Source organism: Dermacentor andersoni, chromosome 5 (assembly GCF_023375885.2).
Source record: "Dermacentor andersoni chromosome 5, qqDerAnde1_hic_scaffold, whole genome shotgun sequence".
NCBI classification, from domain to species: Eukaryota; Metazoa; Arthropoda; class Arachnida; order Ixodida; family Ixodidae; genus Dermacentor; species Dermacentor andersoni.
In genome coordinates, this window is record NC_092818.1 from 29,030,992 (window position 1) to 29,175,170 (window position 144,179).

A 144,179-nucleotide genomic window follows, 5' to 3' on the forward strand; every position below is an offset into this window, starting at 1 on the left:
TTCTTATCTAATTGGCTGACGAGTGGCGAGGAGCGCGCAGAACAGGAGAGGGTTTCGGGAAGGGGGGGGGGGGGCCGAGCAAGGACTGCTATAGTAGACAACCGGGGGAAAACAGCGGTGCCGGTGTGTTCGATTGGTCCGATTCCGCTTGCATAACTTGTGGTGGCTCGTCGACGATTGCGGAGGCGTGCAACGGGGAGTTGAAAATGCCGCCAAGAGGGTGGTCCGTTAAGTATATTTGGCCCAGTGGTGTCGCACATATGCGTTAAGAGGGCTTGGTAACCTTATACTTTTACGCTGAACTTTTATTATGCGCAAAGAAATCAATTCTTTCCGGCAGCTCCGAGTAGACAGCGCCGGAGCGACCAGTGGACAGCCATCTTCTATTCTTTTTGGAACGGGGCAGTCTTCGGCTATAGCAAAAAAGTTCAGCTTCCTTGGGCATATTTATGCATCTCTAACGCGGACAAGTCACATTGACTTCGTCAGTTTCTGTGGTTTTGTGAGGACGTGTAAAAGTAGAGGTGAGTCAGGCTTGTTCAAAAAGCATTTGCACCAATCGCGGAAGGCTGGCAGTAACAAACGTGTAGAATAAAAGAAATGTTTTCTTTTTATTTTGTGCGGCCTAACCACGCAGAATCAGTGTTTGCACGTCGCGTTGAGATGGGGAATTTTTGCGGTTTTCGTGATGTCTCGTGACCAACAGGCGAAGTGGGCGCGGCCCCCAAAATGACCAATCACGGAGCGCTAACGAAGATAAATAGAAATGTAACAAATTAGAATACCTTTACGTTATAGCATCCATGGTAGTCCTTGACATCCGACCAGCAGCACTTGCGTTAACCCCGCCATCTGACCCGAAAACCAGGCTTTGCGTTGCTGGATGGCTTGCTTTGCGTTTTGAATTGGCATTTCGCGTTTTGCCATTCAATACCCTGAGTGAGAATATGCATAGGCTACTTAGTTATTTCAATGCCCTACACCTTACCAGGAATTAGGATATGACTGTCTGGCGGTCCCGAGGAATAACTGTCGTGGTTTTTGTGGGTGGTAGATGCGTTTGTCTCTTCCAACAGCTGCGTTGTCTCTGTGATGCCAAAAAAAGAAGGGCTATAGACTTGCGCGATCTTGCAATCCAGTTTCCAGCTAAGTTGTTTGGTTTGATATATTGTAAGAAAAACTTAAGTTACGTGTATTTATATTACATACCTTAAAAACGTTGCCCCTTTATATGACTGGTTCGTTTGAAACAGCGTGTGAAATTTGCGCCGCTTGTGAAACTCAATAATACGCGCTCTGGAGCGCTTGGATACCTAACTTATTGCACAGCATGTAATTGACTCAAACACTTTGCATTTTCCCCACAAACAACCCATACCATGCACCTAATTGTTTTCGCGAAATATAAACTTTCTGTAACGTAGAGCTCCCTCGGGACACCGGGACGAATATCGTACAATGGCCATATAACGCTTTCCAGCACTTCAGGAAGGCATGTGCTACAAAGTCTGCATTTTATAGAGGTGCATTTAGGTTGGCACGCGAATTCGCCGTAACGTCTTCATCATGTTTGCTAAATTTGATTTTGGCGGCATTGGTAGTTATGTCAGGACAACGGGATAAATTCTGCACCACCGTTTAACAGTCTTATATAACGCTTCGGAGCAGTTATATATGTAATTCATTGCAAATGTTGCGATTAAGCCACGCGCTGTCAACTTGGCTTGCACATTACTCGTATAGCAGCCTTCAATTGCACCAAATATAAACAAGGTGCCTTGTTTAGTCAACAGGGGACGCCAGATAAACCAAATACGAAGCACCTATGTCGCATGAAAGTGGGAAACAAGAAACAAGGGTTCGGTGACCATTTACAAAATTTCTAATTAGGTTAGTAACGTGAAAGTTTCGCCGCACATTTAACCCTACATTCCACCTATCTTCATTGACTTTGCAGTTGGTGCTTTGTAGAGCTATTTTAGGACTGTGAGAAACATTGCGGATAACGGCAGTATGACACAGGGGAACGGTTGAATAAGTAACTTTTTGTAAAGTGATGTAAATAACAAACCTAACATTTGTTGTTCGTAAACGACTTGGGTCGCATAGTTCGCCGAGGAAACAGGGAAAAATGAACTGCATGACTCGTATAACACATGAAAATTGGGATAAAAGGAGTATTCAGTAATTATTTTGAAAGTACATACCTAAAGTACAAGCTTAATCTTTTTGGTTTCGGTCGCCAATAGTGTTTTCTATTTTTTGTAACTATGGATCTGCTGCCGTTTTTTGTACCTTTTAGGGAGGTGGGGAAACATTGTAAGCGTTCCTTAAGACACCTCTAAGCGGACATAAAGAGAGGTTTAGCAATTTTGATTTACCCTCTATTTGATGCGCACATTGAAAAATTTCCTTCCCTATGGCCCAAATATTTCCCACATTTGCTCATATTATGAAAACCGTTAGTGTGATGTTTTTCCAGAAAACCATGAAAACAGGCATTTAAGTTTTTCAGGGCTTACGGTCGCAATAACAGCTTTCGTGTAAATAAAGAAAGAGAGAAAAGAAACGGTTTCCTAATGTCATCCTTCAGTAAAGGAACGATAATAACGTATTCCATGGCCGCACAATATTAACCCATGCCTTAATCACTGAAATCTGGTTAGTCTTCACAGAATGTTGCGAAATTATCAGTTTTTAAGACATGACCTGAGCTCAGTGCAGCAATCATTATAGTGAATCAGAATAGCAAAGAATATGCTTTATTTATTGATTAAAAGAATGTAACGTTCCGGAGGAGCACATTAGCTTCGAGCGACGTTACAATACAGGGGTTTTGAATACTTTCGACCACCAATGAACTTTACACGCATACCGAAACATCAGTAAGTAATGCTTTTGAGTCCCACTCGCATAATAAAGCGGCCGGAAACTGATCCACTCCTTCGTATTTAGCAGTGAAATACTTTAGCCGATGTGCCGGACAAGCCGTACTTTAACGTCCAAGGGAACGTTCACTATGAAATGGGTAGTTCCCCGCACAGAGACGATACTTTAGATCTGGAGCAAGTTTCGGGACACCAGGCGTTCCGGAAAGGAGGCGGCATGCAAATATTAAGAAAAGCCTGTGTTCCCTTGCCGCAAAAAAAAGAAAGAAAGGAAAACATCGCAACTACGTTGAACAATCTTCCTAGTCAAAGGAGTTTGTCTAACATGAACCGCACGAAAACTGGTTCACCACTCATAGTTCAAAAAAAGTGAATATTAAAGCTTCGTTTCGCCTACATACCTGTATACAGGTGCTTTCAAGTGGTATTGATCTACCATGTGCGAAGTACAAGTGTGTGTGTGATCACCGGGTATTTCGTTGGGCTAGTCGATGCATATGGAGAGAGAGGTTAGGCCAGCATAAGGTTGCACGAAGACCACAGGAAAGCCGTGTTCTCGTCCTCCGTCTTTTCTGTCCTGCTCGGGCAAACTTATACTGGCCGAACCTGGTCATGTGACTTCTCGAGTATGCAAATAATGCTTTATTCTTGGTTATATAATCAGGCTGTTAGATTCAGCATACGCGAGTCCGATTAGACAAGCAGGCGCCCTTATATTCGACTTGCAGCGTTCCCAGTGTGCAGAGGCACCGAGCTAAATTTGAAGACAATGTTTTTCTTGGTGAGTTACCATCACTTTTCAGTATAGCGTACGCAGCTTCTGACGTTTGTTTCTATAGCCTTTTTCGTACGCACATCCCGGAAAAAATGCAGTGTAAGTCTAAGTGCCACTGGGGCCACTGTGCATTTGCGACTGGAGTTACTAAGCGTGTGTCTGGCTCTCCAATGAACCTCTGGGCCACTGGATATGGACAACTGTGGCCACCAAGTATGCGATGACTGTGATGCTGATGATAATCGTGACGATAACAGTGATGACGATGACCATGATGAGTATGATGACGATGATAAATGACGACAAAAAGTTAGAACCCAATTCATTCTCCAGTTGACTTCGATCAAAGGTTTTCACTCCAGCGCGGCTCTCGCCAGAAATTATGCAGTTTGTACACAACATTCTCACGCCCAACTCGATCTGGAAGACATTGTCTATCATTGGCTCCGACGGCATGGCGACAGCTTCCTACTTGTATTCCAGATTTCTTTTTTTTTTCGATTCGCGCTTAATCTTGCTACGACGTTGTAGCAAGTGCACAATAATTGGTAGCATTTATAAGTTATTTCCCGTCTCCACCAATAATAACTCTGGCTCTGCTCTTAGTAGTGGTCATATCAGTGCACATCTGCGCTTTGTCTTGAACGAAGTTTAGGCGACGATTGTACCAATATTAGCAAAATACTGCCCCTAAGAATGACCGACGCAGGAATCTGCAGTTTAGGAGTCTGAGATCTTGCCTGCAGAATATTGTTAGGTGACAAATATTGGTGGATCGCGAAAACCCCCATTCTCTGGTTCTCTGGTTCCGAAAATATCCGGGGAGAAGAACGCGGTACTCGGTGAGATATTCCTTACAAATCCACACCTTTTGACGTCGTACTTCTTGTTGGAAATACTTTCCTCCATAGCTGGAGCACTTCGGGTGCACTCTCTGACAAAAATTGAAAAAGAAAGAAAGAAGAAAATAACAGCATAAGAAATTATTCACTCCCAAACTGCCGCGACCGCTGCTCTTAGCTTGAATATTGCCATCTACCTCAGTCCTCACACCACAGTCAGTACGCAACCGTATCAACTTACAGCAAAGCAGAACAACTTAAGTAGGGGTCAATAGGTTCAAAAACCACTGCGATTTTTTTTCATAAGCTTAAGGAAGTCGCAAATATTTCCTCTAGCCATATAGCAAAGAAATGTCTTCTTAAACCGCTGACTTCAATAAAATGTTTATTGCGAGAAGCTGCTATTAAAGGATAGCTGTACTTAGTACTATATATGAGTGTAGGCTATGTGAACTAAATATGAGTGCGACGCTGAAGTGAAAAAAGAAGCAAACAGAACGAAAAAGCACGCACACGATAAAACTTCACAGTGAACTTAAGTTGGTGAGCCATCTCCAAGTCGGATTGATGTTGTCGCAATCATAACATCTTTTAAACCCCGCTTTCTCAAGGAGAGTTACCCTGCCATACTTCAAGCTGGCTCAAGTCAAAGAATAGGCTCCAAAACTTCCTGACAGTACGCCCAATGTCTAACGCCTTCACTTACGCAGAAAGAAACAGAAGAACACTAAGTGCCCGTTCCCTCTGTGAAGAAGGATGACCAGCGAAGCTGTGTATGTGGGCCCCTTAATGGCGATCTGCACCTTGCACTATCTTCGGGATTTTGTGTCTACAGGCGGACACGGTCATGGGGGAACTATCCCTTAAAGCTTCGGTGTAAAAACGTAGTCGGGATCATAGTGGAAAAAATGAGCACGCTAATTCCGGGTAACGCCGCGTCAAAAACGAGTCGGAAAGGCCTTCCTCGTAGTTGACCCTTTATATCAGCAGGAGCATCCAGCGGCCACCCTGCTGCACCTTACTACTAATTTTTAGCATTAACTGATATACCAGTGAATAAAAGACGATACACATAATGAAGCATAACGCGCCTGAGGCATAACGTGAAGGGCCCCGGATTAATTTTAAACACCCGAGTTGTTTGACGCACGCCTTAATGTCAGTGCACGAGCGTTACTGCATTCCGCCTCCCTCTAACTGCGTTCCGCCGTGGTCGGGAATCGAACCCGCGAAGTCGTGGTGAGCAGCTAAACGCCGGCCAGGCTGCCGCGGCGGGTGATCAGAAATACTTTGACTAGTATGCGGCCATAGGGACACTGTGTTCTTGACGCCCACTGCGCGCCGGTACTGTGCAAGGCTCTTATATGGCTCCTCGCGATTAAACGACTCAGTGTTGCGCGAGACTGCACATCTGCCGAAGGATATATGGATAATAGCTAAGTAGAGATCGGGATAGGAGTTCGTGTCATTATTGGAACAGTTAGTCTTATACGCTAGGAAGGTTGCTACACAATGTACGCTATACATCATACTGTCTAGATCGCCAGGTTTATATGGTCAGGCGAAAGGCCTACTATACTCAGGCATCATGGGACTGAGGTAAAACGTACACAATAATATGGCTAAAAACTATTAGGCTCGCGTTTTCATTACCGTAGACGTGGTCACACTGTAAATGTTTCCACATGAACAACTTGATGCTACCCCATCTAAAGGATGACTCGCATTAGTGTGACATTTTATAGCTGCATATATTACACTTTCCCTATTCGTTAGAATGTTATCACAATACCATTTCTTTCACAGTCAAATATAGATATATTCTATGCAGAATCTATACATTGGCATGCGCCGTAATGTGCACAATATTTTCGTAGGTATATTTCAATACAACTGGCAACAGAAATTCAGGTACCATTGGAGTGTAGAGTTAATGGGTGCATGTGGCAAGCACTGAAAAAAACATTATGCGTACTGCCGGATCAGCGCGATTGCTTAACACACGAGAGACGTATTTTATGCAAGCGCTGCTTACCACAGCTGCAATCAGGCACAAAGCAACCTCGTTCGTCTTTGGTGGAGTTCTCCACACATCGCATGCCTGGCGGACATGGCGCGGCGCATTCTACGTGAAAGAAAGAAAAGATGCCGTACTAATAAATTGTTCAGTCAGCACGACAGCGCCCTCCGATTGTCGTTACCTGGTCACTGCTCACGAAGCAATCGTTCAAAGTTTCCGTTCATGCGCTTTCATGTAAGTCTCGAGTCCAATTAACCTAGTCCTGGTCTGGCTTCAGCTTCAATTGCAAAAATCCGCGCACGAGATAAAGAGCTTGCCACCTTTATTGAGAAATGCGAAACATTTAGCAGCGAACACTAAGCTCCACGCACCGATTTCCGGACACTTCTCCAGTGCGTTTACGCTCGCTTGTTTATGCACTGAGCTCCCCGAATCCACACAATCTACTACACAGGGTGTTTGACGTAGCTTGAACCAAGGATTAAAAAAAAAAAGTGGTTAACCGCAACTGAATGAAACCAACGACATATGGTTTGTCGTCATGCGGCGCTCCTTAGGGTACTTCTTATATTGCGCCTAATTAGTTGATTAACTCAACTCAATTATGGAAAAAATTTAATATTCCCTTTAGGGCCAAGTGCGTACCGCTATGTTGTAGAGGGCATTCAAGAATGACCGATGCAATTCTTTGTGGCAACGTATGTACATGCTGCATGGCGTTTTTTCCGACGTTTGAAGAAAGCCCGCGAAATATTAGATAAACGTATGTGACTGCACTCGTGCACTATCGTATTTCAGCGTGCTCAACCGTGCGTCGAGCCTATCGCTTATCAGGCAAGACGGTGCTTCCTTTCCGTGCGCCACCGTAAAAGGTACTGACGCACTGTGAAGCGGATGCTTAGAGCCGTGCCCGCTCACTTCGCCACCGTCCACGCGCATGGTTCTTTCGCATGAAGCGCGGTTGACAGCGCTGAAATACGATTGCGCATGAGCGCAGTCACGTGGTTTTATCTTATTATTCGCGGGCTTCCTTTAAATGCCGGAAAACATCGCCACGCAGCACCTACGTTAAAATTAAATTATGGCGTTTTACGTACCAAAACCACTTTCTGATTATGAGGCACGCCGTAGTGAGGGACTCCGGAAATTTTGACCACCTGGGGTTCTTTAACGTGCACCTAAATCTAAGTACACGGGTGTTTTCGCATTTCGCCCCCATCGAAATGCGGCCGCCGTGACCGGAATTCGATCCCGCGACCTTGTGCTCAGCAGCCCAACACGAGCACCTACGTTGTCACAAAAGATTGTACCGGTCGTTTTCGAATGCCCTCTACAACGTAACAAAACGCACTTGACCCTAAATAATACGAAAATTTCACAACTGATCTTAGTTAATTAAACCAATTAAGCACACTACAAAAAAGATACCCTATGGAGCGCCACGTGGCGGCAAACCACATTCCGTTCGTTTCGTTCAGTTGCGTTTAACCACTTTTATTAAACCCTTGGTTCAAGTTACGTGAAGCACCGTAGTTCAAATGCAGATGAGCGCCGTTAATACGCGATGAAAAATGCGATACGCCGTAGTGCCGCCTGTCGATGCACTGCCTCTCTAACTAAAGTGACCACACGTCCTGATTTAGATGGGAAAGCATCCCGCCAATACCGCCGTGCTTTGCGTGTCTTTTACGCGCAACTTTACTGGCAGATGGAAGCTGCCGAAAATGTCAGCGGTTGTAGTAGCTTGACGCTTACCGTCAGTTAGGCACTAACCACTGTATGCCTCAGATGCACAGTAGGAACGCTAGTGTTTATGCGCGCAATGCTGATGCATATTGCGGTACCATTGCGGTACGATGCCTGCAACGGCACTGGCGGCGCTCCTCATCACGCTAACGTTCTAAGACGCATGGTGGCAGCCATGGCTATGTTCCTGCTGAGCCGCCGCATTTCTTCGCGTGAAGCGTCGTGCCCACCTGTTGTCCCCTCGTATGGTTAGTACACTGTCCAAGAATCCTCAGCGCAATTCGCCTTGTTATCACTTCCGGTCTTTTGCTTTTGGGGGGAACTTGCGAAACTTTTAGTGAGATATTCCAGCAGGAAATGTTGCCCTGTAAGCGGGAGCCATTGAACTCGAGATATATTCTTCGTTTTTCTAAGATTGCTCTTGCCGAACTCTTGAAACTTCATTCATACCAGATACTATGTGACAGGGAGATCCTCTCCAATCAGCACTTGGTGATCGAAGATCAGTAGGCCTGAAAAAGTTGCTTAAGGCATCATTTTTTTTTTTTGCTGAAAGCTAGTAAGCATTAAAATAACTCTTGTCTGGGCTCATACGATGGACGCATTCTGTCTCTCGACTTTATCTTCAGGCAGTAGAAGCACATTATCATTTCGTTCAAACTTGTAACCCTTTCTTACTCCTCTGTAAGAACCTCTGAGAAGATGTCATCAACAATTTCATCTAACTGTTAACAAATTCTATTAAGGTTTACTTTCATCTCTTGCAACAGAGTTGTTCAAAGTTTCAAGGTATGAAATTAATCACTCGTGGTTAACTTGCCCAGGCTATTTCGATAGTTGCAAACAGGTTCTTGAGGGCACTAATGCTGCCTTTAAATGCATTCAACGCGTTCGAAATTTTATCATGGCACGGCATCACTCATAAGGCTTGCTCTCCTATATACATGTGCAAAAATATTATTCTCAATGTGCCTAAAGAACCAGCTAAAATAACCCCCGATGGCAGCCAGCATCGTACTAAAGGCGATTTAAGGAACGATGGTGTCAAAACTTACTCGATGTCTCGATAGCGTTGGACGTGGAAGTCATCGAGGGTTCTATAGACAGAAGCACATAAAAGATCAACTTGCCCTCGCAGTAGAACAACCTTCACTCCTAGCAATAGAGAATGATGTTTTGTACGTGGCTTACCGCAAGCGCAACCCATTAAGAAGCAGCCGCGAAGATCCCGAGGTGAGTGCGGCTCGCAGTTCATACCAACAGGGCATCGAGGGGTGCAGTCCAATTCTGCGCGATTCGATTAAAGAAATCATAGGAATACTTCTGGCTGGGTTAGCCGGGGAAACATAGCCATTAGAAGAGGGGCGAAAATTAACGTACACACAGAGATGAAGGATCCAGGACCAGCGGTCATTTTGCATCCTTCGTTAGTCCATGTGTTAATGTGCGCCCCTAGTATTGGGTTGAAGGACACTCAGAGCAAGCACGCAAATATGCAAGAAATGGCATGTTCTCGTATATATATATATATATATATATATATATATATATATATATATATATATATATATATATATATATATATATATATATATATATATATAGTGTGGCCATTCATAAGCTGCTATTATTTGCCATTTGTACATGATCATCATCATGTGGGGTTCATATGGGGATCTTCATCATCGCTTGTGAGGCTGGCTCTCAAGTGTGATCCTAGCTGTGGGCGTGGTCGGTTCGCCGCATCTTCGACTCGGAATAAACGTCGTGATAACTGCTGCGTTGCAAGATATATATATTTGCCTAATAAAAGGTGCGATATCTTAAAGGAAGAAACTAAAGCACCCAAATTATTCAGTTTCCAGCTCCAGCCGTTGTTATAGATCTGGCTATAACAATGGCTCTGGCTCTGGCTTATAGCTTGACCGTAACACTGCGTACAATTGAATTGTGTAAGTAATGAACTAACAGAAATAATAACACAAAAAGGTGTTACCTATCGATTTGAATGTCCTCTTTCTCAACGTAATCTTCTGGTAGAGCAATGCACTTTTCCCACAGGTCAGGGAATCTTGCTAGGCGATCCTGAAACCTCTTCTTTGGATTGCTGCACACTCAGGCCCGGACAGCGTCGTGCAGCCCCCGCACTTCATCGCAATGCTGACCACGTGGGGGCCTTCTCCACGGCTCCGAATAGTTCATAATCGGAAGAAGCCAACACGGCAGATGCGCGTGAAAGGCTCGAGTGATGGGGGGGTGTGCGCTTTCGTGCTACAGGAACGCGCCTTCAGCGTTTACACGTGGCCCGCTTTCCACCCATCCACCAACTTGCAGACGAATATTCAGGATGCTGCTTTCTCGCCACACACTACCGTATGTTCCCGCTGAATCTCCATCGCGCTCTCGCCCTCCTTCCGCAAGAACAACGGAGTGCAGCGGTGCTCTTGTCGCCGTACATGTTGTCGGCTCAGCCACTGGCGCGCTAAGGGAATCGGCGCGCTGGCGATAACAAAATGAATGCTGCCGTCTGGGGCTCAAAAAAAGAAAAAAATGAAAAGAAAAAGCCCTCCTCCCGTGATTGCTCGGGATATGCGCACCGACAGGGAGGGAGGCCTATGCGGAGAGGCAGATTCACAAGTGCAATTGATTGTGATACCCACTCCGTGTCTTGAAGTTTCAAAGCAAGGTCAGAGACAACAGAGGAATAGAGGAACACACGACAGCGCCGTGCGCGTGCGGTTCGCTATTGTCTTTGATTTCAAGAATAAGCAAGGTCGCTTATGAAACGGCTTTAGGATTTTAAATCGAAGCTTTCTTGCCGAGTTCCAGGCACTTTTTCGCATATATAGGGTCCTGAATAGTTTGCTGCGCCTGCTCGAAAAACAGGTTTTGTGCTCACCGCTGCACCGTTCTTGCTCAAATTTTGCAGAGCGATCGCGTTTTGGAGTCTATGCCGTTTAGTATAACACTTGGTGCAGTTAATTGCTTGGTTTTTAAGAAGAAAGGGCAGATTTTGCTGCGCTTGTGGAGATGTCAGCTGGTGCTGCGACGGCGCAAGTAAAAACTTGTGTCGCCGTATGCCATCAGCTGCAGAAAGCAGCGTTTCAGGGGGGGCTGCCGCTTGTTCCAGGAGCGGGTAACCAGAGAGTTTCTCACTATAACACCTAGAGGGAAATCTGGCGCCACCGTCTATGGGAGTTCCCTAAGTAGCGTGTACCGTCGTGGGAATGGTGGTATATATGTCTGCGAGGCTTGTGCTGGCTAGTGTTGTAAGAGGCTTCGTCCAAAACATGGATATTACTACACAAATAACGCGTTCCTAAAGTAAAGTCTTCATAAAATGTTTCCATTCACGTATATTACATCTGCCAGTGAAGTTTACTCACCTACAATGCCTAACCAAGCGGAGAAAAGCAAGAACAGACGACAAACTCTTCCAAAGCGAGCACGAATCTTGTCGTCCCTCCTCCAAACTTAGCGACCCGCTGATACTTTTTACGTTTCATATAATTGTGCGTGCAATAACAAGTTCCCATAGTTAAAGAAAACATGTTTTTGTGTGATAATAAATCTAAAGCAACCTTTTGCGTGCTGTTTTATCAGAAAATTAATCGTTGTGATAGACGGAACGGTGCTTGCCTGGCTCTCCGAGAACGATGCCAATCCGAAGTCACGATATACTGGCATTCCCATGCATACCACAGCGCAGCAGCGCCACATTTCCCTCTGGGTATTATGGTGAGAAACTCTATGCGGGTAACACGGGGCAGCCCTCCCTAAAATGCTGCTTTCTGCAGCTAACGGCAGGCCGCGACACAAGTGCATGCTTGCGTAGTCGCGGCAGCAGCTCGCATCCCCACAAGCGCGGGAAAATTTGCACTTTTTTCTTACAAACCAGGCAATTAACTGCGCCAAGTGTTATACTAAATGGGATAGACTCCAAAATGCGATCGTTCTGCAAAACATGAGCAAGAACAGTGCAGCGATGAGCGCAAAACCATTTTTCGGGCAGGCGCAGCGAAATAATCAGGACCTTGTATCTGGCCTCTAACGCCAAACGACACGGACGCATGGTTCGACAAGGGGCATAGAACGCCCTTTCTCGCGGGAATGCTAGCGCAATCAGACGCTTGGCGCGTTTCGATTCACACTTATATAGTAGAAGCAGATGGCTCAGAAACGCTACGAATGCAAAACGACACTGTGCAGGATCACCACTGAAAGTTTATACAAATAGTATATGTTCGATGTACCATATGTAAATAGGTGTATATAATAGGCAGCCTGTGAATATTTAACTGCGAGTAAAGTTATTTCTTATTATAACATGCGGCTCTTTAGTACTTGATACTTACACCTAGGAAACTACACTTCATGCATACACACACACAGTTCACGATCTAATCACACCAAGAATGCTTTGCTTTACATGAATGTCAACCGGAGTGGAGTGTGCCTGTATTTTATATGAAAAATTATGCCCAAAGATCCACGCACCATGACACCAGTCGACTGTGGCTTTCGCCCTGTGATACCGTTAGCAGAGAGCACATATAAATTGTGCCACGACATGCGCTTGCATTGGCAGCGATGTGATTTGGATGTTTTTTGTGACAAGTTCCATACGTTGTGAGCCTTAATGGTAGTACCAACACCGGTATCAAGTCATTTTACCGATCCACAATGGGGGTATCATGGGCACCACAATGGCATGGAGGGACAAAAACAAATCCTAGCTCTATTTAAAAAACTATGCCTTAAATAGTTCTGGCTCACCACATTTGCAGCCTTCCTTGAAGCAGCCCTTCGCGTCGAGCGGGGAGTTCGGCTTGCATCGCTTTCCCACTCGACACGGCGATATGCAGTCAGGGACTGCGAACAGTGGCGTGACAGAAGATGTGTGTGAACAGGGGTATGGATCCGAGCTTGTTGGTATGACATCATTTTGCTTAAGGCAGGTCAAGCACACAAAGAGACGGACAGCGAAAAGAAGACAAACAAAGCGCTCTACCTTCTTGTCGCTGTAAGTGTCTTTGTGCGCTTGACCTGCCTTAAGGAAAATGATGTTTGTGAAATAAGTGAGGACCCGTCTAAGCGACTGAATCATCCTAAAGAACAGAAAATACCACAAGGGTGCGAATAATACTTTTTAAAACCGAATCGAATATATTTTGAATCCTTTATGAACAGTACGAAGAGCTTGTGAGTATTTTTATTTCGATAGCAATCATATGGACACTCCAAGCGCATTTTTGCCGTCGCCGTCACCGTGATTTTCGGTATAGAATCAAGGGAGATAACACCTTTGCTGCACGCCGTGTGCTGCGTGTGCGAATCAAAGCGTTGCGAGGGTGAGCCGACGATCGCGGGTCAATCTCCTGCGCGCAAGAGAAGAAAGCGGGGAGGAAGCGCGCCGTCTTCCATCGCGCTCATGACACCGGGGGAAGGGGAGGGAAAGGGCGTGGCACTTGGACAGCAACTTCGTATGGTGTGGCGGCCCGTGGTCACGCGGGCTTTATCTTGAAAGTGATCTGCATTGGGGGCACGGTACGGCACGGTCTAGGTCGGTCTACGGCTCGTAGCTTTGCGTGTGCTGTGTTCTCGCCGTTCAGTTTTGCGTTGAAGCGATAGACAGCACGAAGGTCACTTGGCCGCGCTTCCTCACGCCGGCATTTTGACAGCGAGTGTCCGCGGTCACCGAGTTTGATGTGTTCATGTTTGCCTGTGCGCGCTGACACAATGTTTGTTAACTTAATTTTGCCTCAACTTATGCAGTAGCAACTAGCCCACCAGTGAACACTGAGAAATTAAACCGAACATGTTTTACATTTTCGATATTCTGCAGCGCAAGCAACTTGAACTCGCAAAATAAGTTGGAGACCTTTAGTGAAAGAGGATGTGGTGCGTGGCACAAAGGAAAAAAATGAGTTTTTTATCATGGCTGCACATCACTTGCCAAACAATTGTTATTACTGAGGATCTATATTTTCATTAAAAATATTGCACAAACAGTGCAAGTATGCTGGCTGCCATAAACATACACATGCTGTTAGGAATGGCCGTACGGGGTGGCAACGTGCCTGCTATTTCAGCCCGCTGCACGGGTTCCAATCCAACCAGACGGGGCGCACTTCAGTGAACTGCGGATAACCGGCAGCCACGTGGCGCGGGGTCAGCTCAGGAATGTGGTACTCGGCAGCGCCACGCTTGACGGAACAGAGTTCTACGAAGCTCTCTGACGTCGGCTCCGGACCTTTACACCTGTGTGTGTGTGTGCGGCACTGAAACCTGTGCAACACGTGTTTGTGAGCCCTCCTCCAAAAGGGCGGGTCATCTACGGTGACGTCGAACGGTGACGTCGAACGATGACTGGACGAACGTTTCCGTCCACTGGGAATCAAGGGGGGGGGGGGGGGGAGAAGTGCTTATAAGCAGCGTTTGCCGGCTGCTAGGGTGTGCTCGTTGTTGTGCTCGTGGTCGTGCTCGAGATGTACTAGTGAGCTGTGTGCTCGTAAGCCGTTTGCTGTGTGCATCGTCTTGCGGGACTCCACTTGGGAGTCACGCTAAACTGTCGATGTATGACTGTCGACTGTCGAAGATGTAAATAATGTAAATAAATCCTGTTAACCGAGTTCCTCTCTACGACCTTCAACTCCTTCAAATGGTGGCAGCGGCGAGATCGTCCGACGACTCCTACATCTGTTTGACCGCGGTGGGATCGTCCGACAACTCTAATAATGCTTAGTTTAACAAGAAAAAGAGGACGCGATAGCTGAAGATATCGGCGGATCTCAGCTTGCTAAATATACGGGGTGTTTCTTTTTAGACCACATAGAATTTTTAAATATTACTTATGGAAGATAGCGCAATTGAAGTCCTTAATTTGTATTGCTCAAAGTGGCAGACATTCAGCGCAGGATAAATGGAATTGCCCGTTATCGTATAAACAAAAAAATCACGAATTTTTAGGATGATTTATTTTACGGCACACGCTGCAATTTACGAATTCTAGCCGGTGAGATCACAAGGAACACCAATTTGGAACGACTTCTAAGGATCGCACGGCTTTCGAGATGTGCACCGTGATACCTGCGGCAAAGGCGCCTTTAATTCCAGTGCCATTTTTAATATATCACCGTTTTATGCATTGAAGCACGAAAGTAACTAAAACGCTCATGTATATGTCGTCGCACACTTAAGAAAGGAATATCTTGAAACTGTTGTCGCCCTGAAAATTTCTTCCAATTGAATGCGCCTTGCGCAGTCACCGGCTACAATTTATATATTGCAATGTGTACCGTAAGGTCTCGCAGTATAAAAATTAGGCAGTGAATCTCTTTAATTAGCTGGTAATGCATTTCGATTTCTCGAGAGAGTATAGTTCGCTTGTATCAGTAATCAAGCTCAATTACTAGAAATACGGCTTCTGCCATGCAAAGGCGAGTTATGAAAGTTCTGCATGATCTAAACAGTGGTATATGCACTTTTAACAGCAGATGAATATATGTGATAATGAAATATTGCATTTTTTGTGTTTCGAGCACTGTCATATTGCTAGCCTTTCAGGCAGCAGAGAAGTTTAGGTAGGCTAGACGTTTACGCCTTTGACAAATAAATCTAAGAAAACAAACTGTCTGAAAAAATCTTCCATGCTATGGCGGAATAATATGCCTATACCACAGAAAGTAACCATTGATGGAAAGTAGACTTGTGCCATAAAAGTCAGTACTGAGATGATTCCTTGCATAAAACACAAAAAATGACCACTAGTAAGTAGGACTGCTGTTGGTAGCAGTTGGTTATAACATTCCTTTTTTGGAACAAACGCGCTATTCTGCACGCGAAATACCTTGAAACGGGACGGAACAAACACGTCAGATAAATGTACAGATACCGTACTGTATCCCACAAGTGCAGTCACTACAGCGTGATAGGCTGATGACTGACTGAATATGCGTCGAGGATGCAAAAGGAACACGTACGTGTGCTGTACTTGTACGCTTACCTTTCTTTCTATTGATAAGGTTGTTAACACCCACATGAATAAGTAAGCGTAAGCGAATCACGTCAAATATACGGTTGCTATATATAGCTCGTCCTCTGTGTGGTGTGCTCCATCTTATTTCACGGTTGCAAAGGACAGCCCGTTTTTATTTAAAAGAGGCGGTAAACACGCCGGTTCTCCGTTAGCACGTTACTGTCAGTGAGCGAATACGTGCTGCACTGGTATCACTATTTGCGCCCTTTTCCGTACGTCGTACTCACGATGTCTTTTTCGAAAATAATCACGTTATTCGCGTCCATTAATGTCGAATGGGCTCGGCGGTAGTGTAATCAAAAGTTCGCACGCAAGACGACCTGCTCTTATTTCTCCTGGTATTATTACGACCAAGTGTGTTGCGTTTTGCGTTTTAAACGAGCTTTTATTTTTAGCCACGCAGGCCAGTGAGTGGGCTAGAATCGCCCAATTGCACTAAATACGACAATGGTGGACGTTGGCAGAGTAAGAGCAACAGTTACGAGAGCTCGGCAATGCCCTAAAATTTTACCGACCACACGCGCACGTGGGGCCCTACCGCACACGCATCCGGGAAGCGGACAACCCTGGCCGTCGACCGCAGCGTAAGAGTGACACTTCTCGCCTGGCGGGCAGAAGTTGCTGCAGTTCCTCCTCGATGACTCAGGGCTGATGGAAGCTGTGAACGGGAGAAAAGACGGCGCATCAGTTTCCCAAGAAATCTAAGGACACGACATGAAGCTCCGAGCAGATGGATGTAAACATAGGAAAACGGACACATTAAGGGATTATTAAGGTGTCAAACGTGTCAAACACGGGGTGTGCCTTCGACATGACGATGACAATAAGCCCTCTTGTCGAAACGTTGGCTCCAGGCACATTCCTTGTTTGACCACTTTTGAAGAAATTTAGCCGATAGATTACGTTACCATAACAGGGCAACGTGCAATATGTGTATTACAACTGGACTGAACTGCTTCCATGCAGTGACACTTCACAAGTTTGTGCATTTTATAAAGTATGACAGAAATTTACCTCAAGGGCTAGCTTAAAGGGGCGATGGCACCATGACGCCAAATGAGAGAAATACAAATATGCACTGTATGTTAAACCTTACGCGAACGTTGGCAAGTTGGTAAAATTTGAGTGCATTCGGTGTAGTGGAAATTTTGTATTTGATTTTTTTATTCCGCAGTTGAAGCATAAAGCAGTCGAAGACACTTAGTTGCGAGGTAATGAATTGGTACCCCCGGAAATGGCTCCCACGAGTAACAGAAGCTGATCTGAAGGGCCGTTGTTGCGTGCACTGCAAACACCGGAAGTGATTGCTGCCGATTGAAAACATCGTCGCTTCCATGTGTCGTTTTGTTTTTCCATGTGCATCTCGGCGGTTTGCTGCTGCATTTTACCGCGCGAGTGAAGAAACTGTGCGTACAACTGATAGGCAGCGCACCCGTGGCGTCGTACGAATGCCACAGGGTGCGCTGCACGACGTCCGATGCGTTTCCAACCAGGCGAAGCCTCAGTTACTGGTGTCACACAGCCATGCCACAATCGTAGTCGTTGTCGGTGGGAGGAGTTAGCGATATTAAGTTGAAACTTCGACTTAAAATGTGCGCCGAAAGCCCAGTATCTTGTGTGGATAACCCAACTGAACGCTTTACTCTTGTGTGAATACCCCAACTGAACATTTTACTCTGGCTTACAAAGGATCAACTGGGAACGTTCGGACAACTATGTCATGACTCCTTTAAATTAAATGGCTGTCGATAATGTGTAAGATGTTCGATTACTTGTTTTCCAAAGAGAAAAACAGGAAGACTATTTCAAGTCAATCTCGCAAAGATCAGTCTGATGGAATTGTTGTTGACGGTCTCTTTACTCGTGGTGAGGCTTCACATCAGATATGATAGGTACATCGCAACGCCGACAATAGGCGACACTTTAGCCCGAAGTCTACTAAACGCTAAAATCAGCACTGAACAAAGAATAATTGAAAGATGAGTCGTATGCAGCGGTTATAGAAGGTCTACAAGAATGTGACTCACGCAGAATCAGGCACTTCCTTTAGAATGCAGATGATAAATTCTCTTGTACTTCTTTTGCTATTCTATACACTCTCGCATATGATTGTCAACAGTACACAGGTTACATGGAGGCTGCGAGTAAATTAATATTTCATAGTGTTTCCATAGCGACCTTTCAGTTTAAATTTTTCACAACTAAAGCCCACTTCTTTATACCTAACGCCAAGGACATCGATCATTCTAATATAGCAGTAAATAAATTATCTTCAGTAAACCTGAATATAGTAAATAGTTCATTATGTATAAGCATCCGGGTAAATATAGACGCTATCATTTCATCATCATCATCATAATCATAATCATCCTGGCTGCGCCCACTGCAGGGCAAAGGCGTCTCCCATACTTCTCCAACTACCCCGGCCATATACTAATTTTGGCCATGTTGTCCCTGCAAACTTATTAATCTCATCCGTCCACCTAACTTTCTGCCACCCCCCGCTACGCTTCCATTCTCTTGGAATCCAGTCCGTAACCCTTAGTGACCACCGGTTATCTTCCCTCCTCATTACATGCCCTCCCCATGCCCGTTTCTTTTTCTTGATTTCAACTAAGGTATCATTAACTCGCGTTTGTTCTCTCACCCAATGTGTTCTCTTCTTATCCCCCCTTAACGTTATACCCATCATTCGTCTTTCCATAGCTCGTTGCGTCGTCCTCAATTTAAGTAGAACCCTTTTCGTAAGCCTCCAGGTTTCTGCCCCGTAGGTGAGTACTGGTAAGACACAGCTGTTATACACTTTTCTCTTGAGGATTAATGGCAACGTGCTGTTCATGATCTGACAATGTCTGCCAAACGCACCCCAGCCTATTTTTATTCTTCTGATTATTTCAGTCTCATGATCTGGATCCGCGGTCACTACTTGCCCTAAGTAGATGTGTTCCCTGACCCCTTCCAGTGTCTCGGTATCTATCGTAAACTGCTGTTCTCTTCCGAGACTGTTAAACATTACCTTAGTTCTCTGCAGAATAATTTTTAGACCCACCCTTCTGCTTTGCCTTTCCAGGCCAGTGAGCATACATTGCGCTTGGTTACTCGAGTTACTAAGCAAGGCAATATCATCAGCGAATCGCAAGTTACTAACGTATTCACCATTGACTCTCATCCTCAATTCTTCCCAATCCAGGTCTCTGAATACCTCCTGTACACACGCTGTGAATATAATTCGAGAAATCGTATCTTCCTGCCTGACGCCTTGCTTTATTGGGATTTTGTTGCTTTCTTTATGGAGGACTACGGTGTCTGTGGAGCCGCTTTATATATACCATCAGTGTTTTTACATTCAACTCGTCTACACCCTGATTCCGTAATGCCTGCATGACTGCTGAGGTTTGGACTGAATCAAATGCTTTCTCGCAATCAATGTAAGCTATATATATATATATATATATATATATATATATATATATATATATATATATAAGTTGGTTATATTCCACACATTCCTCTATCCCCTCATAGCGTGAATATGGAATAGTGTGAATATTCTTGAGTAGCCTTTACGAAATCCTGACTGGTCCTTTGGTTGACAGAAGTCTAAGGTGTTCCTGATTCTATTTGCGATTACCTTAGTAACTACTTTGTAGACAACGCACAGTACGCTGATCAGTCTATAAATTTTGAAGTCTTTGGCATTCCCTTTCTTATGGATAAAGATTATGTTGGCATTCTCACAAGATCCCGGTACGCTTGAGGTCATGAGGCATTGCGTATACAGGGTGGCCAGTTTATTAGAGCAATCTGCCTACCATCCTTCAACGAATAGGTTGTTACCTGATCCTCCCTAGCTGCCTTTCCCCTTTACAGAGCTCCCAAGGCTTTCCTTACTTCTTTCGGCGTTACTTGTGGGATGCAAAATTCCTCCAGACTATTTCCTGTTCCGTTATCTTCGTGGGTGTCATTGGTATTGTATACATCTCTATAGAACTCTTCAGCCACTTGAACTATCTTATCCATATTACTGATGATATTGTCAGCTCTGTCTCTTAACGCATACATGATTCTTGCCTATTCCTAGTTTCTTATTAACTGCTTGTTTTGGGCTTCCTCCGTTACTGAGAGCATGCTCAATTCTTTCCATATTACACTTTCTTATGTCCGTTATCTTATCTGCCAGTTCAATTCTAGTAGCAGGGTTAGAGGCTTTCATACATTGGCGTTTCTTAATCAGATCTTTCGTCTCCTGCGATAGCTTGCCGGCATCGTGTCTAATGACGTTACCACCGACTTCCATTGCACACTCCTTAATAATGCCCATAAGATTGTCGTTCATTGCTTCAACACTAAAGTCCTCTTACTGAGTTAAAGCGGAATACCTGTTCTGTAGCTTGATCCGGAATTCCTCTATTTTCCCTCTTACCGCTAACTCATTGATTGGCTTCTTATGTACCAGCTTGTTCCGTTCCCTCCTCAAGTCTAAGCTAATTCGAGATCTTACCATCCTATGGTCAGTGCAGCGCACCTTGCCGAGCACGTCCGCATCTTGTATGATGCCACGGTCAGCGCAGCCAAAGGCTAAACACACCACACCCCTGAAGCGTTTCGGTGGTCGCGGGATGCACCTTCTGTTGAGGCGTTCCTTCACCAACCGACATGCCACCGATCTCTGAGGGCTCATGGGCTTCGCGTCGCGCAACACTGACAGATAAGCAGTTAATGTGTAGTGAATGATAAGTAGATGATAAGTTGATAAATATTCGGCATGGACGGATAAGGCGCTTACAGTGATTGAATTAATTCTGATAAGGTTGGTGCCGAGCGAAAACAGCTGATAAGGGTTGGATTGAGTCCGAAAGGGTTGATAAGGAGCGATAATAGTTGATACGCGTCGGATAATGTCTGATTAGGTTGATAAGGACAGATAAATGTTGATAATGTTCGGATCAATTGCGATAAGGATGATAACGGCCTTAAAGGGTAGATAACGGTTGGATCGAGTACAATAAGGTTGATTGCAGTCGATAAGAGTTGATAAGGGTGAGATCTAGACCCATAGGGTTGATAAAGATCGATAATGGTTGATGATCGTTTATACTGGTCACATCAAGTTTTATAAGACTGATAATGTCACCAGGCTGCGTGGAAATGAACAGGTGGCACAATGCTTACGCATAGTTAGAGAACGCTAGTGGACTTCCCGCGCCTTAAAAAAAAAAACGAGTGTTGTGTTTCCAAGGGCAAGTTTACTATTGCTAAGTTGCCATACATCTTTGAAATACTTAATTTTTTTTTTGGGGGGGGGGGGGGGTAATCTGAGAATAACACTTACAGCATCTGCAGTTGGCTTTGAAGCATCCCAATCCGTCCACCAGCGAGTCCACGTCGCATTCTTGGTGAGGAGGACACCGCTTCGGACAGTGTTCAGGGACTGTGGAAAGAAGGTAGGCAAGAGTATAACGTAATGAGCCGTGTTTTGTCCATTGCAAGTTTAGGACATCAACCGGTGATCTTCATTGCCTTTTTCGTGAGTCAACCGAGCAGACGCCAGTACCCAAAAATTTTCGGATTTAATGACAATGTAATACCTAGGCGCCCACCACAGCGCTTCGCTATGTTTTTATGCCTGTTTTTATACACGTGTCACACGTGTATACATCTAATGCTTATAAAAGCTAAGGCAATACTTCTCAGTGAAGTAGGTAGATTGTCTTCAGAGCAGCTGAAATACTATTTTTTGATATCTGCTTGCGGCTAGGAGTATTATTCAGCACGATCGGTTTTTAACAAGTTCAACGAAGTTGGGCATCCATAAGCATCCAGACTTCACTTACATAATGTGCTTTGTTCTAATATACTACATCATATTGCTGAAACAAGTACAACGAAATAATTACGAGAGAAACAGTAAAATCTACCGGCTTGCTGTTGGGGTGACTAGCGCAAGAGTGGACACGGGACACAAAATGGCGACAAGTACAAGTGCGAAGCGAAGACTTCTAGGACGTCTGCGGGCAGCTGCTCGTTGCGACTGCAGTATCCCAAGACGAGGGCACGGCAAATAGTGATTACGTTCAAGGTTACGAGGACAGACGGATGAAGGTTAACGCAATCAACAAAGCCCGACGAACTAGAAATGAACTGAAGCAGGGTGTGAGACCGGGCCAGCTGGCATTCCATGCTGAAGTGACCAGCGCAAGATTGCACACGGGACATAATATGGCGACAAGGACAAGTGCAAACCGCATTGGAGTTCACAAGTATTTGACAAGTATTGAGGTTCTATTCGATGAAAATATGTATTAGAATGAACGTGTAGAGAGGGCCCGTTATAAATTGTCCAGGAGAGCTGGAGTTGTATCGAAGCTGCTGTTTATTCTATTGAGCTCCTAGACTATAAGTCCATCTTCTTCCCTGCTTTATCCTTCTGCCACCTGATATCGGCCACGACTATCATTGGGAGCTTGAAAAAATTCACAGATTGCAGGAGAAAGCAGCGTGTATGACTTCTACACTAAGCCTATGTTTGTTTACCTCAGTTTTGCTACTTATTTATGACATATCAATGCATTCTTATGACCCACTAAAATATAGGCGTTAAATATAATGACCTATTAATTCGATAACTTGCAAATTTAACTAAGCGAACAAATACACATAATGCACGCACCAAAAAAACTGAAGAGTTGCCTTCCTAAAGACCACTTAAGGTCAAGAAATGATGAAGTGCCTGTTACCAAGTACACTGAACAATTTGTAATTTGTATAAAGAAAATTTATCGCATGGTTGCATAGTTTCATGCGTTTCTTTTTTTATGATTGTTCCTTTTTTGTCTTTTTGAATGAAGCTTTACCTTAATTTTTCTGTTGTAAAAACTGGGTGCGCACAAAGTATTTTCTACATAGACTTTATTTGTCAGTAGGCTGCAACCGTACGCTGTCACTTGCTCTATCCTGCTGCCTGTGGGTTTAAACGGGGTGTAGGCCTCTGTCAAGGCTTCTGCGGCTTTCCGCCTACACCCCTTAGCATCATTGTACTTTCTAGCGCCGTATGTTGAGATAAAGTGACTTTGACAAGTGAACACTCCGCGTGTCGTATGCTGTGGGTCCTACAAAAATTGCTGGCTCTCCCGTAATTGCCCGCTGATGTAAGCACGAAATAGCAACCGGCAATAGACATTGGTCGGAGATGATACTAGCCACAATCTTAAAAAGGGTGTAGTGCACGTTCGCAACGGCACAGCCCACCGTACTGTGCGCTGGTTCATGTGGACGCTCTCCAGAAGACCGGCTGAAGGGCGCACAACCGGCAGCGAAAGACGCCAGCGAGAGCACGCACTCCCTAGCTAGAAAAAGAATCAATTGAATTCTGTGGTATTTACGTGCCAAAACCACGATTTGATTTTGAGGCACGCCGTAGTGGGGGACTCGGAATTAATTTTGACCACCAGGCCACCTTTAACGTTCCCCAATGCACGCGACACAGGCGTTTTTGCATTTCGCTTCCACCGAAATACAGCCGGCGTAGCCGGGATTTGATCCCGCGATATCGTGCTTAGCAGCGCAACACCATAAACGCTAAGCCACCGCGGTAGGTAGAAGAGCCTGAAGGAGGCGTCGCGTAGCGTGGCGCCACCTGTCGAGATGATGCAAGACCCGCGCCGCTGAACTCGCGGGCCGCTGGCTTTAGCGCTCAGCGCCAAAAGATGACAGCTAAGTGTATAGTGCCCCCTCTATCTGCCTTTGGAACGTAGCCTATTGGAAATGATAAACTTCCGCGTACTAGAAGCTACAGTTTGAGTGATATTGTGAACAAACATTCTGATAACTCAGAAGCAATATTTTTTGTAACTTGCTTGGGTAGTAGCTATCCTATATAATGCGGTCCTGCGCAATGAGTTGTGGGACAGAGACTGCATTTTTTAATGTTTCCACTGGTTGCCTGGATGACCTCGTTTGAGTGCCCGGATAACGGCTGTGGCTTTTGGCTCAACGTCAGCTGAAGGTCGCCGACAACGGTAGCTGAAAGCGTTTCATGCTTAAAAGAGTGCAAGGGTGAACCGAGATTGATTGTGACTCGATGCATGCCGTAGTCACGCGCGCCCAGTGTTGGAGGTCGCCTGCTCAAGCGCGCGCTGGTGGAGGAAAGCCGGACGTCTCCTCCCCAGGCCCGCTCATGGGTGCACACGACTGTCTGCGCAGCTGAGCTCATATATGCGCAGCCCGGGGTTCCCGATCCAAGTGTTCTGCTGCGGGTTCAATGGCTGGGCGGGCCGAAATTGCTGGTGGCTTCACGTGCGCTGTCCTTGCGCCAGTCTTCTGACACGAAGCGTTCGCTACCCGCTGCCGGCGTACTTCATCATGTCAGCGTTGTGGCATCGAGGCTCGCGGTCTACGAGTGAGACCTGTTCATGTTCGATAATTAGGCGTGCGTGACACCATGCTTGGGAATATAATTAGTTAGGAAATGTTTACCGCAATTTGTACGGCTGATAAAACGGTGAAACCTACTTCGTGTAGTTTTTTAGCACATTTGTTTCGATATCAATGCTTCACCTTTTGGGTGAAACTGCTGTCTTTTATAATCAAAACATAAAGTAGAGAAATAATGAGGTAGTTGTGGAACAATAGAAATATGTTGTACTCCCATATGACGCGCACATAAATACAGACGCCTTAGCCGCTGCCAAGTGCACTCCGTATTTCATCAAAAGTTTTTCTAGGATAGCACTCAGGGCTTCTGGCGCCTCTATTACGCGAGACACTTCGGTACTCTAAGCGAAGTACTGGCTGTAAATGTGCGCTGCCTATAAGCCATGGATCCAGGAATCGACTACCTTGCACAGCTTTCAGATCATAATCGAATATCTAGCTCGTCATCTTGCAGTTTTCATACGCGTTTCCCTTCCTACTCGACTTTCAGACTCACTCCAAGAGTGTCAGCTGTCGTTGTATTTTTGTTTGACAGTTTTCTAAGAATTACCGGCTCGGCGATGCCGTCCCCTCTACGGCGAATATTCACGCCCACTTTCACCTGAAACTTCTAACGGGAGACTGCCAACATTTCGTCGGGCGCTCCTTGTCTTCCCTTTATTTAACCAATGCAACAGGGCGTGTACACGCGGGAACAAAACTCAGAAAGCCACGGCACCAGCCAAAAATTAAATTATCTTCTAGCACATCTCTGGCAATGTGGGATCACTTCAGTAGCTTGTGTTGTTCGAACACGCGTACGCAGGCTGTAGCACACGATTCCATTTAGCATGCCCAAGCTTAAAAAAAAATGATTTTTTTCGCAGCGCCATTGGTCTCTAAATTTTTGGTCACGACTCCATATCCTTGTTAATATTGCCGCGCCAGTACTCCCATGAAGGAGAGGTCAACGAGTGTAGGCCTGAGCATTTTTGTCAAGGCGCAGTGAAGAAGAAAAAGTCGCAGTTGCGCTCGCTATTAAAAAGGCGATCTGCCGCTGTGCCTCCTGAATAGCGCTCTAAGACCCCCGTTTCTGACGTTGCGACACTGGTGGAGGTGCTGCAGCCTGCAACCCTATGCGGGCAACCCCAGTTCGGAGCCGTACACCCAGCCCCGAAGCTCTCCCTCTCATAACGACTCCAGTACACTATTTCAGTCGGCGCGTGCTCGTCCTCAGCCCGGATTTCCCTCCCGTTGCGACTCTCACCGACATGGCTACATCATCGGCACTGCTCCCTCCTACTCCCTCCTTCACAGACGGTACCTGGCCTTTCCAGGTGACACTTGAACACCCTCGCGTGCCCAACATCTTCCACGGCGATGCTTTGGATGATTTTGAGGACTGGCTTGACCAGTATGATCGTGTCGCTCTGGTCAACCTCTGGAACGACCAACAAAAACTCGCCCATGCTTATTTCGCGCTTGAAAACAGCGCTCGTACGTGGTACGGGAACAGGTAAATGTGTTTCCATATGAGGGGAAATTTTCGGTCTCAGCTCCTCTATACATCCTCGAGCTCGGACCGACGTGATTACGCGCAACAACTTATTGAGGCTAGAGTACAGAAACCCAACGAAACCGTCGCCATGTATGCGGAAGATACGGCCCGTTTGTTTAGCCGGGCTGACCTGGATATGACCGAGGCAAAGAAAGTACGTCATCTTATGCGGGGGATGAAGGAACAGCGGTTTACCCGGTCTTGTCCAAAACCCGCCAACAACAGTAGACTAATTCATCAAGGAAGCGACTGTCATGGTGCGGGCACTCGAGCAACGTTGCCGCCACTTCGACCGCCACCCAAACAACACACCAATCGGCTTCGCAACTCAGATTATTGACCGCCCTTCTTTACGGGACAGGATTCGTGACATCCTGCATGAAAGGCTGCGAGCCCTCGGCACTCCTCCTACGGAGTCGCCGGTTGTTTCTGTTGCCGAAGTCGTGCGCCAGGAGTTGCGTCAAGCCTTCTCGTCACCAGCCACATGTCCAGAAACACATCCGCCGACCTACGCCTACATGGTCCGACCTCTTCCCCCTTCATCTCCGGTAGCACCATTACAGCCACGGCCCGCTCCCGTGCCGCGGTGGCAACGGGAGTCTGTGAGACGACCTCGCAGTTCGCGGTACGGACTTGTGGCGAGCGGCCAACCGTCGACCATTCTGCTTCCACTGCGGCGAACCAGGCGACATCGCCCGCAACTGCCCCTATCCTGACGCCAGAGTCGGCTCCTTTTCGCCTGCTGCTTCCGTGCATTACGACGACCGTCGCGCTCCGCGCAGTGATCAGCTCACGACCAGCCAGGCAGCTTCACCACGTCGTCGTTGGCAGTCCCCGTCCCGTGTACGTTACACTTCCCCAAACCGTCAGAGTTTCACCACTGACGTCGGCAGGGGTGTTCGCTCCCCTAGTCCGCATCGGGGAAACTAACTGCAGTGACCCCCAGGGGGTACGTTGCCCGGTGCCGAGAGGCCAAAAATACCCCCCATGCTCCCCACAAATACGACCTGACGACGACGACTACTCACGCCGATGACGACGATATGACGATGACGAATACTCACGCCGACGACGTTGCCCGTGCCGATCTCTGCATTCTGGTGGGTGGACATCACGTCACCGCACTTGATAACACTGGCGCAGACTTCTCGATTATGCGGCAGGAGCTGGCTGACCGAATTAGGAAAGCGAAGACGCCGTGGATATGGCTCCACACCAGAAGTTCCGGGGATCAGTTAGTGACACCGACGGGCACAGGCACCGTCCGAATCCACATCGGTAATTCCAGCTTCGTTGCCACTTTCGTCATATTCCCCGACTGCTGCAAATACCTCATCTTGGGAATGGATTTTCTGCAAGATCACGGCGCAGTCATTAACATTCCGGAACGTATGCTGACATTTTCTGCCAGACCATACGGTGACACGATAAATGACGGGCAACATGAGTGTTTGCGAATCGCCGCCGACGTGACCATTCAGCCGCGATCCTGCCGCCTTGTATCTGTATCATGCACGAAGCCCTACCACGGGGATGTGATCGCGGAGCAAATCGTTGCACTATTGCTCACGCAAGGCGTTTCCATTGCTGGAGGCATACTCGACATGACGCATGGGCATGCAGAAGTCCTTCTCACGAACTTCAGCAATGGACGCCGTCCCATCCAGAAGGGTACCGCAATTGCCTACAGCGACGACGTCACCCAAATTACGATTGTTTCGCTCTACAAGCAACAACCGTCCAGCCCTCGACTCCTTTGTCTGACGACGCCAGCTTCACCCTGTAGCCTTCCGAGCGGCAGCGCCTATTGGAGCTGATACACCAGTTCGAAGATAGCTTTTCGACTGTGTCAAAGGTCACACATACACCACTTACCAAGCACCGTGTCATCATGGATGATACTACGCGGCCGATTCGGCAAGATCCTTGCCGTGTAGCTCTAAAGGAACGCGAAGATTCAAACGTAACTGGAGAAGATGCTCCAGGATGATGTAATACAGCCTTTCAAAAGCCCCTGCGTGTCACCCATGATCTTGGTAAAAAAAAAAAAAGGAAAGCGGCAGTTTGCGATTCTGCATCGATTACTGCAAATTAAACCAGGTAACGAAGAAAGACGTCTATCCGATGCCGCGCATCGACGATTCTCTGGACAGGCTGCTGCATGCATGTTATTTTTCATGAATGGATCTACGAAGTGGGTATTGGCAGAACGAGGTCGATGACAGAGATCACGAGAAAACTGCCTTCATGACCTACGACGGCCTTTAAGAATTTAGGGTCCTTCTTTTTGGTTTGTGCTCAGTGCCTGCCACTTTTCAGGTCTAATGGACACCGTAATTTCCGGCCTGAAGTGGAAATATGCTTGGTCTATCAGACGACGTCCTAGTTTTCTCAGCTACATTTGAGGAGAGAGGGGGTTGACCGAGGGGCCCGATTTTTATTAGTCATATCATAAGAAGCCAAGAAACACGGACACCAAGGACAACATAGGAGAAATTAGATGTGCTTAATAAATGAAATGAAGAAACGATAAATTAATGGAAATCAAAGTGGATGAAAAAACAACTTGCCACCGGTGGGAACTGAACCCCCAACCTTCGCATTTCGCGCGCGTTGCTCTACCAATTGAGCTACCGCGGCGCTGTTTCCCCATCCACTTTCTTGGGTATTTATGCGTCCTAGTAGAACCCTGGGAGTGTTAGCCAGCGCCACCACTCATTGACCTTGGCGGCAGACGTGGAACGTCCTTTTTTGCCGCAGGCGTCACGAGAACGTGATCTTTTTGGGTGAAGGCAACTGGTTCGTAAACCCACACATGCTACCTGAAGGCATCAATGTTGCCTGATTCGATACCCTCGTTATGTAATAAACGAGAAGAGAGGGGGTTGACCGAGGGGCCCGATTTTTATTAATCATATCATAAGAAGCCAGCAAACACTCACACCAAGGACAACATAGGGGAAATTAGATGTGCCTAGTAAATGAAATGAAGAAACGCTAAATTAATGGAAATCAAAGGGGATGAAAAAACGGGCCCCTCGGGCCCCTCGGTCAACCCCCTCTCTTCTCATTTATTACATAACAAGGGTCTAGAATCCGGCAACGTTGATCCCTTCAGGTAGCATGTGCGGGTTTATTTACCAGTTGCCTTCACCCAAAAAGATCGCGTTTTCGTGAGGCCTGCGGCAAAAAAGGACGTTCACGTCCGCTGCCAAGGTCTATGAGTGGTGGCGCTGGCTAACACTCCCAGGGTTCTACTAGGACACATAAATACCCAAGAAAGTGGGTGGGGAAACAGCGCCGCGGTAGCTCAATTGGTAGAGCATCGCACGCGAAATGCGAAGGTTGGGGATTCGGTTCCCACCTGCGGCAAGTTGTTTTTTTCATCCACTTTGATTTCCATTAATTTATCATTTCATTTCATTTATTAAGCACATCTAATTTCCCCTATGTTGTCCTTGGTGTCAGTGTTTGTTGGCTTCTTATGATACAGCTACATTTGAGGAGCACCTAAGCCGGTTACTCACTTTTCTCGAAGCCGTACGCTCGGCTGTCCTGACGTTAAAGCCCGAAAAATGTCATTTTGGTTTCAGTGAACTGTGCTTCCTCGGCCACATCATCAGTCACGAGGATGTACGACCTGATCCAGCCAAAATAGACACTCTGGCAGAGTTCCCCACACCATCCGACAAGAAGGCAGTGAGGTGCTTCCTGGGGCTGTGCGCCTATTACCGACGCTTTATTGCGAATTTTTCATGTATTGCTGGCCGTTAACACGCCTAACACGAGACGATGTTTCCTTTCTGTGGGGGGGAAATGAGCAAGTAGCATTTAGCGAACTACGCCTAAGCCTGCAAACGCCTCCTGTTCTTGAGCACATCGACCAGGATGCCCCTACAGCACTTTACACTGATGCGAGAAATGTTGGTCTAGGTGCCGTACTGGTGCAGTGGCAAGACGGCTCCGAAAAAGTAATCGCCTACGCTAGCCGAACTCTCTCTCGTACGGAGAAAAACTACTCAACTACCGAGATGGAATGCCAAGCCGTGGTATGGGCGGTTATCAAATTTCGCCCGTATTTGTATGACCGTTCATTCAAGGTTGTCAGCGACCATCATTCTCTTTGTTGGCTGACTAACTTGAAAGACCCATCTGATGGTCTGGCACGCTGGACTCTAAGGCTTCAGTGGTTCGACATGACCATAATTTACAAGTCAGGAGAGAGGCACACCGACGCCGACTGCCCCTTGCGGTCACCTGTCGAGTCCGCAGGCAACGATGACGTGGACGTGAATGCTGCATATTTTGGCATCGTCGGCGCCGTCACTATTTCACAGGAGCAGCGCCACGACCCAGAGCTGCTCCCACTCATTAATTTCTTGGAAGGCCGAAGTAAAGACATTCCGCAACTCTATGCTACGGGACTGCCGCCGTTTTGTCTCCGGAACGATGTTCAATATAAGAACTTTTCTGCCAGTGGCAGCACGTACCTGCTCCTGGTACCGACATCACTTCGAAAAGAACTACTAAAAGCATGCCACGATGAAACCACCCCAGGCCATCTAGGCTGCACGAGAACATTGTCCCGACTCCGACGGAAGTACTACTGGCCGAAGCTACCCGCTGCTGTAAAGCGTCACGTACAAACATGTGCGGGCTGTCGGAGACGCAAAACATCTCCCGGTAAGCTTGCAGGTCTCTTACATCCGGTCGAGGTACCAGTCCAGCCGTTCGCCCAAGTTGGAATGGATTTCCTGGGCCCATTTCCAACTTCTACAGCCGGCAACAGATGGATCATTGTTGCCACCGATTACCTGACGTGCTACGCGGAGACGAAAGCTACACAGCGGGACACAGCAGCCGAAGCAGCTCATTATATAAATAATTGAAAACATCGTCTTTAGGCACGGCGCCCAACAAGTAGTCATCAAAGACAGGGGAACTTCCTTCACTGCCGAACTTCTTGACTCGCGTCTCAGACTCAGTGGTACAAGCCACCGGAAAAGAACCGCTTATCATCCCCAGACGAACGGACTAACCAAACATCTTAATAAGACCCTCGCAGACAAGCTATGCACGTATGTCGACGTAGAACATAAGAACTGGGATCAGATTTTTCCCTACGTAGCATTCGCCTACAATACCGCCCTCCAGGAAAGTACTGGAATGACACCGCTCAGTTTGGCCCACGGTTGCGAAGCCACGACAAACCTGGATGCCATGTTACCGCACGAGTTTGACGACCTACCTACCGACGTTGATGAATTTCCTCAGTCTTACGAAGAAGTCAGACAGCTTGCCCGTGTACGTATCTGCATTAAGCAAGACCAAGATGCAAAACGGCACGATCTTCAACACAGGTCCGTTTTCTACACCCCCGGCGACGAAATATGGGTCTGGATACCGACACGCCGTCGTGGGCTCTCCTAAAAACTCCTACGACGGTACTTTTGCTCGTACAGAGTGATCCACCGCCTGAGCGACGTGAATTACGAGGTCGTTCCCGACAGTCACAATAGCTCCAGCCGCCGCAAGCAATTACCCGAAGTGGTGCATGTGGTACGGATGACGCCGTACCTGTCGACCTAACTTTTGCTTTCTTGTTCTCGTTTTTTAGTGCGTGCGACTCTGCCCTGTTGTACTCTGTCCCATTGTCCTGATTAATTTGCGCATCGGGAGGAGGAGGAGATAAACTTTATTAAAGAAGAGGTCTTAGGTGAGGGAGGGGGTGACGTTCCCCTTCCCGCGGTGGGCTCCTCTTCTGGGCCGGACGCCAGGTGGCCGACCGACGATGTCGTTCGGCGACCTCTTCGGCCCGCTCCGTGACTCGGAGTTGAACCTCCGGGTCCGAGCTGAGCAGCGCGGCCTCCCACTGCGATTGGGTAGAGAGCTGCAGACTGTTCGACGGCTTGTCGTGATTACATGAGTATAGGATGTGTGGTGTGTCTGCCTTATGGTGCCCACAGAGAGAACAGACGGGGCTGAACTGCTCTGGGAACCATATGGAGTATATGTACGGATTAAAGAAAGTGTCTGTTTGGAGCTGCCGCCAACTGACTTGTGTTTTACTTAGAGATCTATGTGGTTCTGGGAAGATTTGTCTTTCTTTCTTGAAGTGGGTAGTAATTTCTTTGTAGGTCGTCATTCGCTCTTTGGCCGACCTGAGCTCGGGGTAACGCACCTCCCGGTTAACTACGAATCCTCGGGCAAATTGGTGCGCCGCCTCATTACCAGGATGGCCTGAATGGGCGGAGACCCAGATCAATGTGATCTGGTGGGTATTGAAATTTTTTGTAATATTTTGATGGCTGCTGAGTGGGCCCTTCCTTTTACGAACATTTCGAATTGCGGTTTTAGAGTCGCTGATGATGTATTTGGCAGTGGTGGAGGTAATGCCTAAAGCTATGGCAGCTTCTTCGGCCTCCTCCGGAAATTTTGTTTTATCGATTGTCGCCGATGCGAGGGGAGAACCTCGATGATCGACAACTGCCAGGGAAAAGGCATCTCTGTCCGCATGTTCTGCCACGTCCACATGTGCCGTGTCTTTCTGAACTGAAAATCTTTCGCGAATTTTTTGTGCTCAAGCCTTTCTTCTGTTTGTATCGTAGTGTGGATGCATGTTTTTGGGCAGAGGATGGACTATTAAGTGTTCGTGCACGTGTCTTGGAATCGGCAAGGTGTGTGCACGGATTCCTTCATATTGTATTCCTGCCTCCTTTAGGGTGAAACGTCCCGTTTCAGTGCCTGATAGTCTTTCGTATTGTGCGGTGAGGTGTGCTTCCATCATTTCCGCTAAGGTGTTATGAATTCCTAACTGTAGTAGTTTTTCATTTGGGGTATGACGAGGGAGGTTGAGCGCAATTTTGTAGGATTGTAGAAATAGAGAATCCACGTCATCCCTTTCTCTGACTGTGAGGGTGACGTATGGCGTAGAGTAGATGACTCGGCTAAGAACGAGGGCCTGGATTAGTTTCCTGGTCTCGGCTTCTTTAACTCCTCCTCGCCTATTCCCGATGCGTCTGATGAGGAAGGAGATTTGGTTGACGGTGTTTCTCAGCTTCTTAATCAGTGTGTCGTTTTTTTGGTTTGACTGTATCAGGATTCCCAAGATTCTTAGTGTTTCCACTTCTGGGATGGCTGCCCCTTCCGCGTATATTTTGATCTCAGGCGCTTTATTTTTTCTTTGACGCTTTGGGTGTAGGATGAGGAGTTAAGATTTTTGGGGGGAACACGCAAGTCCCGCGGCTTGTGCCTCCTCTACTACTACATCTGCCGCTTGTTGTAGCGTATCTTGTATCGTGCCGATACTCCCCTTGGTTGTCCAAAGGGTGATATCGTCCGCGTACAAGGAGTGTTCTAGGTCTGGGATTTTGGCGAGTTCGTGTGCCATTTTGATGAGGGTTATATTGAATAAGAAGGGGGAGAGGACCGATCCTTGCGGCGTTCCTCTGTCTCCTAAAGTGAAGGTGTCCGATTTGATTCTGCCAATTTGAATTTTAGCCGTTCTATCGGAGAGAGAGTCCTTGATGTAGTTAAACGTTCTTTCGCCTACATATAACGGTGAAAGACAATCTAGGATTGCTTTGTGTTTGACGTTATCAAATGCTTTGGTTAAATCTAGAGCTAGGATTGCCCTTGTGCTCCTTTCTTGCTCCTGAGGAAGGACCTCGTTTGCTAGTCTGAGCATCGTATCCTGTGTTGATAAATGCGGTCTAAAGCCGACCATAGTGTTTGGATATAAATTCTCTTTGTGCATGTGGGACTGCAGTCTGTCAGTATGACGTGCTCTATCAGTTTTCCTATGCAAGAAGTAAGCGAACTAGGTCTGAGGTTTTCGAGCGTGAGCTTCTTGCCCGGTTTGGGGATGAATTTAACGATGGCATGTTTCCAAGACGCTGGGAGTTTTCCTTCCCTCCAACACCTGTTCGCAAAGTCCGCGAGGGCTGTGATGGAAGCGTCGTCTAGGTTTCTGAGTGTCTTATTGTTAATGCAGCCCTCCCCCGGAGCGGATGTCGTGCGTATCTTAAGGAGGGCTGCTCTTATTTCCGCCATTGCTATGTCAGCGTCCAGGATGGGGTTAGGTTGTCCTTTATAATCGGGTAGGGACTTCGTCTCTCGAGTTGTGCAGAAGTATTTCTGCTGTAGCGTGTTTATAATACCTTGATCCGTGTCTGGGTCTATGTTTAAAATTTTGGTGATTTCCTTTTGAGTCGTAGCTTTGTTCGATTCCGGATCAAGGAGATGCCGCAGAAGATTCCACGTCTCTCTCGTGCCTAGATTGCCATTTATCGGGACGATGCTTCCTTCGGAGGGAAGCAAATGGCGCGCCAGTACGCCGACGAAGAAGAGGTCAACGACTGTAGGCATGAGCGTTTTTGTGAAGGCGCCGTGAAGAAGTCGCAGTTGCGCTCGATATTAAAAAGGCGACCTGCCGCTATGCGCCCTGAACAACGCTCTACGACCCCTGTTTCTGACGTTGCGACAATATCATCCTATTTTACACAAATACCAAGGGAAAGTCTACGACAGTTGTTGGCAGCACTCAACAGCTATTCGATGTTTTATTTTTTTTTCTAAAAGAAGCCCTCCCCATCTCTTACCATCTTGCACTTCTGAAGAAAAACGAAATAAGCAGAGAGAAAAAAGAAAGAAAGAAAAGAAGCCGTGAGAAGTGATCCGGGCTTTCTAAAAGAAAATACAGTCGAAGACGGGAATTCCAGATGCTATTGTAGTAAGCGTAACACTGCCCCACTGCGTCAGTGCGCGCACTCACAGCAAGCGCAGTCCGCCTCGAAGCATCCCTTGTCGTCCCTGATGGAGCCCGGGTGGCAGGCGTGCTGCGGCTTCTTGCACGGGTTTACGCACGCCACCATGCCCTCCGATCCTGGCAGCGGGACTGTGGAAGCAGTCAATGGAGTGAATAGCTTTTGCATTTGAAGGAAATCATTAGAAAAATTCTGGGAATCTGTTACCAATACGAAGTATTGGGTCGCACGACGCATGGCATTGAATGCTTTAAAAACATCTTCGCTTTGTGCGTACTTGCCTTGCTCATTGCCCGTCTGGACGCTCGTGCTGACGTTTGCGTTTTTTCCAGCCATTTGCCACTGTGTCAATACGATGTTTTAAGCGATGCTTGAAAGGTAAGCATGCCAATTGCTTATGAAGTCTATAGTGTACACGTGTAGCGTGAGCTACAAAAGTTGAAACACGACGCATTTCGTACGACGTATTTGGCGGCGTCACGTTCTCGTTCTCCGGCGGTTGTGACGAAGGCGACACTAAGACGTTTACGCGATTCAACTTCGTCCGCCGTTTGGGTTCACCTTAGGGCCATGACAAGCACACTGATACATATAAAGTCTAAGTGCACAGTGTAACTGTAATAGAAGGTACAACAGCACTGAAAGAACTTCCGTCCACGCACCCACAGTGCTGAAGGATGCGGAAGCTACATAGACGCAGCACGACATAACAAAACCCGGGGAGCGATCATTCAAAAACATTGCAACAAATTTGTTTGTTTTGGGAGTTGGAAATGAACAATTATTTGTATGCCTGTGCAAGTGTAACGTCTATTCGTTTCGTGCTGCACTTCGTGATACAGTCATTGGTGATGCAGCGACAGTCCCGTTCTCACGCTGCACCTGCCCGGCACCTTCCGCACGAGCCCTGTACTACTACTCCCTCTAGTGCAGAGAACGCGATTAACTCTTTCTGCATGAAGGCAGCTCCAAGTGAAACAAATGGCGACGTGGAGACGACGACGTGTTGAACTCGTGAAACGAACGGCAAGGCACATCAGGTTCTCCCACCCCAAAATTTGAGTTCCCCACGCCCGAATTTGACTTGGCGGACCTCCAAATTTCAAGTTGACCCTCCTTTCAATTTCAAGTTAGCCAACCCCTAAATTTTATTTGGCCCACCCCTACCATAAGCTTCCCCATGTATTTTATATGGAGCCGTATATATCCCTATGGGTATTCTTATTATTTTATTTTTTTGTTTAAATTGTTCCTCATCGCCTATCAAGCTACTAATCAAAAACATTCACTGTTATAACGATTACATGTCTTAACTTCCCAAATTATGCATTTTTGTGCATATACAAGGCATTACACTTTCCGCGTGACGGGGCTGGGGTACTCTCCAAAAAATGCTTGCGCATTAAAACCGCAGCGCTGTACCTGACACTGTCGGCGAACGGTCGTTGTTCCTAAATGAGAGCAGCAGGACGATAGTGACGACCACACAGGACACGAAGCAGGCGGCCACACTCAGCTTGCCCTTCTTGGCGCAGCCAGCCCTACTACGACCGTCGCTGTACTGCACAGTCTCGCTGGTTCTGCGGATGGGCCGAGACGTTTAGGGAAAGAACGGTTCACTTTTATAAAAGCCCTAATGCTTAAATGGGCATCGTTATCATCAGCCAGTTTTCATGTCCACTGCAGGACTGCACTGTTCTTCTCTTGGTACCCATTGTGTAACTGCAATAGACCACCAGTTAACGGCCCGGCGGCAACGTGTTCAAGACGTCAAAACTAACCAAAAAATAGGTTGATTACAAGTAATCAATTACATGTAATTTGACACGTACAAGTCTGCCGTGAACTACAAGTCACAAAACTACTTGACTCGTCAAGCCCACGGTACCTTTGACTTGGCACAGATGGACGAGGACATAAGCGCAGGGCGAAATATTGCTTACCTTAACAAAAAGAGCAAAATGGATTGGAAAAATGCATAACAACAAAAATTACCAAAAATCGACTGTCATTGTAGATTATTGCGGCACATTTTTTGTTCAGAGAAGCTGCGGTCTTATGCATCCTTTTTATCTGATAAAATAAGCCACGTAAGCCCTCTGGTAAATTTACTACGCCAGTAATTTGAATGATAGAGTGATATATATATATATATATATATATATATATATATAGCAAATATACTTATTTTGGCCCTTTGAGCTTGATGTTCACTTAACGAAAGTAGAGATTAAACACTTTGCAAGAAACATGTCATGCAGGAGGGCCATTTGACGGGCTAAGCAACGCAGCATGTAAGGAGAATCGAGAGGAAACCTAGGGCTGAAAACATACGTTATCCTGCTTCAAGCTTATGACTCAATAGAAAAGAAAGGGTCGACGAATATGGTAGTTCAAATGATTCAATTATTAAATGTTCATTACGTCTCTCTAGTCACTCTGCTTTTCGTGTTCCTAGTTCATTAATTTCGCATCTCATTCGAATCGTATTTCATGCTGAGTTACGTCGACCTTGTCTTCTTCAGCGTGACACTTGGTTTCAGCTTCATATTTTGACCATGAGGCAGGGTGGGCCGATGTCGGAGATAGCTATTGCAGTGTTTGGTGCAATGTGCATAATTTTCGACTACATTGGCGCTAATTACGTAAGTCCCGCTAATTTCTAAAGCGAAGCATTTTTGCATTTTTCTTCGACTTTCCTACTGCTGCTGCGGCTGCTACTGTCCGGCACACCGGGTCCGGAGGGGAGGGGGGATTCAGAGTGTGTGTATATATGAGAGGAGCGAGTCAGAGAGGAAAGGTGACGCACGAAACTTGTTTTCACACCACCATGTCGAATGTGCACAATGTCCTCCGGAGCTCCCTGGGTGTCTCCATATTATCCAATTGACAGCTGTAATTACCCGTGACTCCCCTCAGAAGCATTACAGAAACTGCAGCGCTTTCCTTTATACTAAAGTTCGAGTCCCGAGCGGACGTAAATAGAACTGTAGAGAAGAGGAAGGAGAAGAGGCAGTTCCCATACAAGTAAGAAGAGGGAAGGTGACGTGAGAAGGCAAGAAAAAACTACTACTATACGACAGCGTTTGCGAGGAAACTGGATAACTTTAAGTTAAAGGTACGGTACAGTACGTTGCTGCTATTTCTGAAAAATAAGCACCATGCAAATATGTCAGACGGACAAACTACGCAGAGCGTGCAGAAGCAGAGCGGTATTAATTAAAGCGCACCGTAGGGTCCAGGCGACACTACGGAAGCGGTCGACTGTCGAATCAGCACTTCTGTGCCCGCCGCGGTAGCTTTGTGGCTATAACATTGCTAGAGGTCACGGATTTGATTCCAACAGCGTCAGCCGCATGTAGACATGGGAAAAATAGAAAACGTTCATGCACGTAAATTTAGGGGCATGTGAAATGACACCATGGTGTCAAAATCATAATCCAAAGAAGGGGTAAGCCGTGCAGGCACAGACACAAGAGGAGAGAAATGGCCAACATGAACGCCGCTAGAAATTAAGCTTGAGCAAATCTTTTTTCATTCATTTGATCATCCTTATTCACCCCCATCCCGTACCCCTGTATGCCCTGAGGCATTTACCCTCGCATTAAAGAAATGAAGGTTAGAACGACAGAAAGCTGGGCTAGTAGGTAAGGGCTCATAATGCCAAGAAGGGGTAAGGCGTGCAGACACGTACACAATCCTTACCAACTAGCTCAGCTTTCTGTCGTTCTAAGCTTCATCTCTAGCGGCGGTCGTCTTGTCCACTTCTCTCCTCCTGTGTCTGCGTCTGAACGCCTTACCCATTCTTTGCATTATGAATCCTTACCAACCAGCTCAGGTTTCTGTCGTTCTAAGTTCCAAAATTAGTCCGGAGTGCGCCATTACGGCGTGCCTCAGAATTTGATTGTGGTTTTGGTACGTACCAGTCCCATAATCAACTTCAAGTATAATACTTCTGTCACGGTGAGATGTGTCATGTGACAGGCAATGACAATGCTAAACCCTCTGAGACGTTATGAAATATGGTCTACAACAACGCCTCCGGCAAACACCTCTCCCTGTGCGTTCTGTGTGCTACGCCGACGGACAGCAGTGATGCACGCAAGGTAACGTTTAACATCAACTCACCACTCTCGTGTTAGACTAAACGTTGAAGAAATTAAGCTTTAGCCGTCAACGTCACCGCTTATTATCGTCAATGAAAGCATCCAGCACGAAAAGCTTCGCTTACATTGATTCTCACAGTGCGTGGGAACTGCATATTTTTCCTACCTTGCGAATAATTCTCACTTCTTGTGGGCTCCGCCGAAGCCGCCTTCCAGACGCCATTAGTTTTTCAATTTCAAAAGGCCTTTTCGACTTCGCGGTTCAGCTTAAAAAATATTTCTTTTTGCTTAAACATAAAACAAAATTATGGCACAGTCTTAACCTAAACCTAATAATGTCTATAATTCTGAAACAGCATGACGATTTATGTAGTAGAGTACTAATCAGAGTACTAATTAATTAATTATGGGGTTTTACGTGCCAAAACCACTTTCTGATTATGAGGCACGCCGTAGTGGAGGACTCCGGAAATTTCGACCACCTGTGGTTCTTTAACGTGCACCTAAATCTAAATCTAAGTACACTGGTGTTTTCGCATTTTGCCCCCATCGAAATGCGGCCGCCGTGGCTGGGATTCGATCCCGCGCCCTCGTGCTCAGCAGCCCAAGACCATAGCCACTGAGCAACCACGGCGGGTTGTCAGAGTACGATCGGAGTCAGCGAAAAGGGCAACCTACCTCCGGATTGGTGGGACCTGATGTCATTGGCCTCCTGACACCGGATTGGGGCAAGTGACTAAACAATGATCACGCAAGGCATAAAAGGAGCTACGGACGACGGGAGTGATGGGCGACTACTTCTTCATCATCAACGTTTCTGTTTTACTTTGAATTTTCTTGTAAATTTGTAAATATATACGTGTTTGTCTAACGTCCTGAATATAAGACCAAGCCTCACGTTCACTTACCCCTCCACAAGGAAAGAGGATCTCACGTCTTCGAACCCCGAATCGTAACACCTATTGAACTAATTGAATTTCTCGTAATAAAATGCGTCAGAAAATTTTGTAAAATTCGACTTACGTACAATCTGCAGACACGATATCATGGGATTTAAATTTTTAATATACAAAAACAAAATTATGGTACGCGGAAACTCAAACACAACGCCTTCTAGCTTCCGTTTGTTATTGTGCGAGCAAAACTCCGCGCACGGACACAAAAAATCCCGACAAACTAGAGGCTAACAGCTTCTGTACAAAACTTTGACGGGGATGAGTTTTGAACCTACAAATGCCCCCTAACAAGCCGAGTGTCTTAACCACTAGGATAAGCATCCACGTGTGCGAAGGTGAATATATCTGAACCATATGGACGGATTGTACCGATGGTACTGAACAAATGTCAAAGGAAAAGAGTTTCTGTGAAGGTCGCCGATTTGGCGATGTTGTAAAAGCCATCTCTAGGACCACATGTAGAGGCGACTTGGAGCATAGTGGACATCAGGAAAATTCTGATTTTTCGAAAATTGAATGCCAAACATATCACATCCCGATGCGTTTCGGTGGTCGCGGGATATGCGTTTCGTTGGGGCGTTCCTTCACCGACCGGTATGGAATCAATCTCTGAGGGCTCAGGCGCTCTACGTCACGCAATACACGCAGATAAGCAGTATATGAGTTGATAAGGATAAGGAGTGGTGAGGGGTTATGTGAGTCTCATCGCGGTTTATAATGCTTCGACGCGGATAGACAAGGTGGTAAAGAGCACTAAGGGCTTATGATGGTCTGAGCATTTCTGATAACGTTATTAAGCATCGATAAGGGTTGATAAGGGGCGGGCGAAGTCCGATAAGGTTGATGAAGACCGATAGAATTTGGTAAGGGTCGCATAATGTCCGGCAACGTTAATAAAGACAGATAAGAGTTGATAAAGATTGGACCGGCTGCGATAAGGTTGATATCCGCTGGTAAAAGTTGATCAGGGTCGGATCGAGTCCGCTAAGGTTGATAACAGATAAGAGTTTATAAGTGTCGGATGTAGTACGATAAGGTGGTTGAGAACGACAGATAGTGGTTGATAGAGGTTTGTACTGGTCGGATCAAGTTTCATAACATTGATAATGACACCGGGCTGCGTGGAGCTGATCAAGTGGCACCATGCTTACGCATACTTAGGCAAGTTTCTGCGTGCATTTTTTTTGTCCTTAAGCCGGGTTTTTAGCCGAGGCGGAGATTACTTGCACGAGCAATCGCTACACATATTGAACCAATTGCCAGAAATTTGCTAATTTATTTCTTAATTCATTACTTTACGGCACACATTCGGTGACTTTGTGAGACCTATCTATTTAAAACGAATCTTTAGGATGACACAAGTTTCCTGATATTATTTAGCAAAGTGTGGGATAAAATGCATGGGGCTTTCAGTTACTTTTGTGCTTAAACGCCTAAAAGACCATTCTGTTAAAAAAAAAAAAAAACAAGTGGAACACTCGTGCATAATTACGGCGAGTTTGATGGCGCATAGCTCCGATGTATGCCTCTCTGAATAATGCAGCTCGAGAACTAGAACTATTTATTCGAAAACAGACGACTGTTAAACGCTCCGGAAAACTTAAAAACGATCACCCGGTAATTTGGTTTCGGCTTATATTCTTACTCTTGTAACTGAGAAACGGAAGTCTGTACCTTTTATGTTCATTCAGGATAAGCAGACGGATTCGGCGACAGAGCTCTTAAACAAGTGTATCGCTGTCTTTTAGCACTAGTTTCATCGATGTGTCAGATATCAGTCCTAGTGCTGGCTCAAACACTTCTAGAAATTTTTCGATGACTGTGGCTGATTTAGCAAGACCGATATTACACACGTTCATGCAATGCAGCTTCAAAGCCTCTAGCCCATTACCGCCCAACAACAAAGTGTCACAACTTTGTGGTGTTCGGACTACGTAAATGCAAGGTCGCGGTTTGGCCGTTGTGCTATACGCGCACCGCAACTTGCCTGTAATTGACAGCGGGACACCTCCGTATGTTTATATCCGTAAACTACAAATTTCTAGAGGTAAGTCAGACCAGTATTGCCGGTACATATTTTCTGGTATGATAGATACAGATACTCCTTTGTCAACTTGCATTTTGACATTGCTACCTGCCACCCTAACTTTCACAATATGGCTACAATAATTACTCTGACATGAAAAAATATGGCTAAGCAAAATATCGTCCTCATTACTTATGCCGTCCGAGTCACCGGAGCCTTCTAAACCAGTGCTCTTTTCAAGGGCGTGTACCGAACGCGGCGTCGTTCTGCAGACCCTTGCCAGGTGCCCCACCTTTTTGCAGGCACAGCATCGATATTTGCGAAAGGGGAAGGTTGCGGCAGTATGCGCTGATCCGCAACCTGCCTCAGGTTTGATCCATCTCGGGTTTTCTTTGTTGGAGTTGCTGGACCAGGTTCACCTCGCTGAGTTCTTTAGGGTCAATCTTCCTTGTTTCGGTGTGAGCGAGTTCCCCGCTTTTGGCAAGGTCATAAGCAGCTTGGAACGTCAGGGTACTCTTCTTGAGAAGCTCGGCTTGTGCGGTTTCGTTTCTCAGTCCGGCCACAAAACGATCCCGCAAAGCGCCATCCAGGAATTGCTCGAGCTCACAGGATGCCGCCAACCTTTCCAGTTCTAATGCTAACGCAGCAACTGGTTCGTTTTCTTACTGCCACCGATGGTTGAACCGGAATCTTTCCGTTATCACCAAGGCTTTCGGTGAATAGTGCCATTTGAGAGCCGCGATCAATTATTTCTTCGTATTTTTTGGCTTCAGGCTTCACTGGGGCCAGCAGTTTCTTCGACGTGCGGTAGGCCTGTTTTGCAATGGAATTCACAAAAGCGCATACCATCAAGTCATCGCTGACCTGGGTGGAACGGATGTAGTGTTCAAAGCGTTCCACATAAGATTCGAAGTCTTCGTCTCCCTCCTCCGTCAACGACTCGATGCGGCCGAAGGAAGCAGTGTTGTAGTCCGCCTGCAGGGAATAGGCGGCCCCGCGTGCAGCAACTGCGCCGATTTGGAGACCCTCGCCCACTTGCTACTTCACTGCCCTGCCTTCGTTGTGGAGCGCACGGACTTGTGTACAGCCTATCGGCGACTGGGACTGACTTGCGATACGGCGACTGCGCTGCTATTCCCTACAGCCCACTCGTCCATCGTGAAGCACGCTCTTTCGGCACTGCTAGACTACTCCAATGCGACGCACTTGAGAGCGCGGCTCTGAGCCCCGCACTCACATTTTTTTGCCCTTGCCACGTTCGTCCTGTCTTGCTCTCCTTCATCTTTTTCTCCCCATTCCCCCTTCCCCGTGCAATGCTGTTGAGGTGTCCTCCTGTGAGAGACAGTTAGGCGCTGCACTCATCTCTTCCATCTGCTTTTCTAAAATCACTTCACACACAGTCGGCCTGGACGCCTGCTGTGCCCTAACTGCTGGAGCCGCAACCAGCGCTTCAGCCACGGCCCGGCTATCGTCCGCTATGAGAATCCCATCCTCGTCGCAACTGTTGTGTCTTCAAGTGATGATGATGATTGAAGTTTATTGGCGCAAGGGCGTCTAAGGCCAAAGAGCACCAGGACATGTGTTTTGGTTTCATAAAATTGCGAGTTTAGGACAATGACTTAAAATAAAGGCTGTATAAAGGCCTACACGTAAGATAAATCTATGAATACTAGTGCATCAATTCTAAAATAATTACTAAGATAAATAAATATAAGGCCTTTAATGCGTTGGCTGGAGGCACACAGGTTAAATTATTCTTGATTTCCAAGTCCCTTGCTGTACAATTCTTTCCTACGCAAGAAGTGCAAGAGGTCAAACATACTTTCTACATCAGATTGTACCTCACCTGTGAGGTACAATCTGATGGTTAGGATGGTGTCTTCAAATACGCAGTAGCTTACTTGCCAGAACACATGTTCATCGCCACTTGCAATACAACGGAAAGAACCCAAGGCACTTACGCGGCCGTCTTATATACCTATACAGAGCTAATAATCAGTGACATCACAGAGACACACACACAGGTACGTGCGTACTATCTCAGGTACAACAATTCAAGACCTCAGTGGCGTCAGGGCAGCACTCACGTCCTATCTAAAGGGTAATTGCGCAACAAATTCAATTTGTGTTTCACAGGCAATTTTGGACAAGGTTCTTAAAGAAATCGGAAACCATGTATTGCTTGTACCAACACCTCCGTGGTGTATTGTGCGCGTCTTTCATTTTTTTTTTCATCTACGAAGCCATAATATGCAAGTAGTTATATGCATAGTTTGGATGCAAGCCTCCTCCTATAAGATCTCTGAACGATAGTGATATGAATGAATGAATGAATGAATGAAGAAATAAATAAATAAATAAATAAATAAATAAATAAATAAATAAAAACATGTTCTTTTTATGGCAGGAAAGCCAGCACTATCTTTCCTATTTGCTCCTCTCCAAGGGAGAGTAGAGCGAAATATTAAATGACAAAACATTTTTTTGAAACAGTTTTTGTTCTTTTTGCAGCTTAATACGTTGTGTAATAGAAGACAAAATAAAGGCCACACTTCGGTCTCTCGCATTTCGCCTCAGAACTTCAGCACCTGCGCGTCATGGCGACGCCATATAGTAGAAATAATTTTTTTTTTGTCATGTTTACGCAGGTAAAATCCATGACATCATAGCTACTTGGTGTGGGAACTTTAGGAGGGCTTCACCATCAGTACTTAATTTTTGCATTTGCTTTTCTTTTACCTTACTACACCGCTTCTGCCAGTAAAACTGCTTTTTCTTTTTTTTTTTGCGATATATAGGCGTAATTTAGTAATACTGTTCAACTTATTTTTCTCCTTTCCATCACTTAACATTAGTAAGGATCTTGTGCTGCCATTATGCAGGTGTGAATTTTCCACGATAAGAGCTTCATTGACAACTTTCGTCTTTCGAGGATACTAGAAAAAATGTCACATTCCTAAGCTCGCCACGTTAACCAAGGCGGAAAACTGAAAGCGCCACAGCTGTACTTACTCGGGTTGTTCTGAAATATAGAAGCATGCGATGAGGAGCCAGGAACTCCAAGGGCTCAATGAAAATATAGGTCGAACTGAATTAAGACAAAACCTTCCTCAACATACAAACTGGGGCATAGCTAACAATATTGCCGATGCAGTGCCAGGTAATTACTCACACGGCAAGCTTTCCCTACGCTCATCATGTGTTCGTACCCTGTCGGAAGTACGTGGCATTTTTGATTGCACATGAGAGCAACTACAGAGGAGGAGGAGGAGGAGGAGGAGGATGCTACAGGCTGTTGTAGGTTGCAGGTGAATGCAGACTTGAAAGACAAACCGGCAATTGCTCCGCCCGAGCCCCCCCCCCCCCCCCCTTTCAGTAAAGTTTAAGAAACGGTAAGGTATGCGGTAGTTCGTTTAGCTCGTCATCATTCAGGTGCGCACAGGCGGATGAACGAGATGACGCGCACAACGAGGCGCCACAAGACATAAGCACGTAGCTTGAAAGCCATACCGTGTACTACAGGACAAGTCCACATCACATAAGAACTTGAGGAGAAGTCAGGAGACCACCTCCATTTGTTTGATAGATTACCCTCTATTGTTTTCCCTGCTCAAGGTAACGGAACATATCCTGGTGAGTAATGCACGCTAACACATGCTGTCTAACTGTTGTCTAGATGCTTTAAACACGATTCCTTTGTTTAAGACAGACAGGTTATCTCACCACTGTGATCAGGACGGGATGAAGACATCTTCACAGATCCTCCTGCAGCGCGCTTCTTCTTCCACGCCCTCTGCTACTTGTTTCTCTAGTAGATGTTAGTCGGAAATACTCACTCTGGGAGATAGCCCAACAATCAGGTAGCTATAAAATGAACATAAATTTAGTACTAAAGCTGAGATTATGTAGCTTAGAAACAAAATACCGAAATTAGAGAGCATATATTTGTAGTGTTCCGGCGTTACCACTACGCCTTCAACCACTTATACCTACTGATGATGATGATCATGATGACCCTATAATACGGCTCACACCCACCCTGGAGGATTGGCCACGAATTGGGCACCTGAATGTTCACATAATACTTATAGAAACTACGAGTAATGGGCAACTGAGCAATCGATAGAGACAGAATAACAATTTCCCTACATAGAAGGATTTATAATACTAAGTTAGGATTTAACAAAAGTATTACTAAGAGAATCTATAAAAGACGGAATTTAAAATTCTATTCGTTTTGTTGACTGAATGAAGCCACAAACGGCATCAAAGACTGGCTAAAACCGAGTAGTGAGGGACAGGAAGTTAGTACTATTTCCGACGTTAAGTTTACCCATAGTTTGCAAGCGGAATTTTCAGGAAGTATTTTTCGTAGGAATTTATACTGGCGGTATAATAAAAGATGGTGTTCTATGAATTTTTTTCTAGGCAGAATTGACGCAGATGCGATATCGCTAGACCAGCCCGGTTGTAAGTATAGTTTAATGGGGGAACAGGATAACGTAATCTGGTGATCATTACTTCCGACTCTCTTGACAGACACCACTGCATTTCCCACGGAAAACTTCAGGTGCTAAAATTCTGTACATAATGTTATTGTCACAATGGCATTTCTACAAATTGAAAAATTTTCATATCTAATCACCCTTACGTGTGTCACTACTGGAGGAACCGATATTATCGGTCCAATGAGTGATGCTCGCGCTAATGAATTGGCCATTTCATTTAAATATAACCTAGAGTGACCTTTTACCCAAAATAGTTTTACAAGATTCAGTCACGGAGGATGTAAAGCTAGGAGCGTCTCTAGGGCTGGCGAATTGGATGAAGCTGTAAGCGAAGTACAGACGGAAAGAAAATTTGTTATAATAGCCGCACTGATTGCATTGAACGGCAGTTTCTGCAGTGCTAAAATAATTTCCAAGAGCTCAGCTTCAAAGACGGGAGGGAAATCTGGCAACCTCAAGGAGCTCAAGGACCACCTTATCGTCGTTGACGGAAGCGTCTGTGACTGTTATACATTTGTATGCACGTGGGCAAGGTAATCTTGCAGGCGGTTATTTAAAAACCTGACTCTCTGAAATTTCGGGTCTTGGGAGAAAATGTAATCAAATTCGATCTTATTATTCTGATTCGAGTCATATGATGCAATTACGTCTCGAATGTTCAAATTTAGACAATCTATATGCTTTTGTACAAAAACATGGCTAAACATGGCTAAAGAGTAAAAAAGCGTGGCTAATGAGGTAAAAAGGAGGAGTTTAGATCATTGATGAAGACATTTTCAAATCTTCTAAGTGAACAACTAAAATTTTAGAACCATTTGTGCCATTAAAGTGCGGAATCATAGGGCAATGTTAGCAGGCGCGCTCCTTTATGAAGAACGTTGTTTGCCATAAACTTAGGGAGTCCCAGACACAGGCGAAGTGCTTCACGCTCGCAAAAAACCAGAGGCTTAGTTTTATAAGCAGGGTCGCTTGAGAACAGTACACGCCCGAATTCCAATATTAAGCGCATGTACGTTTTTCATATAATTAGCAGAGAGTCCTTACGTAGGCCATATTGTCGGTTTCTCAGTTTGCGCAGTAAACATAAAGAACGTTAGGCCTTATATGATGCACTTCTTGTGTGGACTCCTGTTGAGTTTTCCATCATAAATGATTCCCAAATATTTAAGAGACAACCTGTGGAATGATATTTTCATTCATTCAAATAACTTTATTTCGTGCCCTGCGATTTGGTGGGGTGGGCCTGGACCCCGCCTAGGTTTCAGCAAAGGGTTGTTGGCCCTTGGCAGCTTCCTCGGCTCGCTGGACGGCCCAGAGTTGGTGCTGCAGGTCTGAGCTGAGCAACGCAGACTCCCAGCGCGCGCGGAGGCTGTCGCTGTTTTTGGCTGCATCCCCGTTACCCTGTATTACAGCCGTACATTCCCATAGGATGTGCTCCAGGGTGGCTCTAGAGTTGCAATGTGTGCACTTGTCGGATGGGTATAAATCTGGGTGTATTAAGTGCATGATAGCTGGACTCGGATAGAATCTGCTCTGTAACTGCCGCCATTCTACAGACTGGCTTTTGCTTAATTTTGGGTGCGGCGGCGGGAATGTACGGCTCTGCAATCTATGGTGTTGCGTAATTTTGTGAAATTTGGTCATTCGATCTTCCCACTCCCACTCATTGGTAGTCGGTGAGGCGGGGCTAACCGAGGCTCGGTCCGTAAGTTCTCGAGCCATGCGGTGCGCCACCTCATTGCTAACGTCTGGTAGTGTGTAAGCGGGTGTCCAGATGAGATCGATATTTTTGTCACGGTTATTAGCTAATTTCAGGAGTCGTAGTGCCTCTGGGGAGATTCGACCGTTGGCGAAGTTTGGTATGGCCGTCTGGGAATCACTGATAATTACGCCTGCTGGTGTTTGTGCTATGGCTAGCGCAATAGCTATTTCCTCTGCGGTTTCTGCATGTAGCGTGTTAACCGTAGCGCTCGTCGTGCATTTTCCCTCGTAATTTATCACCACTGCTGTGTAGGCGCGCTTATGTCTGTATCTAGCTGCGTCTACAAATGTGGTGTCCTTGCTGTTACCGAATTTCTTCTGTATATTGCGTGCTCTGCTTTCGCGTCTACCCTGATGGAGGGTAAGATGCATATTCTTGGGTATTGGAGGGATGGTTATCATGTCTCTGATGTGTCTGGGCATATCTACTTTGACGCCATGTTGGGTATGATACCTCATACCTAGGCGATCCAATATTTGCCTGCCGGTTTTAGTTTTGGACAGGCGTTCGTACTGTGCTATTCGTTGTGCCTCGATTAGCTCATCCAGTGTATTGTGGAGACCTAGCTGCAGTAGTCTATCATTGCTGGTGGTAAGGGAGAGTCCGATTGCTTGCTTGTAGATTTTTCTGATTAAGCAGTCTAATTTGTATTTTTCTGACGAGTACCATCGTAGGTAGGGCGCCACGTATACTATTCTGCTTATTACGAACGCTTGGACTAGTTGAATCAGATTGCCTTCTTTCATTCCACTATGTTTGTTAGCTATTCGCTTAAGTAGCCGCATGATTTGAGATGTTATATTGTCTAATTTGCGTATGGTCTCGCCATTGTAGCCGTTACTTTCAATGATGAGGCCCAATACTCTGATCTTGTCAACCTTGGGTATGGGCATACCTTCTGCCGTTGTTAGCTGAATTTCCGGATTGTTTCGTTCCTCGTAGTTGCGTGGTTTTCGGCCACGTCGCGACGGTACATAAATGAGGAGCTCAGATTTCTCTGCCGAACACGCCAGTCCGGTTCCGGCTAGGTATTGTTCAACTGCTTCTATGGCACGTTGTAATGTGTTTTCAACCTGTCCATCGTTGCCATCGCTCACCCAGAGGGTGATATCGTCGGCGTAGATGGTATGATTGAGGCCATCGATTTCCTGTAGCTTTGCTGGTAATCCAATAAGAGCCAGGTTAAACAGCATAGGTGATATTACTGAACCTTGGGGCGTACCTGCGCTTCCGATCTGTAGTTCTTCAGAGTTAAGGTCCCCTATCTTAATGTGTGCCTTTCTGTTGGTAAGGAAGTCTCGTATATAACTGTATACTCGCTGGCCTAAGCCTAGCTCATTTATTCTGTTTAGTATTGTTTCGTGGGTAACACTGTCAAAAGCTTTCTTTAAGTCCAATCCTAGGATAGCTTTGGTGTTCCGACTTGTGTTATCTACAATTTGATGCTTAAGTTGGAGCATTGCGTCCTGTGTTGACAAATTTCTCCGGAAGCCCAACATTGTAGGGGGGAGAACGTCGTTATCCTCGAGATAGTTGGTCAGTCTCGTTAGGACAACGTGCTCCATGAGCTTGCCCACACAGGACGTGAGTGAAATGGGTCTCAGATTCTCCAACTGTAGCCGCTTGCCTGGTTTAGGTATTAGAATAATCTAGGCCGTTTTCCATTGTTGTGGTATTGTACCGGATTGCCAACATTCGTTCATATACTTGGTAAGTTCTTCTAGAGAGGCATCATCGAGATTTCGGATCGTCTTGTTTGTTATTCCATCGAGTCCCGGCGCGGATGTAGTGTTAAGCTTTTGTAGAGCGGCTCTCAATTCCGCCTCGCTAATCTCTTCGTCTAATTGTCTGTTTTTGGTACCTGTGTAATCTGGGTGAATTGTTGGCTTAGCACGAGATAAATACCTTGCGGCTATCTCATCGATAAAAGCTGCTTCAGTTTTGTCATATGCATGTAAGATTTTGTTTATGTTTTGTCTGTACGTGGCTTTACTTTCCTCAGGATCCAAAAGGTGCCTGAGGAAGTTCCACGTTCTGGACAATCCTAATTGATTATCCATATTGGTGCATGTTGCTTCCCATTGCTGGTTACAGAGTTGTGCGTATGCTTCTATATCTCTGTTAGGCCGGGCCAGCCTGCGTCGGACCGTCCTGTTGTGTCTCTGAGTTTTCCATCTCCTCAAGAGACCTTCTTTAGCTTCCCACATATGTAGGAGTTTGCTGTCTACCTGTTCCATTTGCGCGTCCTGGGGGATTGCTTGTGTGGCTGCGTTAACATCCTGCTTAAACTGCGTGCTCCAATCCACGATGTCTGTAATAGTATTATAATTTTTCTTGCGAATTTGTCTGAGTTTGTTCCAGTCTACAATTTTGAGTTGTTAGCCCTTAGACTTACGTGGCCCTGCTTTAACAGTGATTTCGAGGATGTTATGACTGCTGCCTAGATCCTGTTGGGTGTTAATCCATTTCGCATCCTTCATGTTCTTTGTAAAGGTGAGATCTGGCGTAGTGTCCACACCAACACTACACCCCCGCCTCATAGGTGTTGACGGGTCTGTGATGAGGGTAAGGCCCTCTTGTTATGCGTCTAGCCATAGGTGCCTACCTTTGGGGTTTTCAAATTTGTATCCCCATGCCGGGTGTTGAGCATTGAAATCCCCCCGAATCACAAAGGCTCTGCCTTCTGTGATAGTGAGAGTCTTGCGGAGAAGTAATCGGAAATTGGGACGGTTGTTTCTTGGGTTACTATAAACATTAAGGAGAAATAGACCTTGATTGTTTTTTCTGGTAGGTATTAACTCGATTAATGTATCGTCTACAGCAGCAATGCCTGTATCATGCTGAACGACCGTATAGGTACGTTTGACTAGAGTGCTGACAGTTCTCGTCTCCCCGTCGGCACTACAGAATGATCTATACCCAGATAATTTGGCCTTACAGTGTGGCTCCTGTAACATTATGACATCAGGATGTTCCTTATTGATTAGGTGTTGATGTAAGTGGGATCTTTTTCTACTGTATCCGCGACAATTCCATTGCCAAATAGTATAACGGTCGTGTCGATCCATGGGGGCAGTTAGTTTTCCGGTTCCCTCCACCGTAGGTGTCGAGGGTTTATTATACGGTTTACTGGTTGTTTTGATGGGGCCGCCTCCACTGGTTCGGGGTCCCCATGACTTCATACGAGATTCAATGTCGGTAAATTTTGTAGCGATTGTGTTAAATTGTTGTTGTATTTGCGTCATAATAGCGTGTGTAACTTGCTGGGTAATTTGTGCACCCAGGTCTTTAAAGCGTGTATCTATGATGTCTCCGGGCACGCTCCCATCTTCGTCTTTTGACTAGGTATGGGATGCGGTACGTTGCTTGGCATCGTTTATCCCCAGTCGGGTGGTCTTTTCCACATAGTTTACATTCTGCTTTGCATTCGTAGTCTTGCTTTGGATTCTTGGTGCCGCAACTCCGGCAAATTTTATCAGTAGGATTGGGGCATACGTCCGCTCGGTGACCAAGTCTTCCGCATTCGTAACAGATATCGAATTGTTTCTTGTAAAGTGCGCATCGAACGAGCGCAGCTCCATAGTTCACATAGCTAGGGACGTAATATCCATCAAAAATGACGATTACGTTGTTTGTATTGCCCATACGCTTGGCGTAGAGGACGCTGGGGTTGCGTGGAGTGACCAGCTTCCTAACGATGTCTTCTGGGCTTTCATCGGCAGAGATACCTCGGATGACTCCTTTCGAGGTGTTCTCCGGTGCTATTTTGTTTATATTATATTGAACTTCAAATGAATCTGTTAGCTGGAACACCTAGATTGCGCTTTTACTTATATTTAACTACATGCAAATTGCCTAAAGCAATGCATCAAGCACACTCATGTATCTTTAAAATTTTTGATATAGTGAGTAAATTTCACGGTCAGTCGCGAAGAATGCAATATCGTCTGCACAAACGTAAACTTGCACGCCCTCATTAGCTGGGATAGATCTCGTTATTATGTTAAATAATATTGGAGATAGAAGTGCTCCTTGGGGCACATGGTGAGTCTGTGAATATAGAAGAGGAGCAGCCATCCTTAGAACAAAATTCTCTTGATCTCAAAAGTTCTGCAAACTACGCAATAACATATTTTGGGAAATTGTTCTTTGTAAGTTATTCAGTAGAATTTAATGTTCAACACTGTCATATGCTTTATCTGTATCTAGTGTCACTAAAGCAGCATATTTTCTTTTTCTAGCAAGTTGCATGCGTGTCTCTAAATCCGCATGGACACACCATATTGAGCATTAAACTGTGCAGCCTATTTCATTTGGATTTAACGTTAAATTACGTGTGCACCAGACCGCAATTCTGTAATGTAGACCCTTCTATACGAGCTTAACTACATTAGAAGAGAAATAGGTCTGACCTTTTTCTAAGGTATAACTTACTCCTTGTTTTTTAGATATCGGAATTACGTTACCTAATTTCTCATCATATGACATCCAGGCGTTTAATAAATAGCTTTTAATGTTTACATGACCACAAAAAGATAGTTCGCATAAGATTTTTATCATATGAACTGTAATTTCACTAGGACCACGAGATGACGGTAAGTATCGAATCACTTGAGCTAATTCAGGCGATGCAACTTCAGTAAAGTCTGGCGTTAGTGCCGGATGTTGCAAGTTATGTGACTTAGACAATGTGAATCTACACCCCAGGCCTCTAGCAATGAGTTCGAAAGGTAATGTCATTTCATCTGATGACAGAATTACATAGTCAGTATTAGGTGGTGATGGAAGAATTTTGCGATCTCTCATATATAAACAGCGTTTGTGTTTTTAGGTTTTGAAAGGAAATCGTAGTTCTTCCTATCGTAATCTTCTTTAGCATGAGTGCCTGTGCGTTTAAATACAGCAGCGTGAAATTTACAATGAACCTAATTTTCGGGGACTGGTTATAAAGAAGTTGCTTCCAAGCTGCCTCTCGTCGTCGGTGGTGTCGTGTACAGTCTGGATTCCACCAAGGACTACAAGAGGCTCTATTGGCAGATCCAACAGTAAATTCAGCTTTTATTGCATGACCTTTTGATTAGAATGCAAAGTTTCATAAATGTGGTGCCTTCAAGCTCTTCAGAATGGAAAATCAAATGTGCTGTCAGATCATTTTTAGATTTATTGTAGTTTACAAATACTCGGAGCCGAGATCGCGATAACATTATCGGGCAAGGAATTTTCAAACATGATTCAAAGTGGTCACTGTTGGTGCCACAGTCCAAGGCTGTCCAGGATGAACTAGTGAGAAACAAGCTTACGAAACTTAAATCCAAGGCTGAGCGGGACAGATCGCTGTTTCCGTGGGTTGTATGCGCGACATTCTGGCGGCGATCCGCTCGAGCCCTGAAGTCACAGCGTTTTAGCAACGGATGTAAAGTTGGTGGCACAACTGTCAGCAGTAGCGATTGCACTTTCGGTCAAATTTCAGTGCAAAGTTTGAGTCCACCATAACAGCGACGTTTATTCACCAACACATGCAAATGGTCAACCAAGCGTATCTCGCTGCCTCTACGTTACATCACTTGCAGCCGTCGCTCACACGTCGTTTCATCAGCAAAGCAACCGACATGAGTGACAGTGATCTCCGTCCCGTCGCTTGTCGACGTCACGCGCAAATCATAAGACAAGGATGAGTCGCGATCATGCGGAAGCCAAGGATGCAAGCGACACAAACAGCAATCATCAGCGTCACGAGTTCATTGCTGAAACTTTATGCTTCGCCACTTCCGCGCAGTCAATTCGTTGACATTTGTTTAATGGCCACAGGTGGCATTTACATATTCCACCAGTTCAGAAGTCATTAAGGATCTCACTGCCGTGTTCTTTGCGAGAAAATACCCATATCTATTAGTTTTTTACTGTGAATATCTCGCAGTCAGAATCGCAACAATTAAGTGATTTTCTAGAATACAGTGGTACTGCGCATTGTACACACCGTGTACACATCATGCATCCTCCTCATCACTGTGTCGCTACCGTTGCCATAAGCCACGTATTATGTACTTGTTGTCGAGTACACTCACCCATGGCCCTCCTACTAAGTATCCCACAATAAACCCAGTAGACTCATCATTCACCTACCATTTACACAGGTAACCCAGTATGTACCCCCGCATCAACCCAGTACACCCACCATTCACCCAGCATGCCCACCATTGAGACAACTCACCCAGCAAGTGTCCCACCAATTCATCAAACCATCTATCACTGCACCCGCCATCCACCCAGTATATGCACGTTGCATTCCATCATACCCCCCCCCTCCTCCCCTGTCTTCCATCATAGCCAGCACATTTTCCAGCATGCCGAGCATAAAATTCATAATGAACAATGCTGGAACTTTCAACTGCGTAGGGTTGCATACCCAACAAGTTGTATTCGTTCAGGTAAAATTAGCACCTTTAAATGTTCGCATACGGGAAATCATCCTGTTCAATAAGTCCACATTGTCACTCAAAATTCAATTTGCTGACATTTTCCCCAATAGCACTAAATTGGTACCCCCAATATATTTGAATGCCCTTTTGCAACTCTATTTGGCCCATTTTCCAGCAAAAGTAATACTTACTGATGCTTCGTTGTGTGAAGAGAAGTCAGGCTTGGGAATCTACTCACCATCCCTTAAATGGTCTTTATTACTTTGCCTGCCAGATTGCACATCAATTTCTCAGGCCGAAGTCCTGGCAATAGTTTTTGCTTTGCGAAAGTGTGGTTATCGTCACAGATTCTTTTTGCATGCAGCGCGGTTAACGTGTCTATATATTCGACAACTTTGAAAACATTGTATGCCTTAACTTCACCCCACTTAAGCTTAGCCCCTTTTGTATGAGTGCCAGGTCCCGGGGACATTCATATTAATTAAATAGCTGATTCTCTAGCACGACCTTCATTAAATGGTCCGATCATATCTGTGCCGCTTGCAATGCGCATTTCAATGCGGCTAGATATAGGCAGTTTTCTTTTACCAAAGAGAGAAAAAGCCTCTTATTAAAAAAATATACGGACTTTATAGATCTTCCCAAGCCTGACTTCTCTTCACACAACGAAGCATCAGTAAGCCTTACTTTTACTGGAAAATGGGCCAAATAAATTTGCAAAAGGGCATTCAAATATATTGGGGGTATCAATTTAGTGTTATTGGGAAAAATGTGAGCAAATTCAATTTTGAGTGACAATGTGGACAGTTCGGCCACAGGGCACATGGAACATGAATTAATATTTTCCTGTTACACTGCATTCTCTGCCACGGATCAACTGCTGTGAAGGGCGATTCATCCAGTAAAGACGGCTGCTATCTCATCATCTTCGGCCGTAGTTCGAGTCACATGCGTGCATCTGGCGCATGCGTGCTCCATAGATAAGTTGGCTACGACAGCGGCGCCGCACCAGCGTACTTAAGAAGGATGACAGGCAGCTGCAACTACAATGCGGTGACAGTGCACAGGGAACACGTACTTAATTTTTTCCTGTTACACTGCAGGTAAGGCTACTTGCTATCCTCAAACAAATCCTTACTATAGTTGCACTGTTGCCGAACACTACGTCCGCCACGAGTGTTGCCTTGTTTCTCTTTGAACGAGAACCTACTGCGCGCTGTCCTTGTATCCTTACCCTACTTGTCTTAGCTGCCCGCTTTCGACCTAATTATGACTGAGGACGACAAAGATTTTTTTAAGGCCCTTGATGACTTGAAGCGCGAACTTCGAGCTGACCTCAGGCCTTTGAAAGAAAGTGCGGAATTCTGTAATGACACATGTGACTGCGTAAATGGTATTAAGCAAGAGTTGAAGGAACTGCGAAAAGAATTTCAAGGGCTAGGGAAAAGAAATGCAGAACTTACAGCCGAGAACCGCAAATTGAGCAACAGAGCCGAAGAGCTGGAACAGCATCAGAGATCTAACAATCTGGAAATCAAGGGTGTGCCAACAGAAGGAGATGCTGCAGAAGTCGTTAAGAAAATTCGCGTCTTCTTGGGTCAGCCAATCGTTGACACAGATATCGACGTTTGTCATCGCGTTCCTTGTTGCATACTCCAAGGTAGCGCATCGTACTGCTGCCGAGAAGTAGCGACGCCTGGCTATCGAAGCTAGACCGACGTTACTTATAGGGTAGCATGGCGTTGTCGGTGGGCTGCAGGCATCCGGTAGGCCATGGCGACCAAGCAAGGGCGAGACGACTTCTAGTGCGAAACTTGCGCGGTTTATCCAAAGGTAGATGAAAGAAAAATTAGAAGAGCAGGAAGTGTTTAAAAGTACATTTTGGGGCCCCTTAAATAGGCTCTCTACAATCGTGGGCGGGATCTTGCTTCCGTCGACGTCACGTGACTGGCACAGAAAGTTACCCCGTCCTCCTCTGGTTATACCGCACCTGCTACAGAGAGGAGGTCATCACGCCTCCTGGAATTGTAGACGCCTGTCCGTCTCTCTTGCGTGTTGCGGGTTCGTGGAAGTTCTCCTCTAGGTCCAATTCAAGGAAAGGGCCTCTCTAAACTCGCACACACACAAACACAAAAGAGGCCTGTACACTGCGGGGCTTCCGGCAGACAGGAAGACACACGAAACGGTCATGCTGAATTAGGACGTCACGCTTCATTTCGACGAGGCCTGGTGGAAGAAGGTCGGGTGAGAGAAAGTTCTTTGTGCACGAGGTGCTGGACGCCAACCATAGCAGGCGAAGTCACGCCTCATTTCGACGATGCAGGGTGAGATGGTCGGTTAAAAGTCCTTTCAACTCGTGGTGTCAGACGCCAACTCTAACACCCTGTACACATCTCGGAGGAGAAAAACATAGTGGTTCGTTTTGTCCAGCGTACCAAGCGAAATGTAATCCTGCAAGAAAGCAAAAAACAAAGGATAACTACGAAATACCTTGACTACAGAGGAGAAGCTTCTCCGGTATATGTGAATGAACATTCGACCATTTGAAAGAAAATGCTTCTGAGGACTGCGATCTCCAAGAAAACGTCTGCAGGATGGAAGTTCGTGTGGTGCTCTGGAGGGAAAATCCTTGCTCGAAAAGACGAGGGCTCGGATGCTATCGGAATTGCTAAACAGTCTGACCTGGAGAACGTAAACTAAGGATAATGGTTCACCTACCTGTTCGACACACTTCAGAAAGATGATTGCAGGACAAAATGTTTGCCAGTATTACGACTGACAAACTTTTAATGAAAAACACAGGCCAAACAAAAGACAATTTTCAGTTATACATATAAACATGCGAAGCATAAAAAACAAAGTAGACAGTCTTGAAATACTTCTTCAGTCACTAAGCATTAAATTTTCTTCAATAGTATTAACAGAATCTTGGGTAACACACACAGACACGTTACCGCACCGTTTTGGTTACAAGTTCGTAAGCGTAGGCGGGATATAAAAAGGGGTGGTGTTATAGCAATTTTTATAAAGGAGAGTGTACACTATGATGTGCTGGGCGACCTGACTAGATGCGATCAAGATATTGAAAGGCTGTTTGTCAAATTGTCGAACGTCACTGTTAGCGCGATCTACAGACCGCCCGCAGGCAAATAGATGAAATTTATCGACTCCATCGACAATGCTCTTCGCACTTTACAAACTGTAACAAAATGAATTATGCTTCTTGGTGACGTCAACATAGACAGCATATCAAATAGTCCATGTTCAAGAGAGTTTCATGACATACTAAATTCATATGCCTGTTCTAAATAGATATCACTGCCAAGCAGGGTCACAGTAGATACCGCCACGTGTCTTGATGTGCGTGTCACCAACATAAATGATGCAAATGTTACGGCTGGTGCTCTCAGATATGACATCAGCTATCATTTGCCAGTGTTCTGCTTGGGCTTTCCTTCTGACAAAAATTATGTTTTTCCTCAAGAAAAAATTTCGTATCGAGCAATAACTGAAGAAACCTTGATGACGTTTCATAACTACATAGTGGAAGAGAACTGGGATGATGTGTTCAAGCAACGCAACGCCACACTGGCTTACCAGGTCTTTTTGATGAAATTTCAGCATTGATACGATTTGGACTTTTCACTCCGAGAAAGTGCCCAGAAAAGTAAACGGATTAGAAAACCATGGGTTACTAATGAGCTGTACAGAAGAATAAAAGGGAAAAACCGAAACTTTCGACAGTTTCTTAAAACCCGAGTCCCATGCGCACTGAATGAATTCCAACAACTGAGAAACAAATTGAACTCGGATCTAATTTCCAAACTAAATTCCAGGACGTTCAAAATGACAGCAAAAAAACATGGGAGCTACAAAAACAACATATTAGCAAAAAAGCAAGCTGGCTGTGGGGTGAAGGAAATCCGCATTGACAATGGGCTTCTAACTGGGAACGATTTAGTAGAAGCAATGAATCGGCACTTCGTCAAAGTAGCTGTTTATTCAGGACGGCATCGCACTTCCAGTGACTGCGTACGTATAAATAGCTTGATGGAATCAATCGTGCTTGTCCCTACAACGTCTCATGAAATTGAAACAGTATTAGGAAATCTAAAAAACCAAGTCGCTTGTGGTGACGACCGGTTAAAAGTCTTGCCTATTAAGCATGTGGTATTCTTGATAAGCCCCTTATTATCGCATATATTAAATCGGGTGCTTCTTAGCGGAGATTTTTCAAATGAACTGAAGATCGCGAAAGTTACACCTGTCTACAAAGGCGGTGGTGAGACCAACATTAATAATTGCAGGCCTATTTCAGTTCTGGCAATGTTTTCAAAGGCATTTGAATACGTCGTCAACCACTGGCTAAGCGGTTTTTTTAAGAAGCACCGAGTAATACCAGAAGCTCAGTACGGCTTTCAAGCAAACAAATCAGCAGAGATTGCTCTCGTTGACATAAAGGATAAGATAATTGAAAATATAGAAAAAAAATTGCTCACTCCTGGCTTATTCCTAGATTTCAGCAAAGCCTTCGACACTGTTAAACATAATATTTTGTTAAGAAAATTTGAAAAACATGGTATTAGAGGAGTGGCACTAAAACTAATTCGGAGTTATCTAGAGAAACGTTATCAATATGTATGTGTTAACGATTGGTCCTCCAGCAAACTCGAAGTACAACAGGGCGTTCCCCAGGGCTCTATTCCGGGACCCCGACTCTTTCTTATCTATATAAATGATATTATAGCAATACAGAGATCCCCGCAATTAATAATGTATGCAGACGATAGTGACAGTGACAAGAACTTTATTGAGAGTGTCCTGAGGAACTTGATTGGGGGAACCGAAGGTTCGCCGATCAAGTTGGTGGCTCGATACTATTTTTTTTTTCACCGGTGAAACCATGCAATTTTTAGAGACAACTATTAATGATTACTTATTACGGTTATCTGCATGGCTTCAAAGGAATCGTTTGAGTCTAAATATAAATAAAACGAAGTACGTCATTCTTAAGTCAATTAATAAACATGACTGCTAGCCGGTTGACATTAGATTTGAAGGATGCTTGCTGGAACAGGTTACTGAACAAAAGTTTTTAGGTGTCTGATTTACCCACAACCTCTCATGGAATACTCACGGTATTCAGCTAAAATCAAGCCTGTCTCGCACCATTGGGTGCATTTACAAAGTACATCTAATACCCAAACGTTTAAAGCAGGCACTATACTATTCACTAGTTTACTCTAGAATGAGTTATGGAATCTTGACTTGGGGAACAACAACAGCTACTAACTACTACAAACTTAATGTATTACAAAAGCAAATTTTGCGCATACTGGAAAATTTTAAAGGCAACAAGCAGTTATTGAGAACACAGCCGTTATTTACCAAATATAACATGTTGAAGGCTGAACAGGTGTACTACTTTAAGCTATTGCAATGGATCCATAAATACAAGTTATATATTTCCGTAGTGCTCAGCTCAAGTTCATACAGTACCCGAAAGCCAAAACGAAAAATGCCGCAAGTTAGAACCAACTATGGAAGGCAAGCATTGTCTTTTCAAATAACCAACTCTCTAAACAGAAAAGATATGCAAGTAGACTTTACTAAAGGTGTAGATACATTTACGAAATACTGTAGGAAGTTTCTTGTGAACAGCGACATTATGTTTTCATTACTGTAAATTACCTCAAAAAGTGCGCTTTGTTCTCCCTTGTAATGCTCCTCTCAGCTACTGTAATTTTGATACACGGGTGGGAAATTGGGCTTGGTTTTTGTGTCTTGGTTTTCGTGATGAGTGTCATGGCTATGAATGACCGTGTTGAACGTGCTGACTGATAATTGAATTGCTGCGCTCTGTATTTACGTTGCAGACATTATGTTGCGTGTGCAAATATTTTGTACCAGTTATTTGCTGACTTTATATTCGAACAGTGACTAGTCCCCCTTTTTAATATTGCCCACTGTCTGAACCTATGGTGTCTGTCTGACTGAATTTTGTTGATGTATATTGTGCAAGGGGGCCGGAGTCCTTGTTAAGTGCTCTGTCGCCTTTAGCCTTGGCCCCCTGTTAGACTGTGTCTGAGGAAACAATAAGAAAGAAAGAAAGAAAGAAAGAAAGAAAGAAGGAAAGAAAGAAATGAAGAAAGAAAGAAAGAAATTATTCTTGGAACCGACAGTGGCGTCCTAACCGACAATTTCAACTATACAAGTCTGCATGCCCGTATTCCGTGGCTTAATTTTTATTTGCACAGATGTTGTCTCCCGGTATCACCTTTATGCTACTTCTGCAACAAACCAGAATCCATCGATGACTTTTTAATAACGAGTCGGTGGTTTTCCATTGAAAGAAAAATTGAGGAGCCATTCCACTATGTGAAGGTGGTTGACCAGTGAAGCTGTGGTACATCACACTGGGTCAGACAAGGGTAAATGTGTTTATTTTCACCATGTGGTTTTGATAGTGACGATAGCTTTGTGATTACTGTGATATACAGTTATTATTCCTTACAACCTTATACACAATCTTGGTCGAAGTTATATCTATAACATACAATTGTTGAGTACTTGAGTGACTTGGATTGGTGTCGTACTTTATACCAAACGTTAATAGAACAAACTGAGTGAGCCATTTCTTGTCTGGTTTTGAAATGTCCCCATCGAAGTCTGAAACGATTGTCATGATGCTAGCATCATCATCGCTAACCACTGCGAATGCGTGGTCACGAACTTCTAGATATCACGCTTAGGTATACCTGGATACATATGCACAGTGGATAATGACACGTGTACTCGTTTATCTTCTCGGGTGACTCGGTTTCACCATCTAACGAATGTTATCCCTAAGCGCAGAACGCGCCTGCATGTATGGGAAATTTCTCGACTGTTGTCGATGGTTCATCCGCTGTCTGTTGTTGCCGAAGCTTCTGCAGTCTGACTGCATGTATGCGCGACGCGAACTCTGTAGAACTTTCTGGAAGACACGCGGGCACCAGCAATTATTCTTGAACCTTATACTCAGACAAGCCGACGCGCTTGTCCCGCAGATCAGATTTCGATTATAGCCGACTATGTTCGCCGCTATCGTTGTGCTTTTAGTGTAACTTGCGTTTGCGGGCACAGGTTCGCCCAATAAAAAGCTAGTTTCGTCGCTCACAGCTCTGCGACTGTTTTCTTCATGATCACTACAACGGGACATTTGGTGGAGGTGCATTTGCGTTCACGTACTTGACGCCCTCGTCAGCCTTACACACAGAAGACAAAACCGTCGAGTAAGACCGTCGAGCAAGCTGCAGGCTATGATTGCACAGTGGCGGCCCAACACATGACCTCTTGCTTCCAGATCAAGGAGCAAGAATCGAGATTTGCTGAGATGTTTGGTCGCACCTCCTTCAGGTGCTTTTCTTCTAGCTGGGTAGTGCGCTCGGTATCCCTGGCCTCTTTCGTTGCCTGTCGTGCCGCCTTTAGCCGGTTTTCCTCTTCCAGCTGGGCAGCGTTCATATGGACCAGTTCACAGTATGTTGTTGTTAAAAACTTTCGTCAAACGAAGGTGTTCGGGGCACGCAGGCCCCTGGGCCCACGCACGACCGTACTGCACTCAAGTGTTTATGTTCCGTAGGTCCATAACAATGGCAGCCCAGCAGGTCGGGAGGGTCTGCGTTGCCGGGTCCTTAGAGCGGAGCACGGTCTCCCAGTCCTACCACGATGTCAGGTGCTCCAGGCCCCGCGAGGGCGAGTCCGCCAGGCAAAGCGAGAGGATGTGGATGGCGGATGCGAATGGTTCGGGACAGAGGGCGCAGGTGGGGGTCGGGAAAGAGGAATGGTAATGGGATAGGGTGAGTGAGTGAGTGAAACAACTTTATTTGGTCCACTGTAGACGTAAGCAAACTCAACGTCACCTAGCTAGGCCCACTCGGGGACCATCAGGTGAAACCTGACGGCCCTCTCGCGAGCCCTCTGGACTGCCAGGATTTGAGAGGTCTGATCCTGGGCCCTAATTAGCCTCATAATTTCCTCTTAGGTGAAAGGGGGACCGGCAGAGGCGCAGCCCCACAGGACATGTTCGAAGTCCGCATAATCACCACACAAAGGGCAGTCCGGGCTTGGAAACCGTTCGGGGTAGATTGTGTGCAGCGCCGCGGGGCTCGTTTGTTTGTTTGTGCTTGTTTGCACAAGTCTGAGAGAGACTGCCTGGGACCTGCACAGCGAGGAGTGCGGCAAAGGCAGGAGTCTTCTTGGCAGGTATGGGGGGATAGGGTGACAGGGGAGGGTAGTGTGCGGGTCTGGAGTCGCCTCCAAAGTGTCGCGTGTCTGTTGTCTACGGATGGGTGAGGGAGGGAGGTAGATCTGACGTGCCGCTCTATAAGCCTGCGTCAGATCGCTGAAAGAGTGCATGCGCTCCTTCGTGAATCCAGGATCGGAGGTCACCTGGGCCCGGTTAATAGAACCTCGGGCTAAAAGGTTGGCAGCCTCGTTTCCGGGATTCCCGGAGTGCGCAGGCACCCATATCTGCTCCACATGGCGGAATGGATGTGCAACGCGCGAGTCCAGTATGCAAAAAGCAGGAACATGGACTCGGCCTCGTGCAAAATTTAGTATAGCTGTTTTAGAATCTGTTATTATGCCCCGGGCTTCCGTATGGATGATGGCAATGGCAATCGCAGCTTGCTCTGCAGCTTCTGGGGAAGTGTGTGGGTGTAGGGGTAGTGTGATGAGTGGGCAGAGGGAGGAGTCCACCACGGCGGCAACCGCTTACTCTCCCATGCATGTGGCGTCCGCCCATACGGCATCCGGTTCGGGGGCATAACAGCGATGGAGCGCCTTAGCTCGAGCTCGGCGGCGCTTGTCGTGTGTTGTGGGTGCATGTTCCTCGGGAGCGGCTTGATAAGCAGCTCCCCGTGGATGTGGCGTGGGGTGGCAAATAGTGTAGGGTCGGTGGCCGATATTCTGATCCCGAGGGAGTCCAGGATGTGCCGCCCAGAGAATGTCTGTGTCAGGCGAATGTATTGCGTCTGTCGGTGGCTTCTACAAGTTCCCCGATAGTGTTGTGGAGGCCCAGGCCGAGTAGTCGGTCTGTGGATGTATTAATGGCTAGGTTTAGTGCTACCTTGTACGCCTTGCGTATTAAGGCAACTAGGGTATTAGTATCGTGTCGGGATAAGTGTAAATATCGGTTGTGTAAAGCACACGGCTGAGGACGAAGGCATGGATGAGGCGACATAGGTCGCGCTCCTTCATGCCACTGTGGTGGGCTGAAACCCGGCGAATGAGGTGTGAAATCGCACCTGCAATCTGCTTGAGTTTCTTCAGGGTGGTGGTGTTTTTACCATCACTCTGGATATGGAGTCCCAGTATGCGGAGGGTTTCAACCTCCGGCACTGGGCGTCCGTCCAGCTCGATCGTGATGGGGAAGCATGGGGAGCAGCGATTACGATGTCTGATGAGTAGTAGTTGGGATTTTTCTGTGGAGAGAGAAAGACCGATACTGGCAGCATATTGGGTCAGGGTGGCTGCAGACTGGACAGTGTCCTCTATGCCGCCGTCACTGCCGTGGGTAGTCCACAGCGTGATGTCGTCGGCATAGAGGGTGTGTTTGATGAGATGGGGTATGATTGCCAATTGTCGGGCCAGGGGGATTAGGGGGATATTAAATAGAAAGGGGGACATAACGGGCCCTTGCAGGGTGCCAACACTTCGTAATGTAAAAGAGAGGGAGGTGAGTGGACCAAAGTGTATCTCAGCCGTGCGGTCGGTCAGGAATTCTTGAATGTAGGTGTACTTACGTGCACCTACATTCAGTGGCGAGAGGGCAGTCATGATCGCTTGGTGTTCTACGCGATCAAAGGCTTTGGAGAGGTCCAAAGCCAAGACTGCCTTTGTGTGACCCGGGATAAGGGGGTCGAAAATGTCGTGCGTAAGTTGTAGGATGGCATCCTGCGCAGATAAATGGGGGCGGAAGCCCACCATGCTATGAGGGTAAAGGTCGTTTTCCGCCATGTGTTGTGCGAGTCTCGATAATACTACATGCTTGAAAAGCTTTCCGAGGCATGAGGTTAGCGAGATCGGGCGAAGGTTTTGGAGTGTAAGTGGTTTGTTGGGTTTGGGTATGAAAATGACCTTCGCATGACGCCAGGACTGGGGGAGGGCGCCCTCCCTCCAACACTGGTTACGAAATGGTTACATCCAGATTACGAAGCATGGATTTGGTTACCTGGTCGGCGCCAGGTGCGGAGCTGGTACGGAGAGTCAGGAGGGCCGCTCGGACTTCCGTCTCCGTTATCTCCGTGTCGAGTGTGGGGTTGGGCTTCCCTGTAGAGGGAGGCAGGCGAGTCGCTGTGCCTGGGGAGGTGTAGGTTCTTGAAGTATGTCTATAAGGCTGTCAGGGCTGTCTATGTGTGCGTGGAAGAGTCTTGTTACATGGTGTTGTGTCGCTGTTTTTGTCCGCGTCGGATATATAAGGTGGCGGAGGAGTTGCCAGGCCCGCTTGGTGGACAGGTTCCCAGCAATGCCGTCGCATATCTGGCCCCAGTTGGACCGGCAGAGCTCCTCAGAATGTTATTGGATTTGGGTTTGCAGCGCGGCCAGCCGCTTTTTAAGTGTCCTGTTTAGCTTATTCCTCTTCCACCGTTCTAGGAGCCTGTGATAGGCCTCCCAGAGGTGGGCGAGTCGGGTGTCTAATGTAGTGGTTTCTGTAGGGGTTTCAATGATTTTCGTGTTGCGTTGGACGTCATCCTGGAGTGATTTCACCCAGGTGTCGATATTTCACCCAGGTGTCGAGCGGGCCGCCCGAGTGGTGCGGAGAGAGTCCCAGTTTGAGTTTGTTTGTCATGTAAGTGTGACGGGGATATTTGTATAGGACAGTGACCCGTATAATGTAATGATCAGTGCCTAGTGTGTATTGTGTTCTGGTCCAGGTGACGCCTCGGGAGAGAGGGTCAGCACCAGGTCCGGGCTGGTGTCCATACTGACGCTATTGCCGATCCGAGTGGGCGTCAGGAAGTTGTTGTGTACGGTGAGTTGGAGGTTCTGGAGGAGTAGCCAGAGCATGCGACCTCGGTGTGTGGTTGTTGTGTACCCCCAGTCTGCTTCTTGACTGTTGAAGTCTCCGCCGACTAACAGGGGGTGCTTTCCTGCAAGCCGGTGGACCGATCGAAGTAGGGACTCTAGAGAAGCCATAGGGTGTGATGGAAGGTGATAAATGTTGACAATAAATTTGGATGGTAACGTGTGTCGTGGTGCGGCGTGGGGCACACCAATTTTAAGATTGTGGCTAGCATCATCTTCACCCAAATTGCTTTGCCGGTTGCCATTTCATGCTTACATCTACTCTCGATTACGGGAGAGCCAGAAATTCTTTTTACGACGTTTATTTTTGTTTTTTGCTCTTGCGTTAGTTTGCAGCAGGGGTGCATTGACATGTGCACTTGTTTATCTTTCTCCGGTGGCCACTTTTTTACCGACTATGAAATGTTAAACATTAGCGCTCGGTGCAGGACGCGCCTGCGTGTATCCGAAGTTTCTCGGCTGTTATGGATGGTTCTATCCATTGTATGTTGTCACCGAACGTTGTGTAGCCTGATTGTGTGCGCGACACTAACTTTGTAGTAGATTGTGAAAAGCATGTGCGCATAAGCTATTACACTGGAACTTTCGGCTAGTCATGTATAAAAGCCGGCGCGCTTGAACCGCTGATAAGATTGTTGACTGTGCTCACCTAAAGCGGTGTGCGTTGATTGCAACTTGTTTTCTGGGCATAGGTTAGCCAATTAAAAAGTTTGTTTTGTGATTCACAGTTTTCGGTACGGGGTTTTTCATCTTCACTACAGCGTGAAAATACTCCACTGCTCAAGAATACTGCCTGTTACACCTAATACCTTCGGCAGCACTGCGCACAACTGTTGTGACGAAATATAAGAAGACGAAGGACTACCGGTTGCCACCATTGTTGCCCGCTCGAGCGTCATTGTCCGCCCCCTGCCTGTTGTGTTTTGTTTGGCGATCAACCATGGCATCAAACCATGGAACGCATGCTTTTGACGCGCCTGGAGTGGTTTTTGGAGAAGCGTAATATATATACAGAGGCAATGACCGGTTTCCGAAAAAGGTAGGTCGTCAATCGACTGCGTCATTGACCTGTTCAACATCAGAAACGTCGCCGTCGATTAACGTCAGCTGTCTTTCTTGATACGAAGGGTGCTTTTGACAACGTTCTACAAGATGAAATTTTAAATGCCCTCGAAGAATGTGGCATCGGTGGACGTATGCATCAGTGGATAGCCAGCTATCTTCAAGAGAGAACAATATTCATGACAACTCTAGACGGTGAAACAAAGAACCACCCCATCCATCGTGGAGTGCCTCAAGGAGGTGTATCGAGCCCAACTTTACTTAATGTCGTTCTCATTGGTCTGGTCTAAGAACACGCAGGCACAGTCTCGGTCTCTGCGTGCGCAGATGACTTCTGTATATGGACCACGAGCTTAACGCGCTTGCAAGTGCAAACGAAGCTGCAGCGCGCGGTGTCAATAACTTCGACATACCTTAACGGTTGCGGCCAGCAGCTGTCACCGGCACAAAGTGCAACCATGAGATTTACACGAAAGTCAATGGCCTACTACCCCGTTTTGATTGATGGGAAGGTTATACCTTCGGTAACCCACTACACGTTTCTCGGCAGTCATCATCAACGGTGACTTATCTTGGTCGAAGCACCTCTCTGGATTAAGAAAAAAGCTGGACAGTTTTACTCAGATCATTCGACAAATGTCTGAAAAATCATGGGGGCCATCCAAATCATCTCTTCTGCAGTTCTACCAGACATATTTTGTTGACTACCTCCGCTACAGTGCGCCTGTAGTTTCTCGGGTTAGTACAACTGATGTACGCACACTTTAAAGTGCTCAGGATCGCGCACTGAGAATTTGCCTAAGACTACCACGATGTGCGTCTACTTAGGGCACTATTGCAGAGGCACGTGCGTGCCCAGCTCGAGTTTATCTGCTACATGAGCCATTGCGACTGCACCTAAGGCTACTGACTAGACACAGGAATCATCCACTGACGAACGTCACAAGCATACGGCCTGTCGCCGCCTACTCACAAGCCGTGTTGTCGCAGCAAGACTTATCGCTGTCGGACTTCGAACCGTATGACATACCCGAGCTTCCACTCTGGACGATGACAAAGCCAACGGTGAGACTCTCAATCCCTGGAATAAAGAAGAAGTCGAAAATGCCACTTGCTCGCCGCTCAAGCATTTCGCGTTATCATACATTGCTTACATGGTGGATATTCCGAGCATGTTTTTACAAATGGTTCTGTGACACAGACCTCTTCCGCCGCGGCCTACGTGGTACTAGTAATGGGAATAGCACAACGGTTCAATATAGGACACAAGACATCGTCTACAGCAGCTGAGTTGACCGCAGTTGACCGCCTACTGCAACAAAGCGTCGAGAAGTAGACAGTGTTCTGTGACTGCAAACCAGCACTGCAACTCATCAGCAATTATACGAATGACCCTGACTGTAGCGTCTGTCACACTCCCGAGACAATAGCTCACGTACTTTGCATGTGCCCCCAATATGCGGCCGAACGAAGAACACCCAAGTCTACTGTTGACTGCTTGGACTGCAGCCCCTTTTCGGAAGAAAAGCTTTTGCACGCGTGGAGGAGCGTTGAATGTGCCCAACGTGCCATAATATCACTTATGAACTTTCTAAGTGAGACTGGTTTGGACGATTACCTCTAGAACCTGTGAGACGTGCAGTCAGTGCGAAATGTGTTTGCGCAATAACTTTTTGTGACAATTAAGATTACTTTTTGCGTGGACAAGATTACTTGCGTGTATTGCGTCTACAGTGCGCATCCGCATTTTGGACAACGTGCATATAGTATCTCATTGTACCATAGCATATTCACCCGCCACCTACCTTTCCCTGTGTTTCCCACTTCCCATTTCCCCAGTGAGGAGTAGCAGGCTAGAGACACGCTCTCCAGGCCGACCTCTCCCCCTTTCTCTTCATTAAAATCTACTCCTCCTTGACGGTTAAATCACAACGGTGGACTATACATGGTCATTTCGCGATTACTCGACAAAATCCCCGCTGCCGGAATTGGGCAATAAACCTTCCGTTCATCAACTTTTCTTTTGTTCTTCTGCAAAAGCTTTTAGTCCTCAAAGGGCAGAATTTTAAAATTTACGCTAAGTCGATATATGGTGATTTCATAAAAATTTCCTTCCTGCCTGTATTTTTTTTTCACCGCACCTCTACCTCTCCGGCTATCTGCGCATAATCATATTGCCGCTTTTTCTTTTCTCTCCCCCTCTGTCTCGATGCTTGTTATATTTGTCGTTTCGTTTTTTCTGCCTCTCTCTACGTATACAACTCGTGTCAGTCTGACAGCTCGCAATTTCATTTTTTGCTCGTCCCGTTTATGTTTTCTAGATTCAATTACACACCCTTTAAGTTCACTCTTCTCTTGCCACCCGATTCATTGGGTATGAGCCGCATTGTTAAGGTCATCACCAATGGCATTAAGAAGAACCGCGTGACCTTCGAACCAGCAGGCAGCCCTCAGTGTTAGCGAAAATCGAGCCGCCATGCAGAAGATCCCGACGCCCAAGGGCAGTGAGTCGACACTCATCATCGATGTCAACCCGCTGCACAGGGTCCCGCTCGTGTTCTTCAACCTGCTGATCTTTGCACTCGCCTTCATGGTCGCCTTCGTCTCTGTGAGTGATCAGATGGCTCTGTCTAAACAATACGACAAACCCGTGATTCTAATCCTTAGGCCCTTATTAAAAGAACAGCTTGCTTGAGTTATTAATTTTTGAGGGAGCAAAAGCAGACATACCGAAGAAAGGAGACATACAAGAAGAAGGCATGGCAAATAAAAACGAGAAGGCGTGCCCTTCTTTCTTATGCATCCTTTTATACCCCAAAATATTGTTGGTAAGGCACCAGCAGATTGACCGAGAAGGCCTTCGGGGACTTTTGGTATTTCTTTAGGCATTTCTCCGGGTGTTCGTTGTTGGTAGAAGGTAATGGAAAACCGTAGAGGGTATCTAGAGTGAGCAAGGAGGAAATTAAAGAGAGGGGAGAATATTGCATGCGCAGATGGGGAGGAAATAGGGTCGCGCCGGGTTTGCTGGCGATGCTGATGACGTCATGTATATTGGAGGAACATAAAGGTGATGGGATGTTATTGGACGAGGGCGAGCATCGTCCGCGTTCTTTCAACATGATTAACGCAGCTGGGTAACCGGAAAATAGCAGCTGAGTTCGATCATGATACAGAATTCGTAAAGCGTTTTTTTCCGAACCTACGCGGATTTTGTTGACCATGGCTGCCGGGTGTTTCAGGCATAATGCCGAACACCTCATGCACACAGAAAAACAACGACATAATTACGTGCCTGATTCTCGGTTTGAACGTGGGTCCCGGTGCTCGGTCGGACGGTGCTTTAGCCATGAGGCTACAATGCCACGCATACTTGTATCGCCCCAAGGCCAACCACCTCTTTGAAGTTATTGCCGCGCGTCGCACTGAGGAACTCACGTGCGCATGCGCGCGCACCAGTTTCGATAAGAACGGAGGAACGAAATGCGACCAAAGCCTAATTAGCTCCACATACAATCCAAGATGTGCGTCGCATTTCCGTATATTTTTCTGGCACTGCTGACCACATTTATGGGAAATGAAATATGATGCATTTGTGGGCAATATAATATGATAATGGTGGCCGAAACTCGCGCGCAAGAAATGGAACGATTCTCCCAAAACATTAAAACAACTTGCGCGCTCGTGTGGGGAACGGAATCAGTGCTTATCGGTTTCAAATCGAGTACTAATTTGCGCGTGCCTTCAACTGGGATCAGTTATCATCATCATCAGCCTGGCTACGCCCACTGCAGGGGAAAGGCATCTCCCATGCTTCTCCAACTACCCCGGTCATGTGCTACTTGTGGCCATGTTGCCCCTGCAAAATTTCTTAATCTCTACTGCCCACCTAACTTTCTGCCACCCCCTGCTACGCTTTCCTTCTCTTGGAATCAGTCCGTAACACTTAATGACCATTGGTTATCTTCTCTCCTCATTACATGCCCTGCCCATGCCCATTTATTTTCCTTGATTTCAACTAAGATGTCATTCACTCGTGCTTGTTCCGTCACCCAATTTGCTCTCTTCTTATCCCTTTAACGTTACACCCATTATTCTTCTTTCCATAGCTCGTTGCGACGTCCTCAATTTAGGTAGAACCCTTTTCGTAAGCCTCCAGGTTTCTGCCTCGTAGGTGAGTACTGGTAAGACACAGCTGTTATATACTTTTCTCTTCAGGGATACAGGCAACCTGCTGTTCATGATCTGAGAATGCCTGCCAAACGCACCCCAGCCTATTTTTATTCTTATTTCAGTCTCATGATCCGGATCCACGGTCACTACCTGGCCTAAGTAGATGTATTCCCTTACCACTTCAAGTGCCTCGCTACCTATCGTAAACCGCTCTTCTCTTCCGAGACTGTTAAACATTACTTTAGTTTTCTGCAGATTAATTTTTAGACCCACTGTTCTGCTTTGCCTGTCCAGGTCAGTGAGCATGCATTGCAATTGGTCGCCTGAGTTATTAAGAAAGAAAATATCATCAGCGAATCGCAAGTTACTAAAATATTCTCCGTTAAATTTTATCCCCAATTCTTCCCAATCTAGGTCTCTGAATACCTCCTATAAACACGCGGTGAATAGCATTGGAGAGATCGTATATCCCTGCCTGACGCCCTTCTTTATTGGAATTTTGTTGCTTTCTTTATGGAGGACTACGGTGGCTGTGGAGCCGCTATAGATATCTTTCAGTATTTTTACATACGGCTCGTCTATACCCCGATTCCGTAATGCCTCCATGACTGCTGAGGATTCGACTGAATCGAACTCTTTCTCGTAGTCAATGAAACCTATGTATAAGGGTTGGTTAAAATCCGCACATTTCTCTACCCCCTGATTGATAGTGTGAATATGGTCTATTGTTGAGTAGCCTTTACGGAATCCTGCCTGGTACTTTGGTTGACAGAAGTCTAAGATGTTTCTGATTCTATTTGCGATTGCCTTAGTAAATACTTTGTAGGCAGCGGACAGTAAGCTGGTCGGTCTATAATTTTTCAAGTCTTTAGCGTCCCCTTTCTTATGGAGTAGGATTATGTTAGCATTTTGCCAAGATTCCGGTACGCTCAAGGTCATGAGGCATTGCGTATACAGGGTGGCGAGTTTTTGTAGAACAATCTCTCCACTATCTTGCAACAAATCTGCTGTTACCTGATCCTCCCCAGCTGCCTTCCCCTTTTGCATAGTTCCCAAAGCTTTCTTTACTTCTTCCGGCGTTACATGTGGGATTTCAAATTCCTCTAGACTATTCTCTCTTCCATTATCGTCGTGGAGGCAACTGGTACTGTATAGATCTCTATAGAACTCTTTATCCACTTGAACTGTCGCATCCATATTAGTAATGATATTGCCGGCTTTGTATCTTAACGCATACATCTGATTGTTGCCTATTCCTAGTTTTTCTTCACTGCTTTTAGGCTTCCTCCGTTGCTGAGTTGAATTCTATCCATGTTATCTTCCTTATGTCAGCTGTCTTGCGCTTGTTCATAAACTTGGAAAGTTCTGCCAGTTCTATTCTAGCTGTAGGATTAGGGGCTTTCATACATTCGCGTTTCTTAATCAGGTCGTCCGTGTGCTGCGATAGCTTACCGGTATCTTGTCTAACGAAGTTACCACCGACTTCCATTGCACACTCCTGAACGATTTCCATAAGATTGTCGTTCATTGCTATAGCACTAAGGTCCTCTTCCTGAGTTAAAGCCGAATACCTGTTCTGTAGCTTGATACGGAATTCCTCTTCTTTTCCTCTTACCGCTTACTTCATTGACCGGCATCAATTGTCATAAGCTAAGAAAAATGTTGCGTTTGTCCCCGGCTGCAGAGTATCCTCGACCGCACGCACGCCTCCTGCACAACCCCCTCCCTCCCCTTTCCACCTCTATGAACAGCCTTCCTCTAGTGCTAGATCTAGTTGAGCAGTGCGCACGATCCGTATCGCTCAAATTTGATGTGCCGGGGCACGCAAAGTACTGCGGTGACACTGAATTCTTTTTGTTAGAAGTGTGGCTCTCAGAGACGCGAGCGGTGCGCAGTCAACCTTGCTGCAAAGCGACCAAGGGCAGGCCTCGAGCTCCACTCGATCCGCCGTGCGGCGGAGCGACGCCAGCGCACTCACCTGCCTGCACGAATGTTGTGCGCGCGCACACTAGCGCACCCGCGGAGCGGCTGTGGGAAAATACTGTTAGAAAACACCAGTTCGTGGGGAGCGAGCCGTAAGTAAAATCCCTCAATCATTTAAAAGTACCGCCAGGCTTTGATCCAGCCGACAACGCCTGCGATAGGCTGATCGGTGACATGTGACCTTGCTCCGCCCCTTTGACGCCATGAAAGTTCCTGTGCGCCGGGCGAAGAGCGCGCGTTTCGCCTGTTGTGCTTTGCACATCGCTGCGATAATTTCGTTCCGGGAGGTCGGAAATGCCTTGTTGCTGTGCGGTTGGGTGCCGAAACCGAACGAAGGATGGCAAGAAGTTATTTTGCATCGCGCGCGGCAACCAGAACCTAACCAGACGAAAAGTATGGCTACACAGAATTGCACGGACGGACTTTGAACCGTCGGTAACAGCACGACTATGCGAGGCAAGTAACATACAACGATACAAAGGTGCCATAGAAAGCATACACGTGCGTGTGTCGATCGGTGATAGTATTTCACTCGCGTGCATGAATGTTGAGGGCCGAAGTTTGTGGAGATTATTTATTTTAGTTCGCTGTGAGCCCGCTGAATAGATCGGCATGACCTAGGATGCGAAGGACCGAAATGCCTTGTTGCTGTGCGGATGGGTGCCGAGATCAGATGGAGGACGACAAGAAGTTATTTTGCATCCCGCGCAGCAAACAAAACCTAACCAGAAGGTAATTCTGGTTGCATAGAAATGGACGGAAAGACTGAACCGTCGGTAACTGCACGACTATGCGAGGAAAGTAACGTAGAGCGATACGAAGGTGCGAGAGAAAGTACACACCTGCTTTGTGCAGAGCTGCAGTATTATTTCATTCGCGCGCATGAATGTTGACGGCCGAAGTTTGTGGAGATTACTGATTTTAGTGCATTACGAGCCCGTTGACTTAGCAAGTGCAGTATGACCTAGCATGCAAGTAAATAGTGGGGCAGAAACGCATTAACTCGCTGACAAATATCCGCATTGCGTTACGTGCGATAAAAAATAAAACTCAGCAGCGAATTCTACTTTTACACTTTCCTGTGTTTGTGCGCGCGTTGTTAACTGCGCTTTACAACATGTCCAAAATGTAATTTCCAATATCCTAATCGTATTTTGTGCATTGCATATGTGAATAAATATATTGCTAAGTGCCTGCATTACTCTGTTTTTGAAAACGAATACTGCATAGCCACAGCTACTGGCCGTCAAATATTAAAGCGTAATACAGTATATCAAAGTACATTACATACAGCTGCGAGCTCGTTCCTTCCAAGTTTTTCCCTTACACTCGAAGATGTTTCTGTAATCGGCAATGCCATTTTACTGATGAAAAACACACAACTGCAAATGAACATAAGCAAAACACCACAAGCGATGCGCGGATTGCCAGCAAAACACAGTGCAGTAATAGCTGGGTCAATCCGCGTGCGTTTCGTATAAGGGCCCTCTAATTCTTACGGGGATTTAGCGGTGCACGGAGGCGAAAAGGGATAAACACAACAATGCGCGTCATGATTCGAGTTTACGCGGCGACGTCGCACGGTTCACGAGAACAGTCAACCACATTCACACACGCGCACACACTACGCTCGATGTTGGTGTGCCGCGAGATCAGATCGCGCTGGCAGCCCGAACACGATCGAGGAGACACGCTGACACGATCCATACCACCTCTTCATCATGTCACGACAGTTGCACTTGCTCGTAGCATTGAACCACAAGACACAGCAGTCGTCGTGTAATCGCTACACGACAGACACACTCAGCGACAAGAAGACTGTTGGCGCACTCGTTTCCACAAACACAGAGGATGTTGTTTAGTTGCCGTGAGGGTCGCGCGCTTTGAGAATCGCACGTTTGAGCGACGTTATGTCGAAAGTTTTGCGGTCCAAGCGACTGTCAGCCTTCATTTTTACACGACTTCTTCGTTCATTGCAAGCGCTATGTGTACGCAGCATACTTACATGCAAAATATTTCACAGAGCATACGGGATTAAGCGTAAGCAATCACCAAGGCTCGCGCGGTGATTGAGCGTAAACGAACGAAATGTAAACACGCGGAATCGAGGCGATCAAGCCCTCATTACGCTCGCTTGAGCTATTTTCTTGGAGCACTTATCTGAAATTAAAGGACTAAATTTAGCAGTTCGGGTCCTTCTTTCGTTTTTCGCCACAATCAGGCACCAGAAGGTTTTATTTCCGGGCGTATGCAGATATTTTTTCACCTCACGAATGCCGCGGCGCCGCGGTTTAGCGTGGGCGCCGTCTGCTACAGGAACTTCCTAGGTGGCGCGCGCGGCAGATGCGCTACCTTGGAAATTATAGAGGGGCCTTAGCCGTAAGCGCTCATCAGCGGCACCTGGCCGAATTTTATCCGAAGCCATGGAGGAAGGAAACTAAGGAGAGGCCCTACCCCCTCCGCGCGCTAGGAGAAAAGTGTGGCGGAAATGACGTAGTAGGTTCTCATTTTTTTTGCTGCTTTTTTTTTTTTTTTGTATGGCCACGCCACAATGGCGGCGTTGTTATGGTTTTGAGCGCTCACACGTGTTGCTCTGGTAGGTTTCGGGCCGTGGCAAAGGCGCTGAGTGGGCGGGTTTGCGTTAGTCATCGTGTCTTGTTGCGCTGTGTTACCTGCACCCTGCTCTGCCAGATGTTGCGCGAGCGCGCGCACTCCGCGCGCGACACCACGCGCAGCGCGGCGTGGTTTCGCGAAAGATGTAAACAAGAGAGGAGGGTGGCCCAAAAGGCGGAGCATCGCCATGAGCAACGCCAAATTCCGGCTTCACTTTTGCTTCACAAGGAGTTACGTCAGGGCCTCTCCTTAGTTTCCTTTCTCCGTGTGCGAAGCATATTACTAGAGCTCAACCCAGCTCTTCAGGCGCGGCGGTGTCGCCTTCAATACCACGTGACACCGTGACGTCACGACGGAGGAGAAACGGGGCTCAAACTCGCGCCGTCGCCTTCAAGGCTGACCACGTGACACCATGACGTCACGACAGAGGAGAAACGGGGCTCCAACTCGCGCCGTCGCTCGCGGCGTCGCGGCGGCACATAAGCAGCTGCGCTTGTTTCTAGGTGGCTTTGGCTCAACTCTTGCAAGATGGGCTGGGTGGGAATCGAACCAGGGTCTCCGGAGTGTGAGACGGAGACGCTACCACTGAGCCACGAGTACGATGCTTCAAAGCGGTACAAAAGCGCCTCTAGTGAATGCGGTGTTGCCTTAGAAACGAGCTGTTTGTAAGGCTCAGGCGTGCGTCGCTTGCTCAGGCGCACATTTCGTTGCCGCGCCGAACGCTGCGTTGCTCGACGCTCACCGCGTCCAATGCGGGGCGCGTAGTCGCTGCGCCGTAGCTCATTGTCTTACACCCCTTGGCGGGTGGACGGGAACGCTGTCGCGTTCCACTCTTGAAGGCGAAGCAGAGTAACGCATGAGTTGTTTCTTCGTCTAGCCGAACCAAATATAGCCAAGCAACAGCAGTTCACCAGGCTAAACAGTGGTTCAACAACTAAAATAAAGGCTAGTATGCTTCGCATCCTGGGCTTAACCTTAGCTAAGCCACAGCCATTTTTTTTTTCAACTGCAAAGTTTTTTTTCTAAACCCGGGCGCGGGTTTTATTTGTACCTTCGTGCTACGGTCGAGTCGACGACAATTTTTCCATCTTATGAATCTTCCCACACTAGCGAGCTTCCGCAGAACTGATTTGCCGATTTATGACCTCGAAGTTTAATAGAATGTGGCATAAATTTGTAAGTTTGAAATAATAGAACCAGAGTTTATAAATATCTGACTCTGCGCCCAAAATGCATATCGCAGTGTGTAAGTGCAATATACTTCAACTGTGCAAATGTAATATGTTTATCTGCTGCTTAGGAGCGAGCATTTTTTCAGGTAAGCTTTTGTGAAAGCCTCGTTAAGTTAGTGTAATAACTTTGAGCGGCGTTTTATACATAAATTTTTTGTACTTTGCATGGATTATTAGGTGCAGTTTGCAAATTTAGGACTATCATTCTGTTATTGCAGATTTGCAGAGTTGTAATGATAATATTCGAGCTTTAAATGGAATGGCTATTTTTGTTTTTTTCTTGGCGCTTTCACCAGTTTTCGAGGTTGGTGACCATAGGTCGGTGCAAAAAAAGTTAGGGGCGTGCGCATATCAGAATTTAATACGAATGCTTAGCTTCGAATGTCGAATCGAATATCAAATAATGATATGCACATGTATCTATTAGCAAATCGGGTTAACTTGTTATGTTGGAACATAGCATTTGGATTGATAACGTTAAAAAGCGACTAGTAAGCCATTACGGTAAAGCACTATGTATTTGGCTCATCTTAAAAAAATTTAATAATTTCCACTAGCTGTCCTCACCAGCCTGTGCCTTATTACGCCGCCTAACATGCCCGTAAGCTCTGCGGAATCGGACCCTGTGCTTGTCGTCACGTCCTTCATCGCGCTTGCTGTCAAGCAATAAGCTCAGAATTAGGAATGGTGCTGTAGAAAAAAAAGTGTTCTCCCACTATTGAGAGGCTGGCCTTTTCGCAATATTAAGCATTCAATGGATAAGTGTGCTTTACAGGCGAAATTTCGCTTGCGACACCACCCTACGCTTCCAACGCAGGGGCTCCAAAGCCAAGCAACTGTCAAAATTTCTGTAGCAAATTGCAGACTTGCAAACCTTATAACTCCTGATGACCGGAGGTTTGAGCTTCATGATTGAGCGAGCTTTATCAAACGCCCCTCGAAAGACAAGCGTTCCGCCGAGCTCCGCGTCTTTGAACACCTGGCGAGAGGGTAAATTCAGCTCCAATTGCGTCTTGCGTTGAGAGACAACGGTCCCATCTGCGCACGCCACGAATGGAAGGTCGAATAATGGCTTCTTTCTTCTATCCAACAATATCAGAGCATGGCGCGTGGGTAGCAGAGTTACAAAGGTGTTAGCGATATTTTTTTTTTGCATTTTTTCGATATATGTATGCAACCTCACGTGCGGCTTTAGCAAGCGACCCCAATACTGACTGACCTGAAAGACGTTTCACGTTAAATGTCTGCTTTACTACATTTACTAGATTTTAGTTTCTTTTAAATGCAACAAGCGTAGTCATGTCATAGGCAGTGATTGCTGAGAACAACATTTCTGCGTTCCCGTTTGTAAGCATACATACAAAACTTTCTCATGCTTCGGATGGGAAGATCCAGCTAAATTCATAGACGCGGTGAAGCGCTCTGCATCGTATATACTACGCTGAATCAGTGATATGTGCAACGTGTAGGTTGCGGCTTGTTTCCTGTTTTACAATAACTTCCGCGGTTCGCATTTTGCGAAAGCTTAGCTTTCGAGATTGGTTTCTGTTACTCCTACGGAGTTTTCGCTACGGCGCGGATTTGCCCTCCACCTATTCGATTAGGCTGATTGTATCTAAAAGATGTTAAAATTAGCTTACTGCAGCTAGCAGACTTTTCTTAAATCCCTAAAATTTGTAGCATCAATAGCTAAAAATTGCAGATTATAAAAAGAAACCAACCTGTAGGATAAAGCTTAGGACCCCGTAACTCAGCAACAAAAAATACTACAATTCTGCAAACTGCGCCCCATAGCCCATCTAAAGCGTACGCATGTGATGTATTGTACACCACCAATGTATAAAAGTATATATTTGTTCGTATGACTTTTGCAAAGATACCGTAAACCTAGTAACATTTTGCTGTAAGGGGTAACTTCATATAACACATTTATTCGCTTCAAATAGCCGAGGAAATGCAGTTTACAGAATTGCGATATCTGTTTTGGTGCTGAGTTGCGGATTTTAAACCTTGTACTTCTATTTTATTTATTGCTTACGTACTTTCGGCCATTTTGTAAAATGTTCGGGGTCGTAAGTTTAAGTTGCGCTTCAGTGTAGTTAACCTGTAAAAGCAGCAAGCGGCTATAATTTAGCCTACTAATTATTGTAATCTGTTTTGTTCTTGTTCAAAACCCCTCTCCTTTGCAATGCCTCTAGTCTTGAGGAAATTATAAATATAAAGAAAACTAAGAAACAGTCGGTAGTACTTAGCTTTCCCCCTTAAATGCGATAACTTACAATATCAGGTAAATGTAATTCAGTTCTTGAGTTTAACGTTCCAAACCCACCACTTGATTAAAGTGCGCGTTAGTTGAGGGCCCCCCTGGTATTGATTAAGTCGCAGCTAAAAGTAAGCGAACATTTTTCGACTTCCCCCCCCCCCCCAAATGAAATGCAGCAGGCATGGCCGGAGCCCAGCCTGCAATCTCGAGTTCAGCATGCATGTGATCTGGGCTTCCGCGACGGGTTTCAATCTAATCGGTTCGGCGGTTACGTAAAGGGAGCATTTCTGCTTTTCTTGTGTAGCTAAAACCTCGTTATAGCGAGACACATATGACACGAGAACTTTGTTATATCCGATATTTGTTATGTGCATATATGCGCACATTTGTTCCACGTTAATGTCTGTCAGAAGCATTTCAGGTATACTTTGCTATATCCGATTGTTTTTCACATACGTGTTCTTTATACTGTGCTCAGACTGTTTATTTGAACAGGAAAATCGGAGTTAGCGCCAAGGTAACAATTCCTTCATAATGGAAACGTCAGGGTATACTTTCGCGTTGGTTAGCGACAGCCCATAACGCTGTCGTGGCTCGCAGGTCGTGAGCATGGTGGAGCGCTCCGACGAGATCTCCTTTCGCAACCGGTCATTGCTGGTCAGCTTCATGGTCAACTTGGAGGTGACGGCGTTCATCATCTCGGGCATCCTCGCCGTCGTCAGCTTCCTGGGCTTCGTCGGGGCGCTCCGCGAGAACGTCTGCTTCCTGCGCTGGTACATAAGGGGCCTCACAGGGATGGACTATTTCTCCAAGCTCCTCGTCGTAGCCTGCCTCGGCCTATTTTTAGTCAGTACCAGCGTGAGTGCGCACTTTTTTTTAGGGCGGTAGTCATTATACAGACACTACAGGGGCCTACGCTAGGTCATATACACCGTTGTGTTGCTATCATGCGAGAGACGCGCAGTGCATTTAGCCGCAACATCGAGAAATCCACCTTCACGCTCCGCTCAAAATGCCCTGCATTAGAGGCAGGGCAGTTTTTGGCCACCTACTGGCATATGTCCACAATCCCTGGTGTTCCTGCGGGGCAGCCGTGCTCGTGCCTCATCGTGGTGCATTCAGTGGTCCGAGGCAAATGCGCACTAAATTTGCAGCCACGAACTATGACGCTGTTGCTCCGGTCTCATATCGTGCACTATCGAGGTGCGACCACTTCAGTTTCGCTGGCGGCGCTCCTCATCCCTCCAGCGTTCTGAAGCGCCCGGTACTCGCCCGGACTGTTTCTACTGTACCGCAGCACCTTCCTCGCGTGCCACGCCTGGTCACTTTGTTGCCCACCACGTAGTGCCCTACACCCACGGAAGTGCTTCGGGGGAACGCTAAATCTCGTTATTGGTTTGGACCATTTTGACGTTCCTGTGAAACTCCTGATTTTCGCGATAGCGCAAACTTTAACCTGTGCACAGCGTTTCTTTCTTAGCGAATTCCGTTTTGCCTGCCTTCGAAATATCACTATAGAAAATTACGTGTTTCTATTCACTTTCTGTTGCCATCAAACGAGAGTGTCGATTGAGATGCAATTGAATATGCATTAATTCGGCAAGGGTTGGTCTGTCCACTGTCTCACTGAGCAAACTGGGCCAATCTCGCAAATAGCATAATCGAAAATGGACTGATCCGGGAGACGGTTTAATCGAATGTAGTGTCTTGGCGGGCCAGCCCTGTCACTAGTGCACGACATATTCGCTATCGCGAGCAATGCAATGCGGTTGGGAACGTGGGCCGGTGTTGGAGGCAAGTGCATGTAGGTGACGACCCTGGGTCTGCTGTCGCCTTGCAGCAACTCACGTGCAGAATTAGAAGCCTTTTGCATGTTTCTGCGGAATCGGCGTCGGTTTCTCGCCGAGTACACACTAAACATTTTAACACCCTTAAGGGTGTAAATCAGTTTGTCGCCAGACGAACACCCTAAGGGTGCTGTTGTCTACACCCTATAGTTGGGGTGCAATTATAGCACCCTAGAGGAAGGGTGTCCAGCAAAATAAATTTAGGGTGTAGGGGTGCAAGTCCATATTAACGCCCATCTATGTGGGTGTTGGAAGGGTGTACATCTTTTATTTCTAGTGTGTATGGAAGGCAGGTTCGGGAGTACACGCCTTCAATTACTACTATGTACAGCGATCCACGCGTAACTCTCGCGTGTGCCAGAAGGTTCAAGTTCGGCTACCAAACGCACCATCGAACAGCCGGCCTTGAAGCCTCGATGGGCACACACACACCTATACGTGTGGATCACATTACATATTAGTAATTCACGGTGTATATTGCAAAACCTGTCTTCGCTGCACAAATACAACCTAGCAAATGTCACTTTTGAGCATGTATATCAACACCAACGGTTATCACAATTTCCAGATCCACATAACATGCAACACAGACTAGTACGATATATGCTGCATTTTCCAGAAAAATGTAAATATATTTATTGCATGCTGCAATACAGAGTACAATATATACATAAATAACACGAAATATAAACATGCACAATCACCAAATACATCGGTAAGTACAAGAACATGTACATTTCCCACAAAGGTATCTAAAATATATGTATTGACCAAATCTGTTATTAGAGAAGAAACTATGTATAGCAGCACTGAAAGAGCCTGAGTTGACCTCGCAGTGTTTTGGGCCACATAAAGGAATAAATTTTCAGTATAAGGCTCAATGAACGAAAATTCAAGTTTTGATGCCTTGAAAAAAAAGGGACATTGCAAAGGTGAATTAGGGGAGTAATTGAAATGCAGAGCAAATGCACGAGGCACCTGTTACGTTGTACACTAATGTAATCGCAAAGCATTATGAAAAGTTTGGAAAGTCGATGTAAGCATAACCGGCCAACATTTTTTGGACTGAAACAATAGTTTCCAAGCATAGACGTGCTTTAAGTGAGCTTTAAGCCAGCAGCATTATCGCTAATTTTCTCTTTCCAACAAGATTACTTGAGCACGAAAAATACGTAGAATTTTTAGTGCCTACATAGTTTGTCCTCTTTTGAGAATCGAGAGTTCTCTGTGCTAAAAGTGCTGTGTAGCAGCTTTTCTGACTACAATTCCAGTTTCTCTAAATTTCTGTCTTGTAACCCGAAGGCACTGGTACATATACAATATGCACTTTGAAAATAGGTTCTTTTCTTACTATAAATCAAGAGTGAGTATTCCACATTTACTATTGTGTGGGTGCAAGGTGCAGTAGAAGGCCTGATAAAAGCAAACCACTGTTCATTAAACGATTTTGCTGAGCACGAAAGGTGGACAGTGTTTTAAAATACATAGTAAATTTCTAAATTATTTGCACTAGATGCAGTAATACAAGATTAGGGCTTGCTGCAGCATGTGAGTATGCAAATTAGCAAATATGGTTTAATAAATTAGCCATAGTTTGGTTACTAAAAGAACACAGGCACAGGCAGTCATGTAAAAGTTAAATATCACACTGTTAACATTTGCCAGCAAATGGTCGTATAAAACATTATAAATATACTGAAAAAGGTGCTTTCTTGGGATAGTTGGCAATTAATCCGAAAAAATTACGTACAGCTTGAATTACAAGGACTGCGAGAGACGACATTGACTGCGCTGACTTCCAATAATATTTTATTGCGTTGCCACATTGTGTGTATGTATACAAGAGCGGGCATGCGGAGAAAATGAGTCACAAGGGGCGTCTAACAGCAAGTCATTGTACTAAGGACGTGGTCACCTGAAAAAAAAAAAAAACATTACAATTTCTATCTCTTGAGATACAAGACTTCACTAGGGTCAGCGTGATAGAGGGGGCAGTAACGCACACACTACCCAGTTTTCTGGTGAAATTTGCTTCTATAATTTCCCGGATGACCTGTTAGCTGTGTCTCACTAGAACTTGCGTATTTTCCAAGAGGGGCTCGCAGTCACACTTCCGGGGCAACGGATGCCCAAGTGGCCTTGAACTGTGTTATGGACGTTATAGTGCTCTCTTAAACGATCGTTTAGGCACCTGCCTGTCCGTCCAACATATTTGCTGCCTCAAAATAGGGGAATATGGTAAACCAAACTCGTTGCACATATCGCAGAACGTTTTCTGTGCCCGAAAGAGCAAGAACTCTGACGTGATTTGGGTGCGTTTACACACTTACAGAGCTTTGCCAGCTTTTCCGGGGTTGAGAAAAGGCCTGTGATTCCTGGAGGTTGCCGAATCTTTTTTAGCCTATCGGAGACATCATGCACATACGGTGGCACTGCGAACCTATGTCTTTCAACCGGCTGGTTCCTTGACTGAGCGGGCTCATCACGGTTTGTGCCCCTCAGGAGCTGTTCCACTATGGCTGAAATTAAGGCGAAAGGGTAGTCAACCCTAGAAAGGTGATCAACCTGTGCAGCAAGACTATGTTGCATCTCGTGTGAACAAGATTTATTGAGGCTGTTAACGAGGCAAAACTTTTAATACCTCATTTAACGAGCTTTGAGTGTGCAGAGTTAAAGGGCAAGAGTGACTTCTTACTTCTCAGTTCGAAGCACGAGCCTGAGATCTACAAAGCGCGAGGAATCATCAATGGGGACCTCATGCGTTAGTTGTAGAGGCTTTCTTAAACATCTCCAAGACTCCCGAAGCAGCAGGCTCGAAAGCGTGATCAGTGCAATCAATGAATACCACGTATTCATTCACAAACCTGCACACTTTAACAGGAGACGCATCTAGGTGACCTTCAATATTGCAATCATGATGAGCTAGATAAATATAACACAGTGGCGGCGCCAGGCATGATCCTATACAAACACCATTTATTTGTATATTGTGTAGGATCATGCCTGGCGCCGCCACTGAGTGATATTTATCTAGCTAATCATGATTGAAATATTCAAGGTCACCTAGATGCATCTCCCGCTGCCAAAGTGTGCAGGTTTGTGGACTACTACATGGTATTTATTGATTGCACTGATCATGCTTTTGAGCCTGCTGCTTGGGAGGCTTGGAGATCTTTAAGAGCTGCAGCCTCTAGAACTAACAAATGAGGTCCCCATTGATGATTCTTTGCGCTTTCTAGATCTCAGGCAGTGACTTGCAAATAAACAGGTGGGCTAGTGCTTTGAACCGAGAAGTAAGAAGTCACTCTTGCCCTTTAACTCTGCACATTCAAAGCTTGTTAAACAAGGTATTGTAAAGATTTGCCTCGTTAACAGCCTCAATAAATCTTGCTCACATGAAATGCAACATAGTCTTGTTGCACAGGTTGATCGCCTTTCTTGGGTTGGCTACCCTTTGGCCTTAATTTCAGCCATAGCGGCACAGCTTCTGAAGGGCACAAAACGTGACGAGCGTACTCAGTCAAGGAACCAGCCGGTTGAAAGACAGGTTCGCAGTGCTACCGTATGTGCATGATGTCTCCGATAAGCTAAAGAAAGATCTGGCAACCTCCAGGAATCCCAGTCCTTTTCGCAGCCCCGGAAATGCTGGCAAAGCTCTGTAAGCGTGCAAACGCACCTAAATCGTGCCAGAGTGCTTGCTCTGTCGGGCACAGAAAACGTTTTGTGATATGTGTAACGAATGTGGTTTACCATATTCCCGTTTTGAGGCAGTAAATACGTTGGACAGACAGGCAGGTGCCTAAATGATCGTTTAAGAGTGCACTACAACGTCCATAACACTGTTCAAGGCCACTTGGGCATTCATTGCCGGGACTGCCGCTGCATGCCCCTCTTTGAAGATACGCAAGTTCTAGCGAGACACAGCTCACCCGGTACATTATTGAAGCTTATTTCATCAGAAAAAATGGGTAGTGTGTGCGTTAGTGCCCCCTCTATCACGCTGACCCCTAGTGAAGTCTTGTATCTCCACAGATAGAAATTGTAATTTTTTTTTAAGTGACCATGTTCTTAGTACAATGACTTGCTGTTAGAACACCCCTTGTGACTGCCTTTCATTTGCTGCGCATGACCCTTCTTGTGTATAAACACACGATGTGGCAACGCAATAAAATATTGTTGGAAGTCAGCGCAGTGTATGTCATCTCTCGCAGTCCTTGTCCTTCACACTGTACATCATTTTTATACTGAACAGTGAATATTAATTGATTCAAAATTAGAAAAAATATAGTACACATCTGAGCTGCAAGAATGCAATTGATACAGCAAATGACGTTTAGCTTTCCAAAAGAAAAAAAAATGTTCACGTTTAACCCCGAGGTGCAGGGACTCCATTCTCTGAGCATCTTGACCAATAAATGCAGCACATGGCATTGCTGGAATCTTGCATCCTGCATTAGCAAAATAAGAAGAGAATCATGAGAGTTCAGTCTGTGCAATTACACATGTGCACTGTGGAAAATTTGATAAGGCAACAAGCTCTTGAAAGTAACAAACTTAATTAATGTGACTGGGAACAATGAACAGCTCAGGCAACTGGGCAAGACAGGTGAAAGGTAGGAGAATTTCTATTTTGCAAATTTAGGAATTGCATTTACTGTGAACACTAAACCACTATGTCACTGAATACAAGGCACATACAGCAGCAAAAGCAAATAAATTTACAGTAGCCTTTTCACCATAGAAAATGAGAGTGAATAAAATTTAAGGACACTACCAATGACATCTCTCAACAACAGAAATTTGTCCAAGAGTGTGTGACCTTAATATAAAACATGAAATATATTGACATGAAATGTGCAATATATCTCTGCATTACACTTTATAAGTACTGCAGCTGAGAACCTTACGGGATATGGCACATTAAGACTGACATGCACAAGACATTAAAAAATGGCTGTTTTTTCACAACATTATTACACTAGGAGACAAAGAGTAGTTTTACAGAGAGTGCACACAAAATGAAAATGAGGGAACCCCCACTGGCATTCTTATTTGCCCTGTAATACATGCATCCAGCCCAACAATCTCCAACCCCCCAATGCAGTTTATTAGACCGTTTCTGTATTTCTTATTTACTAATTTAGTAAGAATTGACATTTCGGCATACTTTCCTTGAAAATTTAGCATGTGTTAACTATTTATTTAGAGCACGCCCCTTTCTTTCAATGGGTTGGCTTGGCAAACGGTGACAAGTAGTATTCTCAAAAACCATAAGTTTATTTAAACTTATGATCCTTCGTCATGCTCCCACTTTCTACTTCATGCTCTAAACTGTGATACCCCTCCTAGGCAGTTTATGTTATTCTGCAAATACATACATGGTCCGTCTTTGTGTAGCCTCTCAACTAGAGCCTGAAATTTCTTGTCTCCTAAAAAAATCATCTTTACCGCCCAAAATATATTGCACGGTTACCCCTCACTTGGGGGGTGGGGAGGGATTGTATATAAGTGTTCACATATTCAATGAACCTCAGAGCCACAGCCATTTCTCATCCTGTGTTGCCATTACCAGCATGAGTCGCAATGGTTGTAAATTGGCTACCCGCCCTCTCCCGCCTAAAAGTACATTTTGCCACATGGAAAATGACCACAGCATTGCATTTGATTGAATGAGTCCTCCTGTGCATGTTTTATTCTCGTCTTGTAATGGCTAGGTTCAACATGGTCAAGTTGTCTGAAAACTGCCAAGCCCCAACCAATACTTTGTGTAGTTTCAAAATTATGAAACATTAATTTTTCAAGACTTGTCCCAAATTAAGCATGAGGCAGATTTTCATGATGCAAATGAGGAAAGGTTGTGCTTGGTGACAATGATAGGCCTGCTATAACCTACAAAACTGTGTGAAATGACATATGCCAGCAATTTTCATGAGCAGCTAGCTCAGTACAAGAAATAGGCGCAATGCCTGCGGAAATGTTTTTTAACACCCATGAGAGGTCCTAGTTTCTTGTAATTTCTTCAAATCCCTTGCAGTCTAGATTGCAATCCGGCACATTTTAATTTGTATTTGAAATAAAAACAGCTCAAATATTAAGGTTATGAGAATTATACGGGATTAAATTAAAGGTAGAAGAGTAATGCAACGAGCAAATAACAAGCTCATTGCATAGACTTAAGAAATATTCCTTTCCTGCAAAAACATCGGTAGCAGGACGGTCATACGAAATTAGCACTGAATGCACAATAAAGAATATCATGCTGGAATGCCCCCATCTGTGAATATTCTTGCACAAAGAAAATCTTCATTATGAAAGGCCATCACGAAAATGCAAGTGTACGCTTTGGATCAGCAGTCATACCTGCAGTATGCACTACAATCGGCAATATTTAAAAACATACACAACTGCATTTGATATCAAGCTTAGGCCGCCAAGGAGCCAGAGTTTTCAATTATAACTTGACTTACTATATTAAACTACACACCTATATCTACTTACAATGTTGTCTTCCCATCTGCTTCCTAGAAGACATCAACCATCTGCCTGAAAGCGAACGCAAGTGGCTTGCTCTTGATGGAGGGCACCAAGGCTGGGCATTGTGAAATTGATGTTATCATCTGCATGACCTGCGAGAAACAACACTCTAAGATAAATGCTATTAGAATGAAAGACAAGATCACTGGCAATGAGCCTCATTTTGGTTTGCGCGAGAAAAGCAAAAAATATGGACTTTGCGCTCCTTACTGAAAAAGAAGCAAGCTTCCTTCCAGATGTTGCAGTCATGCATTAAGATTGTCACACAGCTGCATGTTCGTATGCTCATATGCTGCTGTCGCTACTGTGCCAGCATGCTTTTCATATCTTATTATTTCAAGTTATATTGATAATTGTGTTTTCTTGCCAATTTTTGGCAAATAGCACCAGCAAAGAAGTAGCTCACTTACACACACACGCACGCACAAGCCTCTACCACATGAGCAGCTTCCCACGCTTGACACACCGCATTTTTTATCCTTTGACACTCTTACTGCTAAAGCATAAAAAAGCCTTTGTGTGACCAACCCCAAACTCCTCAACCTACACTTCCAGCTTAAACACTTTCTCGAGAGCCAGGACAAGCCTTCTAGCTTCCCCAGTGCTCCAAACTGTAGTTACGAATTTCAATAGGGCTATAGGCGACAGCTCTCGAAGGGCATGCAAACTACCCGGAGATACCTAAAGCTTGCATATGATACCTCTAAAGCGCAACAACACTTCAAATTTTCAAAATGCATTAAAGCTCCTGAAGACAACTGCTATATACGTAGGACGGGGGGTCTCGTATAACCTGCTGTTCACAATTTCAGCGGTTGTCTGCATCAACGGAAATGTGGGCTAACGGGAAATTCACGTCTTTAAGATCAGATTACTGTAATGGCGAAACACACTACCAGATTTCTTAATCATTCATTTATGCTCTGGATGTAACGTTCCTTTTAGAATAACAATCAAGGATATCGATTCATCAGGGCAGAGACGGGAGAAAGGAGGAAGCGTATACCTGACGCCTTCCCACTGATCCTCCTGAGAAACAGCGCCTCATACAGCAGTTGTCCAGGTTGGCTTGAAACCAAACTCGGCTTTCAGGCGGCAACACTCGCTGCACCAAATTGGAGGAGTTTTATTGCGAGTAAAACTCTACCGGCCTTATGCAATACATGCGCACGCACACAAAACGCACTCGCGCGCACACAAATATACGCACTCTCAAAGCGCAGACACAAAAGCGCGCACGCGCACATTGATAAACACAAACAAGCACACACACATGCAGGCAGACACGCTAACACGTGCACGCACACAGAGTGACCTACACAGAAACACGCTCACAAAACACGTACGCACTAGACACACGCAAGCACGCCGGCCCATACAAACCGGCATGTGTGCGCGCGCAAGACGCACGCAAGCACACACACAGACACAGACACACACACACAGACACACACACACACACACAAAGCGAGCTGAGCTGAGCGCACGCACAGACACGAATCGAGCCGAGCGCGCACACACGCACAGACAAAGCGAGCCGAAAACATGCTAAAGGCGCCCAGCAAGCAGCAACAGCAGCACGCGACCGGATCAGGGAGAACCAATACCGCGCCAGTTCTTTCGAAAGGTGGCAAAGTCAGTCATCCTTTTTCTGCGCGACGCAAAAGTGGTCGACCACATTTAACTTAAGTGCGAGCGACAGTATTACAAGAAGCCGCGCTGAACGCACAAAGGAATCACATCTATGAACGTTCAAGCGCTGAGAAAAGCGTAACTATGCAGGCGCATCACGCTCGATGTAAGACGGGGCGCGATCGCGGTAGTTCGCAGCTGCTCTTTCTCTTACATTAGTGAATTATGCTACGAGATCACAGTAAGATACTTCTAGAGCGAACAAAAACACGTAACCCACCAAAGGAATACGAAATAAATGGGCACTTGCCTGAATATTTCCATTATGGCAGTACTACCGTCCGCCGACACATGGCACGTTGCAACTGCTCGTCTCAGCGTCCGTGGATCCATCTTCCAGTGCGTACGAACGCTTTGCTTTGAAGTGGAGCACGAGTAATACACAAAGCACGGACCACACCTTTTTCTACACCGCGCACAAAACTAATCACACGTTTAAAATTATTTCACACAGCGCGAGACGCGAACGCATTTCACGTAGCTAAAGAATGCAATAATGGCGTAGCTTCCGCCTTCCCATGGTGCCGCGCGCCGAAGTGACTGCACAGCGCTGCCCGTCACTTCCGGTCGCTTTTCATTGGGCAGGGGGCGGGCGCGCAAATTGAACGTTTATTCTGGCAGGTTTCCTTGCTCGCATGCGCGGCGGCCGCATTTCGATGGGGGCGAAATGCGAAAACACCCGTGTACTTAGATTGAGGTGCACGTTAAAGAACCCCAGGTGGTCGAAATTTCCGGAGCCCTCCACTACGGCGTGCCTCATAATCAGAAAGTGGTTTTGGCACGTAAAACCCCATAATTATTATTATTATTATTGCTCGCATGGCCGCCTGTTTGCTGCTGCTTCGTTGTGGTCTCCAACTAGAGCGGTGAGGCGGGTAGTTGCTACTAGGTTTCGTGCCGAGCATCTTTTTTTGGGGGGGAGCGCAGTCTGTGCTGCATGACTGAGGGTACAGTACACAAATCGGGACCGTGAGCGAGACGATCGGCGCTCTTCTGCTGGTGCAATTAGATTATTCGCTTCGTCCGAACGAAGCAACCTTGCGAGGTGACAGCGTAGTTACAGCGATATCCTGACTCGATAAAGACCCTCACATCTTGGTAGTGCGACAGCGACGCGTAAGCATTCATGAGGCGACTGAAGAATGCGTTTGTAAGAGCGTATGCTGTGGATAAGCAATTACAGCTTTGACGACACCAGCCCCTAATATATAGGCTGAGCCTTACAAACTGTGTCCGAGGATGCGCTTAGAAGCCAGACCAGTAGCTTAGTAAAACTCTGAATAACTTAGGCAAGGTACGTGGAGATTCGGATATGAGAACTTCCAGCGTGATCTCGCCGCTATAGATGTCTTTGTTATGGCTTCACCAAGCAAATTGTACGTTGATGCCATTGTACAGCAGAGGCTCGTCTAATAGCACGTCGCTGTTTGTTCAGCAATGTATCCAGACAGCTTCTTTAATTTCGCCACTTTTTGTTGGGCTTTTAAGGGCACCGAAATGTTCGTGCAGAACTGTGCAAGTTGCTCGCGCGTTTTCATTCTGCTACTGCAGTTTGTCTTAGAAGTGTTTAATTGTATGATAATATAATTGTGAGCACAAAATATAGTGATAATTAAATTGTAAGTGAAAGTGCGTACATTTTCTCGATGATACATTTTGGAGTGGCCGTCATGCCAGTAACATCAGAATCCTAGAAAAACATCGACAGTCACTTAGGAATGCGAAAACTTAATGACTTCATGGATGTGCACTTGCAATTATCACGTGACCGTGATACGTCATACATTGTCACGTGTCCTTCACAATTCTACCTTCATCTGCCGTAATCCACCTTGCTACAGTTTGTACGAACCTTAACCGAATTTATTCCACCCTAATTCACACTATTTACCCATTATTGCTCATAATTAACGTTGTTCTATTTACTACCTTCTGTATCACTACTGACTTCATACAAGACGCTGATGACGTCACATTTTATTGCTTTATTATACATACTTTCAAGGCCTAGTAGACAGAACAGAAAGAAGGGGTGAAAGTATACAATATTTGCAGTGCAGGGCAAGAATAGAAAATTAAACTGTAAGACACTTTGAACAGCGATGTTGAATTAGTGGTGTCACAAATTGAGACTGTGGAGGCGGGAAGGCGGTTCCATTCAGTGGCTGTTCTTGGCAAAAAGGAAGAATGGCACATCAATTTTGTGTTGATGGTCGATGCGAGATGAGATATAACTTGGTGTGGTGAAATATTTTCTTTAAGAGAAGGGTTAGAGTACCATATTCTATGAAAAATACACAGACGAAGGTACCTACGACGTAACCAAAGGTCAGGTTGACCTAGTTTTCTTTTCATGGACGTGACGCTAAAATGACGTGAATAATTTGAGAGAATAAAAAGGCGGCGCGGTTCTGAATGCTTTCTGAATGCTTTCAAGGGAAATGACAAGATTGGCATGTGCAGGGTCCCGTATGGATTGTTGCTGCGGAGAACTACATCTTTCCTACCTGAAATGCCATAATATGCTTTATCATTAAAAATGAAATACCTACACACATTGCTCAATGCGTGGACGTGTACACGTTACTTAAATTTATGCATCAATGCGTTCAACACCCTTCAGTCGACGATTTAACACCCTTCTTTTAGCAAAGTCGCACCTTATGTGTAGTATACACCCTTGTGACAGGGTATTTTGATCGGAAAGGGTGCTAAAAGGGTGTGGACATGGGTGTATATGCAGAACGCACCCCTCTTAACACCCATAAGGGTGTAAAATGTTTAGTGTGTAGACGTAGATATAGGTAGATCACATGGCTGACGCAACGGAGAGGGAAACCATTCACAACAAGTGTCACAATATCGTGGATGAATTTGAACTGTAAGTAGTTGCGTAGTGGTGCTGGTTTATTCGTCATAAGTGGTGTTCGGATAGTTTAACATAACCTTAGAGAATATGTACCAACATTTCGATCCAGAGACGCGATTGATCATATCCTTGGAAGGGGCGCAGACGCTTCAAACCCTAAGCGTTTCGTTTAGTACTTAGCATTTACAGCAGTACTTTCAGTTCACTAAAGCTTTGTGCGTGTCCCGGCATTATTTTAGCTTAACAAAGTATGCGAGCCGTACATCGCGTGAACTAGAACTGGGTGATTGCACGTTAACCGCAAGAATAATTCAATCACTCAAGACGAAGCTTTGATTACATGAGAAGCTCCTATCTTAACACATGCATCGGCGAAATCATTCTGGTTGGCAGTTGATGAGAGCTGTTGTCCTAAAGAAAGGTTAAAATATATAGATTGGAGCGAACAATTTCTTTGTTAGTTGATCAATGATTATTCAAGAAATTGTTGAACATTGCAAAATTATGGAAAGAACTCAAACATCAACCTTGCACTCAGCAATAAAAATTATGTAACTTATGTAATTATGTAAACAGCGCTTATTGACACATCTAAAGCGGACAAAATTTACTGTATGCACCACTCTACAAAGTACCACTAATTTGTTAATAGAAGTTTTGCAAAGCTTTCGTAAATACTGTAGCATTTTCATGTAAGTTGTCAACTCGTCTATCAACTTGGTCCGCTTTAGATACTCTGCCAATTGCCATCGACAGAAATGCGACATCTATTCCTTGTGTGCACATGTTGTAAACATTGCTCGTATATGTTTACTTTCTCCATTTCCGACAGTTTTAGTAAAACTAAGGCTCCGAATCAAAATTATAGTTGCCACATTCGTTCGAATTCAGATTTATCTCCTACAACATGCTTCATTCCAATCAGCTCAGCAGTTGTCTCATGAGAATATTTCGGGGTTTACAGTGTATTAGAATATGAAAACGCTAGTTTGCCCCAAGGAAGCGCTTTCTTATCAGAGAAGGGCGGTCTGTATGAAGTGGAGAGGCCTAGTTGCAAACAACAGAGAATCAGTGTTTTCGTGTTTTTTCGACGCGTGTCGCTAAATTAAAAATTAAAAAATCGCTAAACTTTCTTTACATTTTGCCTCAACGTCACTAAAACTGTCGCTACAGTTGTCGAGGCCGTTTTACAGAATGTGAGTGTTTTGAACCACTATAACAAAAGCTAACGTAGCGTAAATCATTTACCAAAGCTTTTCCCAATTGTCTAGTGTCCTAGTGTCCGTGCACGTGAGGAATAAGTTACAGCTTCGTCAGACAGGCGAAGCATTGATTGCGATAGCATATTATTAGACGGCTATGAGAAGCAAGGTTAGTCGTTCTGTCAGCTACAATAATTGCTGTAAGCATTCGCTTACTAACTGAATTAACAAGCATGGCGGCACGCGTGGGCAGGCAAACATTAGTACATCTCATACATCTCGACACATCTCGATCATACATGTCGACACATCTTAATATATCTCGGCACTCAGCGTCAAAACGCTGTCGTGAGGAAGCAGGGCAGCAGCAGCGAGCGAAATTACCTTGGTGCTGCTTCTCGCTTCAACGCGAGCTCAGCTGCAAGAACACAGTACACAGGAAGGTATCAGCACTCGGCGCGCCCACACTCTGTATCCACGGGCCAACCATAGCTTTTTTTCACGATAAGCCCGCGCGGTCGAGCTCAGCCGCACCATAGGCAGCCGCCGCCGAAGTACCCCCCCCCCCCCCTCTCTGCTGCCTGCGCGCGCTGCAAGACGGCGCACTTCCTCCCCGCCTTCCTCCTTTGCGCACACGAGATAAAGCCACCATGCTTCTCGGTTCTTCTTTGCACGCTTTCACTCGCACTCACAGCATATGGCGCGCTGTTATCGCACGTTCATACGGATCATGGCGACGACAATGCCGACGCCAACGTTGACGGCGATGTTGTAAATGTGCTTGCAGTGTCCTTGTAATTGAATAAAGATAGCAAATTTACTGGCACGGCGTCTAGGGCTCCTAATTTACGGCTGTATCTACATCAAACGAATGAGCGAGCTGCAAAGTTTGCGTTTACCTTTAGATTGTGCGATTATAAGTGAAGGTCATTTTTACACACAAAGAAATATACACTCTCAAGTTTATGCAACAAAAACTAAGCCAGTTGGACGACATTATCTATGTAAACTTTGTGTTCTAGGCCCTTGTCAAATGAGAGAAAGAAAATTACCTTCTATTCTTAGCAAGCGCAGTTTGCGCCCTAGGTGAGAACAAAGTCATCCAACAAACGCTTGGTCCTATGTTGCTAAAGACCTATGGCAACAGCTTGAACTTTATGTACGTCAGATACTATTACGCTCCCGTTCCCCTGAGTCCACTTGAAAGCTCGGTGCAGTATTGATTTGTCCGAATGCCGTGATAAACAAAAACTGTGCGTTCGAATTCACATCAACGAGCACAGCCGCTCCCACAGGTACGTCTTTCTACAGTTGACGTATGCACCTGGTGCATCCTAAATCTCACCATACACTTTGTGGTGATTAGCTTTTGGTAAATTAAGTTACTGCTACATTGTCCAATGTTCACCAATCTAACGTACTTAGGGATATTCCAGAACCTAACAGTTTTCCAGCTATTCAACTACAACGGAAAAAAAAACCAACACGTTTTGGTGCTACACGAGTTCTTTTGTCGAACGAGGATTTTAGAAAGGCTTCACGTTAACGATTATGTCGCTGTGAAAACTTTGCACCAGCAGGTAAGTAGAATATGATTGAAAGCTGCAACAATAGGTCTATGACCTTTCCGGTTATACTGTTCGCCACCGTGTGGCGCTGCGAACACGATCGCTCATGTTTACCTGTCCGATAGCCTGGTATTCCGTCAACGGCTATGAGCTTACGGACAAGCTAAAGCTGCCTTACCTCTCGGGACCTCGCACTGTCTCCCCCACTGAAACGTGCTGGTATTTGGTATTTTGCATGGCGCACTGCCCCAATGTGGGGAAATTTTGAAGTTTAAGAAAAGAGGGCCATTCACCCGTTTCTTCTGCGTTGTGACCTTCTCTGCAGAGCGCCGGGAGCTTGTTCAGCATCGACATGATTGTTAGCTACCGCGATAACGCAGACTACGCGCGGCTCGTCGACACTGCCCAGGTGAGAAGTTATTTAATTTTGTTTACGTCACAATGAGGCAGGCAGACGCGAGCTTTAAAGGGATCCTGCGCCAACACTCGGGATTGGTAAAAAAAAAAAAAAAAAAAAAAAAAACGCACACACACACACAGTCCGGGGATAGCACATACTGCTGTGAATTGACATCTCAGCCAAAATTTCGCAGTCGTTTGTGACGTGCGGAGCTCACAAGCGGTGCGCGAGGTTACCTTTTTTCAAGCGCTCTCTTTTCAGAAGAAGCCAGCTGCTCGCCCTTCTGCAGCTGCTTTATTTCGTATATAGCATATTCTCATGCGAGGTTGTTATTGACTAACAGCTGACATAAATGAAGAAGGGTGTTTGGATCAGTGCGCTTCTGCCTGCTCTTACTGCGCGTATTTATTGACGCAGTTTATTAAACAGATTGAAGTAGGCAAAAATATGCTTTCGAATTTCGATGAAGAATTGCGTACTTTTGGAAGAAGCCGACTATCGTCTGCTCACGCTCCGCCGTGGCCACCTACTTTGGAATTAAACTTTGGCCACCCTGCATATCGGTGACGTAGCCGCCGGGTCTGGCAAACTCTTACTAGTTTTGAACAATTAGTCCGCCTCGAAACACGCGAAACTTAAGGTTAGATCACACCGCACGCTTGCCAGCACGTGCTTATTCCTCGTCGCTCCTGGTTAGACGTCTTGGTAGACTTTGCGTCCTATTCAGCGAGTGATAGCGCTTCAAAGGGCCCAAGTTAAATGTGGCTACTACCCGCTGGTCAAGCTGGTGCAAGGCAAAGCCGGTCCGCACCATGTAGCACAACCAGGTTGCAGCATATGCTTCTGCTGAACGCATCGAAGTCCATTTTGGGGCCATCTATTTCTGAAATAGTAGTATATTTTAACATCAAATGCATTCCTCAACTTCGTCAAAAAGTGATTCTGGGCCCCTTCAAGTGAAGAAACTTCACTTGAAAGCGTCTGTGCCTTCTCATGTTATTGCAAAGCATTATTGTGGGCATAGCCCAGTTTTGACTGCCATCGGCCGTCTGTGTGAACCAAAATATGGTTCGATACTGGAGTCTGTGTCGTCTATAAATGAGGAGAAGGGGGCGATCTCGAAGATAATGGCCGAAGTACTGGCGAAGTGTGCAATCACTTTTCGCTCGACGCATCTGCTCTCGGCTTCCCGAAAAAGCACGCTAAACTGGCTATTATTGACGTTGACTACGTATTTTAGACCGGCTACGTTGACGTCAGCCCTGTGTCTATGTGGCAATCGACATCAGACTCCCTAGGCGCTTTTCCGCGACGTGAGACTCTCTGTAAGGGAAGAAGGTCGCTCCTTCCCGCTTCAGGGCGCCCTGAGAGGTGTCCGTAGAGTGCCCGCGTCACCCTGCGGGACGGCTTTCCGACAGAGTGCCTCGACGCACATTTAAGAAGCTTATCTTCTAACACCAGCCTACTTGTGTGTGTGTGTGTGCGTGTGTGTGTGTGTGTGTGTGTGTGTGTGTGTGTGTGTGTGTGTGTGTGTGTGTGTGTGTGTGTGTGTGTGTGTGTGTGTGTGTGTGTTTGTGTGTGTGTGTGTCCTCCCCGTCCTCGAAAAATGTTCCTGCCTACGCCACTGGTTTGCACACACGTTACAACGACGATCGCCGTTTCGCTCCAGGTAATGAACGTGATTCGTGATGATCCTTGTTCAAACCAATGCTTTGTATCAATACTTTGCATCACGTCGCGCTCAACTGGCGTAGTGTTGGCCGAATGTTTGGCTTACAACATCACCAACTTACATTCAATTTCAACACGATACACTATTAAAAGACAATACGAGAGGCGTTCATGAATTCCGTATTACTGGTACTATAAATGTATAACAGGCGTACATGATAAGAAAGGATAGGATAAAATATATATGGGATCGCCGTGCATGATTTCCTTAACCTGCAAATTAGCTCACCTTCGTATTCCAGAAGATGTACTTAAGGGGGCGGAAAACAATTCTTCGGCGGTAGACAGCTTAATATTGTGAATGGCTTCATATTGTAATCTATTCCCGCTAAGTCTGGCGTACTACAGGCATCCATGTTAGGATCATTGATTTTTAAAATTTTCATTATTGACATATCGAAAGTAATTACTTCACACTTCCGATTATATGCAGATGACTACGTTGTTCACCGCCCAGTCAAAACTCCAGAACATATAGAAATTCTACAATCTGACCAATAAAACATTTCTTAGTTCTGGAGTATTTGGCATGTAGCTTTAAACGCAACCAAATTCAACCATATTCATTTCTCGAGAGAAAAATTATATGAACCCAGTTTTGTGTTAAAGACGAAGTTAGTTTACTGCAGCTAAAAGAAGCAAAGTACCATGGCATATATTTTATTCATAACTTGCCATGGCGTGATCACATCAACAGAACAGCAAATAAGGTGAATAGAACGCTCACAAACTCCCCCGCACTTTCCAGACACGCCCTGTAAGCGCGAAAACGCTGCTTTACACGACGCACGTTCGTCTCATTATTGAGTACGTGTGTGTGCTATGGGACATCTATCAACATAACATGACGAATTCGCTAGGGGGCGTGAAATATCGAGCAGCAAGATATACCGTCAATGTCTGCAGATTCAATGAAGTCTTTGCGCCATAGTAGGGGTTGTCCTAGCCTCAAGTCCTCGCATAATATTTTTTAATCAGAGCGCTGGTATAGACAAAACAAACTACATGTTTCCATCCTACTACATTTCGCGTCGCCGCAACCACAGCACGTATGTTCGGTGGATAGCACATAGAAGTAGTAATTTCCTCAGAAATTCTTATTTCCCAAGAACAACGAACTAGCTTCGTGGAGTCATTGTAAGCATATAATGAAACTGAGTTTTAAACACCTACGTCAGCGCCCTTGTTTTACCTGATTGTTATGGCCTTTTTGTTTGTGCGGCTATGAAGAATTTTCGGGACCTTCATGGATTGTTCGCTTGGTCCATATGTCGATTGTGTTACCTAGAAAATATGTAAAATGTGTGATTACCTGAATGTTATGTCACTTTGTTTTACGGCGGTAATAAATTTTTGTGTCGAGAGTAATTTGCGCTTTGTTACTATCTTCCATTTTAAAGCCTTGTTGCTTGAAGTATAACCGGCTATTGTGTTGCTTTGAAAACTTGTAGAACGTGTCTATACACCCCTTTCGCACCTTCCATGTTAGAATTCTCTGTGAGGGAATGCAGGACTCAGTTTTATATAAAGAGCAATCAGTGTAAGCATAAGTCCTTCTAGTTATAGCGGAATATAATAATCGCCTTCTATATGGTACTGCTGAATATCAATAGGGCGTCAAATAAAAAAAAATGGCAGAGTCTCTTAGGAAAGGTAGGCGGAGCACGAGAAGTGGTCTGCTTTGTCATTTCAAAGGAACGAGTGACAAAGAAATTTACGATGCCAGGCTGGTGGCAGTGTATGGTAACTATCTTTTTTTTCAAAGCTTTAATAAAACTTGGTGTTGGGCTAGTTGATGATGCATTCTTTAAAACTGATGGTAGACAAACACACGGTGAAAAGACGGCACGACGACGAGGAAACGCTACTGACAGCTGGTTTATTTTTGAAAAGGGTTCAAATTTAAGACAAGCACAACACATGCGCACAACCAAACTGCGCCAGCCTTTTGCAAATAATGATGTCGCAATATCGCAAGCAGTCACGGAAAGTGAAATGATAAAACCAAGCAGGAAGAAGTGAAACAAATTACAAACAAAAGACACCAACGGACGAAAAGCAATATGTTACAGTTTTACATATCTCTCCAGAAGTGTGCGCTCAGCCGAGTACAAATTTATGGAAACATCGCTGATGCACAGACCCGCCTTTTTTTCTATGTGGAATGCTTCAAGCAACACTTTAGCTTTCGCGCTTGCACTTCTGCCCAGAATATTTGCTTCTTTAAACCGTGGCACGCACGGAAACCATCACATGCGAAAATAAATTCGAAAGCTTGTCTGTGTTTGTCAAATTTTGAGAATCGTCCCTTAAGCGGTGATTGAGGCCCGATATAGCACTTGCCGCAGGACAGGGGAATAAAGTATACCACTTCTAGGGTGCAGCTGACGAAGACATCTTCTTGCTGCTTTTTGCAACCGCGCTGACCTTCACCGCAGATGTAGGGGCACAGCTTCGCCAACTTGTTTAGCGCAGAAAAAAACAAGCGGCACGTAGTGCCTGCTGGCCCCATTTTTGAGGTTGTGTGAAACATTATGAATGTAAGGCATCACCTCAGGTTTGGCGTTCACGCGTTCAGGTGCAGCCTTCATTCGTCGGGGACCTAATTTCTTCAGTAGGGTTTCAGCGACTGCTAAAAAGACCGAGAAAGAGAAGCCTGCGGCCAAAAGCCTGCAAACCTGATTGTCGAAGCTAAAGGGCATTTCGTGCAGGCATGACTTTTGAAGCACCGATTCCATTCAGAGCGATGCAATTGCTCTTTTTACGGTCTTTGAATGAGACGATTCACAGGCCAACAGATCTTTCCTTGCACGTGGCAAATACGCCCGACAGGTACGTCCCTTAGTTATCGTCAGCCTGAAGTCTAAAAAGCGTATCTCGCCATTTATCACCATTTACGACCATGGTAAAGGCCAGGCCTTTACCATGGTCGTTAAAACTACTTAGGACCTGTCGAACAGAATCTTCAAAAGAGGTGTCATTACGAGCTTTTAAAAAGATCAAAAAATCATCGGCATATCTAAATAATTTTAAAATCGGGCCTCCAATAGAATCTCGAGACCAAAAGGCGATCAACATGAGCTAAAACGATGTCGCACAAGATAAGTGCAACACAGGACCCTATATAAATGTCATTGCGCTGCAGAAAAGGCTGCCTGTCAAAAAGGATAAAAGCGACAGTCAAATAAAATTCTAAAAGGTTTAAAAAATGACCAAAGACACTCCTGCTGTGCACTAAAAAGACAGTTCGCCTGAATTTTCGACAGACTCTTTCACAGCAAATAAAAGTTCAGGTTGAGGGACGGAATGAAATAAATCCGTGATATCCACAGAGAAGGCGTAGCCGACACGGTGGTTATTCTGGAGAAAGTTTGAAACTTCTTAGGATTTCTTTTTCAGGAAGGGATCGTTCACTTTTATCGGCTTAAGCTTACATAGTAGAAACCGGTGTTAAGAATGGCGAGCTGCAATGTAGGATTGCCACCCAATTACGACTGGGGGACAAGACGCGCATCCCCCACTCTCCGTCGCTGCAGCTAGGCTGTGTTCGAAGAAGCGGGCTTTTGCTGAAAACCGCCTCCATTCACCAGCCCCATCGCCGTTGTGACGAAACGGGTTCGACGGACGAACTAGTGTGCCCGAGGTCCCCAGCGCGGACCTGATTTGCTACGCGTGAGCAAGCTGCCGCGGGAAAGCCGTTTTATGTCGCTTCCCATGCGCCGGCCGGCACGCAGGACAACGAGCTACCCAGAATGTCTCCGAGGTACCCGGAACGACTCCCCTCTGACGTCAGCTCCGGACTTCGGAATGTGTGTGCCTTTGTGTGCGTAAACTGTTCTGCGGGGCGGTGGTGAATTTACAATGAGTAAACGAACGTTCACGTCACCTTGTATCGCCGACGGACCGAGTGTTTAAAAACGGCTGTTGTGCGGATGCTCGACACACTTTCTCTTGAGCATTCATGTTGGACTGACACTCTTTTCTTGAGCAGTCATGTTAGACTGATGCATTTTTCTCAAGCAGTCATGTTAGACTGATTTAAATACTGTAAATAAACCCATATTCCTCGCTCTCGATGAGAAGCAGTTCTTCCCTTCATCAACGTCCTCAGCGTGGATAAGTTGGACGACGGCATGGGCCAGCTACCTTCGAATTCATGCCGGACTCCAATCTTGGCAACGGATCTCGAGCGATGGGATTGAGCCCCCGATCCTGACAACTGGCTGACAGCGGTGAGATGGACTTTGCGACATGGTGCTGTATCTGCGGTGATTGCTTGATTCTTGCTTTGACTCTTTAGGCTTCATTTTGTGGTTGTTCTGTTTAGAACTGTAGGGAAGCTAGATTGTTGTGTGTTAGCTTGGTTGTGTTTTCCTAGCTAGATTTAGAGAGCAGAATCAAGGCAGTAAAGCAGCAATCATGGAGTTAAGGACACTGCTGAGAGACGAATTGTTGACTGTGGGTGAGGAACTTGGCCTAGATGTGCGCAAGGAAATGCTAAAATCGGAATTATCGGAGCTAATTTCCAATCAGGCCAGTGAGGAAGATATTGAAATGGGATTGGAACTTCTCAAAAAGAGAGAGAAACGGGAAAGAGAAAGAGAAGAATGGGAAAGAGAAGAACGCAACAGAGAGAGAGAGGAACGCGATAAAGATCGCGAGTTCAGAAAAATGCAACTTGAACTTGAAAGCAAACGTTTGGAGTTGTCTCAAGGAAGTGAAGGCGCTCTGGGACGATCAAGTGAGGCAGAATCGTACCGCATGGACAGGCTATTAAAGCCATTTGAGGTCGGGACCGACATAGGCTTGTTCCTATGTAATTTTGAAAGGACTTGCGAAAAGATGAACTTCGGCCCGAGTACATGGCCACAGCGGTTGCTGTCTATGTTGCCATGTGAGGCGGCGGAAGTAATCGCCAGACTGAGTGCTCAGGATGCATATGATTATGCAAAAGTCAAGGCTAGTCTCCTGAAGAAATACCGCCTTTCAGCCGAAGCTTTTCGGCAAAGGTTTAGGAGCACAGGCAAGAAAGATAGCGAGGGATATCCGGAGTTTGCATATAGCTTAAAGGCCAACCTAGTCGAGTGGCTTAAAAGCGCGGAAGCGTACGACAACAGAGACATGATCATTGAATGCATGTGTCTAGAGCAGTTTTACAAAAGCATCCCCCAAGCTGTGAAACTGTGGGTGCAAGACCGAGGGAATGTAGACACTGTGGAAAGGGCGGCCGAATTAGCCGAAGAGTACGCAACCCGTAGAAAGTTGAACGCCGAGGTAAACTGGGATGGTCGAAATGGACCGCGGAAACCATTTCCGTTCAAAAGGGGTGCGCAGACTAGACGATCGGAGCCTGTAGACATGGCGGAAAAGCCCGCAGAAACGAGCGAGGAGAAACTTAACGGAGAAACCGCACAAAAAGAACAGAAAAGAAAATTCGAATCTTTTAGAGCAATTCGCTGTTACAAATGCCACAAACTGGGACACATAGCTGTAAACTGCGAGAAGCCTAGCGTAGTTTTCTCCTACGTGGAGGAAAAAGATGAGAATATGGAACTTTTAAGCCCATATCTTCACGACCTGCAAGTTAATGGAAAATCATGCCGAGTGCTAAGAGACAGTGCCGCCACGATGGACATTGTCCATCCGTCTTACGTGACGGTAGATGACTTCACCGGAGAAGTAGCATGGATAAAACAGGTTGTAGAAGAACAGAGCGTGTGTCTGCCCATGGCCAAAGTCAAAATCAGTGGACCATTCGGGGAGCTAGAGACTGAGGCTGCAGTTTCCAAATTTTTGTCAATGCAGTATCCTTACATCTTTTCGAATCGTTCAAATCAGTTACTGTGTGACAAAGGGCTCAAACTGGGAGAGGGCATAGTTCAAACATTGACCCGAGGCCAAGCTCGTAAGATCGCGGCGCTTTCGGCTGAAAATGCACAAGCTCCTCCAGCGGAAGCAGAAAAGGGGATAACTTCAATACCCGAATACGAGCTAGGCCCGAGGGACAAAAGAACAGTTTAGGAGAGCCTGCCAGCTGACCAGCTCAATGAGTTCTGGCTTGCAGGAAGAGCAAGCTGACGCACTCACAAGCGAGACAGGGTCGTTACTATCACCGGCCTCAAAGAACTTTGATCAGCTCTTACGTGTGGATAAAGAGTCACTGGCAGCTGAGCAAAAGAATGATGAGAGCTTAGCTAAATTACATGACACAGCTAAAGAAGGCACTGCTAGGCGCAACGTGACGATACATGAGAGAGGAGGTTTGTTGTATCGGCACTACAGAGATCGAAAGGGTAGGATTTTAAATCAGTTAGTCGTACCTACTAAGTATAGGGAGGACCTTTTGAGTCTCTGTCATGGAAATGGGTGGTCCGGCCACCTAGGCATAAACAAATCAAAGGAAAGATTGCTTATGGAATACTACTGGCCTGGCTGTTTCAAAGACGTAGAAAACTTTGTAAGGTCATGCGACGCCTGCCAGCGTTCTGGTAAACCAGGAGAGAAATGGAAAGCTCCACTGAAGGTAGTGCCCTTAATAACACAGACTTTCAGACGACTTGTAATAGACGCGGTAGGGCCTCTTCTAAAAACAAAATCGGGCTAGAGGTACTTGTTTACCATGCTGTGTCCGGCTACCAAGTTTCCAGAAGCAATCCCTTTGAAAGAGCTCAGCTTCACCGAAGTAGTAGACGCGCTTTTGACAGTGTTTGCACGAGTTGGGTTTCCAGCCGAAATTCAGGCAGATCAAGGGTCAGTATTCACGAGCGCACTGACTTCCACATTCTTGCAAAAGTGCGGGGTAAAGTTAATACACAGTTCTGTCTATCACCCTCAGTCAAACAGTGTAGAGAGGTGGCATTCGGTGCTTAAGCGAGTTTTGCGTGCGCTCTATTACGAGCACAAGGAGGACTGGGAGAACTGTCTGCGGGCAACTTTGTTTGCTTTGCGAACGGTTCCACATGAAGCGACAGGGTTCTCGCCAGCAGAACTAGTGTATGGGAGGACACGCCGTTCTCCACTGAGAATGTTAAGAGAGATGTGGGAGGAAAGAGGGGAGGGTCCAACAGTGGTTGAATACATGCTAAATTTACTGGAACGGCTAAGCGCAACCCAAGAACTAGTCGGAAAGAACATGGGAGTAGCTCAAAAGAACGCCAAATTCTATTACGACAAGAATGCGAGGCTTCGTACGTTTAACGCCGGAGACCAGGTAATGATCCTCAAACCTTCAAGAAAGAACAAGCTTGAAGTTCACTGGGACGGGCCCGTTAAAGCGTTGCACAAACTTTCAGATACTAACTATGCTCTGAAAATGCCCGGTCGCTGGAAGGAAGTGAGGATATATCACTGTAATTTGATGAAGCCGTATGTGGAGCGGAGCGGAGTCGTTAACTATACCATCAAAGAGCCGGATGGCATTAGTACCAAGTTTAAGGAGTATAGGGCGACCTCCAACTCTGAAATCGGCCTAGAAGAAGTAGTCGAGCACTCGGTAAGCTCGCACGCTCTAAGACCCGAGCAGCTAGATGAGCTAAAAGAGGTGTTAGGGGAATATCTCGACAGATTCAGTGATCGGCCGGGTAGAACCGAACTGATAACGCATGAAATTGAGCTGACCTCAACCGAACCAGTAAGATCAAAGCCTTACAGGGTGTCTCCAAGACAGAGAGAGATTATGGAGGCAGAGATACAGCGCATACTAGAGTTGGGAGTTATTGAGCCCGCTGAGAGTGACTACACGTCACCGCTAATACTGGTAGAAACCCCTAAGAAGGACCCTCGTCCGTGTGTTGACTACAGGAAGTTAAATGCCATCACTAGGGATCAGCTCTACCCGATACCCAACATTGAGGAACGAATTGAAAGAGTTAGCGCTGCTGAATACATTTCAACTATAGATCTCGTGCGGGGGTACTGGCAAGTTCCCCTTTCAGAAAGTGCCAGCCGCTATGCCGCATTCATCTCGCTTGTAGGCACTTTTCGCCCTCTCGCACTCAGCTTCGGGCTGAAGAACGCGCCGTTTAGCTTCTCTAAGTTAATGGATATTATCCTAAAAGACTTGCAGGAGTTCGCCTTGCCCTATCTTGATGATGTAGCAATTTTTTCGGACAACTGGGAACAACACGTATCGCACCTTAAACAGGTGTTCTCACGGTTGAGGGAAGCCGGCTTAACGATGAAAGCGGAAAAGTGTAGGTTTAGTTGTTCGCAGGTTACTTATTTGAGCCATGTTGTCGGTCAGGGCATGAGACGGCCGGCTGAGCTGAAAATAGCTACGATTGGAGGATTTTCTCAGCCGCGCACGAAAACAGACCCTCGTTCATTTTTGGGACTTGTGGGGTACTATCAACGGTATATTCCGAATTACTCGCAAATGGCAAGTCCATTAACTGACGCCCTCCGAAAGGGAGCACCGAGTAACGTACACTGGGATAAGGACAAAGAGAACGCTTTCCAAAGTTTGAAAACTCTATTCGTTTCTCGCCCTGTGCTTCGCGCGCCAGACTACGCAAAGGAATTCATAGTTCAATGCGACGCAAGCGACAGAGGTATGGGCGTGGTACTTAGTCAGGTCGGCGACGATAACGAGGAGCATCCTATCCTCTATGCCAGCCGTAAACTAAATGTGAGAGAGGAAGCCTACAGCGCTTCAGAGAAAGAATGTGCTTGTTTGGTTTGGGCCGCACAGAAGTTGTCGTGTTACTTGTACGGAGCGAAGTTCATCTTCGAGACCGACCACTGTCCTCTGACGTGGCTCAATCAAATGTCACACAAAAATGGCCGCTTGCTCCGATGGAGCCTCACTCTCCAAGAGTGCAACTTCTCCGTTAGATATAAGAAGGGAAAGTTGCATAGCAATGCGGATGGATTAAGCAGGCTATATTGAATTCTGCGTGTGAGGGTCCCGCCTAAATTTTAGGGTTACTAGTGTTAATTTTTTTAAGCGAAGAAGAACCCCTCTCGTTTAGCAGGATTCCCTCCATGATTGCTGAATTTGTCAGCAGGAATTTTCTTCAGATATTGGCATAGCGAAATGCAGCATTTTTTTTTTGTTTCTGCACTTATGTTGTCTTTTTTTTTTTGATGCCTAGCGGGTCTAAAGTGAGAGCCAATGCACGTCATCTCGGCGCAGAGCCGTGTTGTGGGGTTCATTTTGCAGTTGCCTGTCCTTGTTGGATGTTTTGGGGCGGTGACATCAATACACAAGTGGTCGCTGCGAGCCAAGACATCAATCCCCCCCCCCCCCCCCTGACCACCTGCCGTTCTCTTCCTGCCTAGCGGTTGTCAGCGCTAGACAGTCGAGATTTTTCGGGCCATCGAGGCGCTCTTAAGAATGGCGAGCTGCAATGTAGGATTGCCACCCAATTACGACTGGGGGACAAGACGCGCATCCCCCTCTCTCCGTCGCTACAGCTAGGCTGCGTTCGAAGAAGCGGGCTTTTTGCTGAAAACCGCCTCCATCCACCAGCCCCATCGCCGTTGTGACGAAACGGGTTGGACGGACGAACTATTGTGCCTGAGGTACCCAGCGCGGACCTGATTTGCTACGCGTGAGCAAGCTGCCGCGGGAAAGCCGTTTTATGTCGCTTCCCATGCGCCGGCCGGCACGCAGGACAACGAGCTACCCAGAATGTCTCCGAGGTACCCGGAACGACTCCCCTCTGTCGTCGGCTCCGGACTTCGGAATGTTTGTGCCTTTGTGTGCGTAAACTGTTCTGCGGGGTGGCGGCAAATTTACAATGAGTAAACGAACGTTCACGTCACCTTGTATCGCCGACGGACCGAGTGTTTAAAAACGGCTGTTGTGCGGATGCTCGACACACTTTCTCTTGAGCAGTCATGTTGGACTAACACTCTTTTCTTAAGCAGTCATGTTAGACTGATGCATTTTTCTCAAGCAGTCATGTTAGACTGATTTAAATACTGTAAATAAACGCATATTCCTCGTTCTCGATGCGAAGCAGTTCTTCCCTTCATCAACGTCCTCAGCGTGGATAAGTTGGACGACGGCATGGGCCCGCTACCTTCGAATTCATGCCGGACTCCAAACTTGACAACAGATCACGAGCTACGGCTGACACATTGCTGCCAGGATCCGTTCTCACTAATAATGGTTCTAAAAGGAATTCCAGGTTTGTGAGTTCTTGCTGTGAAAAAAGCATTCAAGGAGTTTCCTCTGCAATTGGAGATATCATTGCCTAATTTTGTGAGGTTCAACTCTTTGCAAAAGTTCATGAACTTTGTTTTTACACGTACATCGCTTTTTGTCCCTCGCACAAAGTTCTTCTCAACTGCTTGCACGGCTTTTTCCTTGTACATGCCCGTAGACATCACGATGAAGCCACCGTCTTTGTCCGCTTGTCAAAGAGAGAGCTTGTATTCCTTGAAATACGCGACGATCCCGTCTAACATACGTCTCGAGGTACGACTGGCCATGTTGGGAACAAACTTTGCGATGCCGTCTACTCCCTCAAGAAGGCACCTCTCATGGTTTTCTCCTTTGACCTTCTGGGCGATGATTCTGTTGGTGGCGAGGAGGTCGTGAGCTGGCCCAAATGAATCGACGGCATATTTTGGCCCTTTTTGCGAAAATTGCTGAACCTTCTTAGGTATCATAACATCCCCCACAACCAGAACTGCCTTCTTGGCTGCACGCTCATTCCTTGCAACAATAGTGAGAAGGTGTTTAAGTAAGGACCAATTTACCTCTGTGATCTGAGGAGTCTGGGACTTGAGGTTGCGATACATCCGTGCAGCGAGCCACTCTGGGTATTGGGTATTGCAGGCTAGATGTAGCCAGTCCTGGAAGAGTCTTACTTGGCGCCAGATCTCTGCTCTGAGAGTCTTGCACAGTCTTTTAACATGGCCCCAGGAAGGGTTGATAGGACCGAAGAGCGTGACAGCTTCATCCGGAATCCAGCCTTTCCCAAGGCAGATGGCTAAGCGCCGAGCCCTGCAAATGGCATTGACGATGTGACTCCCAAGAAGGTTGATCTTTAAGGATTTTAGAATTTTATTTAACTGTCACTTTTATTCTTTTTGACAGGCAGCCTTTTCTGCAGCGTAATAGCATTTGTATAGAGTCCTGTGTTGCACCTATCTTGTGCGGCATCTTTTTAGCTCATGTTGATCGCCTTTAAGGTCGATATTTTATTGGAGGCCCGGTTTTAAAGGTTTTTAGATATATCAATGATTTTTTGATCCGTTACACCTCTTTTGAAGATTCTGTTCGACAGGTTTTAAGTACTTTTAAAGACCATGGTAAAGGCCGTGCCTTTACCTATAAACTACCGCAAAATTGCGAGATACGCTTTTTAGACCTCAGGCTGAGGATAACTAAGGGACATACCTGTTGGGCGTACTTGCCACGTCCAAAGAAAGAGTTCTTGCCCTATGAATAACATGGCCATATGTCCATACGTCCATATGTCCATAACATGGACATAACGTGAGACTGCTCGTACGAATCGACGCACATCCCACCTAATCCGTGCGTGCTCACACCTTGACGAATGCAGGCGTCGTTTCAGTGCTGCGGCGTGACGAGCGAACGCTACCGCGACTGGGACCACAACATCTATTTCAACTGCTCCAAGTCGAACCCGAGCACGGAGCGCTGCTCGGTGCCCGCCTCGTGCTGCCGGCCACCAGAGGGCGAGAACCCGAACTTGGAGACGCGACTGAGGCGCCGCTTCTGCGGAAGGGGCGTACTCGCTGAAACGGAGCAAGAAGCCTGGAAAAAGGTGCAGTGTGACCACTGTCAAGGTTGTTCCCACTGATTCTTCAGAGAAAAAAGAAACTCAGGTGCTCAAGTGCCGGCTGAGTGACAGGACTGATAGCCACGCCGTGACATGCAAAAGTACACTGACAAGGGGGCGACTTGACAAACTTGCAGCGTGATGAAAGCAGCGCAAGACATGACACTAAGGGGAGAACAACAACGGGACAAATCATTGTTGTTCTACGCTTCGTGTTACGTATTTTGCACTGCTTTGTTCTTGGTACATTGGCATGCTTCCTTTCACATTAGACGGCATAGTAAACTGATAATTTTAAGAAAACCCCTGACTACAGCTGTTAAGAAGTTGCGCAAAGGATGCGTTTGAAGAGTAAGTGAAGAAGAAAGAAATACCCAAGATTGTTTTGAGCATTTGATGTATAGGCTAGGTGGGGACCAAGCTTTTAAAAGACAAGACAAAATGTTTTGAGTGGCTCATTTTTGTTTTGGTATATAGCCGACGACTCCGCAATCCCGGTTTGGCTCAATTCCTCGAACGCACAGCAAACCACCAATTATAATGTATTTAATTGTTATTAAGTCAAAAAGGTCGCGAAATTTCTTGAAGGTTCATTTACAGGTCAACTGTGCACGTAAAAAAATGGGAAGGTGGGGGGGTTACGTGGTATCGCTGATGCGTGTTTCGCGGCAGTAGCCAAAGGTGCACTGTGATCACTTTGTCGAAAGCTTCATACGCGACGGGATAATAGAGAAAGGATGGTGAGAAGGACCAAGGGCAGTGCGCGTTTTAATAGACGCCACGTGTTAAGTATGAGCCAAGAGTTCTGATGACAACAGTGGTCCCAGCTTGTTATCCTGCGTGGAATGTGGAGAAGCGTAGAAAGGAAGGGGAAATAATGGTTTATGCGGTGTCCGTCCAGCTATCGGCGAGACACAGTCATGGTGTTGTTTGCAACGTCTACGGGCGTCTGCGTCAGCAGTTTCTGGCCACTATACCCCCAAATATCATGACGTATAGAGATAACCTGCAAGCAACCCGTATGACAAGTCGCGCTTAGTTTTGCGCGTCTGCACAGGGGCGTCTGCGTCAGTAGGCGTTAGGTGTTATACGGCATCACGCACCAGAGCACGGGGTGTTGGACCCTCCCTGGGGTAGCCGTGCGCGGCTTAGCCGTGTCTGGGATAAGGGGGTTGCTGCGGGTTGAACCGATGCTGGGTGTTCTAAAAGCCCTCAACGTTTAAATGTAGCGCCAGCTACACTGCTCCTCCGTTACATTCTCGCACTCGGCGCGGCCTCAACAGCGGCGCCGCCAATGCCGGACCTGACGCAGCAGAGAATGGCGGGCGCACTACCGGAGAAAATCCAAAGAATTCTTCGTTCGAGCTCTGCAGAGCAGTTTTTGAAGCGATATTTTGCTTGTTTAGTCAGGAACTGGCATTAGTAAGGCCATGCTGGAATTACACAATGCAATCGAGAAAATGACCACTATTTACGGCGTAAATAGCCCGCACGTTGAGAGTTCGTGTTGCTGAAGCACGCCCCACGCTCGCAATGTGCTCGAACGCGGGCGCATTGATCAATGTTTTAATAAGTTTTGACTACGTGAAAGTACGTGAACGTGGTTTCGTACGTTCATTTACGTACGTGCAGAATACATTTGTTTTACCGGCTCGTGAAACATTCCAATTGTCTTGGGTCAGCAACGCCTAGCAACTGGGCTGCTTCTGCTCTGCGCCTTTTACGAGTTGTGTGTAGCTGGTACACGGGTTCGAGCGGCCATGAGCAACATTTTCACACCTAGACGGATTGATAGTATGAAGAAGGTACCGGTAGTCATCGCCACACATGCAGCCATTTCTCATTTATTTCATTTGCTACAGCACAAGCGGTTTGATTTGATAGCAAGAATTTGTTAGCAATAACGAACTTAATAAGGAAACTGGACAGAAGTTCCGAAAATAATTATCCCGCCGTCCCCTCTCGTAGCACCGGGAACGCTTTTGCTGAACTAGTAATTTTATATCTGTGTACTGCGTGCGTCTGTATTCTTTTGCATTGTAAATTGTTGCTGGGATGCTGTGTCCGTATTGCCCGAACGCTATTTTGGAACCATCAGAGATAGAACAAGATGCTTGCTTGACCAAACAATCCCCACATGGGTTTAAAAGAAGTGCTAAAGGACGGTAACTCCGTCCGCACTGCACAATCCAAAACCACGAACTTTTTTCTCGCAAGAGATGCAAGGGAACGCGCCCGGCAGAGGCCCCTTGAGCAGTCAGGGTGTTGGTGCTTGGCACCACCATGGACCCCGAGCCTCTATGCCGACGCTTTTATTCGTACCGTGGCTATAGGTTGTAAGGTGAAGGGTTAGAAACCGCGAAAGGTGGCGTTTAGGACGTTGTTCAAGCCCCGGTCGTGCCTGACTATCACGCTGGACGCTCCGGTATCCTGCTGAGAATATGAGCGTGAACTTCAGGCCACATATCTGGTACACGGTATATGGAATTTGTATCCTCGAAGAAAACTGATCGGTCCCTGAAAAGAAGCCACGATGAAGTTCTAAGCAGAGAAAAACTTTGTTAAACATTTCCAAAGTTCCTAGCTATTCGCTCCACTGACGACTAAATACCTGTAGCACCAAAATCTGTCTTCCAGATTACAAAGTCTTTAGAAACAGCGATTGGCAAAGAATACAAGGCGAAAAACCTTGCATCTGGTGACTTCTTGATCGAAGTACAAACAAAAGCACCAAGCGAAGATCTCCAGAAACAAAAAGGAATTGCTGTAAACATCTAGCAAACTGGACATATATGAGGCACATGTTGCGTTAGAAAAACAATAAAACAAAGTCTTAGCGTAGAATAAATTATTGAAAGATTTCATATTTACGCCCGGATTTAATAGACAGTTTTAGCAGAGCGTTTGCTTGCGCTCCGCTCCGCACACGTTTCACGCGCGCCGGTGGCTGCACAGAATGCATTGATTTCGCTTATCTAACAAGAGCGCCTTCCAGAGATGCCACTGACGTGCTCTCAGCTTGGCGGTAAAACGATTACGAAAGCAACTACACGCTCCCGGACGCACCGCTAAATCAGGTTCCTAGCGGAACGTGGTCAGCGTCTCACGTTCCGCTACCGCTATGTGTGCTGTGCGCACGCGCGTCAGTGTTCCCAGTAGCGTTTTGCTGAGCGGCTGCCTGGCAATTGTTGTGATAGGCCGGTCTGAGCGGAGCGGACCGTAAACGCTCTGCTAAAACTCTCTATTTATCTTTTACGGGTGAGCGGTTTCCACCCTGTAACGAATGCTATCGCTCTGCGCGGAACGATGCTATTTAAGAGGCGGGGAGGGGGGGGGGGGGGGTATTGTCACGTGTACCTTGTTTATCTCTATCGGGTGACGATGTTTCACAGCCTAAAAATGCTATCGCACAGCGCAGGACGCGCCTACCTTTATCGGAAGTTTCTCGAATGTTATCGATGGCTCTATGTGCTGTCTGTTATCACCGATTTCATGCATGCGCTACGCGAATTCTGTAGAACTTTCTGCAAGACACCCGGGCAGCAGCGATTATTCTGGAACATTCGACGACTGATGCATAAAAGGCGACGCGCTTGATCCGCTGAGCAGATCTGCGGTGATCGTCGACTGTGTTCGCCGCTGTCGCCGTTCTTTGAGTGTAGCCTATTTTTGAGGGCACAAGTTTGCCCCATAACACTATAGTTTCGTCATTCCCAGCTTTTTTGCATTATTGAGCGTCACTACTACGCGAGATTATCTATCTTCTTGAAGCGGCATCCTAGTCCATACCCAAACCCCAGGAGTTAATCTCCGTATGGCTGCCATTCGCTGTTTTGAAACAGACGCTGTTTCGACGCTAGCGCCAAGGTCCCCTTCAGTTACGGCCCTATCAGGAGGGCGATGCTGTAGCAAAATGGCGGCGCACACAATCGTTTACGTTGTCATGGCATCAGGAACAGCAGCCGCGCGGCGTCTCCTCTCCCTAGCATTTTTTTTTTGTTTTTATTATGCCAACCCGCTCCGCTCCCGTTCCCCTATGCCGCGCGCACCGCTTGCTTTTCTTTTGTTTACGGCTGTACGCGGCACGTTCTCGTGTGCTTTTTTTTTATAGCGCGTGCGCGCGCGCGCGCTACGCCGCTCATTCACATTGCTTGCGAGCTGGCGCGTGGTGCGCTGTGGTCTGTGTGTTGGCACGCACGCAGTCTTGCCCATACTAGTATTACACCAGCATGTGCTGGGACGAAAAAATTACACTTCCAAGACAACACGTCTGTGGTCTTGTTTATTGACGTCGTTTCCGAAAAAAGATGTTTCTTACAACATGGTGTAATACACGCTCAAAAAATGAACAAAAGTTAAAGGTGCATGACATATACATGAATGCTAAACACGAAGCGTTCACAGACAGCTAAATAAAAAAAATACGCTAGAAAATACGAAGGCCGTTTCATGTACTCACAAATATAAAGTAAACAAGATTTTTATGTAACGCCCTGAAGACCAAAGTGTAGACGAGCTTCTGATATATGCACTAAGATATTGCACAAAACTGGACGACGTGTATGACGTAGTCATAACAACTAAAGAAAGCGAAAATTCACTGGCAATGGCACACAAGATACCTAAAAAATACAACGAAAATCAAAGACTGTTTTATTGACAGTCATACAAAAAAAAAACTGGAAATTAATTTCTTATATCCCTGTACAAAAGTATATTAAATGCGCGACATGTTCATTACTACTGAACAAAATAAAAAAGCAGACACCGCAGAACAAAATAACATTGCACTAAAAACGGAAATACACATTACCACATGATTTTGCACTTCGGCCCAAATTTAGTAACGGTGGCAAGGGGAGTAGAAGGTAGTCAGCTTTTGCAGCAGCACATAGGAACATTCGCAGAAAGGCCTACTTTTCAATCAAAGACCAGGTGAAATAAGCCAACAACACGACATGTCTTTTACCACGAATGTATGCTTAGCAGTAAAATTATGTTACTTAAGGCAATAAGTCATAGCTACCGGGCACTCCTTTGGGTAATATACGCGAAATGCAAAAATCTGCATATAGGACACTTGCAATGCTCATGCTTCCCAGAAAAGAAAGCGTATCACGCCTACACATGAAGGTTGTTCGCGCGGATTTCCCATCGACAATTACTGCGATAATACATACACAGGGATGGTAATTTTTCAGTTTCTAGTACGTTTGTAGAACAGTGACACACAGGAAAAGCACTGAGGGTGGAATGGAAAGCCGGGCGAGTTAGTGAAGTCGCAGAATGACACTTGGCACAGGAAAACAAATCATAGACCAGGTGACAATGAGGAGGAACATCTATTTGTCAGCTTTCTTTACCAGTATGAGGGACGTGTAGCACAATCAAGGCGAAACAACGTCCGGAGACTCATGGAGCACACATATGGGCAGGGCCGTGTTCGTCTACATGCACCTTCTGATGTCCTTGGGTCTGCGCGCTCACCTGTTGTCTTTAGCCACCTGGTAGAACCTTGCAGGCCTTGTTTTTGAGGTATTCGTGCACCACTGCACGATGCACGAGCGGTGCGAATCGTGAAACGGGTGAAACATCACGGAGCACGAGCACACAGCTATCGAAGACCACGAAACTGACGAAACTGCCCGCGCGGGTCAACGCACAGCAGCGCACGCTTCCCGACAACAGCAGATAACGAAACATGAAACTTCATGCAGCGGTCTAAGCTGACGTCGGGCCGGCGGGTGCACGCGAAGGCAGTCTAAAGTGACGCAGTTACGTGGGAGGGCAAGGGGAGAGGAGTTGAAAGAAGGGGCGAGAGGGCACAGCGTCCTTGACCAGCGCGCGCCGCGCGTGCCGATCAAAGAGGCCATGCAAGGGAAGCAGAGTTGCTTTCCCGCCCTCCCGATAGATGGCGCCATTTGCCTCTGCCATGGAGGCGGCGGAATTTGCGAGGCCGGGCCAAGCATCGAGGTTAGCACGTTAAAATGGACAACCGTGTTGGACTGACGAATGCCGTACAGTGCAAAAGAAGCAAAACAAAGCTTGGGGCACCTTGAGGAGGTAGCCAACGTATGTCTACCCAGGAATCTTCAAACCCATTACATCCGTATACGAGTAGAAAAGACGCCTTGGGAAACTTTAATATCTTAGTATCTCCTATAAACAGTTCAACACCAACCGAAAAAGTGTGGGAAGATGTGCAGAAAATGAACGGTGATTACACAGCCTACACAATCGCTATATTAATTCCTCATGGTACACAAACGGCGCTCCAAGACCAGGCAGACATTTTGGGAGAACATTTTGCCCAAGTGTCAAGCTCATCAAACTACGATGCCACTTTCCTATCTTACAAAAGCATAACGGAAAAACAGAAATTACCTACCAAAGGAGGCGTGAATGAAGACTATAACAGCTTATTTGCTATCAACGAGCTATGGAACACACTTAGTTCGCGCAAGCAAACAGCACCATGTCTAGATAACATTCATTACGCAATGCATCAACACTTATCTGAAGCCACAGTAGATGCTTTGCTGAAGTTCTTTAACAGTGTGTGGGTTACAGGCACAAGACCACAAGCTCAGAAAAGGCTGTAATTATCTCTTTCTTGAAAACAGGGAAACCACATACCCTGCCGAAGAGCAATCGTGCAATAGCCCTGACAAGTTGTCTAGCAAAATAATTTGAAAGCATAGTACATTCATGGCTGAAGTTCACACATGCGCACTGTAATAACCAATGTGGCTTTCTGAAAAAATGATCAAGCTTAGGCCATTTAGTCCGCTTAGATAACACAGTACGAGAGGCACTTATGCACAGAAACGGTGTCTAGCCGTCTTCGTTGATCTAGAAAAGGCCTAAGACACTACCTCGAAGTTCCGAATTCTACTCGACGTGCTTAATATGCAAATAAATGGGAGCATGATGAACTGCTTAGCTGGATTTCTTTCCAACTGCACTTTTCAGGTACGCATTGACACAGCCCTCTCACGTATTTTATTCAGGAATATCGTGTACCACAGGGCTGCATTTTAAGTACGACCCTCTTTAAAGTTAAAATGAAATCCGTCACAAAAATAATACCCAGTTCTGTCGAGCATACCGTATATGTGGATGACCTACACATTGCTTGCCACTCTCCCTACATTAACACTTGCGAACGCCAGATACGGCTAACCATCAAAAGGCTGTCTGAATGGGCAGACAAAAATCGCTTCTTCTTCTGGAAGGACAAAACGGCGACTATTATTTTCACTCAAATAAAGACTCCAGTGAGACCACAATTTATAGTTAAATAAATGTAATCTGGCCATGAGAAAGCAACACAAATTTCTAGGTTTGGTTTTCGATAAGTCACTGAGTTTCATTCCACATATAAACTCGTTGAAAGCAAAAGTAAATAAGACACTCAACATACTCAAGATCTTATCTAGGAATAGCTGGGGCTCGGCCAGAACATGCATTCTACACTTATGCCGATCCTTAGTTCACAGCATTGTCGGCCGATGGTTCAGTTGTGTACGGATGAGCAAGGTCGTCATATCTTCGAAGATTAGATCTCGTACGTAACCTTGTTCTCTGACTTGCCATAAGAGTATTTAGAACATCCCCAATGGCTAGCCCGTATGTAGAAACGAACTAACCATGTCTAAACGACAGACGTTGCTTCCTTTTGGGAACATATGCATTGAAAATTCACACATAACCTTCACACCTTTGTTTTAACATTGTTACGCAAAGCCAAACAAGAAACCTTCACACAAACAGACCCTCTACTGTAAATCCCCTATGTCTGACAAAGGAAGAAATAAGTCGTAAATTAAATATCTTACAAGAATATTTGTGTCTCTTGAAGCAACCCCAAGCGTTACCTCCATGGAATAACCTGCACGCTATTTGTGATGTCACGTTAACAAACTTGAACAGTGCAATGCCGTAGGAGCACTTGATGCATGAGTTCTACACTGTGGAAGAAAAATACCGGTACTTAGCAGAGTTTTGCACATATCGATACAAAATACACGAACACGTAGGCTCCGGAGATATCGGAGTAAGGTGGCAAAAAAGCCTACATTTACCATATCACGCTGCATACTTCACTGCTGAACTTTCCATATTATACATACTAGCAAACAAAGCAATAGAAGACGATGACCGTAACACAGTTATTTACAGCGTGCTTTGAGCGCACTTCAATCTTTAGCATCCAAGAAGTACAGGTTAACAATTTTAGGAGACATACTGAAAGCTATAACAAAAGCAAGCAATAATGGGAAAGCTCTAATAATCTGCTCGGTTCCAAGCCATGTCGGGATAAGCACAAATGAAAAGGTAGATAAGGGCGCAGCTATGGCAAGAAATAATCTCATTAAGCACTTAAAGATGCCGTCAATGGACTGCATAGCGGAATTTCGACGAGCGCTCGATAAGCGATGGGAATTAAATTGGGAAGAAAATATATATAACAAACTCCATGTTATAAAACCAACGCTTGTTGAATAGAAATCTTGCAGACACCAAGAACGCTTCATAGTAGTATTCAAATTGGACACACACATCTGAACCACAACTTCCTTCTACATAAAGAACAATAACAGCGCTGCAAGATCTGTGTAGAACTTTAAATCAATTTACTTATACCTTACACCAAGAAAGGACACCATATCACCCTGCAATGTTGATTGGGGACGACCCTGAAGTACAACTAAAATATCTAATCAGGTTTCTAAAAGCTAATCATTTTAGATTTTAAACTGAGTTTTATTCCTCATCTTAAGCATCTGAGGACCAAACATCCGAAGGCAAATGAACCTGTTAAACTTTCTGCCGCGCACAACTTGAGGTAGTGATCGAAAGTGCCTCCTGAACTTGTTTACAGTCTTGTCCACTAACGCTTCGATTACGTAGGTATAATGTATCATTCCGCAACGCCAAGCGCATTAAAAACCTTAGACGCCGTTCACCATCTGGGCATCCGTCGCGCCACTGGTGCTTTCAGGAGGAGTCCTATCCAGAGCCTTTTCGTCTGATAGGCCAGCCTTCGTCAGAGTGGCCCACCAGCAGAAACTTGTGACAATAAAAAAGAACGTGTCTCCAGATACATCGTGTTCATACATTTATGATATATACAGACAAAGGCTAGTCCACCAGACCAGACGAAACACAGAAACATACTCTGCAATGGCAACGGGGCCAGCGCGATTCCTTCCCTGCAATATATACATATAAAAGTTTCACATCGGTGCTCGAAGACGCAGGGCCTGTGTCGAATGAGCTCCTCAACAGCGTTTTTCAATGTGGCGAAAGCGTTGTATATCATGCATCCGGGACCTGAAAAAAGTGCGACGAAATGCTCATGCATTTCTTTCGCATTTCCCGCTAAATCGCCGCTGAATTTGTTTTCGTTTATGGTGTCTTTCGCCCCTTCGGTTTGGTACTCAAGCTTCGTGCTTTTCGCATTAAACCTCAGCTGAAATTCTAGCGCGTTGTGTGTCTGCCGTCTTCGTTCTTGTGTGCAGTTCCGTCGCGCTACTTCCCACCGCGTTCATTGCAAATCAACTGGCCGAATTTTCCATTCTATTAAGCGGATCGACTCTCACCAAGCAAATGTCAAACCAATTCGAACAAAGTTTACTGCATTTGAGATAGAAAGCCGTATTTTACCGACAGTAGCAATCATAACTTTGAATTGGGGCTCCATGTTCACCCCACGTTCACACACGCGTATTCGTTGCGCAGATCTTCACGCGCAACTGCGTGGACGCCACGGTGTCGTACCTTCGCGGTAACGCCATCGTCATCCTCGGCATTACCTTGGTGCTGACGGTGATGTTCGCCGTGCTCAGCATAGTGGCCACCAGGGTGCACGACGAGGTGATCTCTCTGACGCGTCTCTACGACGACTACTACCGCAAGAGGGAGATCGGGTATCGAAAGTCGCTGGCGCAGATGGAGGCCCTCAATGAGGTCAGGGCAGCACGTGACCGCCTAGTGGGCAAGAAAGGGACCAAGGGCACCTTGTCGGCAGGGTGAGTGCAGAAAAAGCATACTCAGTTCTTTTTCTTAAGGGTGGGAGGAGAATCTGCACAGGTGCAGTGGCCTTTTACGTCATTGCTTATAAATGCTTGCGCATCTATATGTCTACCCAACGAGGAAGCCCGACCGTCCGTCCATGACGCGTGCATGACGCTCGTTTCTAAAATATGGCATGCAGGAGCGAGTGAATTGACCTTCGTGCTGCCTCTAGCCTCAATGCGAACCACAACGCACACGAAGCTATCAGCAATCTGCACACTTCGTCCACATCACAGATCGCTAGCAAGGAAGGGCCCGCGCAATACGCTGACACAGCCGGAGTAGTGTTGATCTTGGTTGACAACAGTTCGCATCGAGTGGAGGCAGCCTCATCAACCACGTTTAGGTAGAAGGTCTACCAATCATGACACTGTTCAGTTACATCACGTACTACAGCATGCATCGGCCAGTGCTCTTCTTCCATGAAGGAGTGGCGTCATTCAAACCCACCATAATATAACAAGAGGGAACATTGCTACTACTCGCCTCTTGTTCGTTGTCTCATGCTCGTCTCAGTTCACATCTCGCTGTTGCAACAATGCTTCTTCGTTTCCTTTCGAGGCATTTCTCGCAATTTAACCGTACACAGCAGCATGCGAAGACGAAACAGCTAGTGATTAGTAAGAAATGCTCACGCATCATTTACATAACTACCACAAGAGATTCTGTGTTTGTTATTTCATGCAGACAAGTACTTTCAAGCTATTTCTAATCATTCTGCTCGCTTATGATGCCGAATATGGCACAGAACAATGAAAATCTGTTTAGAATACTAAAATAGAAAGCCTAAAGCTTTCTGTTTTGCTTAAGGAATATTCTTGAGAAAAATTATTTAGGTACAAAACTTTGTTTGATTTGTGTTTGATAAAGTGAGCTTTATTATATTCTTGAGCCGCAATTTGGATGTGATCGTTCTTTTTACGAAAAGAAATATCCTAAATTGGAGGAATTCTGATTTTGACCAACTTTAGAAAATAAATGATGAGCGAAAAAGTAGTGAGTGAAATGGTTTTCTTTAGGTTCAGTATATTCGGCAGACATTCAGGAACGACTGAAAAAAAAATTTTTGCGAGGGTCTTGCAGTTGCCGAGAAAATATTGCTTATGTCAAAATATGTTTTTTGAGAAAAACTAAATTTAAGGTTTTGGTCCAGACAGGTGAGCCTACAGCCCTCCTCCAATGTAATCACCAGCGTTAATTTTTTCTTGCGATTTCCTCTCGAAACCCTTCCTTTCACTTGCTTTCGTTCTGTTCCTACTTTTGGCAGAGGCACCCTACGTAGGCACCCTTAGCGATCCGATCCCGAATTGCAATTGACTTCCAAACGCGAAGCGCGCCTTGCCAGAAAATGTTCATGGGGTGACACCGAGTGACCAACACTTTCTTTTCGAGCACGGCTTCCATCATTATGATAACGAGTGGCAACGTACTATGCAGTTGGCACCGTGGGCGTTCAAACAAAGGCGGTTTTTTGGCGACTACAGCAGGTTGCTCAAACAATCATGTGCGTGCCCGGTCCTACTATCGAGATACTTTCTCAGCAGCCCGCCTGTACATGCGTCCCAACTACCATGCATCTAAGATTTAAAGATATGCAAATGCTACTTAGCCGGACAAAAGCAAGGTAATGTCGTTTTATTGCGTCGTTTGGAGATACTGAGAGTCTTTCTTTGCAATCCACCTAATTACATAATTAGTAATAATTAAATGTTCAGCTTCTCAAGTAGACGCAAAATTGCCGCGTGACTAGCTGCTCTAGGCACTTTGCGTGCATTCGTGTGTATGTCTCACGGTCGGGAAAAACACTTATGTAGGACGGATTCAGCAACAGAAATCTGCATCGGGAGTTTTTCATGTTGCTCTAGAATTTTCTCACTTGACACTTTCATCAATATTTAATATTTCAGCAGTTGAATAATTAAGAATAATGTAAAAAGTACTCTATCTCTAATTGACGGCAAACACCATTACCTTGGTTAAGTCTAGCTACGTGCCATTTGCATATTTCTAAATCTTGGTGCACAATAGTTGGGACACTCTGTATAGCTACACTAGTAAACCGCTCGTAAAACAAAACGAAACAGTTCGGAGCTCTCAGAAAAGCAAAAAAACAAGGATATTATGAAGTGTGGAAGCACATCAGCGAAAACAGGCAGCAACGTAGACGTAAGGAAATGCGCCCCGCTGAAGCTATCGCAGCCCCTTTGTGGTGTGCACTGAACTAAACAATCAGTTTTTAAGTATTAAAAAGAAATTGAGAGCCGATTTAGTGGTAAATGCAAGAGAAACGCGTAAGGAATAACGTGAATTGCTTTGAGGTTCCGTATGTATGACTTAAACAGCGTTATTCGCATTGCAAAGTGTCGTTCGGGAGCTATACCGAAACACGTCCGGCCCCTTTAAGGGTCGAAGTGTAAGCGACGGTGGTCCGGCCTAGGCTACCGCTCGTTAATATATAAAAAAAAAAATATATATATATAGTGCCAGAATTAGTTGATGCTTTAAGCGTGTTTAGCAGTATTAGAAGCACAACTTCGCGTTTTTTTCTGCTTGTTTGCCCAACAGCTTCGGTCGGAGGACCAACCTTTTTCAAGTGCTATTAATGTATACGGGTGTTTCAGCTATATTTAGCCAAAGTTTAAAAATATGTCGATGCACTTTAAGACGACGCGACCAAATGCATGTTGCTCACTTTTGTATGTAGTGTGTCACGATATTTCTTTTATTCTGCTGAATCAGACGATTAGCCAACCTTAATTAACAACTTTGGAAGCAACGAAGCTAGGAAAAAAATTCCAATTAGAAATTTGTACAACGCCTTGCAAAACGTCCGATTAGACAGTTTCTAACTTTCTATCAAATATTAGTGTTTTTCAGCTTACTACGAATCCCCGCAAAATGCAAAAAAAGAAACAGCACGTGACATTCCCGCTTGCGCGACGTGATTGCACTGTTCCCAAGCGTTCTGCGCACAAACGAACATTCCATTTGGCCGGGTGTGCTGCCGCTGCGTCTGCTTATCGCTATCATAAACCGCCGCGAGGCAAGCACATAGCTGGCGCAAATCGCACAGCCGACGCCTTGCAGCCTTTTAAGCGGCAGCACGCTTGCCCTATAGCAGCGCCTACTGTCCTGCCTCTGTATTTCGTGGACATCCGCAGTAAGGTTAAAAACACTAATACTTTATAGAAACTAAGCAACTGTCCACTCAGATGCTTCGCAAAGCGCTCTACAGCATTCTAATTGCAATTTTTTCCGAGCTTCGTTGCTCCACAGGCGGGTAATTAATCTTGACGAATGATTTAGTTAAGCGAAATACAAAAAATAGCGTGACACACTATATACAAAAGTGAACAACATGCACTTGGTTGCGTCGTCTTAGAATGCAACGGTACATTTTTAACCTCTGGCTAAAATTAGCTTGAAACACCCGGTATATGAATCCCACAGAAGATGAAACCAAGCAAATCATCGGGTATATCAGCTGTGGTTGAAATCTAAATGTAGAAAATAATAAATAAAAGGGAACCGAAAGTGGACGAAATGATAACTTTCCTTCGGTGCAATACGTCCGCTCGCCTTGACATTGCGCGTGCGATGCTTTTAGCAATTGAGTTACCGTGCGCCATTCTCCCATCCAATTTCTAAAGTGTTCACGTGTTAATACTACAACTAAACCTGGGAGTTCTATCCCGTGCCACCACTCACGACCATGGCGATGAATGTACAATGTCGTGTATACGATATCCTTATATAAGGTGTTGAATTACCGATACGAAAAATGCAAACTCGGTGCACTGTAGTCATGGGCGAGTTCAATGCAAAAGTGGGGAAAAAGCAGGCTGGTGAAGAAGCAATTGGTAAATAAGGCGTGTATTTTAGGAATACTCGTGGAGCGACGTAGGTAGTATTCGCGTAAAGGAATAAGCTGCGAGTAATGAGCACCTCATTCAGGAAGCGTAGGAAGAAAAAGTGGACCTGGAAAAGGCCTTATGGTGAAACGAGAAATGAAATTGATTTCATACTTTCTGCCGATCCCAGCATAGTGCAGGAGGTAGAAGTGTTAGGTAAGTAAAGTGCAGTGGTCATAGATTAGTGAGGGCTAGGATTCACTTCAATTTAAAGAGAGAAAGGGTAAAGAAGAAACTGGCCAACCTAGACGCAGTAAGGGTAAAAGAGGTGGGCAGTAAGGGTAATTGAGGTGGGCAGCCTTAGAACAGCGACACGAAGATGACATAGAAGCAATGAATGAAACCGTAACTAGACTGGCTTCAAAAGCATCAATGGAAGTGGGAGTTAAGGCACCAAATCAACCAGTAGGTGTGCTCTGCCAAGTAACAAATGGCCTAATAATGAAACGACGAAGAATGAATTCAAGAGATCCAACAGAATTTGTGGAACTCTTAAAAGCTGATAAACAAGGAGGAAATGCGGGATATTCGGAATTACTACGTGAGAAATACTGAGCTAACAGTAAAAAATGGACGCAGCATGAAATTACTGAGAAGGAAACATGGCATCGGACAAACCAAAATATATGCACTGAAAGATGAGCAGGGTAATATCATTAGCAATATCGAAGATGTATTAACAGCAGCGGAAGAATTTTATACTGACCTGTACAGTGCCCAAATCAGGCACGATACCTCCATTCGAAGTAGTAATGAACAGGTTACAGAGACTGCTTCTATACCTACCCATGAAGTTAGAAGGGCCTTGCAAGACATGAAACGGGGAAAAGCGGTGGGAGAAGATGGACTACAAGTCGATTTAATCAAAGATGAAGACATAATGCTTGAGAAAATGGCAGCCTTTTATACGAACTCTCCATCGGTCAAGGGTCCCAGAGAACTGGAAGAATGCCAAGATTATACTAATCCACAAAAAGGGTATGTTAAAGAAGTGAAAAATTATACGGACATTCGCTTGCTTCCAGTATTATAAAAATATTGACTAAGATAATCTCCAATAGAATAAGGGCAACGCTGGTCTTTAGTCAACAAAAAAACAGGAAGGTTTGAGGAAGGGATACTCTACCACGGATCACATTCATGTCATCAATCAGGTAATCGAGAAATCTGGAGAGTACAATCATTCGCTCTATATGGAGTTCATAAATTACAAAAAGGCATTTGATTCGTAGAGGTACCAGCAGTCATAGAGACATTTACGTAATCAAGGAGTACAGGATGCTTGTGTAAATATCTTGAAAAGTATCTACAGATATTTCACAGGTGCCCTAATTCTCCACGAGATAAGTAGGAAGATGCCTATAAAGAAAGACGCCAGGCAAGGAGACAGAATCTCTTCAATGCTCCGATGCTTGGAAGAAGTATTCAAGCTATTAAACAGGGAAGGCTTGGGAGTAAGGATCAACGGCGAATACCTCAGAAACCTTCGATTTGCAGATGACATTGTCCTGGTAAGCAATACTGGGGACGAGTTACAACAAATGATTGAGGACCTTAGCAGAGAAGTATAAGAGTGGGGTTGAAGATTAACATGTAGAAGAAAAAGATGTTCAATAGCCGGGCAAGGGAACGAGAGTTCAGGATCGCCAGTGAGCCTCTATAGTCTGTGAAGGGGTACGTTTACCTAGGTCAATTAGGGGACCTTGATCCTGACAAGGAAATTTACAGAAGAATAAGAATGTGTTGCAGCGCATTCGGCACACATCGTCAGATCCTGACTGGAAGCTTACCATTATCATTAAAAAGAAACGTGTACTGTAGTGAAGGATATCATCGATATTTTGCAGAATCAGAGCGCGCCGTTAAACCAAGAAGATGACGGCTGAGAAGGTCGAGACTTTGGTGCTGTTCCCTGCCTTTGTCGGTTCACTGACTACGACAGTGTCTGTTTTATAAAAGTAGTATATTCCAAACGCCCCCATTATATTTGGTCGCGTTTGCTTTTTCCCTACACACCTGGATCTCCGCAGCCGTACCTTGCCTCCTGTTTCTGTGATGACCACCGGCGAAGAGCAGCCGGTTGCTTCCCATCCTTCGGCTGTGGTCTGTTCCGACACGGTTCGGCAACGCGACCCTGCTTTCTTTAGTGGAGTCGACGACCAGGACGTTGAGGATTGGCTTGAATTATACGACCGGGTAAGCACGACCGGACGACACGCATTAGCTCAACAATGTGATATTTTACTTGACTGACGCCGCCACTCAGTGGGTCCGCTACCAAGAGACTGAGCTTACCACCTGGTTGGCCTTCTGAATGAAAGTCGTGGAGCTATTCGGTCGTCCAGCTGTTCAGAAGTTGTGTGCCGAACAGCGCTTGCGCGGCTGAGCTCACCAACATGACGAGACCTACACAGGCTATATTGAATATGTGGTCGGCCTTTGCAAGCGTGTCGACCCATCAATGACAGAGGCCGACAAGATTAAACACATATTGAAAGGTGTCAATGACGACGCATTTCAGTTGCTTGTCGCCAAGAACCCGCAAGCGGTAGCCGACGTTTTACATCTGTGTCACAGCTATGACGAGCTCCAGAAGCAACGCGACTCTACTCGCGGCTCCTGCTTGCCCGAAGAAACCATTTCGACACGCGGGAGACCACTCCATGTTGCTTTTTGAAATTAAGCAGTTCGTGCGCGAGGAGGTTGCGCGCCAGCTGTCCCTTGTGCCTTGTACCCTTGGTACTACTCCATGTACGCTGCCACCCATGATACAGCGCGTCATTCACGAGCAAGTTTCTGAGGTGCTACCCGCAGCCCCTGCGCTACCGGTGACTGTTCCGCTCAACTACCAGGGTTACGTCGTCACACCTCTACCTTCGCGTACCTACGCCGAAGCCGTAGTCACACCTCTGCATGTACCCCTCACCAACTCCTACGTGCCAACACTGTTAAGAACGGCCAGCTGCAGTGCAAGTTTGCCACCCAGATACGACTATGGCGGCAACATTCCGGGAGCGTCGCCGCCAGCCTCTAGCCACAGCGTGACTAAATAGACTTTGTGTCGGGGAACAATACGCGCATCCTCCACTCTCCGTCGCTTCAGCTAGGATGCGTTCGATGAAGAAGGCTTTGTGCTGAAACCGCCGCCAACCTGTAGCCTCATCGTCGTTGTGACGGAATGAGTTCGGCGGGCCAACTACTGTTACCAAACTCCCTAACGCGGACCTGATCTGCTACGGGTGCGCGAGTTAACGCGGGAACGCCGTTTTGCGCTCTTTCCCACGCACCGCCCATGACGCAAGACAACGCGCTACCCGGAGCGGCTCCGAGTTCTATGAAATTCGTGTGGTGTCTGTTTCGGACCGTAAACACGTGTGTGTGTGCATGTGTGTGTGTAAACCGTCCTGCGGAGAGGCGGGTAGTTTGCGATGACTAAACGAACGTTCGCATCACCTTCTATCGCGGGAGGACCGAGTGTTTAAAAACTGCTGTTGTGCGGATGCACGACACACTTTTCTTAAGCAGTCATGTTGGACTGAGACTCTCTCTCAAGCAGTCATGTTAGACTGATATAAATACTGTAAATAAACCCATATTCCTCGTTCTCGATGAGAAGCAGTCCTTCCCTTCTTCAACGTCCTCAGCGTGGATGAGTTGGACGACGGCATGGGCCAGCTACTTTCGAATTCATGCCGGACTCCAATCTTGACAACGGATCACGAGCGATGGGATTGAGCCCCCAATCATAACAACACGCACCTTTCTTGCGTCGTCTCAACCGGCGCAGGTGTTGAGCTGTGCGTCCCAGCTCAACACCTGTGCCTCGTTCTCCAAACCCGGGGCTCACCCCTGACGACCGCCGCATATGCTACACCTGCGGCATCCCAGGCCACGTTGCGCGGTTTTTCCGCCGGCATGAGTTTCTCTCTCGTGAATACTTACGACCAAATAACTATGGTTTTATATTCACAGCTCAGAATCCTCCATAGGGTCCTCCTGCTGACTCCTTATCTTTGACTCGCCGAGTCTTTAACGTACGCCGGTCGCCTTCACCATGCCGCCGTTCCCTTTCACGAATGCTGCGACGCTATCAGCCTGTCCCTGGGGAGAACTAGTAGCCGTAGTTCCAGGGGCTGCACTGCTTTCGAACTATCAAAGACCTCGTTTTGTGCCCTTCCAATGTTGCTGCCGTCTGCGTCGAAGGTGTGCCTGTTTTAGCCCTTGCTGACGCGGGAGCTGCAATGTATGTAATGACTCAAGAACTCAGACGCTGCTTTCTGACTTTGCAGTGACCACTTCGAACTCAAAACGAATTCGACCTTTCGCGGCCTGCAGAGCCCGCGTCGTTATTGAACATGTTTTGTACACCGTCGAGTTTGCTGTGTTTTCGCAGTGCTCCCACGATGTAATACAGGGCTGGGACTTCCTTTGCGCTCACCATGCCGTCATCGACTGTGCTCGCGCCGAAGTCGAGTTTTCGCCGTTGTGTGACCTGGCTTTTATCGACTCGCCGCCTCTGCCTGCAAAAGTGTTTGTGGCCTCTGACAATGCGATACCCCCTTTCTGATCCCCTCTGGTATCTCATTCTTGTGAAGTCCCTACTGGCTCAACCGTACTTTTTACTCCATCTGAAAGCGCTGTCCGTCGCAAGGGCTTTCTGGTTCTCTTCGCGGGACTGACAATTGACGATACTTAAACATCCATCTATGTTTCCATTCTGCTTCCCTGCCCAGTAACTTCACTGCAGGGCAAGTGACTTGGCAGTGTTGACGAACTCGATCCCTTTCCTACATACGTCAGTCCTGACCCACCGTCTTCTCTTAAGATTGGCGCCATTGATGCTTCCGTTCTACCTTGTCCGCCATCCTTTACTGACGGCCTTTCTCGATGCGTCGATGCCCATCCTACGCAGCAGCAACGTGCGCAGCTCATCTCCTTAAATACTTTCGCGCCAGCTTCAGTGTCGATGTGGTGAGCTACGGTTGTAATACACCCCTAAGAAGGTAGTAACCTTCTTAGGGGTGTATTACAACCGTAGCTCACCACATCGACACTGGTCTCCAAGCTCCTTTACGTCGGCGTCCATATCGTGTCTCAGCTTCTGAGCGCCTCATTATCGCTGAACAAATTGATCATATACTTCGGCGCGGCGTCATACAGCCCTCAAATAGCCTTCGAGCTTCACCGGTTGTTCTCGTAAAGAAAAAGGACGGCTCAATAACGTTCTGCGTTTACTATCACCGGCTGAACAACATCACACGCAAGGACATCTATCCAATGCCTCGCATAGATGAAGCCTTGGACTGCTTTCGAGAAGCCAAATTCTTTTCTTGATTAGACTTGCGCTCCGGCTACTGGCAAGTCCCGATGGTTGAGGCCGACCGCCCTAAAACAGCCTTTGTTACTCCCGATGGCTCATATGAATTCAATGTGATGCCATTCGGACTTTGCAGCGCGCTTGATCGATAACCTCCACGGCCTCATGTGGCAGACGTACTTATGTTACCTGGATGATATTGTGATCTTTTCGCATGATATCAAGATGCACCTCGATAGCCTAGAAGCTGCACTCACTTGCCTCAATTCCGCTGGCCTTCAACTAAATTTAAACAAATGCTGCTCTCGAGATGGCGTTTTTCAGGATCCAAGAAAACTACGTGCCGTTTCCGAGTTCCCTAAGCCGGCCACAATAAAAGAAATTCGCAGCTTCCTCAACCTTTGTTCATATTTTCGTTGTTTCATTCATAACTTTGCCTCCATAGCAACTTCGACTGAGCTTCTCCAGCAGCCGCGACATTTCGGCATGGTCACCAGTATACCATGATGCGTTCGCCACACTGTGCCACCGAATTGCGTCACCTCCAATCCTGCGACATTTCGACCTATTCGCCTCGACCGACATCCACACAGACGCTAGCGAGGTTGACCTCGGCGCTGTGCTTGCCAACGTAAACCTGGATGGGGCGAATGCGTCATCGCTTAGGCAAGCCGTGCGCTCACTAAGATGGAAGCCAACTATTCGGTTACGGAAAAAGATTGCCTAGCCATCATATTGGCCATAGGAAAGTTTCGCCCTTACCTTTACGGCAGCCCATTCGACGTGATTACAGATCATCACACGTTATGTTAGCTTTTCTATTTGAAAGATCCGTCTGGTCGACTCGCCCGTTGCGCATTACGGCTGCAGGAGTACGGAATTCGCGTCCTTTACCGATCGGGACGCAAACATTTTGATGCGGACGCTCTGTCCCGCTCACCTCTCCCACCTGGTGTTGTGACCCCGTCTGTGTCTCCCTATGATGTGTCCTTCTTAGCCATCAGCGACGTGCTTCAGAAGCAAAGGAAGGACCCCTTGGTTGCTAAGGACCCCTTGGTTGAATAAGGGAAGGCTTGCTTGCCTTAACGACTCGTTGGCTCAACCCGCCCTCCGTCCGGTCTCGCGGTAAATACGCTATCAAGCGCCCCTCTTCATTATTTGGGACGGTTTACTGTGCCGTGGCAACTATCTTAGCGAATGACGCAAGTGGCTCTTGGTAATACCCCGCCATCTGCGCTCTAACATATGCGCCACTTTCCACGCTGACCCACAGTGCGCACATGCCCGAGTATCGAAAACTTACACCCGCCTTCGTCTCTGCTACTGTTGGCGCGGAATGTACAGCTTCGTTCGCCGCTGCATCCGTTCTTGTCTCGCTTGCCAGCACCACGAGAAGCCTCCCTGCCGTTCAACCGCTCCTCTACAGCCATCGCATTGTCCTGCGTGCCCTTTTGACTGCGTCGTCATCAACTTGTACGGACATCTTCCCATCACTCCTGCTGACAACCGCTGGATAATCGTTGCCATCGACCATCTCACGCAATACGCAGAGACTTCGCCGTTGTCATCTGCATCGGCAAGTGAGGTTGCCTCCTTCATTTAAGAATACATCCCTCTACGGCATGGGCTTTGGGCTGCTTAACGACCGAGGACGTGTCCTTCTGACGGACATTGTCGAAGCTGTTCTGAAGCAATGCCACGTTGTTCACAGAACTACCACTGCTTACCATCCTCAAACAAACGGTTTGACAGAAAGATTTATTTGAACATTGGGCGATATGCTGGCAATGTACGTCGCTTCCGACCACTCATTGGGAGCGTGTTCGTCCCTTCGTGACGTACGCCCATAATACCGCCACGCAGACCACCAGTGAATTCTCTCCATACTTCTTACTTTACGGACACGCGCCCTCGTGCACGCTAGACACCATCCTTCCATATGACCGTGACGTGAGTGAGTCAACGACAGCCTCTCAAGCCGCTAAATGCGCTTAAGACTGTCACCAGATTGTTCGCTCCCTCACCACTGCTGATCAGCAACGACAGAAACACCATCGCGCTGTCTCGGAGGCTCAAATGTCTTATAACCCTTACTCGCTTGTATGGCTCTGGATCCCGTCAACCAGCCCTGGCCAGTCCACAAAACTTGTTTCGAAATACAAGGGCCCTTACCGTGTTGTCAAGCTAACTTCGCCGGTGAATTACGTCATCGAGCCGTTTGAGCCGTCTTCAGATCGACGACGCCGAGGGCGTGAGACCGTGCATGTAGACTGGCTGAACTATGCTATGACCCTGCTGCCGTGTTCTCTCCCTAAGTCGCCAGGATGGCTCTTTTCCAGAGGGGAAGTGAATGTAGGGAAGAATATTATGGATACTTGGAGAAGCAGGGTGCACCAGTCATCCAAGAAGAAGATGACGGGTGAGAAGCTCGAGGCTTTGGCGCTGTACCCTGCTTTGTCGGTTCACTGACTAGGACAGTGCCTGTTTTATAAAAGGAGTAGATTCCAAACGCCCCATTAAAGTACGTACAATCAATACATTCTCCCCGAGCTCACATATGGGGCAGAGACTTGGAGACTGACAAAGAAGCTCGAAAACAAGTTAAGGACCGCGCAAAGAGCGATGGAACAAAGAATGTTAGGCGTAATGTTGAGAGACAGGAAGACAGTGCTGTCGATTAGAGAGCAAACAGGTATAGCCGATATTCTAATTGACATTAAGAGAAATAAATGCAGCTGGCCAGGTCATGTAATGCGTATGTTAGATAACCGGCGGACCATTAGGCTTGGAGAATGGGTGCCAAGAGAAGGGAAGCTCCGTCGAGCACGGCAGATGACTAGGTGGGGTGATGAAATTAGTAATTAGTAGGCGTTAGAGGGCTGTAATCGGTTGGCGCAGGGCAGTGGTAATTGGAGATCGCAGGGAGAGGCCTTCGTCGTGCAGTGGACATAAAGTGGGTGGATAATGATGATGATGCGTACAGTGGCGTAGCAAGGGGGGGCGCCGTGGGCCCCGGGTGCAAGGGGCAAGTGGAGGGGGGGGTGTCATATACGTATGATGACACCCCATTTCCGCCGGCTACACCGGGGGGGGGTGACATAAGACCTATGGGCCCCGGGTGCCAGACGACCTAGCTACGCCACTAGATGTGTATACCGCAGGCGTCACGTAGTAGTGAACTTTTTCGGTGAAGGCAACTGGTCAAGAAACACACACATGCTAACTGAAGGCATTAAAGCTGCTGGATTCGAGACGCTTGCTAGGTAATGAACGAGAAGACAGGAAACCTAGGGGCCCAATTTTTATTATTGAGATCTTAAAGAGCCAACGAACAATGACACGAATGACAGCATAAATGAATCTAGTTGTAGTTAAAGTTGATGTAAATGAATTTCCTTATTCAACACAGAACTACAAGGATGTCCCCTATGGCTTGCTTCGTGTCATTGTTTGTTGGCTATTTACGACTTGCTTGATAAAATTGTGGCCCCTCCGTTTTTTTCCTTCTCGTTCTCTCTCTCTCACACACACACGCACTTACGCACACACACACACACACGTATATATATGTGCGCTTTGAAATGTTCTCACTTCCCCTCTGAACTGCTACCAAGTGACAGGCTTACCACGCATCACACTCATACACTTTTTCCCACTTTGACACGCCTTATGCTAATGCGTTAATCTAAAGACAGTTAAAGGAGTTAAGAACAACGGATTGCTCGTGGTTACACAGTCAGTTGGCGCAACCACAGAAGAGGCGAGAAGGGCCGGAAGGGGGGCGGGCATGTTCAACGCCATCTTTAAATTACTTCGAGCAAGTATACGAGCATTCCTCTTGGCGTAGTCATGCGCCAGAGCTGGCGGCATATGTTGGCTTTCAGATACAAGAAAAACATTTTCGGTCAATTTTGGCGCTTATTTCTTAAAGGGACACTAAATAAATATGCTGAATAACTCACGAAACTTTAATTTGGGTAATTTCACGACATAATCTTGTTCACTAGAAAGCGATAATAATGTTTTTTGTGTAAATGTGTTGATGTCCTTGTTTTTTGCCGTATCGCCAGCGCTGGTACATCAGTGTTATGTCACGGATTTCAAATCATTACCATCATTTTTGGCCGTTGTAGCTCACTAGGAGTTCCTAATGCTTGCGCAATTTAGCGTTCCTAAAACTACCAATCGCGTTATTTTTGTTCTGAACATCATTGATTTTGCTCATGCGAAATCGGTTCGATCTCGCTCGAACTGGTGCAGGTCAGGGTCTCCGCTAGCGCCCGAGTGGAAACCGTCGCCAGAGTACAACCACATGATCGGCCGTCCTTCCATTGACGCTGGGTCGGCAAACGTTGGCGTCGACAACCAACCTGGCTCCCCAAACGCGCGCACCGATCAACAGCCGTTGTCCCCAATAATTAACCCCGAGAAACAAGACGTTGACCGCCAGCAGCCTACCTCTGCAAGAAAAGCATATGCCATAGCCTCTCCCCCCGGGCCACTCTCGCCGACTTCCCCTTAGTCATAAAAACCACGTCCGGCCCAGCGCGGTTCCTCACAAGCCATTTTTATTCGGCTTCACAATGGTAACACTAATGGTCCACATCAGACGGCCATGGCATGTGTTCTTATAGCTGCAATCCGTGCCCATTAAAAGTTACAATTTCGATCCTTTCAACACACCACCTTCGATATACAGAGTGTTTCACCTAACTTTATCCTGAGGTGAGAAATATGCCGATGCACTCTGAAATGATGCGACCAAATGCATGTAGCTCACTTTTGTGCGTAGTTTTTCACGCTATTTTTAGTATTTTGCTTAATTAGATAATAAGTCAAGATTAATTTAGCAACTTCTAAGGAGGCGAAGCTAGGGAAAGAATTCCAATTAGAGTCTTAGAGTGCATCAGCATATTTATAAGCTCTTGCTAAAGTTAGCTGAAACACCATGCGTAGCTTTCGAACATACATCACCTTTCGAGACACCTTTCTCGATAACATGGTTTAAGCTTACCAATGATTGTGTGCACAGTGTTTATTTTCGGGTCAGTAGCGTTTACGAAAAGGGTAAGTACACATTCTCTTAAATGTTGCCCGTATTCGTTAACCTGTCCTCGTCTGACTAGAATATGCACATGCTTTCTCATAATGAAGTGTTTCCAGCTTGCGCGCAGTCGCTACATAGAAATATTAAGGCGAAAGCCTTTCTAGGCTCATGGTGAAGTTCCCGCCAGCAGACCTGACCGCTGGAGTGTCCGCCGAAGCGTCATCACGCCATATGAAGACAGATTAAAGAATATAAATGATTGATATTGACAGTTAGTGAATGATAACGTTATAATAGAGATCGGTAGAGGTTAATAATGACTAGTAATGCCTAATAATGACTACTAATGACTTGTAATGACCACTAATGACTCCGAAATTACCAATATGTCAACGACGGCTTGTAATGACCACAATTCGTTAGAAATGTCTAGAAATTTCTAGTAATGAGTAGTAATGACTAAAACGACAAAATAATGAATTGTAATGACTACTAATTACTACGAAATGACCAACACGTCTAACGGCAGCTAGTAATGACCACAATTGATTACACGACTACAATGCTTGCTAGTGAGCAGTAATGACTAATAATCACTCAAATTACTTGTAATGACTAGTAATGAGTAGGAAATGACCAGTATGTCTGTATGACCAGTATGACCAGTATATGGCACTTCGTCACCATATTTTTTCTTGATCCTTGTGACCTGTAGCCAGTCAGCGGCTCATCGGCCGCGTCAAGCTGTTCTAGGCATTTTCTTTAAATATATGTGCATATCTGTTGGAAAATAAAAATCCGAAGGCACCTAAGCACTCATTAGTTGTGAATGCGAAATCATTAATGTCCAGTTGAACGCCACTGATCGGTGCTCCAAGTTATAAACTCCTCGTGGGCAAGCGAGCACGTTGAGGCGATTGGCCAAGGCGTAGCCCAGTGGGTAAGACACTAAACTTCTGTGCGTGCGGTCATACGTTCGAAACTCGCTACTGCCGACGTCCTTCCTTTCAAATTTATTCTGTTATTATACATTAGTTTCTTTGTAGCCATTACCCAGATGAAGTTATAACGTAGCCTAGAGCTTGCGCGGGCATGGAACGCGCGGTATCGCAGGCTTGCAAGCGCGGAGGCGATGCGGCATCGTGGCGCTGCCCTCTCCCCTCACGCAGCACCTGGCGCGCCAGGGTGGGTGCACACGGTCCCGCTCGCCCGTTCTGCTTCTTCGAGGCACGCGCGTGGCGTGGCGTCGCAGCCGATGCGAATTTAGGCGCCGTTTCGCTGCTGCAGACGCCGGCTTTTCCGCCCGATGAGCCACTTGACGCTTTCGCATCAAAACCTAATTAAATTTGAGAGTGCATTCACTTTCACTTCCATCATGCGAATCTTCCTACACGTGCTACAGCGAAGCTCTCAGCGCTCGAAGACGCTATGATCGAGTTTTGAACTTGTGACGAGAGAACTAGATCACCTACCGAGTTATACTTGAAGGTGAAGGGCGGCATGTCAAGGCTTATGCGCGGGCAAATTTTGAAGCGCGAGGGTTATTTGCCAGCCGAATGAAAATGGCTCAATTATCGTCTCTTGGCTATATATCCCTTACAAATTTTTATAGAAAGTCTATAGGCAGTCTATAGATGTTTGTCTATGAAGTCTATAGACTGCCTATAGACATTTATTTAGACTAGTCCATAGACAGTCTACAGACCTATGGCCATACACTTTTTATAGACTGGTCTATACAGTTCTCTCTATAGACATTCTGCAGACATTTGTCTACAAAAAGGATTTGTGAATAATTTATAGAAAGTGTATAGAGTGTCTGTAGACCCACACATTTTTTAGACTAGTCTACAAACAGTGTAAGGTCATAAGTTCATAGACTGTCTGTAGACAATTCCTGCAGCTTCATCTATAGCTAATCCATAGACTTTAGCCTTATACTATTTGTCGATTATTGTCAATACAGGGCGTCCGAGCAAACATAAATTCAGTGAAGCTGTTCAACAAATAATAATGTAAAAAACGGTGCAGTAAGATCCGAATTTAAGACTTATGGTGTTCAGCCGTCGGAGATCTGACCTGTAGGTCTTTTTATAATATATATCTTGCACCGTGTTCTTTTTAAATATTTTATTTTCATTGCCCAGATTGGCTAAAATAGCCGGGATCGACACCCTGCATACTAGCTATATAAACCATACATTTTGCAAAATGCGTTTCGATTATATATATGTAGTCGCTGCTGGGGTTGTTAATGAGCAGCCTATTGGAAATGTCTATAAATATGTACTTCATCCAGCATGCATATGGGAACATACCCCGGGAACTGTACATAGAAAACGATGCATGCGGATGGAAACAGTCGAAAAGTCTCAAATGCATGTAGCCGTGAATATTTATGCAAGACTGCATGAGTATTTGTGCACGAGCACATTTAAGAAATATTGCAGTTGCATGCAATGCATCCGGTTGAACGAAATCTGCTAGCCATCTGCTATCGTCATCAGATATTGTCCCTTAAGGACCCCTTTTAGGGTATTACATAAGGGGGGGAGGGCAAAAGCATCAAGAAACACTATGGTCATTATTATACAATGGTTAACTCATTTGTACAACGGTAAACAAAACTTAGTATACATGCTAGTAGACGATGGGCAAGTAAAATTAAAAAACAAAACAAGTAAGGTACCAACCGGCAGTAAAAAGGGCAAAACAACCGGCAATATCTACAACTACCTACAAGATAGTTTAGATTTCTGTTTACATATGGCGGCAAAAAAAGTTTTGAGTGTCTATTATGTATGTTCACGTGTTGCTTCTCATCTGCACTTATGCATTAATGTTGATAGCTTAATAATGCTCCTGAACCAGCTGCACTCTCATATGTTGCATAAACACAAAAAGAATTAAAGCAATTCCACTAGAGCTGAATCATGCACCGCAAAAAAGAAAACAAATACACCGGCATTGAATTAACTCCTTTTATTGCGCGATATATTAACTTTCTTAAAAGCACGTACTATTCTACGGTCGAAATAGACTATTTACAGATTTACAGACTACTTCCCTTGGGCAAGCAAGGCCGCCAGGCTGGCCTTGACCTTCGTGTGATATGTGACAAAGATGCTGCAAGTGTATGCTGCAAATTAGTAGATGCAACAATGAGAGGCAAAAATGACAATTGTGTATTCTTTGTATGTTCATTAAGCAGTTCCATATATTTACCCAAACCACTTAAGTCAATAGTCCATGTGGTTTATGTATGACTAATGGCTGCGTGTGAATACAAATCAGTACTATTATGCAATGTTTCGCTTTATGGCATGATGGTTCAACAGTTTCGACTGCTGCTGGTGCTACAGCAACAGTATGTTGCTTTTAAGACAAGTTCACATTTAGCACATCATTGTAATTATCCTAAATAATCTCTATATCAATTGCTGAAACAAGGTTACCAAGTTGGAGTGTCTATGCATTTTTTGGCAGGTGATAAATATGCCCGCGCACATACGTTTAGAAGAGTGACTGAAGTATTCACAGTATCATGCGAAAGATTAAAACTTATTTTGTTCAAAACAAATTTAAATATTTAGTTCTAACGAATGCTATTACAGAACATTATTTAAGCCTCTCTCAAAGATGGAAATTTTTTCTAGAGTTTCGAGGTTCAGGACTTTTAACGCAACAGAACAAAAACAAATTGAGTAAGAAATACCATGCATGACTTTCATTTTTTTCAATAAATGGGGCTAATTTGCCTCAACGGTTTATTAGGTGAGACGTTTTAAAAATATATTTAACAGAGAGATTCTCTGGAAACTTTGTATGACATATAAGAAGACAGCATACCTCTGTGGTTATTTTAAAATTCCCCGATCTTTTTCCAAGCCTTCCCTGGCTTTTTTCATGAAAATTCCCTGGCAACCTTTGACACCCGCAGCTTAAGTGCAATAAAAAATATTGTGGTTTAATGCTTGCGAAGTACTGCCATTCCATAATATTTAGATAAAACGAATTACACGTCAGTCATTTGACATACAGTAATAAATTCAACTGAATTGAATGCCTTGTCTAATGAAGCTGACAAGGCCTTGAGCAAGTTCGTAATCGAGGGCCACACGAGCACAGCACGGAAGACAAGGACACAAAGACACATACGCAAAGGAAATGCAGCAATGTGAGGGAAAACTATTCAATGAGTTATTTTTGCGATCCAATAGTAGTTATATGTTCTGCTCTCATAACTTATGTCTCTAGTTAAATTGGTTTACCTCTGACTGAAGACTACATGGCAATATCACCTCCCTACATGACCTCCCTGATAACATAGCCTCCATATCTAATCCCGACACGTTCCGCTCTCAGTTACTCATGCTTTTCCCATTTAATACCGTTCACGAGTGACCAATCTATTGTATGCTATCGTGCATTTTTGCCATGTTGTATATCATTTTCATAAACGGTATTCCTTTGCTCTGTTAACAGTAACAAGTGTTGGTGTGCGTTCAGATATTGCTTTGTGTTTCTAGTGCCTTCAATATTGTGTAACACGGTAATCTTTTTATAGCACTGTTCCTGTTGGAAATGTGCACTTTACTGTTTAATATGCCTCCCTTACTTAATGCGCTGCCATAGGGCCTGTAAGGTTCTTTTGAATAAATAAATAAATAAGATATGAATCAGTACCATTATGATGTTTCGTTATGTTACAGTATGATGAGCAGTTAGACAACCGCAATGGTCGCCGGTGCCAGCAACGGTACGTTTCGTTTCAAGACAGGTTCATGTTACTCACAGTGTACTTATATAAATTAAACAAGTGCGAGAATCCCAAACGATTCCTATAATAATAATTGCTGAAACAAAGATACCCGGCTGGACTGTGCACATCTTCTGGTGTTAATGCAATATGCCCGTGCCGAATAAACATGCTCAGCATAGTGACTGCAGTTTTGAACAATTGCGTTAAGAATTGCAATTTATTTCCGCTTAGAACAGTCTGTAATGTCTCTTTTCTCTTACTCCGAGATGAATACATTTGCCACACTTTAAGTAGAATGCACATGAATGGGGGCGTACTGATAGGATTACTTATCAGCTAAAAGATGTTACGATCTCTTAGGTGTGTTGATAATGGTAGAACAAGTGTAATGTTCACTAAATTATTTGAATAATCTGTGCGTTATTTACTAAGAAAACACCACCAAATGGATAATCTGGCTCTTTTTTCTTTTGTACAGCGCATGTAGTATACAGTCTGTCCAAGACGACGGCACTAAATGCAACAGTAATGAAAACCGGAACACTTATTACGCATGACAAGGGCTTCACACAATGCACGATTGGCACAATGCGAATCTGCGCCGGCAGGTGCGAAGTGATTAACAGCACGTAAACTGCAATAACGCCGAAGCACCGAAAAACGCTTAACACTGTTCAAAAAGCTCGAGATAACTTCTGCTGCTAAACAGTTTATAAGAGAGGCAAAAAAAAAAGAGAGAGAAATCTTTGAACTATCGTGAAACGCGATGCCTTCAGTTTCAAACGTGCAAAGGTGCTTTCCGAGTGACTAATTCATTGTTCTCTAATTTTTTCGACCAAGTTGCGAAGCTGCGAGTAACTGAACTTATCGCAGGTTTCATGCTGCAAAAGCTTTTGTGGTTGCACATATTTAGATTGGGTGAATCTAGATATTTATTCGTCTCGTGTTTTGCTTGCGGTAACTTCCCAAAATAATTTAGATTGGTTGCCAGGAACCTTAAATATACTGATACCTTTAAACTATACGAAAACGGCAGTGCACACACTGTTGATGCATGCCTCGCCAACACGGCCTTTCATCCGAGTACGCTAGCATTTATTCAACTACACGTCTCTGTTTGAAAATTCTTCATGCTAAAAGAATTTTGAGATATTGTCACGTGGTGGTCACGTTCAAGAACACAGTAGCAATACTGTGTAAGACAAAACTATCTTTTATTGGGCGCATCTGTGCCCACAAAAACCGGCTACACTTATAGCACAACGATAGCGGCGAATACGGTCGGCGATCGTCTAAAATCTGATCAGCGGGTCAAGCGCGTCGGCTTTTAAAGATCGGTCGCCGAACTTTCCAGACTAATCGTTGGGACCCCCGTGCCCTCCACAAAGTTCTACACAATTCGCATCACGCGATGAAATCTGATAACACAAGGTTCGGCGACAACATACAGCAGGATAGAAGCATCGATAACTTTCCAGAAACTTCGGATACATGCAGGCGCGTCCCACGCTGTGCGATAATATTTGTTAGGCGGCGAAACGTGGTGGCCCGATAAAGATGAAGTACACGTGTCAATACCCCCTTCTTAAAAAGCATCGACCCGATGCGGCATACAAACAAAAGTAATAAAGAAAAACACCCGTAGCAAAGAAAACAACAAAATAAGGAAGCTCGTCAGCGTCCTAAAATGGTTTCAGACGCACCACGTGGACCACTTCAGATCGTGCGCGGCGCCGCTGTGAATTCGAAATTCTGTCTGACACGACCTCATAGTCCAGTGCGCCAATACGTGGAATGACCTTGTAGGGTCAGAAATAGCGGCGCAATAGTTTCTCACTCCGTCCTCGTCGGCGTATCGGGGTCCAAACCCAAACACGTTCGCCGGGCTGGTACTCGAAGAAGCGTCATCCGAGGTTGTAGTTTCGGCTGTCGGTCCTCTGTTGGTTCTTGATCCGTAGGCGGGCAAGCTGTCGGGCTTCTTCGGCGCGCTGGACATAGTTAGCGCCGTCAACATTCTCTTCGTCAGTGACGTGGGGCAGCATGGCCTCGAGCGTCGTCGTCGGGTTCCTGCCATAAACCAGCTTAAACGGCGTGATCTGTGTTGTTTCTTGCACCGCCGTGTTGTAAGCGAAGGTTACATACGGCAGGACCGCGTCCCACGCCTTGTGCTCGACGTCGACGTAGGCACATTGCTAGCATGTCGGCGAGGGTTTTGTTCAGGCGCTCCGTGAGACCATTCGTCTGCGGATGGTAGGCAGTTGTCCTCCTGTGGCTTGTCTGGCTGTACTGCAGAATGGCTTGGAAGAGCTCTGGTGTAAAAGCCGTTCCTCTTTCGGTGATGTGGACTTCTGGGGAACCCTGTCGCAGGAGGATGTTCTCGACGAAAAATTTCGCCACTTCGGCTGCGCTTCCTTTTGGTAGAGCTTTAGTTTCAGCAAAGCGGGTGAGATAGTCCGTCGCCATGACGATCCACTTATTCCCGGATGTTGACATCGGAAATGGCCCCAACAAATCCATCCCAATCTGCTGGTACGGTCGGCCAGGAGGTTCGATCGGCTGTAGTAATCCTTTCTCGGTGGTGCCTTGCGTCGCTGACAGTCTCGGCATGCCTTGATGTAGCGGGCGACGTCGGCGGTCAGACGTGGCCATTAATACATTTCCTGTATTCTCGACAGCGTCCGGGAGAATCCGAGGTGCCCAGCGGTTGGATCGTCGTGTAGGACGTGCAGTATTTCTGGACGCAGCGGTGACGGTACAACAAGAAGTTAGCTGGCACGGACTGGTGAGAAGTTCTTCTTCACGAGCAGGTTGTTTTGTAGCGTGAACGAAGACAACCCGCGCTTAAATGCCCTAGGGACAACGTCGGTGTTCCCTTCCAAGTACTCCACGAGGCATTTGAGCTCCGGGTCTGCTCGTTGCTGTTTAGTGAAGTCTTCCGCGCTTATTATCCCAAGGAAGGCGTCGTCGTCCTCGTCGTCTTGCGACGGGGGGTCGATGGGGGCGCGTGATAAGCAGGAGGCGTCGGAGTTTTTTTTTCTGGACTTCTATATTACCGTGACGTCATATTCTTGCAGTCTGAGGCTCCACCGCGCCAGCCGTCCTGAAGGGCTCTTTAAGTTAGCTAGCCAACACAACGCGTGATGGTCGCTGACGACTTTGAATGGCCTGCCATAGAGGTAAGGGCGGAAATTAGCTGTAGCCCAAATGATGGCGAGGCATTCCTTTTCAGTCGTAGAATAATTGCTTTCCGCTTTTGACAGCGACCTGCTAGCATACGATATCACCTGCTCAAGTCCTTCTTTCCTCTGGACTAGGACGGCACCGAGGCCTAAGCTACTGGCGTCAGTGTGGATTTCGGTATCGGCGTCCTCGTCGAAGTGTGCAAGTACCGGGGGCGCCTGCATGCGTGGTATGAGTTCTTGAAATGCTTCGGCCTGCGGCGTTTCCCACTTGAACTCGACATCACATTTGGTTAGGTGTGTTAGCGGCTCCGCGATGCGTGAAAACTCCTTGACAAAGCGCCTATAGTAGGCACACATGCCAAGGAATCTGCTCACTGCCTTCTTGTCGGTTGGCGGTGGGAACGTTGCGATGGCAGCTGTCTTCTGTAGGTCGGGGCGTACTCCTGATTTGCTGATGACGTGGCCTAGGAAGAAAAGCTAATCGTAAGCGAAGCGGCACTTTTCCGGCTTCAGAGTTAGCCCTGATGACTTGATGGCCTCTAACACTGTCGCAAGCCGCCTAAGGTGACCGTTGAAATTTCCGGCAAGGACAACGACGTCATCCAAGTAAACAAGACACGTTTGTCATTTTAATCCTGCTAACACCGTGTCCATGACGCGCTGAAACGTTGCAGGCGCCGAGCACAGTCCGAATGGCATGACGTTGAACTCGTAGAGGCCGTCTGGCGTGATGAAGGCGGTCTTTTCGCGATCTCTCTCGTCGACTTCTATTTGCCAGTAGCCAGACTTAAGGTCCATCGACGAGAAGTATTTAGCGTTGCAGAGCCGATCCAATGCGTCATCTATCCGTGGAAGGGGGTACACATCCTTCTTCGTGATCTTGTTCAATCGACGATAATCGACGCAGAAGCGTAGGGTTCCGTCCTTTTTCTTCACCACGACTACAGGAGAGGCCCATGGGCTTTTCGACGGCTGGATGATGTCGTCGCGCAGCATTTCATCGACTTGTTGCTTAATAGCTTCAATAGATTAAGCGCCAAAAGTGACGGCACACAAGAAGAAATACAGACAGGACATGTCTTGTCTGTATTTCTTCTTGTGTGCCGTCACTTTTGGCGCTTAATCTATTGAAAGCTATGCACCAACTAGCCCCACAACGTGTTTTACTGCAGTTAATAGCTTCACGTTCTCGCGTCGAAACTCGGTAAGGGCTCTGGCGGAGTGGTGGAGCGCACTCTTCGGTTATTATACGATGCTTTGCAACTGGTGTTTGTCGAATCCTTGATGACGTCGAAAAGCACTCTTTGTATCGTCGGAGAAGACTTCTGATCTGTTGTTGCTTACTCATAGGAAGACTTGGATTCACGTCGAAGTGTGGTTCGGGGACTATCGGGGTAGATGCGGCAGAATCCGAGAGGACAAAGGCATTGCTGCTTTCCACAATTTCCTCGATGTATGCGATTGTCGTGCCCTTGTTGATCTGCTTGAACTCTTGGCTGAAGTTGCTAGCATAACTTCCACTTGCCCTCCGTGGAGTCGAGCAATCCCTCTTGCGACGCAAATTTCACGGTCGAGCAGTAGATGGTGGTCGCCCTCGATGACGCCTTCTACGTCAGCGGGTGTTTAATAATAATGCTGGAGCGCGGCGGGATGCTCACTTTATCTTCGAGCACGCTCAAGGCGTGGTGACTACTACAGCTCTCCGGCGATATCGCTTGATCTTGCGACAGCGTTATCGATTTCGACTTCAGGTCGATGGCTGCACCATGTTGATTCAGGAAGTCCATGCCGAGAATTACGTCTCGTGAACACTGTTGTAGGGTAGCGAAGGTGCCAGGGTACGTCCGGTCATGAACGGTAATTCTTGCCGTGCAGATCCCAGTCGGCGTAATGAGGTGTCCTCCAGCGGTCCCAATTTGAGGGCCTTCCCATGCAGTGGTAACTTTCCTCAACTGGGCGGCGATGGGTCCACTCATGACTGAGTAATCGGCTCCTGTGTCTACTAAGGCGGTGACTGCGTGGCCGCCGAGAAGCACGTCGAGTTCGGTGGTTTTTTGTCTTGCGTTAGTTAGGTATTAGCGTCGGATCACGGCTTCGTCGCGTTGACCTGTGACTGGTACGTGGCGTAGTCAGGTTGTCTTTCGTCGTCGTACTCTTTGCTTTCACACTTCGTCGGGACGGCGGTGTGTCGTTATGTCGTCGAGGTAGTCTATTCGGCGTCTTCGTCGGCGGTGTAGGATCTTCATCAGTTCGACGAACAGCAACCGCACCTCCATAGGTTGCTGCTTTTAGTTTTCCGGATATGGGCTGACGGACCGGCCCCGGGCTGGGCCACTGTATGGTCGGCGCCGCGGTGACAGGTAGCGGCCTGGTGACGGCGAACGGAAAGTTCGTCGAGGGCTCCACTGAGTGGCGGCGCGATAGTCGGCGATATCGCGAGGTCGTTCGCCAATATGTGGCCGCGGCGTGTTAACGGCAAAACCTCGCAGTCCCATCTCCCGGTATGGGCATCGGCGGTACGCATGGCCGGCTTCTCCGTATTGGTAGCAGAGCAGAGCGGGGGCGCGCCAAACGTCAGCCTTCCTTGGAATACCGCGTGGGTTGACGGGTTGGCGTGCTGGCGGCGGGGGTGGTGGTGGACGACGGAACTGTGTCGTCACTGGGCCCGGCTGTGGGCGCGGAGGGGCAACGTGACGGCGGGCTACAGCGGCGTATGTCATCGCTTGCGGCTGAGGCTGCGGCGATTCAGGGGCTACTCCGAGTTGTTGTTGGAGCTCCTCACGCACGGCGTCGGCAAGCGAAGTCACTTGAGGCTGTGATGACGGGAACAGCTTCTGTAGCTCCTCCCGCACGACCGCTCGGGTAGTCTCGCGCAGGTCGTCGGTGGGCAGTGACTGAACTCCCGCGTACCTTGTCGAGTTCGGGCGGCGATCGAATTGCCGGTTTCGCATTTCGAGTGTCTTCTCGATGCTGGTGGCCTCGCGAAGAAACTCGTCGATGGTCTTTGGTGGGCTTCGTACCATGCCGGGAAAAAGTTCCTCCTTCACAACACGCATGAGTAGGCGGA

General features: G+C 46.1%; 2 long non-coding RNA genes and 1 pseudogene across 2 annotated transcripts; all 3 read right to left on the reverse strand.

Moving 5' to 3' along the window:
• Positions 1-9,326: 9,326 nt before the first annotated feature.
• On the reverse strand, positions 9,327-13,130 carry LOC129384535 (uncharacterized). Its single transcript, XR_008612243.1, has 3 exons — positions 13,048-13,130; positions 9,463-9,558; positions 9,327-9,368 (listed from the first exon to the last, which is right to left on the reverse strand). It is a non-coding gene; the product is annotated as an uncharacterized lncRNA (long non-coding RNA).
• Positions 13,131-26,001: 12,871 nt separating this feature from the next.
• On the reverse strand, positions 26,002-62,324 carry LOC140218520 (uncharacterized; annotated as a pseudogene).
• A 22,725-nt stretch (positions 62,325-85,049) lies between these two features.
• LOC140218327 (uncharacterized) lies at positions 85,050-88,730 on the reverse strand. Its single transcript, XR_011894595.1, has 3 exons — positions 88,599-88,730; positions 87,557-87,684; positions 85,050-85,506 (listed from the first exon to the last, which is right to left on the reverse strand). It is a non-coding gene; the product is annotated as an uncharacterized lncRNA (long non-coding RNA).
• Between the last annotated feature and the right edge of the window lie 55,449 nt (positions 88,731-144,179).